The sequence below is a fragment of the Mytilus edulis genome, chromosome 2 (assembly GCF_963676685.1).
Source record: "Mytilus edulis chromosome 2, xbMytEdul2.2, whole genome shotgun sequence".
Classification (NCBI taxonomy): domain Eukaryota; kingdom Metazoa; phylum Mollusca; class Bivalvia; order Mytilida; family Mytilidae; genus Mytilus; species Mytilus edulis.
This window is the reverse complement of record NC_092345.1, coordinates 10554329-10680688: the sequence shown is the minus strand read 5'-3', so window position 1 is coordinate 10680688 and position 126360 is coordinate 10554329. Positions and strand designations below refer to the sequence as shown.

Below are 126360 nucleotides of genomic sequence, written 5' to 3'. Positions count from 1 at the left end.
GATTGTCAGTTTTCCTATCGAAGGTCGGTGGTTTTCTCCGGGCATTCCGGCTTCCTCCACCAATAAAAACTGGCCGCCACGAAATAGCCTAAATGCGGTGCTTAAAAGTGGCGTTAAAACACCAAAAGCCAAAAAATCAAATCTAATGAGATAGTTGAATTGGTAACCTTTTAGAATAAGTTTATTTAAAGGATATATAAGTTTACCAGGATCGTTTCTAAATTTACGGGCACGGTAAACAACATCTCCTTATAAATGAGGATGTGCAGTGTGTTCCGTTTGAAATAAGTTTTCTACAGGTAAAACCAAAATTCAATCACAAATCTTTATATCTATGGATATGGAAGACTTAAGTAAAAGTTTTAAGTAATTTGTGATAACGAAACCCCTGATTTTTACCATTAGTACATAGATGACGTTAGTTAAGGTAGATGGGGTGTCTAAATTATAATCCATAGAATCTTTTAATAATTTGCCAAAATGTAGTTCATATCCTGCTTGTTTAAAAACATGAATAAAAAGAATGGGTCACCGGACTTATTTTCACGCTACAGGTTGTTCAAAATTGTCAAGATTTTGTATAGATTATGCATGGAAAACCCATTTTTCCGCCATAGAATTTTGAGATAAAATATGAGAAGATAGGCCCAGGGGCGTAGCTAGAAAGAAACGATGTGGAAGCAAAAATTTTGGGACCCTATTATGCAGAATTTTTTTTTTTCGGTTTTCGGTCATAGGACGGTTAAAAGAGGAGCTGTATGTAGATTTTATTAATGTAAAACTATTAATAAATCTTCTGAATATAGTAATACATAAACAACACATATTTGTGATACAGAATTTACTCAAAATTGTCCAAAATCTGCTCTTCGGGTCTGCATGGGCAGAAACAAACTTCTCTATTACTTTGTCAACATTCACACTGAAATCCCGATGAATATGCAGTAATGCTATGTAACTTTCGTTGTTCATTGTTGATTGTACATTTGTTTTCAATTACATACGTAGTACCGTGACTGATAGATCTCAGGGCCAGCATGGCATGGTAGCACTCGCGAGATGTTATAAACCAGCGTACGTGTTCGGCATCTATCGACCTCTCAATCAAATTCGTCAAAATTACATGCTAGGTCAGTTTCGTATGTTTCAGACAATATTGAGATTTGTTCGTTTGTGATATTTCCTACAACACGTTGAAGCAGATACAGCACAAAGAAGCGATTTTCTGATAACTTGACGCGACTCCACTCTCCAGTTGCCTTATCATATGGTCTATGAACGCAAAAAATAATGAGACTTTCCAATACTGTTTTGGCGTGGTTGCAGGGTGATTGGCTCCGGTAGTCTGTCAACCACATCGCCTCGGCATATTTTCAACGATATCGAAGGGATCTGATAATTCTAATGCCGATTGGTACATCTCATTCCAAACTGATGAACTGTACACTGTAAAATGTGCTCCAAAACTACATATCTTAGACTGAGTATTACAAATTCAAAAGTAAAAATCTTGTAAAAGATACAAGTAACCTTCCGATTTTGTCATAATCTCCAATTTTTTTTTATTTTGAAACCAAATGTCGTTATTTAATGATATTTCACCAATTAAAAAAAGTGACAATATAGGTGTTTCCTTTAACATTCAATTTATAAATTTTTATTTTGCCATTTCTTTTTTGGCATGCCGAATCAATGTGCACGCAACTTCGGAGCTACGATCTTTTTCTGAATGAACAGCTTCATCAGCACTAAGTCTTGTATATAGGTTATCAAACTAATATCCGGGATAGACGGAAAAGACACCAACAGTCTCCGATTCCGATTGACCAACTATTCTCTCTCTCTTCTGCCTTTTTTTTTTTTTTTTGTGAAAACGACGTGGATGCACGTGCTGTCGTGCCTCCGGGTAGCTACGCCCCTGATTATTAGCTTCAATATTATGCTTTCAGATAAGAAAAAGAAAAAATGTGGTCACCGGACTCGTTTTCTTGCTACATGTAAAAATGGGTAAATTCCTAACACATTCTATTGTAAAAGTAACACTAACTGGATTATCTGCCCTTGCATTTGAGTTGCCTCCCCTTATTTGACAAAGTTGGAAAAAAATGAATCAAACAAAAGGATTCTTATTTTTGTAAAATACAATCATAAATATGATCAAACATGGCATTTTCTATATTATAACGAAAATTCTTACACATGAATTACCTACTACTATAAAAATTTGCACATTTCATCAAAGATCTAGACCTTGTTTTCTAGTATTTCAAAATCCAAGATGGAGGAAGACACCCTATCTACCTTAAAACCTAAAACGTCACAACAGACGCGGGCATAGCGAACGAGTTGTGAAATATCAACAACGGAAGATGCTGCAAAGGAACATCACCATCCAAAAAAAGAAAATTAACAAAAGGGAACGAAAAATCGTCCCTTTTGCCGTATATTTTAGTGTAGAGTTTCCCTTGTAAAACTGGAATATCTAAATCTAGCTATAGGAAAGGACAGTTATTAGCGTTTACCAAAGTACAAAAGTATAGTCTAGTATTTGTCCTTGGCGTAGGGATATAGTTCTTCGAACTGCAATGGTGAAATATAAAACTCTTCTCGTTTTACGTCAATCCAAAAGTTTTCTGTATCATGTTTAGATCTCGCTGATGGTGCCATGTACTGTTGGTCTTTAGGCAGACTATGGAAATCAAACTTTGAAATGTATGGTAAGTGTAAAAGACCAGGTTTGAAATGCTCCAGCATATAACACCAACATTTGGAACACCCGTTGCTGTAAGCGATCGGAATTTCTACTCGTTTATACCAAGCAGGATGACCTTCAAGTGCATCTAGACGTTTCAACATAGGTTCATCTACGTCAAACATTTCTCCGTGAATTATCTGCAAAGTAAAACAGTCGTTTTAATGCGATATATAAATATTACACCCAAAGAAACATATATCAATCTAATCTATTAACCTGGTTCAGTTTATATTCCAATATAATCAGAAAAAGAAAGAAAATTGACAGATCATACAGTTCAATTTGTGATCGTGGGTCATACTTGAAGTCTTCCAAGTGATTACATGTTTCTTATAGTATTATTACAATTAAAATTGAGAATGGAAATATGCCATGACAAGGAGACAACAACCCGACCAAAGAGCAAGACGTTTCCTAAATCAGTTATACAGTAGATTATGCTGGTCTTATCTGGTAAGAGTTTTAGTCTTCAACTATAATTTTTCAATGGTGCATGTGTTCTCTAACGCTTAATTAACAAGAGTACACAACCTGATATGTCTCGCCTGCTTTACTGATAATTGATTTTATGTTGAATGCCCTAAATATTAAGCTTTACTACAAGTATCACATAAACTTAACATGATCCAAGCAAATGAGGCCAAGGTCACATAAACCTATCTTCGCTAGCCAAGTGTTACGATCCACTTCCATCCTCAGTGGATCGTAACCCTTGGCTAGCGAAGATGAAATAAACCAAAAACAGGAAAATACATGTACACCCTACAATAATTCTATACTAAAACATAGTAGACCTATGGCTTATAATTTCAAAAAAAAACAAAACACACTAAAGCAAGAAGATTAACATTGATCAATGAATTATGAAAACGAAATCAAGGTCAGATGAACCATGACAGACACCTTACAATCAATCTATGCATTAAATATAGTTGACCTTATTGTTTATAGTATCTAATCAGATGACACCTGCCAGTTGGACATGTACACCATACAACTATTCCATACACCAAATATAGTTGACCTATTGCTTATAGTTTAAGAAAAACATACCAAAACAAAAAAACTTAACAATGAACAATGAATTGTGAAAATAAGGTCAAGGTCAATAAAAAAATGTCACACTGACATTTACATCGTAAAATATTTCCATACACCAGATATAGTTGACCCATTGCATATAGTATTGAAAAAAAGAACGCAAAAACTTAACTTTAACCAATGAACCATGAAAATGGGGTCAATGTCGGATGACACCTGCCAGTTGGACATGTACACCTTATACCGTGAATCATTCCATACATCAAATATAGTCGACCTAATGCTGATATATAGAATTGATAACTTAACCTTGTGAACTGAGGTCGAGGTCAGAAGGAAATTGTCTGACAGGTATGAGGTCAGATGGAAATTTGGTTATTTCTCGGTTGACCGGATTTGGTTATTTGTAAGGTCCCTTTTAGTCATGATACACAAACTCTTCGTGTGTTTCGATACCTTTCTTTTCTGAATTTTCCGATCATTCAAAGCTCACTGTAGGTGTAGTGCTTTCATTTGACAAATGGTCAAAGTCGTTGATATAAGCTGTCTATTTTTGAACCAAAACATCTGTCGGATCTGTAAATCGTCTCAAGGATAAAAATGAAATTACAGGGAGGATCTTATAATAATGTGAAACCCATAAGAAAACAAAGAACACAAACAAAAGTTATTATGCATTTATCTGTTTCATATAACTATAAATTATAAGTCAAAGATATTTTTTCCTTAGTTTTCTGTCATGCGATTTCTTGTACTTCGCTGTAGTCATCATATTCTTCGTCTAGTTCCGGTAAATACGGTTTGTCATGTGGTCCTTCCGAATAATAATTATCAATAAATGGAAGATCTAAGAGTTTGTTTTTAAACCTTATAAGAAAATAACATTTACATTCAACAGTTACGGCATTGTTTAACACAACTTTGATTGGACGACGATCGTATAAATTTGGAAAATCTTCACAAATATCTAAACATTTCAACATGTCTTCATCAACTTCATATACCTCTCCAGTTATATTCTGCAAAGAATAAAAATACAAAATGCGGTAGTTTCTGTTAAATAGAATTAGAATGTACACATGTTGTATAACCATGCAGAAATGGGTTTTAGAACAACCATTCCTATGGGGTTCCAGAGGTTCTGACGACCCCTGCCCTATACGTGTAAGCAAATTATATATATATGATTATCTTTTTTTAGGTGTATATATTATCATATATATATAGAGAACTCTAAAGTGCGATGGGGACGCTAACACGCGATGGTTTGATAAAATAAAGTGCGTGATATTTGAGAATAGTAAGAAGGGAGAACCAAATGATCCCAATCCGGATTTTTTTTGCATCACTCGCACTTTGTCGTGACATATACCAACGCACTTTAACGCGATGTTCCCTACATCATAATTTATATACATATTACTAGTATACGTTTTGTTTAAACTTTTTTCCACCTGTATCTGGGACTATTAAACTAAGAGTGCATTTCTTTCTAACAAAAAAATTGTAAACGTTGTGTGGCGTTTGTTGTTGTTTTCTAAACACAAAAGAAATGCACCATTAGTATAATAGTCCCAGCATGTATACATGTTATTTAAGTTTACCTATATACCATTCATGACTATATATAGTAATTCCGATGACAAATTAAAAACAAACATAGGGTGCATTTCTTTCTAACACAAACGATGCAAACGGTTAAAGCGCGCACATGTTTTGATCATTTGTTTCTAACATAAGTTTGCAAAGTTTACATAAACTTTGACAAACTATGCACTCGCTAAAAATGCGTCTACAGTTTGTCGTTCATCGTTTGTTTTTAACAAACGCTACATTTGTTTCTAACTTCACCTTGATTAAACGATGTATTTGTTTCTACGTTTGTAAAAAGTCTGTAAAATACCAACAACATGTGCATGCATTTTTGAAAGTTCAGTCAAACAGGATCAGTAAACACTGATAAAACGATGTATTTGTTTCTACTTTTGTAGCGTTTAGAAAACAACAACAAACGCCATACAACGTTTACAAAATTTTTGTTAGAAAGGAATGCACTCATAAAGACCTAAAAAGACAAACGACCCCGAGATACTGTAGGTTCGTATATATGTTCCGGACCATATGAGTATTTGGACCATACGCGTATGGTCATGACCGCATATGCGTATACTCATATGGTCCGATCATACGCGTATGGTCGGACTATATGAGTATATACTCGTTTGGTTATTAACGGGCCGGACCATATGAATATTTGGATCATATAGATATTTTTTTCAAATGTACATGCATGTATGCATTAGAACTGTTTTTAATAATACAATAAACTTATAATTCAAAGGCTACATAAACATTAAATATTGATGTCATAGTTAGTTTTTATCGCTAATTGTATTCTTGTATGTATGCGTAGTCATGGTAGTGTGAAATTTATTTCCACACGGTAGTAACGGTACCATAGCTTTTCTGCATTTACACGTCTTGACTCTGCACGATCCTTCGCTTTTACAGTTTTTGCTTTCGAGTATTAGTTAACATTCTTAGCAGCTTAGTGCAGTGATACCGAGGTCTTGGGAATTCCATAACTTTTCTTTACGAAATTTTGGAAAATATCTTCCCAAGTCGACATGTTGCCATTTTAGCGTAATAACAAATCGATAATGACCATAGGTATAAAATGTGTTTACTATAGTTGTGACTAGTGAGTAAAATCAAATGCGTGAAACTGCTTATCTTTATTTATTTGATCTTTTAATCATTAATAAATAATAAAATGACCTTTGATTTCGTCTTTTTAATGACGTGACAACTAGAACGGTCATACCTTATGAAGAGTTGATTATATTAACTGTTAACTTGTTAATTACCCCGACCATACGCGTACGGTCGGACCATATGAGTATATACCTATACGGTCATGACCATACGCGTATGGTCCAAATACTCATATGGTCCGGAACATATATATCTTGCACACAATTAAGTGTTATTTCAATACAGACTTACCTCCCCTGTTCCTTCAACTGGTAATAAAAATGGAATATTGCATCTGCTTGCAATGATAAGAGGATATTTAACAACGGTTTTTCCTTCGCCAATAAACAAAGCTTTTCCGTTTACAACACTTTCAATCAAATGATGATTTGGTTGTCCTCTTTTTAATGTCCCATAAACAAACACACGGATCATGATTGTATCGGCAGGTTCAATATTTATGACAAAAGTACGATACGCTATGTGTGACGGAAGAGGTAGACTAAATGTTTATCAGTCAACGTATATTTCTTTTTTTGTGTCAGAAGTTCACCTTGAAAGTCTGATAATTATAACGAAGACACAATTTGAGCAAGACTTACTTCCCTTTTGGCATCAGCTACAGACGGGTATTTTGTGCACATATTCCTTCATAAACCAACCTACTTCAACTTGTTAAATAGACCTCCAGACATAAGACAAGATATTTTCGGAACAACTTTAATTTCTATATGTCTTCTTTGTAAATTGATCCATTTATACTACGATCTATTCATTGGCATATCAAAATAATGTTGTTTTTCGAATAATCAATAAAACCATGATATTTGAATAACTTAGATAATTGACACCGTTAACATAACGAATAATTGGCAAAACAATCGTCGATATTTTCTTTTCAAGGAGTTCCGAACATTAGCTAGATATACAATTTGATTCTGTTTTATTCTGTTCAATCATAGATCATTATAATTGAAAGTGAAATAGCAAAATAATAATTCTTTTCTTAGCAGCCAATTTTGTTCAATTTTGTCATGATAATAAGGTAAGAAATATCGCTGATAAATGATTCACTTGCAACTGAATAGTTCGATCTCATTTGAGTCCGTATTCATCAGACCTTTAATTCAGTTAACCTCTTCGCAGTAGATATGATCGAGTTCACGTAAACTTTAGGCATATTCAGCTAAAAGGGAAAATAATCTCAACATTAAAAGTGAAACGAGGGTAAACCATTTGGTTGACTGATTCGATCCGCAAAAACTCATTCTTTTACAGTTAAAACGATGATTAACATATGTTTTAACCTATGATATGAACAGACCTAGACAAATCAAATTGCATGTGTTCTCTATCTATTTATATTTATAGTTATGTTAATACTGGGTTGCATAACCGTCAGCAGTCTACGGTGGTCACCTCGATGGTTAATAAGATGGCATCTAGACTCAAATACACACGAAATGCTGATACATATATCGAGTTCATGTATCTTTAATTGTTTATTTTAGATTTTTCATAATTTGGATATATGTTTAAGTGTGTCATAAATCAAAAAGGAGAACTTGAGTCCATTCGGTGAATTAGAAATTGACAGGTAATGTCCCTTTGATAACTGACCTTTTCGATACACTGATCAATAAGGGGACGACCATTTGATATTCTTGGGGTCGGAGGATTTCTCGTGACTGGAGTATTCATTTTTATCTTTTGTCAGTCTCGTACATGTTTCTTTGTCGGCTTTGCAGTGCGATTTTGTTTATACTTTCCGTAGAGTAAAATTTGTTTCGAGGAATGTAAATTATGTTTAGTTTTTTCCGTGATATTTATTTTCAAGACACTTATACAAAGAACAAGCAACAATCTTCTGAAGGACACAGTGTAATTTATCGTGATAAGACTAATGCTAGCCTTTTTAAAAATGTTCAAAATCTAGCAAAGACGAATCCTTATTTTCAAATAAAAACGGTTCTCCTGAAATGCCATTGTTAAAGTCTTAAAGTATGCCTCACAACTGGGAGATAAAGTTGAAATACGCATAGATTTATTTTTATATCTGAAAAACGTTGTTTTTAATTCATATTTATTCTGTCGTATTTGTCCTATATAATGAATGTACCTTGTATTTTGCTAATGCAATAAAGATGTATACATCTTCTTCTTCTTCTTCTTCTTCTTCTCTAGGTACAGAAAACCATCAATATTTTGAAGATTATTTCCTTCATGTTTGCGATTTCAGCAGTAACATACACTCTGCCCCTTCGTATGGTGTTTACATATCTCAATTGATACGTTATTCTCATGCTTGTTCACACTATACGGACTTCATATACAGGAGTGTGCTCCTTACGCAGAAACTGCTCCAACAAATTATGAGGAGGACAGATTGAAATTGACACTCCGTAAATTTTACGGACACCATCACGAATTGGTTGATCCATACGAAGTGTCTTTGTCCAAACCAACTCAGGACATTTTTACCACGTGTTAGATTGTGGTTTGTCATTACGTCGTCTAATCTTTTAATTACCGAACGTGACTTATGTTATTCCTGATTGTGACTGTTTTGCTGAGTGTGAATTCGTATTGCTATAAGACGTGTTACGGTACTTTTCTATCCCAAATTCAGGTATTTAGTTTTGATGTTATATTTGTAATTCTCATCGGACTTTGTCAAATGTCTTGACGTCTTTTCTGTTATATTCATGTGTTATGGTAAAGAAAATTAACCATGTGCACCTCCTTCATTTATTAGATTTTGGTTTGGTTCAACGTAATTTATACGATGTATTTCGTTTGCAGTTTGATTCAGAATAAACACTGACATAGCTATATAATATAGTTAATTGTCTAATTGCTACCGCTGTTTGATATTAATAAGTATTGCAATTTTCATTGTTATTAAATGTAATATCAGTATTACAAATATAATCTTAAATCAATCCTAATTCTAGTATCTTATTTTTGAGAAATAGTTTTAGTCACATTCAAATGTGACGTCACTTTGTGTGCTGTTTTAGCATTTCAAATGTGACCTCATTTTGTGTGCTTTTGCTAACTCGGGTGTGTATTTTTTTGTGCTGGATTATGTTGGTTTATGTAATGTATCCGTTTTTATTCTGTAGTTAGTTAATACTTCGGTTGTATCATGTATATCTATTAAATAGTCATTTTATAAAGTTTACTGTTTGCAAAAGTTTAAATTATTCTAAATAATAAGGATGTTCCTATCCCAAGCAGAAAACCCTAGCCGCATTGGGCACAGCTTTTTTGAACTTTTGATCCTCAGTGCTGTTCAACTTCGTACTTGTTTTGGCTTTCAAACTTTTTTCATCTGAGCGTCACTGGTTAGTCTTGTGTGGACAAAACACACTTCTGGCGTATTGGATTTTAAACCTCAGGGTAATCCTATTTTCCCTCGTTCTGGCTAAGAGTTTGAAAGTTCGTGGTCCATATGGGTTGATGATGACGATGATGTTGAGGAAAGAGGGATGTACAGTCCGGGTACAGACACTTGTTTTATTCGCATAAAAACAAGGCTTAGAAATGTCTTTGGTCAACAAATGTTGCTTTGAAAATAAGGCAAAATATTTTTTAATGGTAATGACCTAAACCTTGACATTAGCATTAATTTTGATACAATTTTATTTAGCATGTTATATTTTTTAAGTACACCTATCAATAAAGGGGGACCATTAATATAAGATAAACCTTGTTTCCGAATCCGTTTGTAGGATGAAGATTTAAGGTTCTGCATTTTTTTTAGTTATCTCTGTCCTGCCTTTTTATTTTTTACTCTGTCTGGTTCTGTGGTTTTTTTTTTATTAGTCTATCTGGATTTTTTTGGCCAATTTACTCATCTTGTGTTTTTGTTTTACTCAAACCACCTGTCCTGCCTAGTTTTTCAAACTTCATCCATTTTCGCATGTTGTCCGGTGTTTCATCTCAAGGAGGTCTTGTCTGATTTACTTCCAACTTTTCAGATTTTAGATATGGATTGAAATTATTATTTTTAGGTTCGCCATAGCAAATTGCTCCAATCTACAAAGAGGTGACCATCGGGTTTAAAATTACCGAAACTTACAGGCACTTTATAATTGTTTTACAGTTTGAATGAATTCTTGTCTTAACCCTTTAAAAAATGAAATCATACCAATAATCCAACCAATTTTATTGTAAGCTGAATCTTTACAAGGAGCTACAATATTTATTCGTTATGGGTACTGTATAACTTGACAAGCACTACAAATAAGAAATGCATATACAAGGTTGACGAAATCTTAATATGGGATACAACTGGACGTAAACATAACCAACATTTTTAGTGCTGGCTGCTCCACCTGCATACCAAGTTCCATGATTTTAGGTGCCATAGTTCCTAGAACTAAGCATGGAACCGAACGCTCATGAGGATGATGCGGACATTAACACCGATGCCTACCCAATAGTTCACCTCGACTTAGTAGAGGCTTACTAAAATAAAATACTTTTGAAAATACACATCACTTTTTTCCAATAATTTTTAAAACTGATGTCAAGGTCAATTATAAAACAGAACATACATATATTGTTGGGGGAAAACAGGACCCATGGACCCATGACACAAAAAGTATTTTCTGATACTAGCATATGCCCTTGTTGGTCAATAAATTTCCCAAATTAAGAAAAGGGGCGGGATGTCAGTGATAAAAAATGTGATTTATTTTATCCTACATTGGACTATTGGTGTCGTCCCTAGAGAGGGCATGTTGAGCTGTCATTCAGACGTTGTTAATGGCTCTTATGATCTTATCCATTAACTGTTTACATACATATTAACCCCCAATGTTTACACACACCCACACACACACGAAGGGATACACCTCTGAAACTATTGTATTGTAGTTGAAATCAGAGGTATATAATGTCTCTGTTGAAGTCAATTCAATGTTTATTAGATTTTCCGTCTCGAAAATATCAAAATCAAATCAAATCAAATACTTTTACTGCCATATAAATCAAAAACACGATCTCTGACAAACATAACATATATACAAAAATAAACAATACAATATTAGAATAGCAGTTCAAATTATTGTTTTGGGTCTCCCGTCCTCAGTTTTAATGACTGTCTATAAAGGAAACTATTTTTAATTATACTGTGAGATGTGGGGTTTAGTAATATTTTAAGTTTGAACATGTCATCTTTAGCAGCAGTATTTTTCCATTCAGAATTGATTTTCATGGAGTCGAAATGTTTTTTTCCCCTATAAAAGTTATATTTAGGGCATTTGAGAAAGAAGTGTTTTTCGTCCTCTTTCTCATTACAGAATTTGTAGTATCTCTGATCTCTAGGGATCTTGAGATGTCGACCCTTTTCTATTAAAAGAGTGTGTTCGCTTATTCTGATTCTTTTTTTTTTTTTTATAGATTTCTGTAGTCAGAATGGTTATGATTTTGGTAAAATTTTCGTTTCAAGATAATCTTAATATTTTTGTATAGGGATATTTATTACTTTCATTTAAGTTCTTTATCTTTTTTTCCAATAGATAATTGAAAAAGACATTGCGATTTAATTTGCTTGTTTATGTTATTTAATGCTGTACCTGTATTTTGTACAGTTGTTATTATTTCTGGATTAATTCTGATTTTCCCAATCTGAGGCAATTATCTACTGTCTTTTTTATTCTTGGCAAAAATCTATCTCGGTCTCCGTGGATTCTAGTCATTTTGCTTCTAATGCCAAAAGATGGAAATAACACAGACTCTCATTGGATCATACTTATATTCGCGTATAATTGCGAGAGTTTTCATAAAATGAAGAAATAACGCGTTAGTTTAAGAAAGTAACGCGATAGTTTTACAAAATAACACGTTAATACTTGAATAAATAATATCGCGTTATTTTGATAATTTTTCTAATTAATAGCAAAAGTAAAATATCGCGATAGTTTTGTGTAATAAAGCGTTAGTTTTGGAAACTAACGCGTTAAAATGGAGAAATAACGCGTTATTGTTGTAAAGTAACGCGATAGTTTGTCACTGCAAGTTTTCATAAATTGAAGAAATAACGTGTTAGTTTAAGAAAGTAACGCGATAGTTTTACAAAATAACACGTTAATACTTGAATAAATAATATCGCGTTAGTTTGATAATTTTTCTAATTAATAGCAAAAGTAAAATATCGCGATAGTTTTGTGTAATAAAGCGTTAGTTTTGGAAACTAACGCGTTAAAATGGAGAAATAACGCGTTATTGTTGTAAAGTAACGCGATAGTTTGTCACTGCAAGGTCTTCAGCAATGAGCAACTCACATACTACATAATAAGATATAAAAGGCCCTTAAAAGACAAATGTAAAACAATTCAAAGGTGACGAGAAAACTAAAATTTACAAAAGGGAATGGACCAAAAAGATAGGTTTAAATTATTGATAATAAATATGTTTACAACTTTTCAAATGTTTTCTAACCATGTAAAAAAGAAAAGCAAAGTTTCAACAATAACAATAAAAAAGTTGATGATAACAAAAATGAAATACCTGGATAATTACGAACACTTAACGATCCTCGAATTAGTTCCGTGTATCCAAATTTTAACCCAGCCACCTGCTGCCAAACACAAAAGATGTGTAACCACTGATGACTATGGCCAAGTGTATCAAACCATCCTGGAAAGATTACCTCCGGTAAATGGCTACCAAGAGCAAATCCTTGAAGGGTTGACAATAAAAACATCAGACTGATATTGTTTAGTGAGCAAATACTGCATTCATTGTTTATATAACAGTGATAGTATCTTGGTGCAATCAAAATAGCTATCAACGTTAAATATGTACCACATGTGGCAACTACGAGATAATTTTGAACTCTTATATTCATTCCTGGTGTTAATCTAAGAAAGCATACTATTGCAAATAGAATGAAGGACGATATCCATAATAAAGCAAAATAAAAACTGTTAACTGTTCTATAAGTAAGATCATCTGTGGCCATATAAAGGGCCAGAACTCCAATACCAAACCCATAAATGAAATTCCTAAGTAATCAAGCAAATACACAATGTCATGCACACTTTATAAAGACATCGAATGGAAGATATGTGCATTTGTGCTCAGTGCGTTCAACACAAGAGCTGTGATTCCAAAAATTAATATTGGACAGGAATGACGTTCTTTCCAAAATTCTAATATCGTTCCATACTGTACTAAAACATACGCTATAAGCACAAACCCAATCAGATGTGTCCAAATATTCCCCGTCTCATTATGAACGTTGAAGATACTTTTCAAATAATACGAGATATTCTGATTTATAAGTCTGTAGCCGTGGAGAATTCCCGGTTCAACAAATCTAGCAGGTACCTCAGAATAACTGACTGTTAATTGAAATCGCCATGGATATCATAGGAAATTCATCAACAACTGTCTTATTTTTTCCATTTCACACTGAAAGCTAAAACGAAAGTTATAATCATAATTAAGGCAGTCCTGATCATTAGTCTCATTATAGTAAATAGTTAAACTAGATCACTGAAACAAATGTATTTCACCATTCTGGGACTCTGGGAAGAATCATTTACCAATTTGATATCTACATTACACAAAGTACCAAAATTGCATACATTTAGCAAATCTAACAGCGTAAATCTTACAAGTTTTCTTAGAGACAAATAAACTCATCATAGATACCAGGATTGAAATTTTGTATTTTCGTCAGACGCGAGTTTCACCAAAAGATTCATCAGTGAAGTCGAATCAAAAAAAGGGATTTGTATTTTTATGATTTTACATTATGCACATCCTTATAACATATCTAAATACATCAAAAAATTTGCTTTCACAGATCTAACATTGTTGGGCTGATGTTTAGACGAGTTGTATATACAGAATGTTCCCAGCCATGCATATATCATTGGACAAAACAAAAGTTGCATCAGTCAAAAACTTAATACGGTTTTACAAGATATTTTTCGCTGGTGTGATGACAATAAAATGGCTGTAAATGTATCTAAAACGAAAGCTATATGCATTGGATCTAAACAAAAGCTTTCCGTTACATCAAATGAAAACATTAATCTTGCTTTAAATGGACAACAAATTATAGAAAGTACATGTGAAAAAGTTCTAGGTGTTTTTATTGATGCATCTCTATCTTGGTCTTCTCATATCGATTATATAATCAAAAAAGTTAACTCTTCTTTAGCTTTACTAAAAAGGATAAAGAAATATCTAAATCATAAAGCTAGACAAATGTACTATAACGCTTACGTTTTACCTCACTTAGATTATTGTTGTTCAATATGGGGAAACTGTAATAACTTTCTATTAGATAGTTTACTAAAATTGCAAAAAAGGGCAGCAAGAATAATTTTAGACGAACATGATTACACCAAACCTTCAAGAGAATTATTTCACGAATGTAACATTGTGCCAATCACACAAAGAATACTTTATCACAAATCATTACTAATGTATAAGGCAAAACATGGCTTAGCTCCAGAATATATGTCCAGTCTTATTGTATCAGCTTCTGCAAACCAAAAATATAATACGAGATTTTCATCCTCAGATAATTTTATTATTCCAAAACCAAATACAGAGTTGTATAAGTCTAGTTTCTCGTACAATGGACCAAAAGTGTGGAATGCTCTTCCTAATTCAATAAAAAAATCAAATACAGTATCCGAATTTAAACATAAATACAAATCTATGTACTTTTAACATTACCATCATATTTTTACTGTAATGCCATATCATAATTGTTTATTGTATTTTAAATTGTACATAATCTTTATTTAATTTATTATTATTGATGCATTGTTTATTTGTAATGTAATTATTATTGTATTAAGAGAGCCTTATTGAAAATTGGTGTAATCCAAATGATTTACTCTCTCTAAATAAAGATATTATTATTATTATTATTATTATTATTATTATTATATCACCATCATTGCTGGTGATCCGATGGATAAATCTGTTGTAGAGTTGTCACTGGTTCAGACGTACTTATAAATATATTTAAATATACACAACAGTGGCGAATCCAGAGGGGGGGGGGGGTTCCGGGGGTTGGAACCCCCCTTTTTTTTGCCGATCAATGCATTTGAATGGGGACATATAGTTGGAACCCCCCCTTTTTTGTCCTGTGTTGGGACCCCCCCCCCTTTTTAAAATGGCTGGATCCGCCACTGCACAAAACGGTCGCAGTGTGTATAAACAGATGAAGTATTCAGTGAAAAGGTAAAATCTACGGAAACGTAGCCGTGCGACGTCCACAAAAAGTCAACGTTTAAAAATCAGCAATTAAAATAAGTCACAAGCATCCATTTCTTAGAAAATGAATAGTAAGCATGGACTAATGTAAAATTGTTCCAAATATTTGGAGATATAAAACAAAACATTAGTAAATCGGTTTTTACGGATGTAGCAAGAATGCAATTTGGGTACTCCTCATTACAGAATCGTGGTCCGTTTGATGGTCGGTTCAAACTCATTCTTCTATGATTCAATGGGATTAACAATCAAATTGATGGAACTTCATAGTAAATAATGATACATCTAAAAAATATGTTGAATTTGGTGAGTTATTGAGTTTTGTCAAACTAAATCTATGGCAAGCCATTATAAAGTATATCTTCCAAAAACTAGATTATATAAGATAACTTATCAGTCAGCCATTCTAAAGTTTTACGGATGCCAGGGTTGGCTGACCATTATGGACCCCCTGATTATGTGATATACGTGTCACAGACGACAATCCCGTCCACTTTTCTTGGTTTGTGGCATCAACGAATCACTTACATGAGCAACACAACAGGTGCTCCTAGTAAAACTTTAAAAATAAATTTTAACTCTTAACAAAGCAATACTAAAACTAAGACTTGTTTTTATAAAAGTTAGTATTTGAAGTAACTGTAGGATCGATTAACTGTGATCGGGTCCAAGGAACATTATCTACTATCATAACACAATGTATCAATCAAAGACATATATGCACAAGACTTATAATAGTTCTGAGAATGTACTCCGGATCTTCACAAGTAAAGGGAAGTGCGCAGCTGCTGTACCCTGATGACCAGATCAACTTCAATGCCATATTAAAATTCTCGACTAAAGCGTCATACGACTAGTAGTGATGTATGTTCCATTATAATACGTTATTCTGATTGGCTACACTGCAATCCCGCGTTATTCCTTAAGCAACTTCATTACACAATAAAATTTATGATTCATGATGACACGAGGTCCCACAATAAAGTGCACAGGTAAATTAAATAAAAACTTCATAAACATCGTGTTTTTTATGATCCTAGCTAAAAAAAATGTAATTATATTAAAGTATTGAATGCTTCTTTTTGTAACTTCATAGGGTTGTAAAAGCGTTGATCGTGCGCACATTTTTAGAATGAAGCGCTTCCACGCTTCATACAAAATGTACTTCGGTCAACACTTTTACACCCCAATGAAGTTACAAAATTCAATTCTTAAATAATAAATCTGGAAACATTAATATCAAACCTTACACTATAAAGAATCAAGAAACCAGTGTGCAATATATACATACCACGTGAAATTATTCTTTGAACCAATGAACGATAACAAACGTAAAGATATAGTGAAATTGAAGTTTCCTGTTTATGTTGTATAAAATCCTAAATAAATGTAACGTATTACAATGTCAACCATAAATCATATGCCAGTAAAAACCGATATAAGATCCGGGTAAAATATATGGCTTGCATGCACTAATGATTCCGTTTAGCTCATGTACTGAATATCAAAGTGTGTTTGAAGCAAAAACATGCAACTAAATCATCAAAATCATAACATGTGAAGCGAGGGTAATGTACATATAAAATCAAATAAAGGGAAAAAGCTTTCATTTGAACTTTTTCATATATTTTTTTATGATTTTGAGTACAGTTCATAATCCATATCTATCTTTAAGTTCATCTCAAGAAATTGACGCACATGGTCGAATTTATACCACAAGTTTTACTGTAAGTACAGTAAACCTGTGGACTTAAGGTTTATGACCCCTTCTGCAGCCAATTTTGTACGAATTTTTCAAACTTCAATTGTATCAAAATTTTAGATATAATGAACAATAGAGATAGGCCATTTTGTACTTATCCGAAGGGGAAACTTGATGTCAAGCATTATTATTTACTGTGTCTTTGCATTTAATAGAAAAAAGGACTTTGTGGCAAATAAACCAAGATTTTTATAGAAAATCCACAGCCTTTAGTACAGAGATTTTTGTTATAACATTTGAAACATAGATTACTCACTTGCTTTTCTATGATGTGCTAGTGTTTATTGTTTACAAAATGTTCTAAGCAACCTGTAAATTCCAAAACACCTTGTGCTGAGTCACTTAAGTCGAGCGCACCCTAAAAGGTGTACTTGATTTGGTCCATATTTATATTTGCATTTTAACCAATAACTACATTAATAAACTTGATTTAAAGAAAATCAATATTAGCACTGCATGCAATAAGCCTATATCTATCAGTCTTCAAATTGGCAAATTGCAAAATATGAGGATAAATTCTGTGGATTTTCTATAAAATTTCCATTGAATCAACACAAGGGTACATAATCCTTAAACATGTTCAAGTTTTAAGGTATGACTGGAAATGGACAAATCAATTCCAATGCATAAAGTGTATTTTAATTTAGTGCTTAGGTTCGGTTATGTCTTCAACCTATTACAAATACACACGTTTGACTGCACTCGGAGTAATTTTTGAACAATGCATGTTTAACAAAGTAACTCATCATTATTGCCAAGATGCTTTAAGTACTTCATTGAGTAAACATGATTAATGCTCATCAAATGATATCCAGATTGATAATAAGAACTGTATGCCATTTTGGCCATGAAGATCTTAACAAGGTCACATTTACAAATCCAACAAACAAAAAGTTATCTCTGCCATTTTTCAGGAAGTGCCATCAAAGTCAACATGTTGTCTTCTTTAGAAAAAAAAACATCGTTTGTTTAAATTTAATCGTTTGCCTTTATGCCGACCAAATTTTTTAACCATGAGTGTGGAAACCGAAAAGTAAAAATTAGACACCCTCTTCCTTTGATCTGAATGAGAATAGTGTTTTCAAGAGATTATTTGAAATGTTCCATTTGAAAAAAGGATATGTGATTGATTTTTTTGGTATCACCGCTGTCCTACATATTGGACATGCATACTCTGATATTTTGTCGTCTTTTTTGCGTCCAATCGATAGAATAAACTCGACCGGTCAGTGTCGCTGTAACCAATACAATAGTATGATACAGTAACTGTAAAACTGACACTCACTGTAAAGTAAAAAAGCAGCATAAAATACAAAGATGGGAATATGTGCACAATTTATTTATTTGATAAATTGAGATAAAATTTACCAGTAAAAAAGATTTATGATAAAAAATTAATAAACAACAAACGTCATATATGTCATTGAATAAATGACAAGAAGAAAACATGTATAACTAAACGAAATTTGGTTTATAATTCAAGTACGAGTCCCCTATCTTTAGTATTGATGGTTGTTTTATAAAGAACCTGTCTACCAGCTTTGGTTTTGAAATATTTAGTGTATATATTCACAAAACGTCCTGCAGTTAAAAATAGATAATTTGCACGATGATCACGTGAGACAAATTGTGTATAACCTCTCAGATAACCTAGCTGTGTAAGGAATATTGCAGGTATGGCTTTGTCTAAACCTTTATCTGGTGATTTAGAATTATTGTCCTGTCCAATTTGCGCTGAAACATTCAAATCGCCGAAAATACTACCATGCTTACATACGTTTTGTGAACCATGCATACACGAGTTTATTCTATCGATTGGACGCAAAAAAGACGACAAAATATCAGAGTATGCATGTCCAATATGTAGGACAGCGGTGATACCAAAAAATTCAAATGAGGCCATTGAAAAATGGACAAGCTCATTACCGGACAATACCACTATATCAACTATGGTCGCGTTATCAAAAGGTGACAAAACACAGGAGTGTCATGCTTGTAAACGATGGAACGAAAAATCAGATGCCAAGTTTTGGTGCAAGATCTGCGAAGAAGCTTTATGTGAAAAGTGTAATCAAATGCACAGCCGAATGAAACTGTTATCCGACCATGCTGTAGTCAAAATTGAGGAATATGCCTCAAATTTAACTGGAGTAGATTTAAATGGTATCTCCAATCACTGCCGTTTTCATCCTTCGAAAGAAACTGAAATATTTTGTTTTCGTCATAGAGAAGCATGTTGTGTTTTGTGCTTGAATACAAAACATATAAGATGCACGGAACTAAAATCAATTGAAGGCGTTTTGAGCGAGGATGATATTTACGAAGGCCTTCCAGATATAATAGAAAAAGTAAAAGATGCGACAATAAAACTTTTAAAGGAAAAGGAACAACAAAAGTCGGACTTTATTACAAATACCGAGACCGTCGAGGAAGAAGCAGCGAAATTAACAGAAATGACCAAATGTAATTTAGACAATTTGTTTGAACTGTTTAAAAAACAATTACATATATTTCGCGATGAACAGAACACTAATCATAATGTTCGCATACGTTTATTGGAACAATTTGCCAAGAGTCTTGAACACTGGGTGAGTGTTTCGAAAATTGTGAAGGACGAAGGGTCCAACATTCAGTTGTTTGTTCATGTAGAGACTATGAGAAGCCAAATTAAAGCGAGTATCGTAGAACTTAGTAAAACATTTCATAATGATAAACTTGTCACGCTTACACTAAAAAAGAATGAAATAGTTGAACAGTTACAGAATGCAGAGATATTAGGTACCTTTGAGCAAAAAGAAGAACTCTTAGTAGACCAGACTGGTGATCTCTACAAATTGTGTAAAGAACTGGGTGTAACGACTGCTTATACATTTCAAGAACTTTGTGTAAAGAACCTAAAAACATTCCATTTTAAAGGGTCAAATATGACATGTGGGGTTTCTATTGGTGAAAGATGGGTAATAGTAGGAGATAAAGCTGATGGCGGGAGTAAACTACACTTGCTCGAGAAGGATACCGGGGCCAAAATCTGTTCAGCAGTATTTGCAGGATTGCCGAAACGATTATGTTATGACATTACATTCAATCAAGTTTTCATTTCTTGTCATAAAAGCGATTTGTATGTTGGCACAATACATGGAAATGAAGTTAATAAGCCACAGAAAATCGCCTTTGATAAGGAATCAGTTGGAACATTATTTTCTCACAACAAATGTATTTTCTTGGTAGTGGAGAACGCAATTAAAAAATTTGTTACAACATGCAGTCCTAGCATTATAAATAACCTTGCGACTTGTTTTTCAACCGATACTAAAGGTGCATCAAATGGTATGAGTATACATAACGGTGATATTATTTTCACAACAAAGGACAAAGAAATCAAACGCACGACATTAGAAGGCAAAGAAATATATTCATATAAGAACGAAACAATTAAGAAACCGGAGAGTCTGGCTGTGTTACCATCTGGACTGGTTCTATGTGTTGATACATATAACAAAGGTTCATTACATGTTCTGTCTGCCGATGGTACAAAACATAGAACATTACTTGAACATTTTGAGAAGATACAAAATCCGAGAGATATCTGGCTGGATGTTGATAAAAAAACTGTTTACATAGCTGGAGGAGAGTATATCGAAGCGTACTCTCTATTTTAGTTGTGGTTAGAGTTTAGCAAAGTACGTGTTATTTGTTTGTTTTCCAACTCTAGTATTTGCAAAATTCATTGATCACTGACTTGGTCAAATTGAATCAAAGTATTGTACTTTTATTTCATTTTAGTATTCAACTGCGTTGTTTACTTGGTTTTTGCTAAAATATGGAATAAAAAAATAAATGTTGATCAGTTTTGTAATAGTTTAGTATATCAACTAAATTTTCAAACAGGTACAAAGTTTGCAAAGAATTTTTTCGACCCGTGATGATCATTTGTACTCTGAGCATTTGCATACATGATAAGGTCGATTTCTCTCAGAATCAGCTCACCAACATTTTCTAACTTTTTTTGGTAAACAATTTTTAAAATGCCTAGCCTTCACAATCATTCTAAAACTCGAAGTTAATTTTGTAAAATGACTGATAAAAAGGAAGAAATTGCCTGTCATAGATACTAGTCCGAGGATTGAAATTTTGTACTGGCACTAGACGCGCATTTCGTCTACAAATGATTCATCAGTGACGCTCGAATCCATGGAATCTAAAAAAGTTAATAAGGCCATGTTTCGCCAAATGTGGATATAGTGCTGGGAGCAGATTTTACACAAAACGATGTCTCTGGAAGAAAATTAGGACAAATGAGTATTAGATCCTGTCATTATATGATAGATTGGACTAGTCAAATTATATTCTCATATAGGATGGTAATTAAAAAAGTTGATACATCATTACCGCATTAAGTGTAGAAGGATTATATACCCATTTTTATACGCCCGTCAATATTTTGACGGGACGTATTATGGTATACAAATGTCCGGTGTCCGTCCGTCTGTCTGTCCGGCGTAAACATGTCGCACCTTAGTTTGAGAACGACTTATCCAAATTTCATGAAACCTAATATAGTTGTTTCTTATGATGGTCAAATGATCTGTATACTTTTTGGTGAAAATAAGATTAAAACTTTTTGAGTTACGACACTTTGTAACTAAAACAGGGGTGTGTTTTTTTCACATGTCGCACCGTATCTCAAAAACGATTCTTGATTATGACTTAAAACTTTAAACACTTCTTAGCTATATTAATCTTAATATCTGTATACTTTTTGGTGATGATTCAAAATTTTCATTTTTGAGTTATTGAGTATTTTGTAAAAAAAGGGGGATGGTTTTTTTTAACATATCGCGCTATATCTCAAAAACGATTTATGATTATTGCTTAAAACTTTACACATGTCTTTGTTATATTAATCTTAAGATCTGTATACTTTTTGGTGATGATTCAAAATTTCATTTTTGAGTTATTGAGTATTTTGTAAAAAAAGGGGGAGGTTTTTTTTTACATGTTGTGTCGTATCTCAGAAACAAATTTATAAAATACATGTCACACCCTATCTCAAAAATAATTTATGATTATTGCTTAAAACTTTACACACTTCTTTGTTATATTAATCTAAAGATCTGTATACTTTTTAGTTTTAATTCAAAATTTTATTTTTATTGATATTTAGTTTTTGTAAAAAAAAAAACAGGGTGGGGGGTTTCACATGTCCCGCCGTGTCTCAAAAACAATAAATGGTTATTTCTTAAAACTTTCTCAGAAACTATTTATGATTATTACATACAACTTACATACAAGACGTCGGGCGTATCATGCGCTCATGGCGCAGCTGTTTATTGTTAATAGAACAAGCTAACTTAATACATTGACTTATATCAGATGATTATGACACTGATTTTTTTTCAAACATGCATCTTAACAATAATCTATCATTCATCTTTGACACATAATTTACAGAATCGTTTTATATCGTGAAGATCCAATGTTATTATAAGTATACTGTTGAGGTCATGAATTGTTTAATAAATGTGTAATTAACAGTTATATTATAGTTGTGTATAAAGTATCTTCTCAATTATATATAAAAATAGATTTAAAACAGTAAAATCACAAACTCCGAGGAAAATTCATAATGGAAAGTCCGTAATCAAATGGCAAAATCAAAAGCTTAAACACATCAAATGGATAACAACTGGGATATTCCTGACTTGGTACAGGCATTTTCTTGTGTAAAAAATGGTGATTGAACCAGTTTTATAGCTAGTTATACCTCCAACGTGTATGACAGTCGCATCAAATGCCATTATATTGACAATGATGTCGATGAGTGAACAAAACACTGACACATAAGGTTCAACATTGTGTTATCATCTTAACCACTATAAAAACAAACAAATGTAACAAAGAAGCACACAAAGGCATACATCAAATTTAACAACCTCATTTTACTTTTTTATCATACGATTGTATTTATCTAAGTTAAATCCACCCATAAAGACATATAAAAGAATACTATAACACGTTATTAAGATGATAAAGTTGTACGTCAGTATCCAGAATTTTACTTCAAGACCTTCGTTTATCATTTGTTAAGTTGATACATAATATCTAGATCTGGGTACCTTCTAATGAACTTCTTTTTTAAGAAAAAGGACGAGACGTTCTTTGACATACCCCTGGTTCATCAACTTTCTGCTATGAATGTTACAGTTTATTGGATCAATACAAAATTAAGAGGATTTGAAATTGAAAATCATATGCTACTGGTGACGTTTTACAAAGTCTGAGTAGGAGCTGCAAGCTCCTGAATATCGAAAAAGTTGGGAAATCACACGGTATATCCCATATGCAGGTGAAGGTGAAGTTGAAATGTAGTCAATTAAAATCACAATTAAAGTGGAGGTGATTCCAATTACTAGTAACAATCTAGGTAACAATCAAGAGTAATTATTTGAAAATCATTATAGTAGGTGTTGGTAGATTATAAGAACTTTAACTTGTATATGAATTGAATTGGAGTATTGATACTATACTTTCATAATTCCGATTAACTGTTTAAAATTTGATATCTTATGTTTTCGAAGTTAATAAGTTATAGTTATTGAACAAGCAAGTCGGTATATAGGATTAATTGCACGGCTCGTGTGACCCTAATTAACCCGAACGACGTAGGAGTTCGGGTTAAAGGGTCACACGAGCCGTGCAATTAAATCCTATATACCGATTTGATTGGCCAATAACTGTTTAAACACATGACGCAATCAATTTACGTGAACGTTTGAGAAATGAGGACGGTATTCCGCAATCCACGAATCCTAGGAAAGTTTCTTGTAGGGAAAAGAAAGGGGGAAATACGACTTTGCGGGTAAGTTTTGAATTAAAAACTTTTTTTAATATTCAGACTTATTCTAAAAAAAAGAACAAAGAGATTTTACGCATGTCATGTGTTAAATAGTAATATTTCATATTAAAAAACCTATATGCAAGTGTATGTTTAAATATAAAAAATGAAGATGTGGTATGATTGCCAATGAGACAACTGTCCACAAGAGACCAAAATGACACAGACATTAACAACTATAGGTCACCGTACGGCCTTCAACAATGAGCAAAGCCCATACCGCATAGTCAGCTATAAAGGGCCCCGATATGACAATGTAAAACAATTCAAACGAGAAAACTAACGGCCTTATTTATATAAAAAAAATTAACGAAAAACAAATATGTAACACACAAACAAACGACAACCACTAAATTACAGGCTCCTGACTTGGGACAGTCACATACATAAATAATGTGGCGGGATTAAACATGTTAGCGGGATCCCAACCCTCCCCCTAACCTGGGACAGTGGTATAACAGTACAACATAAGAACGAACTATAAAAATCAGTTGAAAAAGGCTTAGCTCATCAGTTGGACAAAATTACAAGTGGACGTGGCCGGGTACTTGTACATCCCGACAACAAAAAGACACTCGGAACAGATCTGAGAGTACTCGCAGTTATCTGACAGCTAGTTCAAAGCCACTAACAACTAATAAAAAAAACATGCATCTAAGACTAAACTATCAATCCGTACACATCCAACATCCAATGGATTTAGTGTAAAGTCGTCATAAACAGTCAGAGAAAAACATGACCTTGTGCAATGCCAAGTTACAGGTGTCGACAGATTGTAGATCCATGAATGTGTATATGTATATACCATACTAGTAATATTTAGTTTGCTTTTAATTTACTGATAACAAAATCCATATTTATACCAATAAAAACAATATTCAATGATCGTATTACAGTGTTGAATTGGTAACCTTTTAGAATAAGTTTTTAAAGGAGCGATAAGTTTACAAGGATCATTTCTAAATTTCCGGGCACGGTTAACAACATTTCCGTAAAAATGAAGATGTGCTATCCCGTTTGAAATAAGTTTTCTACAGGTACAACCAAACTTCAAAACCAAATCTTTATATCTATGGAAAAATTTAGTAAAGGTTTTAAGTAATTTATGGTAACGATATCCCTGGTTTAATAATTTACCAGTAATAAATAGATTGCGTTCGTTAAAATCAAAAACGTCACAACAGACACGGGCATAGCGAACGAGCTTTGATATATAAACACCGTAAGATGGTGCCAAAGGAACATCCTCATCTAAAAATGGAAAATTAACAATAGGGAACGAAAAATCGTCCCTTTTGTCGTAAATTTTAGTGTGGAGTTTCCCCGTTTAAAACCGAAATATCTAAATACAGGAAAGGACAGTTATTACCGTATACATTTGATTTATTTAAAGTAAGTTCCTAGGGGTAAATGTCAGCAGTATATTAAGAAAATTCTTAAAATTTAGTAGCTGTTGATCTCTCTTTTCTTAATTCTAGCGCAAATAACATGTCCAAAGTTGACTATAATTATTAAAATGATATTTAAAATTCGGCAAGTTATAATTTATGAATTCTGTACCATCTTAAAATCGTAGTGATCACATTGAAAATCGCTTATAAATTCAAAGTCACTAGACCATGCCCTAGGGGTCAGGACCCCAACATAGTCCCCACACTGATATGTTTTGATAGTAATTGGACTTCATACAAAATAGGGGCGAAAGATACTAGAGGGACAGTCAAACTCATAGATCGAAAATAAACTGACAACGCCATGGCTAAAAAGGAAAAGAGACAAACAGACAAATAATAGTACACATGACACAACAAAGAAAACTAAAGACTAAGCAACACGAAACCCACCAAAAACTGGGGGTTATTGCAGGTGCACCGGGAGGGTAAGCAGATCCTGCATATGTGGCACTCGCTGTGTTGTTCGTGTTATTACAAACCCGGTAAATAGTCTAATTCGGTAGGTCACATTCATGAAAATGAAGTGGATTATAGTTACGACGTTAGGAACATATCCGATATCATCTGTGAAACGGTTATTCCATAACGGTCAACCAACTCGTGATGGCGTCCGTAAAATTTACGAAGGGATGACTTATACTTCACCATTTGGAACTGGAAAGTTCACAATTGGGAAGCTGAAATCATCTCTTTTGTCGTAAAGTTTTGTTTTCAACCGACCCTCATTGTCAATTTCTAGATGTAAGTCAAAATATGAGGCCGACTTAACTGTATCTGTTGTATCCTTTATCTCTAGTTCGGTGGGATAGATACGTTCAACAAACTCACCAAATTTTGAAGTATTTAGTGAGAGAACATCATCTATATAGCGGAAAGTAAAGTTAAAGGATATTGCTAACTTCTCATCTTTCTTCCTAAGTTCCTATATGAAGTCAGCCACATAATAATAAAGAAATAAGTCGGCAAGAAGAGGGGCACAATTTGTTCCCATTGGAATGCCGACAGTCTGTTGAAAAACACGTCCTCCAAACGTAACAAATATGTTATCAATCAAGAAATCAAGCATCTTAATGATGTCGTTTCAAAGAATTTATTGTTTGAATCAGAGTGCTCCTTTACAAAGTATGATTTACCTGATACTTGTATCTGCGTTGGCCATTCTTTTTATGTAACAAAGCAATACAAACTCTTTCGATTTGTCTTTTAGTTTGGAATGGTGAATACTTGTGTAAAGTGAGGAAAAGTCAAATGTTTTAATACTATTGCAAGATGAAAAGAGTCTTAGATTGTATGTACTCTAAAAGATTTTTGGAATTTTTTAGTATCCACATCTGATTCACGCCACCTGGAATAGGCAGTTTCACAATAAATTTGAAGTCCGACTTTGATTGCTCATTAAATAGATGTTAATAATTCAGAAAGAGGTTTCGGAAAAATATTATTGATCTTTTGTTTAGTTGACAAGAAGATCATATCAAACTAACTAAAGCAGAAAACTTAACATTAAAAATTACTTATTAATTCAAAGTTACTGAACCATGACTTAGGGGCCTCAACATAGTCGACAAACTGTTATGTACTTAAAGTAATGCAACTTTATATTGCAAATCTATGATCTATCACAAGTGGTTCCAAACAAACTAACTTGAGCCAAAAACTTAACATTGCGTCTATTTTCCGATTTTAAAACGACCTTGAGAGGTGAACACTGACAAGACTGTGTTTCTTTGTCATTCAAGTATTACCCTATAGTTACAGCAGTCCATTCATGCTAGCTGGGAGTATATTGGTCTTCAGTGTCTTGCTGGGAAATTATTATTGTCAAGTCAGGTCTGCCTAAATGTCCGTTTTTACGAATTTTTGACAAAAGGGTGACCTAGATTTTACAGACTAGATTCCTATTGGCCATATTATACCTCGTTGTGTTCCTATACCACCTAGGCATGCATGTATGATAATAGTTTATACCAACAGTCACCTCCACTTACGTAGTGGCCATCAAAAGATGCCCACCCCCACCTGATTTTGGCTACTTTTCACGTTTTCCCGATTTTGAACTCTTAAACGGCTTTCAAAGTGCCATATTTTCATGAACAGACATCCGAGAAGAGTTTATGGACCATCAACTGCTTGGTTGAAGTCCCTGCTATCATGACAGTTCAGCTGGGGCAATTAAAAAAAAAGTATGGAGGGTCATACGGGCCATCAAAGAATGGTTGTCGCCATCACGCCTACAGGCGGGATTGGGGGTTAAAGGCTTAACAGCAGGTCTTTAGAAGGAAAAGTGCTTTTCCAGTATGAGGATAAAATGAGCTCAAATTAAATAATAAGGGTCTCTTAATTTGCACAATTTTATTTAAACTGCAGTTTATATCTTATCCAAATAATGTTGCCGGTTCTGAACATGTTGCAAAAAACAAAAAATTGCAAATCAAAAATTCTTCTACTAAGTAAATGTTACCAACTATCTTTGTAAGACATTAAATCTAGACCAACAGCTAAGAACGTTAAAGTGTCAACAAAAATAATCTAAAAATGTTGTTTTGTGTCATTTGAAGATTAACAGTTGTAGAGTGTCTCAATTTTTAAAGTATTTTTCAACACAGGGCATTGAAAATGTACTTTTTCAATGTAAACAAAATTAATTAAAAAACTTATGTTATTGAAATGTGGATTCTTTCTTGATTGCAAAAATATATATTCACTTCTAATAAAAATTCAAATGACTAAAATAGACATTATGATTGATGGGGAATAAACTAATAAACAATAGTTAGTTATAATTAAAAGTTTTAAAATTTCAAAACTGTTTCAAGCCAAATCGTGATAGAAAAATAAAAAATGAACTAATCTAAATTGTTGATTAATTACAGATGATTATTGGAAATAGGCCGTACTTGAATACCTTTTATATATGTAACACTCCCAAACGTGTCCGATTCCCACAAACGTGTCTATTCTCCCCAAACGTGTCCGTAATATTCAATATTTCCCAAACGTGTCCTATTTCATAACCCCAAACGTGTCCGATAATTATTTCACGCCAGAACCCATCACGTCTTTTAGCGCTAATACATGCATGTCCCAAATCAATAACGTTTACCGCAATTATGTGATGGGGGACAAAGATGATGAAGTGGGCATTTATTAACATTAGTTTGTTCAATGCCAGTTGTTAATGATTAGCATAAAAAAATATTGCAAATTCAATCTGTAACATATGAATTGACTTTTGACTGAAATTGATTATTGTCCAGTTGCAAGTATTTCATGCTCATTTAGAGCGAACATACAAATAATTATTGTACTGTTAAATTAATCGTTTAATATGTAAATTAGTTTGTACTAGTAAACTCCGTTGATGCATTTTATATTAATTCAGCAGAATTGACTTCCTTTCTTTCAACAGTTCTGATAGTTTAGATTATAAACTGGGAATCAGGTTTTTCAATAAATTTTAAGTTTCAAACATCAATAAAGAAACATGAACAAGAGACATAAAGTCCAGTGCCAAATATTTAATGAATTATTTGAAAGATATCATGTTAGCAATAACATACATTTGTCATTTCGGGGCCTTTTATAGCTGAATATGCGGAAACGGCTTTGCTCATTGTTGAATGTCGTACGTTGACCTATACTAGTAGCTGTTAATTTCTGTGTCATTTGCAATCATACCACATCTTCTTATCTATACTGTAGATAGGTTCTTTTATCATATCAGATATTTAAAATAAGACCTAAATTTAACAGTTATTCGGGATTAACACTAGTTGGGATTTTAATCTAAAAAATTTAGAGTTAGTAAAAACTTTTTTATCACTTCAGTAAGAAACGCGCAAAGAATGGGACATTCTCCCGTCACGAGGTGTCTGATTTATTATCTTCACGTATTAATGATATTGACACGAATGATAATTTCAGTAAAAAAAAATATGGACACATTTGGGGGATTGGACACGTTTGGGTGTTTTTTTTAATGGACATGTTTAGGCGTTTATACAAATGACACGCTGTGGCGCCCTTTTATATTTAGACATGTTTTGCAGTTCAGTGACGTTGATGTGGACACGTTTGGGGTAATCGGACACATTTGAGGGGAAGGACACGTTTCTGAGTGCTACATATATTCATATTTATATTCATATTTCATTTTTTTTTTTATAAGATCTTGTTAATCCATTAATCATTTATCTTTCAGACATAATTTACAGAATCACTTTATGTAATGTCTAATATATACATATCAAACTTCTAATATATATATTTGTGTATTCAATTATGAGGTCAAATATTTGTATATTGAAGTATAATTATGTAACACAGAGGTTGAAAGGTAATGTGGTCAATATGATTAACAGTTTAGGAGGTGGGGCATTGTAATTAAAGGTCTAACTTGTCTCTGATTGTTTGTTGATAATGACAGTTGTCAATCATACTAGTATTGTATCAATACTCAATTACCTAATCAAAATGTTTAAAAAAAAAGCCTGCACATCAACACACCTTAATGACATACATGCTTAAATGAACTGCTCCAAAAATATACCCATTTTTTTCAGTTTATGTGTATTATGTGCACATACATGAGAACTATAGGGAACTATATGTCAGTGTGAATACATTTAGTAATAGTAGCTAACCTGTCGTGTTGTTAGGGAGGCCAGTGCCTAAGTAAAGATTTAGAACAAGTTCCAATCTTTCCAAAAATGAGGTGACTAAAGAATGACCTGTTAATGGGTATGAGACACAGATCTATGCAACACCTCCCACCAACTTTTGACTGCCATACCTACATCATATGTCTTCAATTGAGAGACTTTAGTTGCAGGGAGACAAAATGAGATTTCAACATTCAATAATTTTATTTTATAGCTGTCATATTTGATAACAGTAGTGAAAAGTCTAGCATATATAAACCACTGTAAATATTAAAGTAACTGAATGTGAAAAAATATATATAATTCAGTGTGTCAATTAATGATTAGATTATACAGAATATTTCAAGTCACTTTGTCAACCATCTTTATGCTTTAATATATCAATTGTTGTCAATTATACATTTATAAAATGATACGGAGAATTAAGGCTATTTGCAAATATACCATATACACTTATGAAAATCTACTGAAAAAAGAAGTAATAAATGTTTAACTACATTTGTCAAGAATAACAGGTTGCCATACCATTATTTATTAAATATCTTGGAAAAATATATGGTAGGATGATAATACCTGTGTAAATTCTGTCATTGTATTTGATTCATAGTGTTGCACAACAGTTCAACAGCTGTGAGATTGTTTTTTCAAGCTTCGAAAATAAGGTGGTTTCTACAAATACAAAGAACATAAATAGAAAAAAAACTTAGAAATCAATATAACCTTATAGACAAAACCCAGTTAAAGATTATGCATTCTTAATAAATAAAAGGGGCCAATGAACTTTACAAGTTCATAGAAAGACAAACGGTAAGTTATTTTTGTTCATAAAGATCTGTGAAAACAAAATGTACAGGTAGCCATCTTTTCTTATATGGAAAGAAGACAATATTATATTACACAAAACAAACTATGATAAACCCTCAGATCTTTGGTAAGTATGAAGAAGACTAACTTCAAACTTTAAAATAAACCAGACGCAAGAAGTATTCATATTATGAATATCAGATATCTGATTGGCAATTGATTTGAAACATGGGAGATATCTTGAATAGGTAAATTTAATAAACAAGATGACAAAAATTTGGTAAACATCACACAGTACAGATGATATATGGTAACAAATGTAATACAAGTGATTTGTATTTCCCCCCCCCCCCAAAAAAAAAAGCAAAAGAAAAGTGTAAAAGATATACTGTGTACATCCAGTATTTCTCCACCTTCTGAGGGATGTTCTGGTTAAAAGTACTATCTGCATTCAACTTAATGCAACAAAATACCCTAGAAGATTTTTCAATATACAACGAGTAGATGATAACAGGGACAAACCATATGATAATGATGATGATGATGATACTGTAAAGTGGTTTATTTCAAAGGTGTTTTTTTTTTTTTTCCATTTCTAAGGTTAATCGTATCAAAGTGGGTAGACAAGGGTCCTTGATTCCCAATTTCCCTGTCCTCGACTCCAAATTCTTTCAATTCAATTCTATCCCTACCCCAAATGAAGAACAGAGAAACTTTTCCAGAATATCTTTAATTTTTACTCCCCTCTTATCCAGGTTGTTTTATCCATGACTCTCTCTTCAGACCCCATTTCCAGGTTCATTTACTCTTTACATAACCAATACTATCAGTGGTCATATTTTCAAATTTTCATTTCCTTGATCTCAATTAATAATCGAATTTACACAAATGGATATTCTAGTATTCTGAATATGAAAATTTTTACACTTCACAGCGTATTATATACATAATGGGGTTTATGAGAAAGTTTTTAGAATCTAATTTATTTTATATCTGTAATATCTGGATAACCATAAACTGGCTTCAAAATTCTTAGACTCTTAATATGTTTGAAAATACCTTCAAAAAATAAAATGACTGGTTATAACTTAAATTAACAATCGATGATGAAAAATAAACAGATATTCTTGAGTAACATGTTAAAAATTGTATACAGTATTACCAAATTTGCATTATTAGTATAAAAATGAAATTTGTGTAAAATACTCATTTAAGTTCAAATAATGCATAAAATTTTGATCCATACGGTTCATCCTATAGATGACTATAGATTTAACATGAGGTAACAAACAATGAACACAAATTGGTATATTAGGCCATTTTAATTGTCCATACTAAAAAAAGTGCAGAATAATTTGATTTTTTTACAATACCTTTGAATATTCCTGATTCCTGAAATGTATTATGATAATGAATTTTAAATGAGCAAAAATTCAGGTGAATTAATTCCTATAGTGGATAAAAATATTCTGTTTCCTCTTCTGGTCAAATGATTATTTAAATGTTCTCCTTCTTCCTTTAAAATTTGGAATATATATTTTTCGCCAAGATTTGAAGTAAAAATTATTTGATACATATTTTCCAAATGTCTTTCCATCTGATCCATAATAACAAAAGTTCTTTACATACCATTATAAAGGTCCAGACCTCAATATTTACACCTCTATGAATATCATTGACATATTTAATACAAGTATTTATAACTATTTTTATATCTTGGTGAATATATTTAGTTACACTACTTCAAAAAACTAAATTATAAACATGAAAAATCTAATGACTGGACTATTAGTAGTCATTAACAGGTGGCAAATGCATAAGACATATATTAAATATCATACATGAAAGACATAAATTAAAAATTTGTGAGTTCTAATGAACAAAACAATTGACAACCACATGAGAAAATAAATTATACATGAGACAATTGAAAACTTATGTGAAATAAGGCCACTGTATTTAGCACCATATTTCATATCACAGCTTATTTCCTATATCACATATTCATTTGTTTGTTTATCAAAAGTAATTCATTAAAAAAAATACCACTCCAAAATGATGATCTTTTTAACATCTTGTTTAATAGCATTACATTTGCACCTGGTAAATAACAAATATAATGTTTCTAGCCTATAATTTAAACACATATATTGTCAATTTTCTTGCAAAAGAATGTTTATGACATTAAGATACAACTTGTACTTCTTCGAAAACACATTGTTTGTATAAAGATGTATTTGTAAGGCCAAGAAAAGATATACAAATCTGTTAAAGGTTAAATTCATCAAAAGTAAGCAGGTAAATTCATTTTATCATTGAAAACAACTTTGTAGACCTATATAAGGGAACAACCTTTACATTAGTAGCACATGAATCTAAATGACAATAGAATGGGTTTGGGAAGGCACAATCCAGGCAGGTAGGAATGCCTTAAACAGATATATTTTTTTTCTTAGCCTATTTGTTACAGAAACAAAAACATTCAAAGTTGTCTCCCTTCCAATTTACATCTTTTTACATATTCCATGAACTTTACAGCTGACAGTACTTCCAATGTTAGCTTTAAATATAACAAGTCCATCAAATCCACCATGCTGACTGGGTCGGAATTCTATTGGGAATCTAATGAAGCTTTTAGGTCTGCAAAATAAAAAAAAGTCGAATAAATAGAAATTGGATTTAACAGGACATTATCAGGTAGAGCTAAATAGGGGACAATTTGGCTGTGCAAAAGGTTTATATGGACAGCAACTTCAAGAATTAATCAGGACATTAAATAATATCATTGTCTCCTAAATAAGCCAATTCATTGTTTGCATGACATATTTGCCACTGAAAGCAAAGCAGCAATAATAAGTCATAAAACAAGAATGTGTCCTCAGTACACGAATGCCCCACTCGCACGATCATTTTCTATGTTCAGTGGACCGTGAAATTGGGGTAAAATCTCTAATTTGGCATTAAAATTAGAAAGATCATATCATAGGGAACATGTGTACCAAGTTTGAAGTCGATTGGACTTCAACTTCATCAAAAACTACCTCGACCAAAAACTTTAACCTGAAGCGGGACAGACGGACGGACGGACGGACGAACGAATGGACGCACAGACCAGAAAACATAATGCCCCTCTACTATCGTAGGTGGGGCATAAAAATCCTACCTTACAATTAATGAATGCCATCTCAAGATTTTATATTTTTCATTCACAGGCATACAAAATAATATTTTTTTTGTTGTTGCTTTGTGACACTTCTCCAAACATATAAGTTATGTTAGGGCCTTTCATAAATAACTCTACAGTGAGTTTTGCACATAATTGAAGTCTGTTCAGATGCTTTTTTTGGGCTTAAGGACTCATTGACAATCACACCACATCTTTTTAATTTCATATTTTACTTACTTTAATGTAAAACTTGAATGCTTCACTACAAATGGCAGCTGTGGAGTTATTACTTCAACCTAAAAGGTAACAATCAATATTACTGTCTGTTAATTAATGTTTGTTTACCTTAAGGTTATTTTACTTTGTCCAGACAATTTACACACAAGAATGTGTCCATAGTACAAAGATGCCCCACTCCCACTATCAGTTTACATGTTCAGTGGACTGTGAAACTGGGACCAAAACTTTAATTTGGCATTAAAACTAGAAAGATCATACCATAGGGAACATGTGTACTAAGTTACAAGTTGATTGGACTTCAACTTCATAAAAAACTACCTTGACCAAAAACTTTAACCTGAAGCAGGACAGACAGACAAACGGAGGGACGAAATAACGAACAGACCAAAAAACATAATGCCCATCTACTATCGTAGGTGGATCATAGGTTGGGCATAAAAAACAAAATTGTAACAGTTCTATGAGAAACAAACTTGATCACTTTATATCAAAATGCACCTTTTCAACATCTTGGGTCATACTTTTCTGTTATAACAATAAAGAGTCTGACCCCAAGATGGACAGTTGTCTCAGTGGCAATCATACCACATCTTCTTATTTTTACTTATTAATAGATATATGTAGAATACTTTGAGCTTCCTTTAAGTAACTATATAGGAATAGCCCAAATTATTTGTCATATATTTAAACATGACTGAAGAGTACTTTACCTAGACTGGTTTTCAATGAATTTTTTAAGCAATTTTTCCATAGATCCAGAAATGCTATGTTATTTTCTCTACTTTAATTGTGTAAAAGACCCTTTGTAGTTGTTGTGGAATTCAGTCAAAACCTGAATTGATATCTGGTTTTCTATCAATTTTTAGTTTGGAGGTTTGTCCATTATTGAAAGCTGTGTTTATTGCAAAATAACTTTCGTTTGCTGTCTCATTGAGGTTTGACCCTAATCTCCTATTTATCACAAAAGCATACACAGAGGTGTAAACAATTTAAAAAGTTTGTATCTTTGTAAATGAAAAAAACTAATAACAAATTAATAGTGGCAAATTAATTTATACAATGACTCACAGTTTGTGGAGCAGAAGATCTATTCTTTAACTGGACTTTTAACATTTGTACATGTCCAATATCACACGGTGAAAACTTCTGAGTCTCTTCTTCATTCTCCAGGGTAAACAATGATGCTTCATTTCTAAAATATAACAAAAAGTCATCAGTTTCTGACCAGTGCCAACAGTTTAACCTCACTGAAGTAAAACTTTATTATAATTCTTATATGACGTGCTTCTTTCGCTTTGTGATTAAACCCATGCTCTAAATCCAATAAAATTTGTTTGCACATGCGTATATTGACTATTTTTTATATGACATGCTTCTTTCGCTTTATGAATAAACCCATACTCTAAATCCAATATTTTTTTTTTGCACATGCGTATATAGACTACTGCAGAATAATGAATCTTATCAAATTGGCATGCATTTAATATATTTCATTAACTTAAAACACTTCCAAACTCTTAAATGACGCACATGTTGTTACTAATTCATTCATTATGACTGTAATGTGTTGCATTCCCAAATTGACATATTTGACCTAGATACGACAACCGTTCATGCTGGCTGTTCCAAAACTCCTCCCTCTCGGGCAAAAATAATCACGAATATACTGCCTACCCATGTTAAAACTACAATAAAGTATAGCTTGCATCAATCTATGAATTTTATATCTTTCATTAACTTAAAACACTTCCAAACTCTTAAATGATGCACCTGTTGTTCTCAATTTATTTTTCATGACTGTAATGTGTTGCAATTTGAATATGACATATTTGACCTAGATATGACAACCGTTCGTGCTGGCTGTTCAAAACTCCTCATTCTGTCTGAAAAATCATTTTGCCAGATGTTTGCATGTTTTCAAACAAAAAAGGGAGGTTTATGGAAGAGCCTTCACAAACACTCAACACCTATACAAATCGGACATAGAAATAACCTTAATTGTCATCGCTTGGGCAAAAATAACACGAATATAATGCCTACCCATGTTAAAACTACAATAAAGTATAGCTTGCTTCAATTATTTCTTAATCAAAATTAATTTTTTTACGCAAAAGAGAAATCTTAAGTTCTGCTTTAAAAGAGTTGTCTCATTGGCAATCATACCACACCTCCATATTTCTATGACAGCTTAAGGTTGAAACGCCGTCTTAATACTTAAGCAGAAGTGTAACATTCAATTATTTTAACATTCAGATTTAGGAAAATTTGCACTGTAATAAATTTCCATATTTTACCTCTTCCTTGCATCTTGTTCTTTTGGTTTCTTCTCCTCAATACTCTAGAATAATATAAACATGATTATAAGAGAAGTGATAGACATCAAAATGATATTCAAACTCATAAGTCAATAATAAACTGACAATGCCTTAGCAAAAACTGAAATATATGAAAAGACAAACAGAATACACAACACATAGAAAACTAGAGTGAGAAAAATGAACACAACCAAAAACTGGGATGCTTTCAGGTGTTCTTGAAAGGTAAGCAGCAGATCCTGCTCTACATGTGGCACTAGTCATGTTGTTTAAATACAAGTACACAAAGTCTTACACTCTGTTATGTTTTAAGATACAGAGAAACATGTTCAAATACAGCCCTGCCGAAACCTATCTATACTGAACTTATGTATCAGTTCAGAACAAATTCATCATTCCCATGTGGGTTTAGTCTGGTTAGGTTTTATCCTTATTCATACTATTGTGAAGACTTGTCTAATCAATGACTGAATTAGTTTTAAAAATCAAAACTTACTAGGTTTTGAATTGATAGAAGTTTAATACATCTATTTTTGTAATCTTTAATTCATGCTTTTAATACAGTAAGTTGACTTACCTCCCCTTTCAGCTCTATCCTAACACTGTTAGATGTTGATCCTCTAGACTGGACTTCCCAGAACTGGGAAAACGTTCCCTTAGATCTCGGCATAAACTGTACACATATCTAAATAAGTCAATTTACTCAAGTTAATCAAACAAATAAATCACACATTGAAAAAAATAAAAATAAATAAAAAACCTATTTTCAAAAACTAATGATTTTTTTTTCCATTGTTTAAGGCCGTGTGGTGGCCTATATTGCTTATCTTCACTTTATTTAAACTCTGGTGGAGAGTTGTCTCATTGGAAATCATACCATCTCTCCTTATTTTTATATAGACATATTTTCAACATTCAAATAAATAGTGATTTAAATTAAATCTGCCATGGTATGTTACTTACTTGTATGGTGTGTTTGCCATCTAAATGTCCAAACTTTTCTGAGAATGCAAACACTTTGTACGTAGCTCTAAATACATCCTTTGAATTATCTGCACCCTGTCAATGAAAAAATCAAAATGTACATTTTTGGGCTGTGCCCATGATTCAATGTATTATCATTGCTATAGCTTAAGTCTGGTTTGAAGGAGAGTACTGATCTGATAACTTGCCCAACTCACTCACAATTAAAATCAATGAACAATAAAGTGATCAAGCATACATTCACCTGCACCCTGTACAATTTTAAAGTTTAAAGGTTTCATACCTGCCAACTGTCACTATTTGCAGGGGATTTCCCACATGAAAGCTCCAAAATGGAAATTTTGAAATAGCAATTTTGTCGACAATTTTAAACAAAACAGTAAATTTTACAAAGGCTTTAGGGTTTTAAAAGTATGAAGAAGCCAAAAAAAAACTATATTAAAATAAATTTGAAGGCCCCTTAGATTTTTTTAGGACTATAACAGCCCTCTTGCACGTAAAGCCCCCATTGGCATTTTGAAAAGTTGGCAGGTGTGAGGTTTTATATTAAAAGTTACTTGACTATTGAAGCAATGGCCTGGAAATAAATAGAACTTGTCCACTCATATGTTATCCCATGTATAGCATTTGATTAAGCAACTGGAAACTACTTTCCTGCACAAATTTCAATCTATTTCAAAGAAGGTTCTACTAATTGGATATAAAGTTTATGAGTAGGCTACAGAAACCAAAATGATTTGCGGATGAGTAAAAATCTATAATATATCGCTTTCTAAATACTAAAAATAATCCTTATTACTTCATTGAGATGTCTTACCTTGACATATGGTGGAGCAAACACTGATATTGTCCATCGTAAAGTCTCAGTAGACACATTAGAAAGGTCAATGTAGGTTTCTGCAATAATTCAAATCAAGACACTTTTAGTCGAAATATATTTGTGTACCTTTCAGTATAATCAATATATAATACAACAAGAATGTGTTCCTAGTACATGGAGCTGCCATCTGCACTATCATTTTCTATGTTCAGTTGACTGTGAAAATGGGTAAAAACACTAATTTGGCATTAAAATTAGAAAGTTCATATCATAGGGAACATGTGTACTAAGTTTCAAGTTGATTGTACTTCAACCAAAACTTTAACCTGAAGTGGGACAGACAGACGGACGAACGAACAGAGGCACAGACCAGAAAAAATAATGCCCATAAAGGGAGCATAATTAATGGAGCATAAAAATAAATTGTTACAACATTATTTTATTAGACAGTTCATCTGTACATTGGAACCTACTGAGTATCCTCTATTTTAGTTGAGAAGTTGATTTGTGTAATCTGTACATTGGATATTTTATAGTGTGTCTTTCTATGTTGTGGTGTTACAGTATTGTTTCAGGTTAAGGTGAAGGTTGGCGACTGTTAAAACTTTTAAACTGGATTCATTTGTTTGTACCTGTCCTGGATCAGGAACCTGTTTGTTTGTGGTTGTCGTTTTTATATGCGATTCGTAAGTGTTTCTTGTTTCTAGTTTCTATATAGATTGGTTGTCTGTTTTGAGTGTTTTTACATTGCCTTTGACTTGTAAAGTCTATACTGAGACATACCTGACATATCCCCAATTTTTTGGGGGAGTAGTTGACTTGTGTTGTCTGTACAATGGAACCCACCTGACATATCCCCAATTTTAGTTGGGGAGAAGTTGACTTGTGTAGTCTGTACAATGGAACCCAACTGACATATCCCCAATTTTAGTTGGGGAGAAGTTGACTTTTGTAGTCTGCACAATGGAACCCACCTGACATATCCCCTATTTTAGTTGGGGAGAAGTTGACTTGTGTCAATCTGTACATTAGAACCTACCTGACATATCCCCTATTTTAGTTGGAAAGAAGTTGACTTGTGTAGTCTGTACAATGGAACCCAACTGACATATCCCCTATTTTAGTTGGGGAGAAGTTGACTTGTGTAGTCTGTACAATGGAACCTACCTGACATATCCCCTATTTTAGTTGGAGAGAAGTTGACTTGTGTAGTCTGTACAATGGAACCCAACTGACATATCCCCTATTTTAGTTGGAGAGAAGTTGACTTGTGTAGTCTGTACAATGGAACCTACCTGACATATCCCCTATTTTAGTTGGGAAGAAGTTGACTTGTGTGGTCTGTACAATGGAACCCAACTGACATATCCCCTATTTTAGTTGGAGAGAAGTTGACTTGTGTAGTCTGTACAATGGAACCCAACTGACATATCCCCTATTTTAGTTGGAGAGAAGTTGACTTGTGTAATCTGTACAATGGAACCCACCTGACATATCCCCTATTTTAGTTGGAGAGAAGTTGACTTGTGTAGTCTGTACAATGGAACCCACCTGACATATCCCCTATTTTAGTTGGAGAGAAGTTGACTTGTGTAGTCTGTAGACTTGGATTGTCTGTATCAGCAGGTATACAGATAGATGGTGCAGCAGACACCTGTTTAAACAGTGGCATCAAATTCTTGTTGGCATTTCCTTCAACTACATCTTTTCTTATCTGTACATTTAGAATCTAGAATAAAAAACAATCCATATTACTAAATGTTTTGTGTACATTTGCAATACATCTCAGAAGTAAAAAAAATCTAGAATGACTTCAAATTGTCATCATTTAAAGAACAAGAAATGTCTCTAAAATGCCGTCTAAACTAATCATTGATATTATGTTGATAGTCCTAAGTATAAAGCTAAGCTTTATTACAACTGTCACATAAACTTAATATTAACCAAGATAACTAAACAAAGACCAATGAACCTTGAAAATGAGGTCAAGGTCAGATGAACCATGCCAGGCAGACATGTACAGCTAACAACGCTTCTATACAACATATATAGTTGACCCATTACTAATAGTTTAAGAAAAATAGACCAAAACGCAAAAACTTAACACTGTGCAATGAACCGTGAAAATGAGGTCACGGTCAAATAAAACCTGCGCGACTGACATGAAGATCATAAAATATTTCCACACACCAAATATAGGCGACCTATGGCATATAGTATTAGATAAAAAGACCAAAACTCAAAAACTTAACTTTGACCACAGAACCATGAAAATAGAGTCAAGGTCACATGACAACTGCCCGCTAGACAGGTACAACTTACAATCATTCCATACAACAAATATAGTAGACCTATTGCATATAGTATGAGAAAAACAGACCAAAACACAAAAATTTAACTATAACCACTGAACCATAAAAATGAGGTCAAGGTCAGATGACACCTGCCAGTTGGACATGTACACCTTACAGTCCTTCCATACACCGAATATACTATCCCCATTGCTTATAGTATTTGAGATATGGACTTGACCACCAAAACTTAACCTTGTTCACTGATCCATGAAATGAGGTCGAGGTCAAGTGAAAACTGTCTGACAGACATGAGGACCTTGCAAGGTATGCACATATCAAATATAGTTATCCTATTACTTATAATAAGAGAGAATTCAACATTACAAAAAATTTGAACTTTTTTCCAAGTGGTCACTGAACCATGAAAATGAGGTCAAGGACATTGGACATGTGACTGACGGAAACTTTGTAACATGAAGCATCTATATACAAAGTATGAAGCATCCAGGACTTCCATCTTCTAAAATATAAAGCTTTTAAATGATATGTCATGCCTATATGTAATCGTTATAGTATACTGCATATATTGAAAATTAAATGGTGTTCTGGAACACATAATCAATGCAAAACATTCAAAGTTGATGAGCCTAAACTACAGATGCAGGGAAAATAATCTACTGATAAAATAACATATACAAATGCTAATACAACAGTGTACCAAATATCACTGACTTACCATTATTGGTTCTCCTTAAACTGTTCTAGTTACTTACTTGAACAAGTAAACTTTGAAAAAGTTCCTCTGTTAATAGGCTATAACTATTGGCATATATAATCTCCATGGAAGAGTTTCAAAGTCAAGAGACCATGACCAAATGACTCCATGGATACAAGATGTGCTACTGTTTATACTAATTATAGATACTAAGAGGTTCTAAATCTGATGTTTAATAAAAACAATAAAATATATTATGAGACAAGGTCACAAAAGTTAATGTTCTTGTAAAACAACCTGACACCTCCAACAACAGGACTGTACCATCATACCTTGTACTGATGTTCACATGATATATGAACTGTTCCCTGCCATGGTAATGTTTCCATATTCTGTAATACTCTGGCACTTGGACTTATGCATATAGATGTTGTGCTTCTGTAATAAAACATATTTTTAATGTACAATTAAATCTTGTAAATAGATATAGGAAGATGTGGTATAAGTGCCAATGAGACGAATAAATTGGTTTAAAACGTTTTAATTATTTTTTTCAAAAAATTTCAAAAAGTTCATCCACCAAAGACATTATTTCATGAATATCCGTCTTTAAGCATTTGTTTATATGATCACAATGTTTGGTACTGGCATTTCAATAATTTTCCTGTAATTCTTGTTTGTTGCAGTTTACAAATGTGGATTTGATATTTTGGATTCAAATTCATGAACACCCTGTACAGTGAAACATACATGATAGACATTTTAATACTGTAAACCAACTTATTTTCCAAGAGTAGTAAAAAATAACGTGAAAATAAATCGTAGCGAATATGTAAAACTTTGACCTTTACACCAAGTAGACTAGAAAATCGTGAAATCAAATAACCGGGAAGTGGACTACAAAGGGTCAAACACGAATTAAAAATAAGTTGGTTTACAGTTTTCAAATTTGTAAAACTTTCACTTTTACAAACATACTCAAATAATTATTCTGATTTCTTACTTTGGTGAAATGGTTACTGTTTCAGGTGTAATCTTCACCCACTGTCCAAGCCATGACATTTTAAACCTGAAAAATAAAGTGTATTTGGTAAAAATAATCACTAACAGTAAAAGATGTATGAACATATAAAGCATACAGATTACAGAGTAGTTTACCTTTAATTGTGCTATTTTAAGATATTTTCCTTGATATGCCTGTGGTTATCTAAATATTTATAATATTTTTGTTTTTTCGAGTAGGCACAGGGAATTATAACACTGTTAGATTTCTTTGCCTGTTAAAATCTTCAGTTTGTTGATACATGTATAGTTTTATGTACATTACAGCATAAAAGACATCAAGCATAGAATTCTTTTAAATCAAATTCTTAAGTTGCAGTAAGATGAAAACTAATGCTGCATGTTGCATGTCTTACTGTGACTTTGGGATGATGAACAATTCCTTTGCTTTTGTCATAAATCAATACCCCATATCCCTTTCTTTTTTATTATACAATATCTACTTTAGAAGGTAAATAATATATTAATGTTCTCCATTCCTATATTGTAGTAAGTTTTATGATTGATTAAATGATTGTTTACTTCTTGCCACTTCAGAACATAAAGGCTTTATTATGGTAAGATAATCAACACCAAATCACTCTATTTGTTTGTTTTTTCTTCATTTCAAATAAAAGCAACAGGCTTTCTTTTACACAACGATGATTGTACAAGTCCATTCTATTACCATATACATCAGACTTACACAAGTTCTCTATTAAGGAAGTTGATTATCTGGAACTTGGAAACATCAGGTCGATCGTCAACTGTAAAATATATTTTATCTTAAATAAGTTAAATATAGGGATAGTCTACAGAGAACTTTATAACATGAACTTGAATGTGTCTCTGTACTTTATAACATGAACTTGAATGTGTCTCGGTACTTTATAACATGAACTTGAATGTGTCTTGGTACTTGATAACATGAACTTAAATGTGTCTCGGTACTTTATAACATGAACTTGAATGTGTCTCGGTACTTTAGTAATGACCTAACATTAAAACCAATAAAAAAAGTCCTGATTCAGAGATGTAGACTCTGACAAGACAATGAAAATAATGAATCAATCTTGAAATGGTGAAAAAAAAATATCTTCATCTATATAAGAAGATTGTTATGGGGAGAATGGTTAATGATTGATTAAAATCTGTGCAAAAAGGGTTTATCGTGACAACAACATGGTTGAAATAACATACTTTGAAATCTATGATGATATATGGTAGTCAAACAAAATTTGGGACCTTATTACCAACATTGCTTATGGATTAATTTTACAAAGCTAAATATTCAGAGCCATTCATCAGAGACTGCCTGCAAATCTAATCACAGTCACCTCAGCACATGAGATCTACCCAGTTTTTGATGGATATATATGGAAGTTTTTAACGACCTTGACTGGCTATACAGCCCTTGCACAGTTGGTTTTGATGGAGTTCATGTTGCTCAATCTATATTTTTCTATATGTACATAGTGTTTTGTAGACTTTTGTTTTCTATATGTACATAGTGTTTTGTAGACTTTTGTTTTCTATATGTACAGTGGTAGACTTTTGTTTTCTATATGTACAGTGGTAGACTTTTGTTTTCTATATGTACATAGTGTTTTGTAGACTTTTGTTTTCTATATGTACATAGTGTTTTGTAGACTTTTGTTTTCTATATGTACATAGTGTTTTGTAGACTTTTGTTTTCTATATGTACATAGTGTTTTGTAGACTTTTGTTTTCTATATGTACATAGTGTTTTGTAGACTTTTGTTTTCTATATGTACAAAGTGTTTTGTAGACTTTTGTTTTCTATATGTACAAAGTGTTTTGTAGACTTTTGTTTTCTATATGTACAAAGTGTTTTGTAGACTTTTGTTTTCTATATGTACAAAGTGTTTTGTAGACTTCTGTTTGTTTTATTGTTGTTTAATTATTTCTGGTTTATATATAACTTATGACTTTGATTCTTTGATTGTCACTTTGATATCTTTCCTCTTTTTTCCATTCCATATCAAATTGTTGAGCTGTGTTATATATAATACAATTAAATATAAATGTTCCCGTGAAATTGGAGTGAAAACTCTAATTTGGCATTAAAATAGGAAGATCATATCATAGGGAACATGTGTACTAAGTTTCTAGTGGATTGGACTTCATCTTCATCAAAAACTACCTTCAACAAAAGCTTTAATCTGAAGCGTGATGAACGGACGGACAAACAGACGAACGAACGGACAGACGAACGAACCCACAGACGAACGAACCCACAGACCAGAAAACATAATGCCCCGCTACTATAGTAGGTGGGGCATAAAAATATAAAATGAACAAAATATAATGGCCTTGTAGTACATAATGTGTGTTATCTTCACTAGCCTACTTTGTGTATATGTAAATAACCATCAGTATAGAATGTTACCTTTAGTTGGAGCATGAAGTATAAGCTGTTCTGGTTTTATTACCCAATCAGACTTATCCTCATGGTCTGTCAGTACAGATCTTGTAAACAGTGGGCCAATGAAGGGACTTGGCATAGTTTGGGACACTGACTCCTTCATACTGAAAAATAATCAAAGTCTATCAATACATGGACAAACAAATACATGTATAATTTGCAAAAGAAGGACATTTTAAAACAATCTAAAAAAAAATTACAAAGCTAGTAGAAAATGAGAGGATTCAAATTTGTACTCTTGTAGAGTTTGAAATGAGACAAATTCACATATATACAGGTGTTGCAATTAGGACAATTGAGTATTTTAATAGAATCAAGTGCCCAACAATAGACCAATATAAAGGTGAAGTAGGTACCACTGTTAAATTTATTTAAAATCAAATTTAAATTTGGAAGTTTTTCAATTTTACTATTCTATCAATGTTTGTGAATAGAATGAAGATGTTGTGTGCAGGTATAAAACTTTACAGAAATATATTCAATGAATGTTTAATCAATCTATTTTTGTCTTGTGGAGAAATGAAATTTATTCAGGAGAGCTCATGAAGACAACAAACTTTCTAAATTCATTTAGTTTCACAATTTTTACATATACAGTCTTCACGCTGAACGGCAGCCTAGGCTGGTAAAATTTCTCTCGAGCCTGTAAAAATCATATCTACAGGCCAACAGTATCTAACTAAAAAATTTTAAAAATTGAGCCTCGGGCCTGTAGATTTAATAGTTCATCGAGAAGACTACATATAAATTGCTAATACAAAATGGTACTTGCCTGTTTATAGATTTGACTGGTATCATTGAAACATCACTGACATGAGCATCCATTGGCATGGTTCCTGTAAAGTGACTAGATGTTTGGGAAGTGTTACTTGATGTACTGGCTGAGTAATTTTTGTCTAGCATGTGGCTTAAAGGCATTGAAGAAGTCATATCACTGCGAGAGCAGGAAGGCAGAGATCTTGCTGGCATATTCCTTGATGGTATTTTGTCACACAGATAGTCAGATGGCATAGTGGATGCAAGATTACCATGATTTCGTAAATTCTGGGGTGTAGCAAAGTCTCCATTTTGCAAAGAGGACGCAAATTTCCCATGATTACTAGAATATATTCCTGTAGATGCGGCCGAAGCAACCAAGGTCAGTGTTACCTTGGACATATTTTTATAGAACAGGTCAATGTCTTTCGTTGGTCCTACATCCACTATGGCAGATGGTAGATCAGCTACGGCATCTTCATCTATATATTGTGTGTTAAAGTTTATAGAGTATAAAATATTGTCATCACATAGAGATCTACTGATCCTTCTACTACCTTGCTTCATATGTAGAACTCTGAAAATAAAAACTTCCATCATTAATGCAATTGTCTAACAAAATTAAAGTCAAGTATGTACTTTAAAATCATTCCATACACAAAACATAGTGACACTAATTTGCTTACAGTATCTGAGAAATATACCAAACTACAAAAGCATGAAATTTTTGACTGAACCATGACTGAACCATGACAATGAGTACAAGGTAAGATGAAACTTGCCAGACAGACATGTACACCTTTAATATGAAGGTCAAGTAAACCCTGTCTGACAGACATTAAACAAAAAATGTTATCATATTTTTTTTTCCAAACAGTTGAAGGCATTACACTAAGGTTAAGGAATTTCTATTGACTTTTTATCATTAGAAACTGTCACCCTTTCAATTTCCTTAACTATTTTAATTTTTTTTCTTCAATATATCATTTTGAGGACTTCTTAAATTACCTTCTCATTCTCTGTCTACTGACTTCATCACCAAACAAGAAGGCTACAGCTGCTATTATTTCCCTTCCTTCACTACACAAAGCACATTCTCTTTCTGTTGGGTTAAAAACAACTGTCACACTCTGCAAAGGTAAAATGGTTTACAGATTACAGTGAAACCTTTCAAGGATCAAACAGATTTTTACAGATTACAGTGGAACCTTTCAAGGATCAAACAGATTTTTACATATTATTGTAGAACACTTTAAGGATGGATAAGTGATTTTAATTATTATTTTTTTTTAACCCTTTCAATGCTACACAAAAAAATAGAAAAATGGCTGCTGCTGCTGTATTTTTTTGTGTTCATTCATTAGAACAGTATATTCCTTTTCAGACTGCTGTATTTTTTTTATTATAAGAAATACAGAGAAAGTTATTGCATGAAAAATGCTCATGAGAGTATGAACTGTAATGTAAGGCAGTTATTTCAGTAAATTTTTCATCAGGTTACCTACATTTTCAGGTAATTAACAGGTAAAAGGTGTAATTCAGGGTTTCCACTGGCGGTCGAAAAAATAATAATTGTAGTATAAAATTCTTCATTTGCAAAAGAAATTGGCGAAAGAAATATATATAACGATTTATTTTCCTCCATCTTGTTTATTTTTTTTTTTTCGATTTTCTTGGACTTTACCTGATCAGACAATACTTGGAATTCACCCTGACCTCATTAAGATTTGGACAAAAAATCAATAATCAGCTGATTGCATTTTATAGCTATCGACAACAAAGGACTAATTAATAAAGGTGTTGATTGAATTGTTTGACAAAATGATATGGTTAAATGGCTTCCGCTAAATGTCACATACAGAATTTATCTACCACTTTGCGACGCACGTGTTTGAAGCAAACTATTGACGTCTCCTCTCCTTTTAAAGATAGTTTAGAAAAGAAAGCTGTTGTTGTGACGAAAAATGTTCAAAAGCAAGAAAAATCTCTGATTTAAAACTTTAATTATTCTTTGACTTTAATATAGGTAATTGATTAGGGAGACTACTTTAAAGTCGTTTGAGTGACTCACGTGTTTCAAGCATAGTTTTACGTCTCAACTTTTTCATTTACGATGGTCAAGAAAAGAAAACTGTCGTTATGAAGAAATCTATCCAAAAGGTTGGGAACAACCCCTGGAATGAGAGTAACCCTTCAATGTAATGACTACACATGAAATGAGGGATCAATTTCATGTGATAAAAGCTTTTGTTTTGTTGTAAAAACCATTTCTTAGTACAAATGGGCACATCAGTATTTTTCTTTAAAGAAACTTTCCCTGCCAACTATATTGGTATTATATAATCAAAACATATCCACTTATTTTGTTATATTCCAGGGCTTATATCTGCTTTATTATTAAAAGTATAGTGGCCCCTAGTCCAAATAATTATGACGTCTGGCAATGCTATTTTAATTTTTTTCTGGAACGCCTTCCTTGCCAGGCGTCATAATTATTTGGACTAAGTAGCCCCCTCATTTAGAAAAGTAGTTTAAAATACAATGAATATTTTTCCCTTTTAAAAAAGTCTGTTGTTTTAAAGTAAATGTTTAGTGTTTACTCATTAGAATGTAGACTCTAAAATAAGTTTGAGAGAATAATCATAGACACAATGGGGCAAAATCATCTGACTTAAGGGAGGGGCAGGGGAGGGGTAGAAAAAAGGTAAATTTTAAATGAAAAATATAGTTATGTTACTTGGCGAAAAAAATAATAAAGTGGCGAAAAATATATTGTTTTGGCGAAAGAGGTGGCGAAAAAAATAATTGACCCAGGGGAAACCCTGGAGTAATTTATTACATTTGTGTTGAATTTTGAATAAAAACTACTTTTAATTTTCATCTATTTTGTTGTTTTATCAGCCATATAATTGAGAAGACACCAATCGCTCGATTCGGTAGTGTATTGCACCATACACAACGTATTATGTAATCATGGCACAAACCAGTGGCTCCGTCCTCAAAATTTTTAGTCAACCTCCGTTTTCCCCCCTTTTTCTACGTCTTGTAATGATCGATCAAATCATATTTCCCACACGAATTGAATGTAATAAACATATTGAGATAACAAGAAACCTTTTTAACTAATCCTCGTCATCAGTTTCCCCATAGAAATGCTGAAATATTTCCATATTTACAGCTTCGTTTCCGATTTCCGCCATTTGCATTCGTCAAAATATTTGTTTATATTTTCCTTCAATTTTTCTTTCTACTGCATGATTTTCAATAAAAATTGCCAGGATTTCAAGCGCAAATGAGACCTTGTATATCCTCGATCCATACAAGGAAAATTTAGAGAGGACCCAAATGAAAACCAAATGGTTTAAGAGTCCTTATGAAAAATCTGTTGTCATCGCGGCATATGCCGCAAATAACAGTGGCATATGCCGTGTATAGCGTTGAAAGGGTTAAACTTTAAAAAAAAAATTCTGTAAAGTTTGTTTCATTGAGATAGATATTTAATTTTATGTTATACCACTATTAAACAACAGCCAGAATTAAGACAGGGGGATGGACAACATGTCAAATGAATAGTAACAGCCGGTAATTACAATAATGGTCATGTTACTGTATAACATTCAATACATACCCTGGTACTCTTTTCCTTCACAACAAACTCACAGGGTTCAATAAGAACTTTAGGAGGTCGTACTAAATGTTTGCAACTAGGATCTATAAAAGTAAAGAAGGTATCAAAGTTATTCTATATGTACTATTGAATTGAAATTAAGTTGACAAGAGGAAAAATAGTATGAAACATTTTGGCTATGTTTTCATATCGAAATTAAGAGATAACTTGTAAGTAAATGATATTTGAATACTTTTTCTGTAATTCAGGCATTTTATTTTATATCCATACATATGGCAATGGTTTGAATTGACTTGAAGTTTAATCATAAACAATTAAAAAGCAAAACAAATAATTCTAGATTTATTTCAATTTTAAATAATGATGAAAAATTGTACTTTAATGAACACTACAATTACTGGTTTGGACAAATTATGTAGTCACATGGACTCAAACCTATACTTGTAAAATCTAGTACTGAATACATTCATGAAATATTTGACCCTATACATTATCACAAATAACAATCAATCAATTGCAGTAGCTTTTTTTTTTGACAGACCACAGACAAGTTTTATTTATTTACCTGTGAAGCACAGAGATTTAACATAAGCAGCTCTGGGTCCAACATTTCTTATAACTATCTTCTGTATCTGACATTTACTAGGCTCTATTCCACTGAAGCTGAGTAAATATTTCTGATCCGACAGACTAGCACCTTCAATCACACTGGCTCCTTCTATCACTAGAAGACTTGACCCTCCATAACCTTCCAATGGAATCTATAATCAAATATCATATGATCATGGTCAAGGAGTGTGTAACATATTTCCAATATAAATCATATATTATGTGTTACAATGTTTGGACATAAATCAAGAAATCACCTTATCAATGTAACAACGTTTCACCCTTGTAAATGATATTTGAGGTTGTGAGTTCTAATCCTGTATGTGGCAGGTGTGTTCAATCCAATCTTATTTGATTAGGATTGTCAGTTTTCCCATCGAAGGTCAGTGGTTCTCCCAATGCACTCTGGCTCTCTCCACCAATAAAACAGAGACCCCCCACCAAATAGCGCTGTAGTGCTTCAAGTGGCATTAAACACCAATCACAATTAACCCATCAATATTAGCAATAGATACTTTAACATGACAAGAAGTTGTGCAAAAAAAATAAAATTAAAATAGATTAAATGGTTAAAGGTTTTTGCTTGTTACCAACACTACTTACAGAATATTTGACAGTCATTCCTACAGGTTTAACCACTAATTTGGCATGGTGTTGTCTGACAGCTGAAGGACGATATTCAACATTAACCAGAAACTTGTCACCACCATTGACCATTAATTCTCTGGTATAAGATCTTCTATCATTCCATAGTAACTATAACAAAACATCATTTTTCAATATAATAACATTAAACTATCTACAGAGATATCCAGATTTTTCACATGTTAAAACCTGCCTAAAAGGTGACTGCATTAGTCTGGACCATAATCTTTTACCACTACTTGTCTGAAGACCAATATTTGGACATTTTTCTGAACAAAGTTTTGCAAATACTTGCTAGTCCAAATAAAATTTTACTGGGGTATTGGACCAGTGCCTAACAGTGCAAATTTTGACACCTGTATTAAGATAAACTGTTATCACAGAGATATGTCTCGCCTTTTTGTAACTTTGATTATGCAAATGTTGAAATCAAAATAGCAATACCTTAACATCTTACACAAGTTATGCAAACATTCAAAATCAATGAACCATGACTGAGTTACATGGCTAAACAATCTCTATGTAAATGAGATGTTCCAATCCTAATACAACTGCATACCAAATACCATTGACTTATTATAAGTCGTTCCCAAATCTAAATACAAAAATTATCTTGTAAACTATGTAAAAGTTTCAAAGTCAATGAAGCATGAAGAGGGGGTGGGGCTATATAATCTCTATGGAAACAATACTTGCAAATTTGCATACAAAATATCATTGATTTAACATTAGCAGTTCATCTTAAACTGATCTAATCACAAACTTAAATACATGTAAACTAAAATAAGTTTCAAAGTCATTAGACTGTGACTGAGGGGCGAGGCCAAATATTCCATGGAAATGAGATGTGCCAATGCTTATACAACTGAATACCAATTAACATTGGCCTACCACTAATGGTTCCCCTTGAACTGACCTAATCACAAACTAATACATGATAACTTACAAAATTTTTCAAAGTCAATAAACCATGACTAAGGGGGCGGAGCCAAATTATCTCCATGGAAATGAGATATGCCAATGCTTATAAAACTGCATACCAAATATCATTGACCTACCACTTGTGGTTCCCCATACCAGTAAACTGACCTAATCACAAACTAATACATGATAACTTACAAAATTTTTCAAAGTCAATAGACCATGACTAAGGGGGCGGAGCCAAATTATCTCCATGGAAATGAGATATGCCAATGCTTATACAACTGCATACTAAATATCATTGACCTACCACTTGTGGTTCCCCATAAACTGACCTAATCACAAACTAATACATGTAAAATAAGCAAAAGTTTCGAAGTCAATAGACCATGACTGAGGGGGCAGGGCCAAAAAATCTTCATGGAAATGAGATGTGCCAATGCTTATACAACTGCATACCAAATATGATTGACCTACCACTTGTGGTTCATTATAAACTAGACCTAATCACAAACTAATACATTGTTGACGCCATCGCCGCTGCCGCCGGAAACAGCATACCTATGTCTCGCTTTTTGACTGTCAAGGCGAGACAAAAACCTGTCTTTTCAGGTCACCCTCTTCATGTCTTGCTGTTGTTATACATTTTAATCCTCAATATGACGGCCTTGTATAACTTACTATACAATATTGGCAATCATACCAAATCTGATTTTTATATCTTATCATTGTTCAAGCCGGTACAGTGACCAATAATTGCTAACATCCATTCATTTGGTTACTAGTGTAAAAAAACATAGCCTAACTACCACTAGCCTTTCTAAAAAAAACATATAGTACTGAATAAATGCATTGTCAACAACTTTGTTACAAAATTCAATCTCCATGGTAACTATACAGGTACACTTACCTGGAAGCTATCTGTGTCAGATCTGATTTCCAAAGATAGTTTTAACTGTGACCGAGTTACATTTTTTAAGGTGTATCTTTTTATCCTGAAAAATATATATACATGTATCAATAACTATACAACGAAATATCATTTAAAAATAAGATTCAAATAATCTTTACTTTACAAATTATTAGATTTTAAAGAATTTCATTATAGGTCTGTTATTCCTTACAATGTTCAAGATATCCCTACCAATTACCGGTAAACCCCAGATTAAATTAACAAAATTTAAAACAAAGCATTTGCAAAAGTTATAATATAAATTACAAAAGATGATTAAAAATTATACCAATAAAGAAAGCACTAAATAAAACAAGAGGCTCTTAAGAGCCTGAATCACTCGCCTTGATTTTTGGCATTTATCTTTCGTTTAAGAGTTCAAGTGTCAAATTTCATAGTAGTTTGTTTTTTTGGTTAGATTTAGCATATCAAAGAACCTTAAGAATTATATTCTTGATAAAATAAAAAAAAGTTTAATTTTAATTTTTGAGATCTTACTTTGCTGAACATACTTGCTGTTTACAGTTTATCTTTATCATAAATACTATTCAAGATAATAACCAAAAACTGCAAAATTTCCTTAAATTACCAATTTAGTGGCAGCAACCCAACAGTGGGTTATTAGATTCATTTGAAAATTTCAGGGCTGATAGAACTTCACCTTATGAACACTTCAACCCCATGTCAGATTTACTCTAGCTGCTTTGGTTTTTGAGATATAAGCCAAAAACTGGATTTTACCCCTATGTTCTATTTTTAGCCATGGCGGCCATGTTTTTGACGAAACAGAAAATAAAACACAAACTTTCTTTTAAATATCCTAAGGATCATTCAGCTTTAGTTTGGTTGGAATTGGTTCAGTAGTTTCAGAGAAGAAGATGTTAGAAATAGTATACACCAGACGGACGACGACAGACGCCAAGTGATGGCTAAAGCTCACAGTTCCTTCAGAACGGTGAGCTAAAAAGGCTTTATAATACAATTTAAAAAAATACAAAAATCAGACTGTTTATATTTGACAAAAATAAATCTGATATTTCATCACACTTACAAAGACTGGCCAACTTGTACACCACCAAAATCTATGAACTGTCTGTCACCAAGTAGAACAGGACCTTGTATCCTTTGAACCTCTTTCTGAACTTCTACTTGAATTGGAAGGTCATAATCTGGACCTTGTGGTAAAATTCTCATCAGCAGGATTCTAAATGCAAATAAAACAGATGAAAGCTTTCCATAAAATATATTAAATGAAGTTTGTTAAAAGCAATTATTTTTTTTTCATTTGAAACACCCCAAAAACTACTGCTTGACAATGTGTGATAAGCTTCATTTGTGTTTTTTGTCACGTTAATTTTAGTCCATAATTTATAACAGTATATACCCGTAGCCAGGGGGGTTCGGACGAACCCCCTCCCTTTGAAAACAAATAAGCACTGTTAAAGTAAATGTTCTGTTCGAATTGTGACTGTTAAAGTCGAGTTTGTGAGTCCAACGAACCACCCCTTGGAAATTCCTGGCTACGGGCCTGTAGCATAATTTACTTTGGCCACCATTCCCCATCTAGAAATGTTTTGTTCAAAATTGGCTGACTTTGGAGCCTATAATGTACTTCTAAAAACAGATTTGTTTTACTTGGCTTAAAGTGTTTGAAAGAAATCCATTTGAGATACCAGGTTGAAATTCAAGATCATATTTGGAAAAAACAGTGAACTTTGTCCTTCAATATTTTATAATAATCCTCACATTCAAAGCAGGCCGTACAAATAAGAGACATTGTCTGTGTACCAATTTTAAACATTTGCAATATTTGTTTCATTTACTTTATGACCTGTTTGATTAAACCAACTCTTCACTTACGTTTCAAATGATATTCCTGTACTTGGTAAAATAGTAACTGTAACTGGCTTTTCTTGTCCCGGTGGAATGGTAAACTGTGATGGATTTACTGTAAAAAACTCAGGGTACTCTGTCACCCCTAGCAACAGTTCCATATGAATATTACCAGCATTTCTCAAATTAAATGTCTGATTTGCTCTCTGATTAACGGAGGTTTTAAATTGGAGCATCTGAAAAATACAAATGCATTATGGTTATTGAATATTGTTTTTCCAGTAACAGCGGTAATTGGATGATCTTAGTAAACCCAGTGTTCTCCCCAGGCCGATATGACGCTGCGATGCCGCAGCGCCTTCATAATATTTTCGTAGATCCCGCAGCGTCTTAATTGGCCGCTGTCCCTTAATACTTGATCCCGCAGCATGTTAATTTTCACATTTAATTATAAATGTTGGTTAAAATTGTCAAGTTGCTGATCATCGCTGAGAGGTCGGTCAGTGTTACTCAATAACTGATAATTAGTTTTACCTGAGCCACGCTTATCTCAGCCTTATCGGACTACAATGAATGTTATCATGTAATAGTGTAAATGCTCATCAAGAAAATCGGTATTTTCAGAAGAGAATTAAAAAAATTAAAAACTTCAGTGCAGAAATTGAAGAAATAGATCGCAAATACATTGTATTTACACATCGTGTGTGTGTGATTACTTGACCATTTAAATAACCATTTTTTTCATTGGTCGAGAAGAAGAATCTATTTATACATGACCAATGAACGTATTGAATACACGTGATATATTTGAATACACATTGCCAAGGATTTGTATAGTCTAACTATACAAATCCTTGACATTGCTAAAGATATTTACGAGGAAAATTATGAATGAGAGTATTTGTAGTTGAAAAAAATAAAATAAACTTTGAATAAAGATAATGAGGAGTGATACAAATTAATAGAAAGTGAAAAAATGTTGATTGCAAGCTCAAATCGTCTCAAACTGTCATGTTTTTAGAAATAAAATGATCATTGAACATCGATCGCGAATCCGTCCGTCAAGTTTGTGACAATCCAATCAACATGGGTAGAATCGCCGCAGCTTCTGTTCAATGTCATAAGTAAATAATTTCAATGGTCTTAACTTTAACGAATTTGTAAAGTTTCGTTTATATCTACCTGTCAAAGATAGGTTTTAACAATAATACACACGGAAGCGTAATGTCAAACTACGGAAACTGTTCAGCTGTTCATTAAAATATTTTAATAAAGACTTTTTATTTAAAAAGTTGTATACCAAATATCTAAACCATATTCGATTTTAATAATTCTGAATAAACATGTTCTCTGCAAATAACAAAGGGTGACTTCTAAGCAAAAGGCAGATGATGGAAGTAAAAGTTTTGTTTTTCAGACCAATGACTTCTAATGAAAAGGGGAATACGTATACAGCACCGTCAGTATTATAAGCAGATGGCATTGCTTCTCCCAATCCCAACCGAGCTTAAGTTATGGCAAGTGATAACAGCAAGCACCATGTTTCTGGTTTCAGTGACAAGTGGCTCACTGAGTTTTCATGGCTTAGAAATGTTAAAGGGGGTATAAGCAAAAGTTATTATGAGAGGGGGTTTTCAACCCTAATGAGGATAAAGACAATGTTGAGGAACAGATTGTCCAACAAAATAACACTATCTTGAACCAATAACCCTGGAAGGAGCAGAGAGTACAGATATTTTGACTTCTTTAATTGACTGAATATAAATAACTCTTGTGTTTAAAATAAATTTATTTCATATATTCTTGTAAATCATTATTACTCTGCATTATTAAACACATAACACAATGCATTAAAATTTATATTGCATGTCATGATTTATGACTAATTGCTTAAGATCACAAAAGTTCACTCTAAAAAGAGAGTTGTGTGCCCTTGAATTTTGCGCCTTAAAAAAATCCTGGGGAGAACACTGAAACCTTATCTATACTATATCATAATCCCAATAAATTGTTTTATAAAGTAAGGGACATTTCAGTTAAAACAACATGGTACCCAGGCAAGGCTTCTTCAAAATTAGTAACCCTATATATATATATAGAAACAAACCTATAAATTCACTGCACTTGATACCCATCCATAGTTTAAATTTCAAAATGCATTCCCTAGGTCCCATCTATTGTTAAATGGGACACCCCAAAACATAGATGTTCACCAATTACCGTCCCATCTATTGTTAAATGGGACACCCCAAAACATAGATGTTCACCAATTACCGTCCCATCTATTGTTAAATGGGACACCCCAAAACATAGATGTTCACCAATTACCAACGGTCAACATAATATATCAATGTTTTAAATTAGCATTCTTGTAATATTTAATCTCTTCATCAGTACAAGAAAGTAATTTGTGAAGCTATTCTACTTAATATCTTTCTTTCAAATCAAATTTTGCTTACAGAAAACTGAATTAAAAGTTGATATGAATAAAAAGTTCTATGGAGCACGACTAAAGTTTTAGTTAAATTAGTAAAATGGGATTTAAAATTTCCCACTGTTATGTAGACTTTACCTCCAGCTGTCTAGATAAATGTAGTTTGGCGACACCCACTACCGACTTCAGATCTATAGAGCTGATTAAAGGTAGATGTGATGGTGTGTCTACTTCCACTTCTATTCTGGCATACATTTCAGTGGGTGGGTACTGTGACATTGCTGGAATATATTGAACATGCTCTTTATAAAATGCCATGGAAGGTGTATCTTACATAAAAATAAAACTGAATAATATAATTAATTTTAAACAAGAATGTGTCTATAGTACACGAATGCTCCACTCACACAATAATTTTCTATGTTCAGTGAACCCTAAAATTGGAATTGAAACTCTAATTTGGCATAACAATTAGAGAGATCATATCAAAGGGAACATGTGTACATAGTTTCAAGTTGATTGGACTTCAACCTCATCAAATAATACATTGACTAAAAGTTTTAACCTGAAGCAGGACAGACAGACGAACAAATGGACGCACAGACCGAAAAACATAATGCCCCTTAGTGAGGCATAAACATCCCAAATATTTATAAAACAATATGTGCCAGCAGGACACCATGACAACCTTACATTTTTAAATCACCATTTTCAGTGAACTGCCAAATCTTGGTCCAAACCCTAATGTCATATATCTTAAAAAGTTCACACCATAATGAGGTTGAGAACTAAGTTTCAGATTAATGTGACCACAACTTCATGGAATACTACTGTATCCTAAACCTTTACACTGTAAATGTATGTGTTCAGTAGGTCAAAGGTCAAAATCCTGTTTTGGCACAAATACTTAAATTATAGCATCATTATCAATATGTGTACAAAGTTGAGTTGGTGTAACCACAACTTCAAGTTAAACTTGAAATACCCTGAACCCAAACTTTATATCTAACAGGACAGACGAACAGTTACAATTCACATACCTGTGAATATAACCCCTTTCTACTTTTGGACTAAGATAATCAAATGAATATAACAAACAAAAATTTAAAAGACAATTTATTGAAAAAGGGACATATTTTTTTTTAATTAAAATTAAAAAAAAGACTAATTAGTTAGGTTTTAGAGACACTGGTCTCAATATGTAAATTCACAATTCAATAATTAGATTGCATTTTTGTTTCATTATGATAAGTGATTTTGATAGGCTAATAGCAATCTCGCATCCTTCTGAAATTAACATTCATTTCACAATGAAATATAACATTCATGATGACAAGAGGTCCCACAATAAAGTGCACAGTTAAATTAAAGAAAAACTTGATAGAAATTGTGTTATAATGATCCTAGCTAAAAAATGTAATTATAAGTACTGAATGCTTCTTTTTGTAATTTCATAGGGTTCTAAAACATTTTAAGAATGAAGCACTTCCACGCTTCATACAAAATGTACTTTGGTCAACGCTTTTACACCCCAATGAATTTACAAAAAGAAGCATTCAATTCTTTAATACAGGCCATACCTCTACTATACTGTTTCTCAGGTGGTCTGCAGTAGATTTTGATGTCATAAACAGTAGGATCAGAATCAACAGTCCTGCCTTCAACACTGAGGGGCATAACTGTCCTCCCCATTGCTGCTGACTGAGGCCGACTACTACGGGATATAACAGAAACATCAGCTAACTTGGTATCGAAGGAAAATGCATGCCAGGATCCTTGACTCTATGGAAGAAGACAAATATGTACTTAACTAATGCTAATAGTATTTTGGTTATAAGGAGTTCAAACAGATTTTATGTATCATAAAAGAAATGTGTGATCTGAATTAAATAAGCTTAAGCTTGCTTTTTTTTTCTGACCATCTACTGTAAAGTACAAACATCCTGTAAGAAGATATATTTAATAAGTTTCTAATACCAAACCTGTTCCTAAGTTTTTATTTTCTGGTTTATCTTGACCTTGATTGTGATCTTTCTAAAGATCAAACTTTGCAAGAGGAGTTATTTTCGAAATTAATGCTCAATTAGTAATGATCTCTGAAGACATTTGAATTGACACTTATACTGAAATGTTCATGGCTTTTTCATAAGATTTTTTGTGAAATGAGTTTCAGAGACTTCAACTTACCAACAATATAGAAAGTCTTAAAGGAATGGTGGCTCGTCCTCTGTTGATGATCTGTAGTGATAATTCATGACAGGATCCCCAGGCGACCTCTCCAAAGTTCATACACTTGTTATTACTCTCTGTCCTCACCTATAAATAAATCATTTAATGTCAATATGCTTTTGATGCTGGATGACTGAAGTCTACTTTCAATTTAAATTAAAAAAAAAATAATTAAAAAGTTTTCAAGGTTCAATAAATGTTAGTATATATTTCAATTACATTTCTAAATTGATTGTCCTTAGACTTCACTTATCTGTTGTACTTCTCTTAGGACTCGATGACTCATAAAAGTTATTTCAAATTTCTCCTGCCCCCTCTCCCCCATTCCTTTTTTACCATCTAATATTATTTTTTAACAACAAAAAATACTCTTTGGCCCTCCCCAAAACCCTAAACAATACTAAAATGAATACTAAATATAAATATGTTGTTTCCAAAAAAGTATTTGGCATTAATTACATGTATTTATATATTTTTACAAACTATTATCATAATTAATATATATATATATATAACCTATATCTAATAACTGTTTTAATATTTAGAACTTATAGTAACAAGATAAATTATGTATAAGAGATCACCTACACTAGAAATTACATACACCATAAGCATAAAGGACTTTGCCTATACATGTATAACCATATTTCTGTTTATATTATTTTTCATGCAAGCCTAATCACTTTCCCAATAACTTCAATATACAAAGAGAAAAATGATACGGGTACTCATATAACTATTTCATTGAGCCAAAAAAAAAATAATTTCAGTGTACAATTGATACTGATCGAATTGTGTGTACTTTTGGTGTTCTAACATAAAATGTCATTTTATTTGAAATGATGTATTACTGAGTAGAGGTGTTATTAACATGAAAGTAAAGTGTTTAAGTAACAGGAAAGTACAATTATTTTACTCAAAAACTTTGTGATCTCAGTTCAAACAAATCACAAGTAAAGAAAAACTCTGAAAAAAATTGTTAAATCATTTCTAAGATATAAGATATACATATCTTTAAGGCTTTGGCATGAGGTGTCATTTATAATAAATAATTAGTTTATAATAAGTAGTTTATTCTAAAAAACATCTTTCAGTCATTTAAAATATACCTGACTCCTTATCAGTTCAGATATTCATTTGTCTAATTAACATTTTTTTTTTCAAATCAAGCTGGATAGTTAACCCTGTATTAATTGCCTACATTCCAATAAAGACCCAATATAAACATTAGTTTTCAAATAACTTTACAGTATCAAATATATTATAAATTGTTTAAGTATAATAACATTTTTATCATACTTTAAATCCAAAACAACTGGTTTATTCTGTGTTTTAAGACTGGTGATATGCAAATTAGGAATCTCAAATTCTTAAAACTGCTGGAAAACTCAGTACAGATATATGTAGTTGTTTCTTTTTTAAACCACCCACCAGCAGAGTTTTCTTCGTTGGGTGGAAAATTTAAGCCCCACAGAATAATTACAAAATCTCTTTATGTAATTTAAACTGGAATAAATTTAATAATTTTTCAAACAAGAAAAAACTGAGATTTTACAAGAACAAAAACACATTTTTCAAAAGTTACAAATAAGCTAAATATGTTCTAATAATAACTAATAAATACTTATTGTAATTTAAAAATAACCATAAGCCTTAAAGATATAGGGTAGAGAAAAAGTGATCAGTAAAACACTCTGTGATACACATATTATACAAAGCTAAATTACAAAATGTCATCTATAGTTCAAACAAATGACCTGTTGAATCTATAAAGATAATTCAGGGAAAGTTCATTGCTTACCTTATTGACAAAGAACTAAAGAAATTGTACACAAATTCTTCTTTTAATATAATTTCAATAAATTTTTATTAATAACTACACAATAATAACTTGATTATTTTATAATACATCCAAATGATAAAAATATTCTGAAATTTATATTATTAAAACACATTTCTATTTCCATTGACAATGTAAAAATGTTAATCTTAAAAATGCTTGGGATTAAACAAAAAAGCTATCTTTTTTTTCAATAATTTTTATAGATATCAAAATGACTTCATTTACACAATTTATCAAAATACTATTATATGAATTTCACCAGAAAAACATTGTCATGGGGGATTTAAAAAACAAACCAACTGAATTTAAATTATACTTTATTTTTATTCAAATAAGGTTTTTGCCAACATGATTGTCAGGTGCTTCCATTTTCCAGTGGCAAATTACATTGGATTCATCATTATTGCTTTTTGTGCATTTTTCCTTTGATCTTTTATTGTGATAATTTTCATATCATGCTACTACCGGTACCCTGATATGGATAATTATCGCTAGAAACTTAGGACGCACGTGGCATTGCTAAAGAAATTGACATGAAATTGACAACTTCATCATAGGTAAAATAGCGATAAACAGATTATTATTGGTAATCTCAACTCGATTACTTTTCTCTCTTTCGCCGTACCAGCTCAAGCGAGAAAATCAATCTCGTTGAGATGATCAACTAAAATCTATAATGATTGGATACCAATTTCCATTGATTACCTGGGTACTGGTGAACCACAAAACTTGTAATTTTCAAGGAATAACAAATTTTCTATGAGGCTGTATGCAAACTTTGGCAAAATAACAAAATAAAATATCCATCAAAATGCCATATTTCCTCAATCCAGGAAATCAATGAATCCACAATAACCAACATAAAATTTAGCTGTCCTAAGGTTAATCACAATATTTACCCTCTACCATTCGGTCATATCATTACTCACCTATTACGGTAAATTCAATAAATTTTGTGCAGTTTTAATACTGCAAAAGTTGCCAGGGATAGTTTTAACAAATATATAAAAACTCTCATTACAAATTCTGATATAAACATTATTTGTATGAAGAATTTCAAAAAAATATCGTATCATTAAACAACTTTGTAAAATTCAATGATCACAATAAATGAACATAAAAGTTGCTGAATATTTAGTCAACCAATGATTGCTTTGGAAGATGAAGTCCTCCCACATGTAACTAACCTGTATCTGTGGATCTTCAGCAATGGCCTGTAATGTGACAACTGTTGGTATCTTCTGTATGTGTACGCTGTTGTCTTGTAGAAATAAACTAGACGTAACATTCAAAGAAGCTACATATGCACCAGCTAGTTTGGGTATAAATATAACCTACAAATTAAAACTTATTTAGTAGTTAATATTTAAATGATCATTTTTTGTGTAAAAAAATATTGTAAATTTTTTTTCTTCTTCCTAATAGCAAACAAACTTTGATTGGTATCAAAATATATCATTATTTAAATACAACTCAATTAATATATACGATTTGGTATGAAAATATTTATACATTTGAATAATTAATGAACCCCGAAACAAGCTTTCAAACAACTCAGTACCATACATGTATACAGAAGCACATTATTGTCTTTTTCGTTAATTGAGAAGATAATACAATAGGCCACGTACCTGAAAAGGATATTGTGAGCTGAGAATGGTTAAAATAGGTTAAATACTTTTAAAAAAAGTTTTATATCACTTCCATGACTACTGTAACAATGTGCAACATATTCAAAATTATAAAATATTTTTTAGCAAAAAGGAGGGCATTTTCCTGTATGTGCATTTCACTTTTTTTTTAATTTGAAAGTTTGATAATGGAAAATAATTAAGAAAAGAGAAGAGCAAAAGAACAAAAGATGCATGAAGATTGTTTAGGGGCCAGTTGAAGGACGCCTCCGGGTGCGGGAATTTCTCGCTACATTGAAGACCTGTTGGTGACCTTCTGCTGTTGTTTTTTTCTATGGGTGGGTTGTTGTCTCTTTGGCACATTCCCCATTTCCATTCTCAATTTTATGGTATGAATTAACAGCAAGAAATTTAAATTTATTGTAAAGGAGTCTGATTCTTCTGCTAGAAATTAAAAATAGAAATATAGGAATGTCATTTAAAATTGTCTCCCAGTTTTAATGCTAATTTAAATTGTTCCAAAAGATGGGTAACTTACTGTAACATTTTCTGTTGTATGTGGTTCTATAATGACCTTCCTCTTCATCTCAAATGGTAGGTAATTCATTATATTGACTTCCCTACCATCAATAGTCCATTCCTGTACCAGCAGGTAACATTCTAGCCAGCTATTGGTCGGGTTAGTCAGCTCTAATTTCCTCTCTATGGATATGCCTACACAACAAACATCATCAAAATGTAACATTCTTGATGCTGTAACAGCCGACAATCTTGGTGGAGTTCTAAGTTGGTGGCCATCTGATCTTGGTGAGGTTCTTGTATGAGAACATTCTGTATAAAAGATAGCATTACCATATATCAAAAGGTTATGTATAGAATACAGGCTAAAACAAAAGCCCTTTATCTAAAAATGCAGTAAAATTTCTGAATTTACCGTATACAAACCCTCAATACAAAACATTCATGAAACTTGTTAGACAGATATAATTGGTTTACTTAAAGTTTCCCAATTTATTTACAACCATGTGATAGACATCTGTAAAACAATAAGCATGTGTGTGTGTATAAAAAATCAACATGATCAAGCCATTTAACATACACACAGCCAGTAGAATTTGCACAAACTGATATTGGTGGGAGTTTCTCAAAAAGTTTAGATTTTCTTCCATGTTAGTAATTTATTTTTAGTTGGGTGTCTGGTTATTTTTGATTTTTCACTGTGTATTCTTATCAGACTTATTATTTGCTATTAGGTTTAAAATAACTGTTTGCTTTGACGAAAATTCACATCTCCTTTTATACATACAGATAATACTTACCATCTTCCATAACTGTAAGATTTTCTGCCTGCAGTTCATGCATCATACCAGTCGACATCATCGTGTGCATGCTACTAGGGGTGATAATAGTTGTGTCATTCCTGTTGTTATATGGCGTACTCTGATATACTGGTAACCGACTGGATATATTCATATTATCTCCCATGAAATCGTAATGAGTCGGCAGTGGAATATCTGAATCCCTATGTGGCAACATATCATCAGAGTCTATCGGATGTTCAAGTGGTTTGGGATGAACGTTACGATTAATTAATCTTCCTGGATTATCACGGACCAAATAATCCTTTGCAAAATCTCGCGACAACATGGACTCTGATGTAAGCAATGTTGGTTTATCTTGTGGTGGTTGTCTTGGTAAGAGATCATGTCGAAAGCTTGGTATTTGTGGTGGCGGCATTAAACTTTTGTCATCTATTGCCCTCTGATTTGTAGACATTGTAGAGTGTTCATGACTAGATGATGTTGAATTGAAAGCTCTATTTTGAGCAACATGATCTCCAGTATTTTGTGAATGAGTTTGACCACTGGTGGTCTGTGTAGTATAGAAGGATTTGACATCACTGCTGGTATGTGGCTGAGCATACAAAGTTTCAGGGAAAGTATGAGAAAATTGTTGATCTCCTGACTCAGATTTATGATAATTGGGATCAGACTGGTGACGGTTGGGAGAAGTCTTACTGAGTGCATCTAAAGATTTGAATTCACCAATGAGATCATACTTTTTCACTGGAGTTGAAGTCAAATTGTCATTATGTCTATTTAGAGCTAAACTTTCTGCAGAATGGCTGTGTTTATGTTTATTTCCTTGGGTTTTTAACATGGCATGATGTTTCTTTGGATCAAAATCAGAATGTCTTTTCTGAATAGGTATTTGTTGAGGCAATGAATGTTTATCTGAAATAGCATCAAACCCCCTTGAATCCACTAACTGTATATCTTCTGTCCCCACTAGCTCCTGTCGTGACATCACGTGATGGAGTTCAGAGGATTTACTGTACTCTGTACCATCGGGAATATGATGACCTGCCCAACCAGATGTGTTAACCCTCGGACTTCTGCCATCTTTTACTATATCATCATTCATACTACTTCTTGCAGACAAAGATGCCGATGTACCCAAACTAAAGGATGCTCCTTCAGTCTGACGAGCACTTGTCACTTGGGGCACTTCATTATCTCTTTGAGGGTTAATAAATCTATCTGAAGATTGATCCAATCTACCGCACCTGACAGGAGATTTTGTCCTAGAAATGCTAAGTCTCGGTGAATAACCATCTACAACAAAGTTTTCTGAGGAAAGTTTAGGTGGCGTTATAACACTATGTCTGGGTTTGTTATTTTCCTCCTTATCAGATTCTTCCCCATCAGGGTTTGTTTTATTCTCATAGGAAAACGTATTTAATGGTTTCTCCTGTGAAACACTCGCAGATTTATCAATACTTCTTCGAATATCTTTAGTCTTTTCACCATCAATAGAATTCTGCAGTTCAGGGATTTCAGATAAACTCATATCTTCAGAGGACTTTTTGTCCCGAAATTTCAAACTGGTTCCCTTTCTGACTGGTAACTTTGATGATTTATGTGTACTCTGTTTCTGTGACCATGCCATGACCATATTGGCTATCTCTTTAGGATCTTTAGACATGGACACAGACGACATGAATCTAGATATGTCACTCATGTGTAGTGTTCCATCACTCATATGTAGTGTACCTACAATAAATTAGCAACAGAATAACTGTCAATACATTAAGTGTTGAAATAGGGAAAAGAAAATGCAAGATCTTATCACTCACTGGGAATCTGTGACACTCAAAATTTCATAGAAACAGCTGAAATTTGTTATCTCTTGAAATTCAAATCTTAGGACAAAGTCTAGATGGTTGACATTAAAACATGAACTCTTTCTGATAATATGATAACATTTAACTAGGTGAAACTGTTTTAATGGACTAAAAGTAATGTAACCTTTCATATGTAGAAATCACTGGAGTTGCTTATGATCAATGATGATATTTAAACAAATTCATTTAGAACAAATAATGGAATTAAAATTGGACAAATTTGACATACAAATTGTTATTTTAGTACAGCATTTAATTATATTGAGAATATTTAAAAAAAAAAGATAAAAATAAGTGTTGCATCATTGAAGTTGATACAGTATAGCGGGTTATTTTTAGCCGGTGTAAAATTTCACGATTTTCATTGAATAAGGTATACGAAATATTTTGGATGTACTTCTTTTAAATTGGCAGATTTAATCTAGCGATTTTGTTCTATCCACAAAAATATACGAAAATTTACACCCTGCGAAAAAAATAACCTGCTATACATTAATATAAAACAATAAACCTGTACCATCTTCCTCAATGCTGGACGTCTGATCTGGTTCTGTCACAGTTGTCTCAATCAATGGGTAAATCTTTCTATCACTGGGAGGGGTTTTAATTATCATTCCAAAATCAGGCTGAAAGGGCAAAATAACATAAATTCATTTTCATCATTTGGATTAATTTCCTACAACTGTCAAATTAAAAGGAATATTTTATTTCAACGCTTTTTTGATTGCACCTAGATATGATGTACTATGATTTGGTGGTATTACACCATATCTCATTGGCTGATAAATGTCTGAATCGGTTCTTTCTACATCTCATCAAATTTGGGCAAATCAAACAAGATGAAGTTGTCAGAGGGATCACAAAAGTGATAACACAAACCAAGTCGTCACTGGCTAAATTGATGACAAAATCATAAACTTCATTTAACATTTTTAAGACAGAAAGTCGACTCATGAGAATTGTTCTTTACAAAATCCATTGATCTTCATAATTTATGATGTCCTAGAAATACAAGAGATTAGTATGACATCCATTCACTGAATTAGTAACATATTTATTAAGGGGCCAGCTTAAGGACTCCTCTTGCTGCATTGAAGACCCATTGGTGGCCTTCGGCTGTTTTGTCTGCTCTATGGTCGGGTTGTTGTCTCTTTGACTCATTCCCCATTTTCATTCTAAATTTTAACTATTTAGTTCTTATCTTACCCTTGGACCATCTCCATCAAGAGACCCCAGTTGACCTGAACGACTCTTCATAAACTGACCAACAGATATCCTACACAGATCATCCTCACCACCGTCAGCTATCTTACTCTTGTATGACCAGGAGTCACATTCAGGGAAAACATCACTGTCCATCTTTTCATCCTATATCATATATAAAAGGCATTTTATATTTGAAGTGCCTACTGTGGAATTATTAATATTCATGGGTTGTCACATTTCATAGATTTCATGGGTAAAGTTGAACTGTGAATTGTTAATGTTCAACCAACAATGACCAAGTACACATTTTTGATAGGCAGGTTTGAGGCAAATCCATCAAATCAAATATCCACCACACTCCTCAATCCATGAAAATTGGTACAAACAAAAATATATGAAGCGAACACATCAATATGCTAAATTCTTAAAGAAAACAATCGATTTATGAAAATATAAACCATTATTTTTTGGTTGCTAAGTTTAAACAAGTCTTATTCCTGCAATCATATCAATAGTTTGGACAAGCAAAATTACCCCCAAAAATGTCCCCAAAAAACCTGCTGTTGGTTGGTCATATAAATTGCATTTATACTAAGAACATGGTTTCCATATAATCTGAGAGACATGAGTAATATGAAGAATAGTTGATACTATGTCCTAATATGTCATAAAGGTTAAACACTAATTTGAGAATATCTAATTTACTTGTATATTTAAAGTTAAATCATACCTCTCTGAAAATATTTTCTTTTTCAAATTCTTTTTCATCTGTGTCTAAAAAGTCTTTTGCCCGATCTGAAATAAATAGTTTAGTTGTGATAAATTTTCTATGCAATATGTTTTAACTACACTATAGTGCCGCATTCTTTTGACTTTTAATAGCACTACGTTTAAGGAATCAATTTTAAGGACCAATTATTCCGCCAACTGTCAAATAGATAAGTGAACAGGTCATTCTTTGAAATGGTGTCATAAAATGATTCTCTTTCAACTGCATGAATGATTAGAATAGAACACATTATAATCTTTCCATACATAAAAATAAAATCTGGCAAAGAACTGTAGTTGTGAAATACACCTGCTACGATACAAAATTACTGTCCACAATTGTCCAGTAGTTACAGTCATTTCTCTAGATGTAGTCATACAAAACCAGTCTTAGGAATACCCAGTATATCTATGTTTCCAGCACCACATTTCAAAAGGGGAAAATTATAATATTTCTAAATTCAATCAAATTAGTTTTCATCAATATTATTTTCAGTAAAAATAAAATAACCTGCTGACATAAAATCCTCATGAACAGTAAAATTAACACCAAGGTTTCCCTGTGCTACCATTTCATCTACTAAAGCTTTCTGTTCAGCAGCTTCAGTTGACAGAGAACTAACATAAGCCAAATCTACTCCAGTTTTCTCTGGAAAAAAAATAAACAATTACCACAAAGTATAAGACAACTAACTCATTGCCCAATTGCTTTCTATTTTATATTCTCCAATGTTAATGGCTACTTTGTCTCAAGTTTAAATAAAGTGGCTGTCATTTCATGTCTAAACTATATCTTATCCTGACTTGTGCTGAAAAATTCAACATAGTTTTTATTGCATATTAAAGTTTACTGGTTCCTGGAAGTTTGATAGTACAAAAACAGGTACTTCTGATCTGAACAACATGGCAAACGTGCCCTCCTAGTATGATTCTATATCCTTTTTTATTATTCAAAAGAAACTGACACGTCTAAAGTCAGATTTTTTTGTTTGAGCCACAAATATAAAATTCTTCTTTACCTGCTAGTTTAGCCTCCTGTAATGATTTCTGACTATTCCTCAAAGACTGTCTTGTCTGAGGGGAAGCTGTAGAGAACTTTGGTTGGTCAAACTTAGGAGGACTGCTACTGCTACGATAAGATTTACTGTCTACACTTGTCCGAGGACTAACAGGTGGCTCCAGAGTCATATCTCCAGGTGGAGTCATATCATGACTTTGTCTAGGAGGAGGACTGGCTCCAAATGATCCAAAGGAGTTATTCACTTCTCCAAAAGGGTTATCATCCTGCTGATTCTGTCAAACATACAAATTACCATCATCACATTTATATGGATTTCCACAATAACTTTTAGTTATAGACAGACAATAAGCCAATTTCAAATTAAAAGTAACTAATTACATGTCAATTTTATCACAAGCTTCAATTAAATTATAATTACATTTACCCTAAGTTAGAAAATATGTTATAGTTACTTCAGAAAAGTAAGAAATTTCATTAAAAACTACATTTCAAATTTTGAATGAAAATTATAAAGGAAGATAAAATAGAATACCTTGTAGGGCACTAGTCAGAACTTCTGCTTTCAAATGTAGGCAATTCATTGTTTTCTTATGAGAATTAAAAGTTTGGACAAAAATAAAAACAAAAGATATTATTATAATAAATGTATGACATACAGAAAACACATCTTCAGCATTAAAACCAGAGGCTTCCAGTCTGTTTCCAGGGTCTGTCTGGTAATCTGCTGTGTTGTCTACACTCCATCTTAATTGGGAGGTATTCTCAGTAGCATTAAACATTGGAGCTAAATACCTGGACTGTAATAGTGACTCTTCTTCCATGGTGTGTGCCTGTAACATATAGATGATTGTTTGAATAGTTAATTTTTGTAATGGGCTGTTCAATAAAAACACATGGAGCTCAGGGAGGTGATTTAAAATCTCATCTATGGGTGGGTGAATTTGTTCAGTAAAAGTGTTTGAGAAATTCTAAAATCATTTCCTCTATAGATTGTTATTGTTTTCAAAGAGCCTTTTCTATGTACTATGAATGTTTTAACAAAACAAACCTTACACAATACATGCTATATTTATCTTAAGAAATGCCAATGTCTGACTGAGGGTGTTGCACATTTCCAAAACAGTGTAAATTGATCATTACATTTTATAGTAGTTGAATCTAAAATCTGTTATTAATTTATAGGCATACTCAAATCTTATATTTGTATAATTCAACAGGGAACTTATTGAAAAATCTAATAAAAAGAAAACCAGACAATAAGTTTTAGGAATCCAAATGTTTAACATAAACAGTATGAACTAAAATTATTCCTGTAGACAACTGTTAATGACCCATGTAAAATTTCTAAGTGGTGATTTGCTTTCAGTGACCTCAAATGCACCAGACTGTATATATATTGTATATGAATACCTGATAATTAGAATATCTGTCCATGCCCTTTTCTGTTAAAAGATCATCTCCCATTGGCTTCACTCTTTGTTCCTATCAAAATTTATATTAAATATTGTTGTTACCAATTTACCATAAAAAATACTTTTAAACAAGAATGTGTCCTCAGTACATGAATGCCCCACTCGCACTATCATTTTCTATGTTCAGTGGACCGTGAAATTGGGGTAAAATCTCTAATTTGGCATTAAAATGAGAAAGATCATATCATAGGGAACATGTGTACCAAGTTTGAAGTCGATTGAACTTCAACTTCATCAAAAACTACCTTGACCAAAAACTTTAACCTGAAGCGGGACAGACGGACAAACGAACGAACGGACGAACGAACGAATGGACGCACAGACCAGAAAACATAATGCCCCTCTACTATCGTAGGTGGGGCATAAAAACCAGAGCATGATCAGCAATACCAATCAAAATTGAGAGAATAAAGTTTAGGTATACCAGTTTTGCCTAGACATCTAGTTACATGTAGCATTAACTGTACTTTATTTACATGATTTCTTAGCCAAATCTTATCTCCTTGCAGATAAACTATAACCAGTCATCATATTATTCATTTAAGTGCAATAACTCCTATAAGAAGTTGTCTGACAGTTTGTACATATATGTACAATTGGTAGAGCTCAACATTCTTAACATTCTTACTACTATCAGTTTCTATTTCAATATAAACTCATATTCTAAATAATCAATTTAAATTTAATCCTTGTCAGAATTCTAATATACACATTGTATTGTTGTCAAGGTTACAAAAACTGTCACATTTTTAATGAATCATGGGAACATAGAAAATTTCCTGCAGGCTCATTTTTTCTTTTGTAAACCGTGATTGATGTATTTCTATCAAATCAGAAGAAGAAACTCAAATATCAAGTTAATAATGATATTGAAACAGAAATAAGAGATGAAAAACAGGTGCCAAACACCAATTAAAGATGAAATATAAAGCTTGCATGAAGAGAGCAATAGTGAAATTAATTTGTATTGTCAATATATCCTTTACCTTCTCTAGAAATTAACATATCACTGAATACTGATACAAGATACATGTACTCAAGTCAAGATCTAATCAAAATAATTTCTGCTAATCATAATAATTTCTGCTAATCATAATACTGATATCAGGAATGATTTAAAATTTAAAAAAAACAAATTTTTGGTGTTGATACAGTACGCAGAGTTTTAGGATTTTGACATTTGTATAACTCAAAATATAAAATGGATTGATGAATTGTTTCTAATAACTTTAATGGCTAATAATCAAATAAACACATGTATCAGTGATATGGAAATCAATTTGGATTGCATTTTCAATTTATTTACCTCAACATAATTAACAATATATTGTACAACATAGTAATATAATAAGAGAGAAAACTGTAGTATGTCCTACACCCATTAATAACAGTTGACTATCTAGCCTTCAGATAGAATAATATCTAACCCTAGTGCAGCCACACATAATTTACTTACTGAAACTACATATTGCTAATCAAAATAAATGTAAGGATCATTAACATAAATCAAAATCAGATAATGATCCTAACTAAAACCTTTACTCCAGACAATTTGAATTCTATATAAAACATGTTGATTCATTGTTAAGTTTTACACAGAAGATTAATCTACAACGAATTCAAATAAATTATGATATTTTCAATATAAAGCTTGACTAGACACCATAAACAGAAAATGCAATAAATTTTAATTCTAAAGAACAATTAAACCCTATTAAAAAAAACATATGAAGCTACCTCAATATCCAGACTTCCTGATGGTGGAGGCATCACAGGTTTGAAGTTTGATCGGAAGGTATCAAGAAAATTTTTGGCATCAGTTGATCGTCTTGTGTCTTCGCTGTAAATTCATGAATGTTAATGATTAATTTGATCAGCTGGGACAAAGATACAAAAGACATTCATTATAAGCTACCAGAACAGAAATATATATGGTGACTGTGAGTTATGGTGGCTATCAATATATACCTGTTCTGATTGATGGTATTAAAGAATCTACAGTCAGAGATCAAAGGTGTTTCTGACTTTGAAAAATATGCAATATACATGTACTTCATACAAAATTAAAAAAAAATGTCAAAAACTTATTTCATTTCTAATTTAAAACAATTTTTCACTGATGATCTCAAATATGTTTGCAGTTTTTCATGGTTATTATGAAATATTTTTATTGTGTGTTTGAAATCTTTACTGATTATTTTTGGTTGTAGTGTATAACATGCAAGACAAATTACTGTTTACATTGGTAAGGGAGATAACTCACTTGTCTGATCCACTGCTGCCATCCCCACCTCCACCACCATCACCAGGAACAGGGGAGGTAACTACATCACCTTCAGCTGATTGTCTCATGGCTATTGACATCTGTGTACCAGATGATTCCTGCTGACTGGTTCCTTCCACACCTTATTAAAGATAATTGAAATTAACTTTGTCTGTAAGAGATCTATATATTTCCTAATTTAAAAAAATATTACTTTTAACTTCTGAAATCTGGTAGTTACTACAGATAAATACTGAGGACTGATAGAAACACATCAACTTATAATTTATCAATAATTTCTTTCATTTAAATCAATAACGTTATTTATTTTTTGATCATGAAATCTTCTCACTAATTGTCAATGCTATTTCATAAGAGAATTTATTGACAAAACATATTATGAGTTTTTTTTCTGTTTGTGTAGCAATGCATGTAAACAAACCTGGCCTGGGTATAGAGGCACGGTTATCTGAACACTGACCAGCTCCTACTTCTCTTTCTAAACCCATAGACTGAAAAAAAATTCAGACATTTAATATGTTGTTCAATAAGAATCATTTGATTGTGAAATTAAATGAAACAAAATTTAACTATGTGGATAAATAATGTTTTATGGGTTTACATATATCCAACAGCAAAAGTATTTCCTGAAGTCAAGAAAAGTGACAATGTTTTCCCTGACTGAAGTCAAGTAAATTGACAATGTTTTACCTGCCTGAAGTCAAGTAAATTGACAATGTTATACCTGCCTGAAGTTAAGTAAATAGATTTTACCTGTCTGAAGTCAAGTAAATAGATTTTACCTGTCTGAAGTCAAGTAAATAGACAATGTTTTACCTGTCTGAAGTCCAGTAAATAGACAATGTTTTACCTGTCTGAAGTCAAGTAAATTGACAATGTTTTACCTGTTACCTGTCTGAAGTCCAGTTAATGGACAATGTTTTACCTGTCTGAAGTCCAGTTAAGGGACAATGTTTTACCTGTCTGAAGTCCAGTAAATAGACAATGTTTTACCTGTCTGAAGTCCAGTTAATGGACAATGTTTTACCTGTCTGAAGTCCAGTTAAGGGACAATGTTTTACCTGTCTGAAGTCCAGTTAAGGGACAATGTTTTACCTGTCTGAAGTCCATTAAATAGACTATATTTTACCTGTCTGAAGTCCAGTTAATGAACAATGTTTTACCTGTCTGAAGTCCAGTTAAAGGACAATGTTTTACCTGTCTAGCCATTTCCAGTTCATCTTCTGTATCAATCTCACTACTTTGTCCAGTCTGCTTTCCCTCCACATCTCTTAAATCATCATTACTGCCTATTTCTACAGAATAAAACAAATAAAAATAAATTAATTAATGTTGTGCATTATCTTCTTTTTTTCAAAATATTTTATCTTAATAAATATATTTTTTTCTTTTTTACTCTATCTGTATATGCTTTATGTCTGTCACTATCCCTGGTCAAGAAAAAACAAACATGACATGCTTTTAAATTCTGTTTGTCATTAAAATATGGATTGGTAGAATGTTATTGCATCTTCAAGGCTAAATTTCCATAGACACTGTTAACGCTGGCATGATACCAAATGCCCATCAGTGTTAATTTGTACAACTGAAAACAAGTTTAGAATCATATGTTAAGCAGGAGATGATTATTAAGTAGACACTATAATTTTTTTATGTTCAATGGACCGTGAAACTGGGTTCAAAATTTCTTACTTGGCATTAAAATTACAAAGACCATATCATAAGGAACATGTGTACTAAGTTTCAAGTTGATTGGACTTCAACTCCATCAAAAACTACTGGAATAACCGTTTCACAAATGATATCGGATATGTTCCTTACATCGTAACTACAATCCCCTTCCCTTTCATGAATGTGACCTACCGAATTAGACTATTTACCAGATTTGTTATCACATAAGCAATAAGACGGGTGCCGCATGTGGAGCAGGATCTACTTACCCTTCCAGAGCACCTGAGATCACCCCTAGTTTTTTAGTGGGGTTTTGTGTTGTTTATTCTTTAGTTTTCTATGTTGTGTCGTGTGTGCTGTTGTTTGTTTGTCTTTTTCATTTTTAGCCATGGCGTTGTCAATCTGCTGATCAAATATTAAATCATTCTGTTCATAAATACCTGAGATAAAGTGTGTCAGCAAAATGTGTTAAGACAAATGGACGGACAAGGTGATAGCCATATAGTCAGTCTCCATTTTTAGAGTAAGGGTATTATTAAATATTAATTTTACATAATGCTGTAATATACATATCATATTTAATATAAAGCAAACTAAGCAACATGTTTTATTACATCAATGTACAGCACATAAAAACTTGTTTCCAATAAAAAAATCTACACTAACTCATTCAATGCATTAAATGGTTGGTTAACTTAAAAAACATTCAAATTTCTATATGTTAATGTTAGAAAAGAAATATTTCATCTACTATTCAACCTGAAACTTACCTTTCACAGGTAAATGGCGTCCTTTAAAAATGGTGTAGAATGGCTTTTTACTGTATATGTTATGTAGTAATTACAGGAAGTATACTGGGATATATATGGGACAATGAAATAAATAAATGAGGTAGATGTCCATGGGACACAGATGGTGACCCCCCCCCCCCCTTTTTTTTAAATCTGTATCCAGTGGACGTTTACCTAACTCATCATCACTGTTTTTAAGCATAATTTGACAAAATCCAACCATATGATGATAATTAAGATAGATGTCCATGGAACACAAATAATGACTTCCCCCTTTAGCATATAGCGATATAGAGAGTCATAACTCAATAACGGTAAAAATGATGTGTCCTCATTTAAACTTGATCTGCTTTTTGTGGAAATATCTTTTTTACAGTACCATAATTATTTTTAAAGTCTTAAAATTTCAGTTATTTGTGATATTATTTTTGTGTATTTTTCTTTTTTTATTAAATTTTATAATAATCAAGCTAAAAACTAGGCACACAGCATCAAAATAAAAGACTTCCTTCCTTAATATGTCAACTATAATTCAAAGTTGATGAGAATGTGAGGAAAACTGATGAAATAGTTTTGTAGGTCAAAATTTGCTTCTATATAAAATTTCTAATAATGATTTTTAAGATAATATTTCAAAACAACATACCATCAAAAAGAGTGACTTTACTAAGACTGGGAAATAACTTGGTATTCTGTGTTAGTTCTGCTCCATCTCCACCGCTAGACATCATTTTAAGATAGATAGAATCTAAAACACCATTATCTTGTGTCACATCTGTAATAGTCAAATAATACAAAGCACTATTACTAAGAATTTCTTCTGTAACAGTTAAAATAAGCAAATCCTTTAAAAGGGTACAAACCACTTCAAAAACTAGCCTTATTCAGGGGACTATACAGTAGGGGTTTTACTCATTGTTGAAGGTTGCACTGTTGCCTATAATTGCTTACATCTACTTCAGTTGATCTTTGGTGGATAGTTCGTCTCATTGGCAATCATAGCACATCTCCTTATTTTTATAGTGCAAGTCATTAACAGACTGTTTACTACACTATTAAGTTTGTTCATTCCGTTTACCACTACCTAATATTTTGAATTTTTTTAGACCAAGGTCTCACTACCTATAATAGGAAAACTTAACAAGAGTGCACACGCTGAAATGTCTCGCCTTCTATACTAATCATTGATATTATGTTGATAGTCCTAAGTATAAAACTAAGCTTTATTACAATTGTCACATAAACTTAACATTAACCAAGATAACTAAACAAAGACCAATGAACCTTGAAAATGAGGTCAAGGTCAGATGAACCATGCCAGGCAGACAATTACAGCTAACAATGCTTCTATACAACATATATAGTTGACCCATTACTGATAGTTTAAGAAAAATAGACCAAAACACAAAACCTTAACACTGTGCAATGAACCGTGAAAATGAGGTCACGGTTAAATAAAACCAGCGCGACTGACATAAAGATCATAAAATATTTCCATACACCACTGAACCATGAAAATGAGGTCAAGGTCACATGACATCTGCCCGCTAGACATGTATAGCTTACAATCATTCCATACAACAAATATAGTAGACCTATTGCATATAGTATGAGAAAAACAGACCAAAACACAAAAATTTAACTATAACCACTGAACCATGAAAATGAGGTCAAGGTCAGATGACACCTGCCAGTTGGACATGTACACCTTACATAGACTGAATATGCTAGCCCTATTGCTTATAGTATCTGAGATATGGACTTGACCACCAAAACTTAACCTTGTTCACTGATCCATGAAATGAGGTCGAGGTCAAGTGAAAACTGTCTGACAGACATGAGGACCTTGCAAGGTACGCACATATCAAATATAGTTATCCTATTACTTATAATAAGAGAGACTTCAACATTACAAAAAATTTGAACTTTTTTTTCAAGTAGTCACTGAACCATGAAAATGAGGTCAAGGTTATTGGACATGTGACTGACGGAAACTTCGTAACATGAAGCATCTATATACAAAGTATGAAGCATCCAGGTCTTCCACCTTCTAAAATATAAAGCTTTTAAGAAGTGAGCTAACACCGCCGCCGCTGCCGGACCACTATCCCTATGTCGAGCTTTCTGCAACAAAAGTTGCAGGCTCGACAAAAATTGAATCATGAATATTATTTACAAATCAAAGTGACTAGATCTTATTGTATGAGGATCTACCTTTCTTATCACAAATCAAAGTGACTAGATCTTATTGTATGAGGATCTACCTTTCTTATCACAAATCAAAGTGACTAGATCTTATTGTATAATTATATACCTTTCTTATCACAAAACAAAGTCACTAGATCTTATTGTATAATTATCTACCTTTCTTATCACAATCTACATCCTCTATACCAGTGTCATCAAAGTCACTGAAATCATCATCTAACTGCATCAGCTCCTCGTCTATGTTGACCTCTGGTACGGTCACATCCCCATCATGCTGATTGCTGAACATTTCCTGAAACACCAGTGACTGTCTGACAGGTCCTTCAGGGACTGGTGCTGGTTTATCTGAAGGCTTCTTCTTAACTGTATCTACATCATGTCTGAAAACATCGGGTATTAGAAATGATGTAAATGAAAGAACTAGATGTGTGGGAGAGACAGAACACCCTTAACTGTATAATAATTGATTGATTCCTTTATTCCAAAGCTGGTTATCAGGAATAAAACCTGACCATGATCATTTTAGACGGAATCTTAGTGTTTAGAGTCATGGACATGTTATCAAAGAATTTTTAAATTCATTCTGTTTTTATGCATATATACAAGTATGCAAATACAGTGGATTCATTATTATTTGTGGGTTACCACTTGCCTAGGTTAGATTAACATTTATTTTATTGAATTTGTTGATTGCATTAAGCTGTTTCAGCACTTAACAGAGTTCATGGGACCGACAAAGCAAGATTATTTGTCAGTCCTACAAAATTTTAGCCAGTCCTAAAAAAATCTGTCAATTTGATCCTAAAATAAAAATAATAACATATTTTATCCAATAGTAACTTTATTATTATTAGTTTTATTTTTCACAGCCACGGACAAATTAATAATGAAGGACCAGTTCTGATCTCCTGATTGTTCAATTAAAGTCATTTTCTCTATCCATTTCATCATCTGAATCATTTTCTCGGTATTTGTTATCTCCATCTAAGATTTCAATCGCCGATTGTTTGCCATGAACAAATTTAGCAGGCCACATGTAGATCGGCACTTTAGTTTCCATAGGTTTTAGTTTGTTTATAACAGGAAACCAGTACCGGAAATTAGCAGCAGGTACATCTGAAGACCGATGTAAACACTAATTGGAATTAGTTGCGGTACAACTAATTACTGATAAAAAAGGCACTGCAACGGCCGTTTTTACATCGTTCATGTGGACCGACACTAGCTTTCAATATACTAATCCGAGCCTCATTTTGACCGATAGGACTGACAGGACTGACCATTTATACGAACTCAGACTTAAAGGTGAGCCTAGGTAAAGGGGAGGTTGAACACTTGTGCTGCTCATTGTGATCTCACTACTTCTACATTTTTTATATTCATTTTGTTTTTATGCATATATATATATACAAGTATGCAAATACAGTGGATTCATTATTATTTGTGGGTTACCTATTTGTGGGTTTAGTGCGTACAGATTAACCACTTTTTAAATGTTCAACGAATAGCAAAGGAGTAGGTCCGGAAAGGTCTGATTTTGGCCTCAAATTTCAGGTTCATCGAAGGAAAGATTTTGAACACTTTTTAAACACTTAAGTGACTATTTCAATTAATTCAAATAGTTTATGTGAATGATTTTGACTGATTGAGACACTAATAACGCTCCGATTCAAGGTTAAATATGAAAAATCTATCAAATATTCCAAAACATGTCACTTTTCAGAAGGTTATTGTCAAGAATGAAAAAGGCCGCATCCGTGTTCATCCTCAAACTTTACATATGTTATGTATTATCATCAAATACAACTTACATTTCAATATTATGAATGAACACAAATGCTGCCACTTTCATTTAAGACGGAAACCGTCTAAATTAACTAAAATGCTAAAATTCAGTAATTTAGCATGACTTCATGATGCAAGTACCCGATATATGTGCATTGTATTGTCAAAAACCGTCCATACCAGGGCTTCCAAAATTTTTCTGAGCCAGCCGGACATTTTATATCTAATCCGAATTTTAATCCCCAAGACTAAGTCACAAAAGGCAATTATGGTAATCAGATGGCCATCCCAATGAATGACATAAATTTAGATTAAAAACGAAATTGAAATTTACTTTGATATGAATTTGATGTTCTGACATAAACTGTTAAAATTGGCATTGCATCATTCAAAGTGTGCACATCAGTGTGTTCAAATCTGTATTAGACTCTTTATTTGTGCAAATTGACGTTGTCTAGAACTTTATTTTCGTTTTTAAAGTCACATTTTTCAAAACCGGATGTTGACTTGACAATGGTAAAACATGGACCATAAACGGATACGTAAAATCCGTGTACGTTTACATAGCACGACTGAGCGAAAAAGCTCTTTCCACGTTATTTCTTCAACAAAATACTTGAAATGAACGTTAGGTACAGGTATCAATGATAGTTTTAGAATTTTGAAGAAATGTAGGATGCATAATTGAATTTCCCACCTGTGCACATGCGCACACGTGTTCTTGTTAATACAACGTAGTTCTGACGATTTTTTCATGTAAAACCTTTTTAAATGTTTCATCAAATCAAGTTTATCAATGTATTTATTATAAATTTGATCTTTTGGACTAAATCAATTAGATACAAACCGCTGAAATGTACGAAAGTAATTGAGAATGGACCGATTAATTTATACTATGTCCGGTACTGAAATTAGTTTACCTGTCACCTGAACAGGTAGTTTTCAGCTGTCCAACAACTAATTAGCCTTGATTAAAATTAGAAAGTATTGAAGTAAGGGTTGTTTTGATAGTAATTAATCAACGTGTCACTTTTATGACCGGAAATGTATGGCTGTTAAAGGCTAAATGTTGGGTCAAAAAGATCGTGAATTATATTAAAATGACCGAAAAAGCCTTGAAAACTAAAAAGTATATGACCGTTTCATGCTTTTACCAGCCGGTCTTTTACCGGACATTATACAAATGACCGGAATATATGACCGTTTTGGAAGCCCTGGTCCATACTTATGTAGCAGAAACATTCTACTTTCCAATAAATAACTAAAAGTTTACTTTTTTACAATTTTGTAAAACTGCAATATTTTGGGGCCAAAAAAGGGTCTTACTGAACCTACTCCTTTTATGTAGGCTTGTAAGCAGTCTTATGCAAAACGATAAAATTAAATATCCATACTTGTAAAGTATTTTTATTTTATTATTTAAGGACTGCATGAATTTGAATAGTTAAAGCTATAAAGCTAATCAAGTTCCAAGGTCCCCTGTGTTGCATATATTATAATAAATTTGAAACTACAGGCTCCAAAGAGCCTGTGTTGCTCACTTTGGTCTATGTGCATATTAAACAAAGGACACAGATGGATTCATGACAAAATTCTGTTTTGGTGATGGTGATGTGTTTCTAGATCTTACTTTACTGAACATTCTTGCTACTTACAATTTTCTCTATCTATAATAAACTTGGCCCTTTAGATACAGAGGAACAAATTTTGTGAAAATTTACAAAAATTTACCAAATTAATGAAAATTGTTAAAGTTGAAAAACATTAACAACTTGTGAAAAATTTACTATAAAGGGCAATTACTCCTTAAGGGGTCAACTGACCATTTTGGTCATGTTGGCTTATTTGTAGATCTTACTTTGCTAAACATTATTGCTGTTTACAGTTTATCTCTATCTATAATAGTATTCAAGATAATAACCAAAAACAGCAAAATTTCTATAAAAAATACCAATTGGGGGGCAGCAACCCAACAACCGGTTGTCTGATTCATCTGAAACTTTCAGGGCAGATAGATATTGACTTGATTAACAATTAAACCCCTTGTGGCCATCTTGGTTGGTTGGCCGGGTCATCAGACACATTTTTAATACAAGATACCCTAATTATGATTGTGGATAAAGGAGTAGGTCCGGTAAGGACCGATTTTGGCCTCAAATTTCAGGTTCATCTGAGGAAAGATTTTGACCACTTTTTCAACACTTAAGTGTCTATTTTATTTGAATTAATTAGTTTATGTGAAAGATTTTAACAGATTTAGTCATTAAAAACGATCCGATTCAAGCTCAAATATGAAAAATCTACCTAATATGCCGACAAATGTTACTTTTCGGATGGATTTTGGTAAAAACGAAAGTGGCCGCATCCGTGTTCATCCTCAACCTTTATATATGTTATGTTATATCATAAAATACAACTTACATTTCAATATATAGGATGAACACGAATGCGGCCACTTTCGTTTTACACGAAAACCGTCCAAAATTTAACTAAAATGCTAGAATTATGAGGATTTCAGTAATTTAGCATGACTTAATGGTGCTAGTACCGGATATATGTGCATTGTATTGTCAAAAACAGCCCATATTTATGTAGCAGAAGCATTCTACTGTCCAATTAATAACTAAAGGTTTACATTTTAACAATTTTGTAAAACTGCTATATTTTGGGGCCAAAAAGGGGTCTTACTGAACCTACTCCTTTAGTTAAATATGACTAAGTAGTTTCAGAGGAAAAGATTTTTGTAAAAGATAACAAAACTTACGAAAAATTGGTAAAAAATGACTATAAAGAGCAACAACTCCTTAAGGGGTCAACTGACCATTTTGGTCATGTTGACTTATTTGTAGATCTTACTTTGCTGAACATTATTGCTGTTTACAGTTTATTTCTATCTATAATAATATTCAAGAAAATAACCAAAAACAGCAAAATTTCCTTAAAATTACCAATTCAGGGGCAGCAACCCAAAAAATTGGTTGTCCGATTCATCTGAAAATTTCAGGGAAGATAGATCTTGACCTGATACACAAATTTACCCTGTCAGATTTCCTCTAAATGCTTCGGTTTCAGAGTTATAAGCCAAATTCTACATTTTACCCCTATGTTCTATTTGAAGCCATGGCGGCCATCTTGGTTGATAGACAGGTCACCGGACACATTTTTTAAAATAGATACCTTAATGATGATTGTGGTCAAGTTTGGTTAAATTTGGCCCATTAGTTTCAGAGGAGAAGATTTTTGTAAAAGTTAACGATGACGAACACGGATGCCAAGTGATGGGAAAAGCTGACTTGGCCCTTTGGGCCAGGTGAGCTAAAAAGCTTACAATAGAATTTTTCATATAATTATTATTTCCAAGGGGCAAAACTCTTTTAAAATAGTTGGTTGCCATTGATTGCAACTAGACCCAATATTGCTGATATATTACCTCTGATAAGTGCTTACAATACAAAGATATATATAATTGATATTTCAGAAATTGCTGATATCAGTTTGATATAACTATAGGAATTGCATGTGAGAGTAATTCCAATGCAATTTTTTATAGTATTCAAAAACAAGCAGGTTAAACATTTCATCTCTGTTCAACACTGCTGCATAATGTAAGGCAGTCAAGGTCAAGAATATCAATCTCATTGCCCTTTTCAGTTTCCCTTGTATGTGACCTTAAAAAAAAACAAGAAAAAACAGCATGTTATCAAACCTGAAAAAGGCTGGCTGATTATCACTGATGTGCTGACTGTTTCCCAAGCTGTTTCCTTGACTGGCACTTTGCAAAGAGGTACCAGTCTTATTTTCTGTGCTACTGGATCCTTGAACAGATCTATTTCCAGTCTTTGTCTGATCCATACCAGGCATGTATAAATTAAATTCACTACCAGTTAAATCTGGGAATAAATAGTTTACTTGGTACATAAACTGTAATTAAATGTTTGGTTTAAATAAGCAGCAAATATTACATTTAAAAATTCAAACATAAATTCAACTGATATGGCATTGATGCTCAATGTGTTTGATTTGTTTTGTTAAAGTTGATTGAGCTCAGGCCGTAACACATATGAGAAAACTAGACTAAAGTTAAGCATGTCATAAGTTCATGATTCTGTCCCAATAGTTACTCAGTGCGATAAAGAGGCAAACTGTATAGAGATCTTTAGATTGTGTGCTGACCTCAACATGTCCTTTTAGTTTGTTGTATTGTTGGGTTGCTGTTTCAAAGTATCACAGCAAGTTTGTAGGTCCTGATATAAATTCAATTATGCAGAATCAGTAAACAGAAAGTTGATGCACATTGGACGTGGAAAAGTATCAAAGGAAGCATGCTAACATGATGCACGATACAAATTTTCAGAAAGCTCTACTTTGTAGTTCTTGAGAAGAATGGGACAAAAAAAATGTTCAATGGCCCATACATGTAAAAGTAAGAATGTATATAACCAGAAAGTTTGAGTCAAGGATGACAAATGCATCAAACAGAATAGTATTCTCACTAGAAGCTTGATGCCAACTTCATTGGTGGGTGACAGATTGACAGACTCATGGATGGAAGACAGCATACCCACCCTCCTTAAGAGCCTGTTTAAAAATATATTTACTTACCACTCATTGCATCCACCTGAATTAAACCCAATGAAGAATTTCTACTGGCTTCATATCCTCCTGACCTAAAACCAAAATAAGCAAATTTAGACATTTAAATAGGACCGAAGGGTTGAAAGCTAGAAAGGCCTGTATTAAAATCTTGACAAAACTTGTTGTGAAAGTCACATGTGGGTCAGGATCCCTAATAGACCTTGCGATGAGGAACTCAGATGACGTAATTAAAAAACAATATTAGTCCGCCATACAATTGTGGATGCTGTGATTTTAAAAATGGACATAAATAAACAATAAGAACTGTTTTATAGAGCTGATGCGATGAGAAAAGAAATATGTAGATTTGACCTGAAATAAATTATTAGAAAGGACAATTTTTTTATTGAGTTTTATGATCAAAATTTTGGGATTATTTCATGTGGAGAGTGACATTTTTCACCATCTTCCGGGGTCCAGCTATTTGCGAAAAAAGTAATCTCACTTGCCACCCCGAAAATTTAACCAGACATGTATAAATGTATCAGCTTCGATATGAGCCATCACACATGTTCAAGTAAACGATATGGACTGAGCAACGGAGGAAAACGTTACCATTACCGCCTATGTAGAATTAATTAAAAATGTTGACCCAAATTGTGAACTATTATTTCAAAGGTGTTGGAGTGTTTCATGGTTCAATGATCACAATTTCGGATGGGAGCTGCTGAAATCGAGGTCAGTTACACTCTTTTAGTGCTATTTGATTAAAAAGAATACAAAATGGCTTCCAATAATTTTGATTTTTATCAAAAATATACCAATTTTATACTTATAAACAATAAAGAGGCAGAAAATGGGACATGCATTATTTGGACTGGGGCCACTCAGAGGAGAAATAATTATATTCTAGGGATGATCAATGTTACATACCCAAATGCCAAACGTACTAAAATGAATGTTGCACGTTTAGCAAAAATTTTGCAATTGAAATCTACTGATTTAGCCAAAAATTTAGATGCTTCACACCTTTGTCATAATGCATTGTGTGTGAATACAGACCATATTGTTTTAGAACCTCGGGAGATTAACAATCAAAGAAAAATATGTGTAGCTTCACACCAATGCACCACCCATATTGAGCATGGCACAATTTATACTAACTGCATGCTGAATCTGAAATTGTGGTTTGTTATTATTTTGTAGTAAACATGCCTTGCACATTTTGCACATTTTACCTCCACATTAATCATTTCTGAAAATACAAGTTTTTAACACAAGTAAAAAACGAAAATGGGAAAAAAGCCCACCCTCATACCCCCAAGACACTGAAACAAACATGGCAAACATGTTTATGCAAGATTATAAGCTCAGGCAAACATTTATGTGGTTTTTTTCGACAGTGTTTACTAATTTTTACAGTGCAAGGGGAGTAACTCTTGATGGTTTCATTACTGTGTCAGAAAACTGGGTCATTCAATCAACAGCTGATCAAAGGAAGTAAACATGCGGTCTGAGAGAACTAAATGAAAGTGAAACATAGAGACAAATCAATGAACAAAGTATGACAGTCATTAATTAAATAAGACAACAAAAAACAAAATAAAGAATAACAGAAAGAAAAAAAATCCAAATATGACATCGAGTTACAAAGGCAAACTGTGAATGACGTTGTAAGATTAATTTTACATGGTTTTATTTTGTTTATAATTTTATTTCATGTCATTGTATGTACTGTGGTTGGATGCATGCATGCATGCATTGGGAGATATGAAGTGGTCTTTTTGTCTGATACAAAGTTTATTTCAGTGTCTTGGACCATTATCCCATTTTCATAACAAACTTAAAATAAACAAACTTTTTAATTTAAAAAAAACACAACTAACTCATATCATGCTCATATATTCCTGAAAAAGTGTTTGTTTTAATATATTATAAGATGTTTAGTATTCTCTGTAAATAAATAAATAAATAACTAAATATGCTTCCTGAAAGGCTGAAAGAAAACCATATTGTGTAACCTTTTAATATAAATGTTAATCTGGCCAAGAACTACAACCTGGCTGTGGAACGAATTCTTTCGGACTTGAATTCTGACATAGCTTTGGTTCTAACTGATGTTTCTTATATCCACTAATCAACCTGTTTCGCACTCTCTTGTTTAACAAGAAATCGATAGCCTGTTTTTTGCGAGCTTTTAACCTGTTTAATTTGACACGTAAACTTTTTTGATATGCACAATCATATATTTCACGTTTACGTATTTTTTTCAGAGCCACTACAGCACGAGACTTTCTACCCAGACCACAACCTACAGCTTTTAGGGTCTTAGCCAATGCAACATCCCGTTTATTATTGACTTTCAAGACTGCTGCAGATGCACGGCCTAAGGCATTGCGAGAAAAATTCTTATTCTTAGGTAGGTATGTAGAAATTGTCCTATTGACGGACTCACACTTATTAGTATTGCTGAAAAATTGCATCTGATTTAATGCGGTCTGAGACAGTTTCATTTCTAACAATGATTCTATTAATAATTTGTCAGTCTTATTTGGTTTCAAAGACCCATTTTGTATACCATGACTGCTAAGGTTAATAGATTTGTACCACCAACTAGTTTTTATACCACCATTACATAGTGTTATGCTCCATCTACACGTATCGCTACAATTACCACTATAACAATTCACGACAGACTTAACAATGCGTGGCAAACATTTTGAAATTTGTTGTCGGTCACCATTATATTTTGCAAATAAACATTTCATTATACCATGCGAACGTAATTTTAAATCATTGGCAAAAGCTATTTTAATATCATTCCTCTGGGCCTTTGTAGCTCCAGGGAACATACCGACACTAAATTTTGCTCGCAATACCTCACAGAACTGACTTTGACCCCGGTGTATAGTATCTGCCAGTCTATTTACTGACCATAAAGGGTCAAATATTTCTTGCATTGCTTCTTGTAAACCTTGTACACTTTTTGCATCCCCATCAGTAGTACAATAGTCCACAAGTAAATCAAGTTTAGCAATTTTTTTACCTATTTCATACCCAAGATCCTTCTCACTCAAAGGATCATGCCTATTTGTATTTGATGTGCAGTACTCATGATTAGGACATTCAATGTCATAACCTTTACCGCGTAACCATGCACCAACCCAGCAAAGTTTGTTTACAAGGTGAAAACCAATGATATCATGATTGTCAGTTTCATTTTCACAGGCAATACCAATAACTTGTGATGCATTTTGTCCCATTTTATGCCTACTTTTTATATGCACACTCTGATAGGTACCATCCATTTGTAATTTTATAGGACTATTTTTATTTAACCCTAAGGTTTCATTTCTCTTTCTGAAACTCTCAACCACTTGTTCTGTTTCATTTTCAGCAAGTTTTACAACCTTGTCACAAACAGTATTTGTTATTCTCTGCATTGTTCCTTTTGACATAGGAGGAATACATGAACTAGTTAAAAGTAGTCGTGCGCTATCATTACCAATATTACAGTTTATCACGCCAGTCTGAAACCCATAGTTAATTGTAGCACTCTTGCGACCAGCACGTCCTGTGTCAATTTCTCTAAATAGTTTATATTTTTCTGAAATAAATTTACATTTGGTACACTTCATTTTCCAAATCCAACCAAGACCCCATTGAGTCTCTTGTACCAGTTCAAAATGTGGAACAACACACTTTGGACTTTTATTTAAATGACATATTATAAGACTATTGATCATTAAAATATTAAGATCTCTATCTACTGTTCTATTTTCAGTACTTGTCTCCTCCAGATATTCATCTAAATAATCATCTGACAATTTATGCGGTCTTAATAGTTTGACTGTAGTCGCACATTTTTCAGTTTGGGGGGCTACATAAGATTTTTTATCGTAACTCTCTTTTGAGTACAGCTTGAATTCCTTTTCTGTAAGGCGGGGTAACCAGACAGATTCTGTGGTGTTTTTAGGTGTCAAATCTGTAGTGGAATTAGAAAATTTAAGTTTAGGTGGTGCAGGTGAAACTTGCATAGATAAATTTTTTAAAACCTGTGTAGATGGAGGTGTAGACGGAGCTGTAGATGGAGCAACACCATTATTAACACCACAACCTTGATCTGTTGTTAGGGATACAAAACGCAATAGATGGGCTTGGTTACCAACCTTGTATTGGTTTCTTTTCCTTTTCCCTTTCATTATTGAATAAATACACACTCTGTTATGTTTGTACAATTCTAAATTATGACATCATAAAGTCATGACGTCACAAAAGCGATGACGTCACAATGTTATCTTCACCAAAGAAAAGCACAATTTTTCCCTATTTGAACACTCACACAAAAAGAACTCTAAAATGGTTATTACTTGATGGATTTTAAAACTAAAACCGGTTTTAGAATTGTCTGTGAATGATCTTAACAGTTATAAAAAAATAAAAATGTTCTATTCCTTCTTTGAAAGAAAGAAATATCAAAAACATTATTTTCTGAGTGAAACAATCCTTAAATCTACCTTATTTACAGTAAAAAACACAATATTTTCATGATTCATCATCTACACATGATGATTTTTATAAAGTCAGTAAGGTAATGAAGGTTTGTTGAATGGCACTTTAAGCTATAAAAAGTCTTAATCAATGTCTAAATTGTGAATTGATAACATATGGATTTTGTGCTTTTTTTCTACTAAAAGATATAAGGAACAGTAATAAGCATGCTTACTTAAAAATACTAAAAATTAACTTATTTTATTTCAGATGCGGAAAAAAACTTCACAGAATTGTTTGAAAAGGTGTCACGAAGGAATTCATACTGCAATACAAGTGGAATCTGACATTTGCTGATCTAATATGGGTCAGGATCCCTAATAGACCTTGCGATGAGGAACTCAGATGACGTAATTAAAAAACAATATTAGTCCGCCATACAATTGTGGATGCTGTGATTTTAAAAATGGACATAAATAAACAATAAGAACTGTTTTATAGAGCTGATGCGATGAGAAAAGAAATATGTAGATTTGACCTGAAATAAATTATTAGAAAGGACAATTTTTTTATTGAGTTTTATGATCAAAATTTTGGGATTATTTCATGTGGAGAGTGACATTTTTCACCATCTTCCGGGGTCCAGCTATTTGCGAAAAAAGTAATCTCACTTGCCACCCCGAAAATTTAACCAGACATGTATAAATGTATCAGCTTCGATATGAGCCATCACACATGTTCAAGTAAACGATATGGACTGAGCAACGGAGGAAAACGTTACCATTACCGCCTATGTAGAATTAATTAAAAATGTTGACCCATGTAACAAAAACACCCCTCTTACAAATTCTATACAGATATATACATGATTTTTTTTTATTCATAAGTATCTTATACCGCTACAATGACAACAACACTTAAGTAAACTGCATCTTTTATTGTCGACATGTTTCGCCGATTAGATCGGCTTCATCAGGACAAAGTATACAAAATTAGAACCCCTGAAGTACAAAAAAACGGTATCATGTATGTGACGTCATAATTGTCCATTGTTGACGTTGCTATGGGATACTCTATATCATTATGTAATGTTGAACAGAAAATGAATCAAACATAGTACAATGCAAATGAAGTTACTAAATTTAGAGTTAATCTATAGTTTTGGAATTGTCTTTAACTTTAAAATGGTTGTAAACTATTATAATGGTAAGTGTATAAATAAAATGTGTTTTTAAATAGAAATTAAATTTGTGTAACATGTATGTAAGTACAATGTCAGTGTACAGTTTTATAAAGTTTCTTCCTAATTTGGACAACACTAATAGGGCACACCCCTACCACTTCGACTGGGTTCCCTTTGGCCGGAGGTACTACTTCCAATCGCGTCGGGAATGCCGTAAAGTGGTTTACTGTCGCAGAATTTCTTGGCAATGTTGGTTGAACTGGAAATGGTGGTGGGAAGGATTTATGTTCTTTGTATCTTACTTCTTTTAACTTTAATTTGCTGCAGGTTTAAAATAGTACTGGAAATCTATCTTGGCTGTTTTGTGTCATCTCCATTGACTTTTGAAAGATCCTTTTTAAGGTTTCACACTAAAATAATTTTACATTTAATTTTCTGATGGCACAGAATGATGGTACATATAAATCTTGATAAATTGGCCGTCCTGTTGTAGGAATGTTGACCTCTGTTTGTTCTTCATATAACTTTCCTTTTGTTTGGTGGTTTCTTGGCAGTAATTGATGGTATCAGTTGTTTGTTGGCTTCTTGGAATTCTTCGTTCTTGCTCAGTATAGAGATGGCCGTGGGGTCGGCGCTGTGTGGTATAGGCGGATCCGGGGATGCAGGGGTTCAGATGGAATATCAAAAGATAAATAAAGAGCTGCTGAACCAACGCCTCTTATGTTTTGTGCTGGTAGAGTTCCCTTAAGTGGATACCAGATGGTATGCAGGGTTGTCAAATAAAAAAATCAAATACCGCTACAATGACAACAACACTTAAGTAAACTGCATCTTTTATTGTCGACATGTTTCGCCGATTAGATCGGCTTCATCAGGACAAAGTATACAAAATAAGTATCTTAGTAACATCTTAAATAGTCAGTTGTAGTTGTGTAGGTGGCATTTAAAAGACTCTGTTTTCCAATTTATGTGTTTTTATCTTATTTTTCTGGTCAAGTTAGTGCTCATCCTGTTTATAGTTGCAATGGGTACCTTTTTATTGTGCATTTTAGTTTAACAGCATATGAGCTAGAAAAGATACAGGGGAAATTTGTGTACACATAAAATTGTTTTATCTCCACAACATTTTGTGCATGTACCGAGTCAGACTACCTGGACCATATGTTGTTTATTGTTGGTGCATCCCATTTTTCAGGAGTAGGGTGTATGTGATTGATGTGATCTGTTTGTTCATGAATTATTAATTTTCTAAGTAAATTTACCCTATTCCATATGGAGGCTGACCCCAGTCATTCTGAGACAATAAACTGTCATCCTGTCGTGAAAGGAGCTGTTCTGATTTACTACCAGTCACTTCTCTGGGCTTCAATAACAGGTTTGACTGGTCAAATGCACTGAAGGATAATCTCAACTGATGTATGGATGGATTACTTTCTCCACCAGGGGGCGTAGAGACAGAATTGTTATTAATAAATGAACCACTTTTGACATCATCTCCAATTCGTGCCTTATTTCTACAATAGATAAGATGCATAAGTTAAGATTGATAAAAAGTAACCAATGTTCATATTTGAAGATTGAATGATAAATATTGGCTTCTTTTTTGAAATTGATAAGATAGAAGTGGTGAGTAGAATTTGTTCATTCATCCTTAGTGGTGTTACATTGTAGGACATAGGTGTTCAAGTCCCCTATACCTCTAGGCTTGCCTTTTTGTGCTAATACAGCATAATGCAATCAACAAAATCAATCAATAAATGTTAATCTAACCTAGGCAAGTGGTAAAACAGCACATAAAACACTTTCTTGTCAAGCATTTGTAAATGCTGGCTCATTGACATCTACACATCTTTATTCTATCTTTCTCATTCTTTAATCTAAGGTAATCTCATATGTGGAGTAGAATGAATTTCCACATTGCTGACATACTCATATAACCAAGTTTGTATTTTTCAAATGAGATTGACCTGCTCCTTACCCGTTTCCTCTGGCAACAGTAGACATAGCCAGAGGTTTGTTCCGGCTGAAGGAGTATTCATTGTCTATATTGGTTGACTGCCCTTCTTCAGCAACAGCTGACAAATCCTCTATACTGATACTGTCTTTTAGATCCATCACTTTCTATGACATCCTTAATATTGGTTTACACTGTTGGACTCTTATAAATAACATGGTGAGGACCACTGTAAAGAAAGAGAAAGGTTTACTACATGTAAAGTCAAAATGTCTGTAAATGTATATAATAGACGATAAAGTCTATAGTATACTCCCCCGTACTTGGGAGATATACAATGTTTACTGTATATTTTTATTAACACACACGTTTCGTCCCCGAGGGTATCACCAGCCCAGTAGTCAGCACTCCAGTGTTGACATGAATATCAATTATATGGTCATTTTTATAAATTTCCTGCTTATAAAACTTCGAATTTTTCAAAAAATTAAGGATTTTCTTACACCCAGGAGTAGATTACCTTAGCCATATTTGGCACAACTTTTTGGAATTTCGGGTCCTCAATGCTCTTCAACTTTGTATTTGTTTGGCTTTACAGAGATGCAGACAGTTTATTTTCCTGTCAGACATTGGGGCCTACAGGGTACCAAGTTTTGCCAGACCCATCACATTTCTGTCAGACCTATATTTTCATTCAAAAATCAAATGAGATGCTATTGAACAAACGTTAATTTTGATTTTGTTTTATGTTATAATTCATTACATATATATTATCGCTGGTACTGCTACGTTTCCCAAGCGAAATGCAAATTGTGCATGTCATCATGTTGTTGTTATAAAGTAACCATGATCGCCCCTTTTGCCATTTTGGGTAAAATGACCTTTCAGGTCGCTTCTCCTTTCGTACAAGGACCGATTAACAGCTTTATCAACTTGAATAGGTGACTGGTTTGGCCTTTTACTGGGTTTCGACCCACTTACAAATTTTATCGGCCATGACATATTTCCTGAACTTATCAACTATGCTTAAAAGACCTCCTTCCTGAAGAGCGAATTTCTAAAACCAAAAACATGATGAAAATACGCGGAATGGTTTGGGGCGAGATGGACATGGTACAAAAAGACTGTCACTGGGTGGAAATACTGGTTCCCGAAGTAAGAAAAAGTGAGGGAACAGGAAATTTACTTTTATTAAAGATGATCACAATTTAATAAACAAAATACTCTGCCGGGACCGACAGGGAATTAAGTTTTGGCGGACCCAAGCATACTCAAATATTGCCGGCCATCAGGTCCTGCACAGCAAGGAGTTTTGCAGGACCTGCATAGATTCTGCCCCTCAGGTCCGACAGGTCTGACGATTAGTTGCATCTCTGGGCTTTTTAACTGTTTTGATCTGAGCGTCACTGATGAGTCTTATGTAGACGAAACGTGCGTCTGGCGTATTAAATTATAATCCTGGTACCTTTGATTACTAACTACATCACATTTAATTTTTCATTAAACATGTTAAATGTTCAGAAATTTGATTTCTGTGTCCTGTTTGCATGAATATCCATAAATAATAATAATTTGGACGAAATAATTATTCAATAAGGCAGCAGGAAATCAGATTGAAGTAAACTTCTGTCCCATAAATAAATTGATTTAGGCACCTATTTTGTTTAAATCACATATATCTCAAGTACATAGTCTTTTTGATCAGTGCATGCACATGATGTATTATTAGCAGGGTTTCCCCTGAGTCAATTATTTTTTTCGCCACCTCTTTCGCCAAAACAATATGTTTTTCGGCACTTTATTATTTTTTTCGCCAAGTAACATATGTTTCAAATTTAACTTTTTTTCTGCCCACCCCTCCTTCTTTAATAAGATGACTTTGCCGCATTGTGTCTATGATTATTCTCTCAAACTTATTTTAGAGTCTACATTTTAATGAATAAACACTTAACATTTACTTTACAAGAACAGATTTTTTTTAACTTAAAAGGGAAAAATAGTTATTGTATTTTAAACAACTTTTCTAAATGAGGAGGCCACTATACTTTTTATAATACAGAAGATATAAGTCCTGGAATATAACAAAATTCATGGACATGTTTTGATCTTATAATACCAGTATAGTTGGTAGGGAAAGTTTCTTTAAAAGAAATATACTGATGTGCCCTTTTGTACTAAGAAGCGGTTTTTACAACAAAACAAAAGCTTTTACCACATTAAATTGATCCTTCATTTCATGTGTAGTCATTACATTGAAGGGTTACTCTTATTCTAGGGGTTGTTCCCAACCTTTTCAGGCTTTTGGATAGATTTTTTTCATAACGACAGTTTTCTTTTCTTGACCAAGTTGAAACGTAAAATTATGCTTGAAACATGTGCGTCACTCAAACAACTTTAAAGTAGTCTCCCTAATCAATTACCTATATTAAAGTCAAAGGATAATTAAAGTTTTAAATTGGAGATTTTTCTTCCTTTTGAACATTTTTCATCACAACAGCTTTTTTTTCTCTAAACTATCTTTAAAAAGAAAAGGAGACGTTAAAAGTTTGCTTCAATCACGTGCGTCGCAAAGTGGTAAAATTTTTTTGTAATATGACATTTTCCGGAAGCCATTTAACCATATCGTTTTGTCAAACAATTCAATCAACACCTTTATTAATTAGTCCTTTGTTGTCGATAGCCATAAAATGCAATCAGCTGATTATTGATTTTCTGTCCAAATCTTAATGAGGTCAAGGTGAGTTCCGAGTATTGTCTGATCGGGTAAAGTCTGAGAAACTCGAAAAAAAGTAAATAAACAAGATGGAGGAAAATAATTCGTTATATATTTTTCTTTCGCCAAATTCTTTCGCAAATGACGAATCTTTATCGCCACAATTATTATTTTTTCGCAAATTACGAAAATGGCGACCGCCAGCAGAAACCCTGATTATTAGTCATTGTGTCAGTGGTTGATCATTTAAAAAATAACATTTTCTGGGAATATAAACGGGCTTTTGGGTGTTCAATGATCATAACTGAATGCTAGTAAATGATTCTGCATGTATGTGCCTGTCCCATGCCAGGAGCCTGTAATTCAGTGGTTATCGTTTGTTGCTGTTACATGTTATTAAGTTTCAGATCATTTTTAGTACATAAATTAGTTTTCTCGTTTGAATTGTTTTACATTTGTCATTTAGGTGCCTTTTAAAGCTGACTTTGCTCATTGTTGAAAGCTATAAGGTAACCTATAGTTGTAAACCACATCTTCTTCTTTATATACACCTTATTGCTTTTTCAAGTATTTGGAAATATGTCCCACTTGACCTGAGAATCTGTCCTGCTTTACCTTTTAACGCCATACAACAATCACTTTTCCATTTCGGTTTCAGATCTTTTCTATTATGACATCATAATTCATGTTATTTACAGGGATCTCCATGGCCTGTTTAACGATGGCGACCCGCCATTGTTCAAATGTCTTGCGACATCATCAAATGACTCACACCATTGTTCAATTGTCTTCCGCCATCGTTCAAAGCTGTAATCGTTTTTATAGACTGACGCCATTTTTTAGCAATTATAATCAAATGCATGTAATTGCATAACCCTCATGCTTTTTTATAGTATAATCCAATACAGTTCTAACGCCTGAGGGATATCCGGATTAAAATCGCTAATCACTTGTACCTGAGCTTGTACAGGTAGATCAACAAACCAGACAGGAGAATATTATCTGAGGATTCATTTGTCGAATTATTTAAATAAGTTTCCGCAAATGCTTACAATAATTCAGATTAAATAAATAAATTAATAATCCAGTAACACAGTTTAACAAGTCGAACACATGCTTTTATTTTGACTTACGCAATCAGCATCCCCCTTTTTAAGAAGTATAAAATAAGACGTAAAACAGTAGTTATTATTTCATCACAAATAACTTGAGTACTGCTGTATTGTAACGATAATATAGAATTACTTTAAAAGTTAAAAAGTAAAAACTTTTAATATTTCCTGTAAAGAAATATTGTATCGTAATTCCGAATTCATTTTGTAGTTTACAATCAAATTGATACATCCGCGTTTCCGGTTTCTCTTCAGACTCGAAAGATGCATGTTGCATAGCATCGATTTGCTAGATAAAGTTATTAAAAAACTTGACAACTTTACAAATCTGTTTAACCTTCTATGTAACCTGTACGACTCGTTTTGTCGTTGGTGCAAACCAGCCATACCGGTAATGGGTTCATGACTTCTGAATTTGACAGTGTCCGTGAAAAATAAGCTCCACATGATTTTTAACCCCCATAACATTTACCAAATATAGCAAGAAAACTACATGGGGACCTTTGTGAAAGCTATTGGTCATTCGAGACAAAAGGAAAGGGAGGGGGCATGGAGGCTTGGCCTTTGAAGGGTTACAAACGGCAATTATTAAAAATATATATACTTCTATATAGTATTTATAATGAAATTCAAATAAATATAATTAAAATAAGCAATGAATTAGCATGTTCACCTATCCTTGTGTGGAGGGATGAAACACTTTCGATCGCGCTACACTGTACAGCGTAGATACGGTTTATGATGGTGAAAGTTCCTTCATCGTTCAATTTCATCAATGGAGATCCCTGATTTATACACGAAACTTTGTGATGTCCAGTAAAGGGGGGAAAATGGCGATAAGGGGTATTAAATGAATTTGTTTCAAACATTTTAAATGTGCATGATATAATTAGGCTCCAACAGTAATGAGACATAATACCAACACTGACCAGATCTTGATATTGTAATTATGACTACATAAACAGTTGACTGAGTTGTTACATGTGTAAGTCATCTATGCTTAAAAGTATGTGTTGAAGGCCGTACATTGACCTATAATGGTTTACTTTTTTAAAATTGTTATTTGGATGGAGAGTTGTCTCATTCAGTCATTGGCACTCACAGCACATCTTCCTATATCCAATTAAAGTTGTGTCGATTTTCAGATGTTTAAAATTGTAGACTTAGAGTTTAACAGATATATTTAATTGACATGCACAGTTGTATCTTTATGGTTCTATCTTTATCATCTATTTTCTGCTATTGTTTTGAAAACTAGTGACTTGTCAGAATTTTTTTCTTGTAAAAACACATCAAAATTCTGCATGCACTGTTCCCGTATCTTTACGTTTCGTATGCTCCTTATTGTATTAAGTGTGGAACATGACAATTTTCTGACAAAATGATGAAGCTACCTTAGTATTAAGTGTTTCTATTAGATTGCATTCTTTCTGTGTTTTCTAATAGTATTTTGAAATATTTTTTGTACCGCCAAAGCATTACCGGAAGTGAGAGTTGCCACAGATGTCGCTGTATAAAATAAAATAAATATCGCATCCCGACTTCAATATATATTTAACTTTTAATTTTTATCTTTACGTTATCAGGCATCTTTAACTTTTATACATTGAAAACATCGATCATTTTATGACAAGGAAGAGCAACTGGATTTGACTGAATTAAAAAAAAATCTAGAATAAATGTAGACTGACATGTATAAGTATTGTGACAATCGATTGACTCGACACTGTCAGAGACTGTTGTCAAAAGCTACTATCTATTATTGCACAAATGTATAGTCGATTCAATTGACTTCTCCTATATGATCAATTGTTGTCGATTAATTACTATCATCAGAGACATATAATACAGTTAAATGTCTATGCTATCATTTGAAGTCAATTCAGTCTGAGACTACTATAACACATTATAGTAGTCTCAGATTCAGTTAATCTATTCAATAGATCCATTTTTTTTTATTGTATCCAATGGTCACGAGTAAACAAGAGTTCCTCAACTCCATCAACTATATCATTCACATTTTAAGGTTCATGATCGTATCAATCGTACTCAATCGTAAAAATTGAAAAACTATAAAAAAAATATATATATATATATATTAATAAACAAAACATGTAGATATGAAACCAAAACGGTTTAAAAAATAACCAAATTTAACTTAGTCGATTTTGTCTGAGGTAGTTGAAGCCATATTTTCTTTATATATTTGCGTTTTATGAAAGGAGAATTTAAGAACAGATTATTAAATATCGAAACACTGACAACTTTATTAACTCTGTATTTAAAGATGACGACTAGTTAGATGCTTTTCTTAAAACACTATTGCCTCAATACCCTACAGTAGGATATGAGTCTACCATTCACCATTCAGTGATAGATAATAAAAGAAAGCAGTTAATGATCAACAACTAGCAACCAGCTATATCACTAATATACCTAATTTTGACCTGAAATAGTCATTTTGATCTAAACATCATCTTTTAAACATTTAATATTTCAGTCACATTGAGTCTTTCAGTCAATTTTCAACCTTGTCCACCGTTGTAAATTCAGTACTGTGCAAACACATCGCTTTGTTTCTTCTTTATTAAAATATGACGTGGCTCTGTACTTATACATCCCGTCATTGTGTTATTGTTCTATGATAATTTTTGTATTCTTGTCTTTCATTTTTGCTTATATGCTTTATCTATATGCCTTCAAGAGTAACAGATAGAAAACTCAGGGTTAGAATTCATAGCACAGAAAAGGGGCAGTGGCAAATATTTCATGTATATTTTGAACACGGAGAGAATTTACCTGCACCTTTTGTCAAAAAAAAAACCCTTTCTTTTTCTTATTTGTGCCTTCCGACTTTATGTTTTGAATTGTAGTTTCACTTTCCATATTCGGTATTTATTCAAATGTAAGCTCCACATGGTAAAAATCACGTGATGCAGGAATATAATATCTTGGAGTTAGACTATTTCTTTCTTTTCGGGCGGAGACTCCAAGCAAACAACATGCATGTGTATAACGGCACTGTAGATTTTCGTATTAAATAAAGAAAGTTGGCGGTCCGGTACATGAATAGATTGGTTAGAAAGCAAAGTTTTAATTTTAATTAGATTCGAAAGCTCAATTCGAGGGTTGAAAATAGAGAGCACAAATAAAAGGGGGGGTCCACAGGGAATATTTGTATCTTATGAACTCTATATTTGAAAGGGTTATTTTTTTATGTAATTAAAAAAGAGAAAAACAAATATAGGACAAATTGTGATTGGTCTTTCTTCCTTTCTCCCATGCCAAGAAATTGCCTCCGTTGAAATTCTGCAAACACCCCATAGAGCAAATTACATGGATGATTAATATTGACCATTTGGTATATGGCTGTGTTCTAAGCGACACGTACATGAAGGTCATAAATTAATTTCTTCAATGAAATCAAATCTTTAGCTACTAATGACTGCCGTAGGGGGTCGACCGGAATTTTTAGCGAGGATTTCTTGGCATGTTTGTGGTTTTTTTTTACATGTGATGTGGCTCTGTTCTTATGCATCCCTACATTGTGTTATTGTTCATTGATAACTTTTGTATTCTTGTCTTTCAATTTTTGCTTTTATGCTCTGTCTTTATGCCTTTTTGTGTTGTTTTTTTTTATATACACATGACGTGGCTCTGTACGTATAAATCCCGTCATTGTGTTATTGTGCCAATGTTTATTTACATATTTGTTTGTTTTTATAGTGATCAAGATACTAACACAATGTTGACTGCTGTTCCCCTTTTTTTTTTACTTTTCTATTATGTCTGTTTTTTGTTCATATATCGTTGTAAGTATAATGGGATTATGCGACTGTAATACAAGTGAGAGGTTTAGCTACCTATAAAACCAGGTTAAATCCACCATTTTCTATTTGAGAAAATGTTTGTAGCAAGTCAGGAATATGACAGTTGCTGTCCATTCGTTTGATTTGTTTGAGCTTTTGATTTTGCCATTTCATTAGGGACATTCCGTTTTGAATTTACCTAAGAGTTCAGTATTTTTTGTTATTTTACTTTTTACAGTCATCTCGGTATCAAAATCTATGACAAATGAGACGATTTTGATTTTAAAATTATCAAATTTAGTAGTAATATTCCAACTTAACCTGCATATGGGATATACATTTCCCAACTCATTCTGTATTCAAGAGCTTTCTCCTGATACTCGGACCTTATAAAACGTGTCTGAGCAGAAAGTTGATGATTCAAGATTATATCAAAGAACGTCTCATCCTTTTTCTCAAAAATTCATCGGAATATTCCAACACCTTGTTGATAAATATTCCGCATCAACTTCACAAATATTACACGATGATCTTGAAGCATAGATTTTCGGTACTGACATTGTTTATCATATTAATAACGTGATGTCCATTTGGCATGGCTCGGTACTTGTACATCCCGTCATTGTGTTGTTGTGTTGTGGTACATTTTTGTGTTTTTGTGGCTTTCCTTTTCTATGTGCCTTTTGGTTTTTATTTATTGAAATATTTGTTTGTTTTCTATAGTGATTAAGATAATAACACAATGTTGACTTTTCTACCCTTATTTTTGACATCTTTACCTATTATGTCTGTTGTTTTGTTCACACATCGTTGTCAATATATTGAAATGTTATGCGTCTGTCTTACAAGTGAGAGGTTTAGCTAGCTATACAATCGGGTTTAATCTACCATTTTTTCACATGGAAAAAGTTAGGAATATGACAGTTGTTATCCATTCGTTTGATGTGTTTGAGCTCCCGATTTTGACATTTGCTAAGGGACTTTCCGTTTAGAATTTTCCTAGGTTTTTAGTATTTTTGTTATTTTAATTTTTACAGCCGATTCCGTACTGTTCAGTAGCTTTTCAGAAAATTTAGAATAATGCTGATGTATACATGTAAATAACAACTACTAAAAAGTCTATCTATCCTACTGGTCTATCTGTGTTGACATGATTGGTAATTAATATGATCATAGCTTGAAGTGTTTACAAATATTGAATGCTTTTGATATACTTAGGATTTTCTCCCCAAGGAAATATAAGCTTAGCTGTATTTGACAAAACCTTTCGGAATTTTTTGATTCAAGCGTCCCCGATGAGTCTTCTGAAAATTAAACGCTCACGTCGAACGCAAGTCTGGCATACATTTTTTAATCCCGGTATCGGTGATTAGCTTATTCAGAAAAAGTAATTTTTATAAAATTCATTTTCAATATATCTTGTCTAAAGAAGTGAATATGGATTCAATCCGGTATTATTGGTTGAATATTTTGAAAGGAGCCGTCCGACAAAAAGATGTAATTATTTTTATTCATATATATCAATAATTACATTACATGTACATGTATTTACAAGCAGAAATGTACAACTTAATGTTACACAATTAATGCGCTTGCTTCGATTAAAGTTCACACACGGTATATACACAAGAGATCTAACATCCAAAATTACCATTGAAATGGTAAAAAATGAGAATTTAAATCCTCAGAAAAAAATGTAAAATGCAAAACCATCTTTGATAACCAGCAACGCACGTCTTTCAAAACACAAAAATATTAAAGGGACAAAATTCAAAACAATATTTTAACAGTAAATTCGGTTCTGTTCATATCAAATAAATGACAGAAGTTTGTATTTAATTTTTATCATAAAATCGTCTCTTTTCGCAAATATATGTATTTTCTATAATAGATAAAATACTAGAATAACTACTAATTGAATAATAAAAAAAAAAACACCGCTTCTATTGCTACTCTTAACCTTTGCATTTTTTCAGGTGCAATGTATATAGGAACAAAGAGATGTGGTATGAGTGCAAATGAGACAACACAACACAATGTGTAAAATGTCAACAATTATAGGTCAACGTTCGGCCTTCCATAAAACATAATGACATAGACCACAAGCACGGGGACAGTATGCACGTATAAGTGTTCCTAAAATTATGCGTCAATCTCCATAGCGTTTCAAATGAATACTGGATCGTTGAAGCCATTCTTTTAAGATCCCGATGAAGTATTTTCTTGATTTACAGATATACATGAACAAATTTTATTTACACTGTTTCGGATTAAATCTTGAAAGTATTTAATCTTGAAAAGGTATATGAATGGATTTATCATTGAATTTATTCCTGCAAACAAAAAGGACGCATTCCTTATAATTCTAGATGATGACACACCAGTATAAAACCCATCCAGTAAATACACTACAGTTAGAGGAGTATTTACAGCAAAGAATAAAACAGCTATGATACCAATTGTTGTGCACAGTTTAATGTTGGATTTTTTTTAATTTTGCGAACATTTAATTTTTCCATTTTCTTTTGATGTTGATTAAGAAATACTAATAAAATTGTCATAGCAACCACAACTCCAACCTGGGTAATGGCAAAAATGATTCCAAGTGTACCATATGCTGTATATTTTTGAGCTTGAAACAAACTATCAAATGAGCACACGCGGGCGTCATTGTAACTTCTGACAGTAACCGCCGACACGATGATACCATAGATGCAGAGCCATAGATGTAATGATGATACTTAGTAGAATAGCTAGTCCCCATGACATTATTATGATGAACATTTTATTTTTCTTTGGACTCATGAAAAACCTTGACTGTAAACAAATTACCATATTTCGTTCAATGCAAATTCCTAACACCTGAAACATCGATGCCATAAACGTCACACAAAGCAGGTAAGCTCTGATAGCACAGTCAGCGAAAGACATCTTTGTTCCTCTAAGTGTGTTCGTTATCAACAACCAAGAGACTCCAATAATAGCGTCAGTAAAACTTAAACTTAGTATATGAATGTATTTTAGTTTAAGTTTCCTTATGAATGTTACTATCACCATAACTAAAGATGGAACATTTAAAATAACAATTAAAGATCCGAAAACGTATAAAACGACAATGAAAAATGTATTATTTACTTCGATACAATTACTAGCGCAATACGTATCGTTTTCAAATACCGTGAAGTTCTGTTTTGCGCTCATTTTGTAGAAAATGACCACTGGCAACGATTTGATTTAATATACATCGTTTATAAATGGTGCGTTCCTGTTTCCAGACATTCAAATAGTTCTAAACAGGTGGATAATTTCCTGTTGGCGAAAATTGCTATTTTCTCAGTATGCATATTGATAACATTTGAAATGTTATCAATATGCATACTGAAAATAGCATGTAATACGACTAATGAGTATCAACGCTAACGCAGTGCAAATGTACTTGTTTTTATATAACTTATCAATTAAATAAGCTGACAGAGGAAGAAATTCGAAACGAGAAAAAAGTATCGAATTCATTATATAACGTATGGATATATGGGGACACAGATTTCTTTTAATACTACTAATAATTAAGTTAATAATTATTTGATTAGTGTCAGATGCGGACAGTGTTTTTGCCAGAAACTTAATTAAAAATGGTGCCCTTCCGGATATTCTAAAAGTCTTTATATTCTTTCTCGTAAAGTTCTATGGTAAACTGTGTTCTACGTTAACAGTCATTTTGGTTTTAAGAAAGTAGAAAGAACTTCAAAATTATCCTAGGTTATGTATTCAATATGTTTTTATAATGTTCATATATAAAGAAGATGTGGTATGATTGCCAATGAGCCAACTCTCCACAATAGACCAAAATGACACAAAAATTAACAGCTATAGGTCACCGAACTGCATTCAACAATGAGCAAAGCCCATATGTCATAACCAGCTATAAAAGGCCCCGAAATCACAAATATAATCATGTTAAACAATTCAAACGAGAAAACTAATGGCCTAATTGGTGCACAAAAAAATGAACGAAAAACAAATATGTAACACAGCAGCAAACGACAACTATTGAACTACAGGCTTCTGACTTGGGACAGGCACATACATACATAATATAGCAGGGTTAAACATATGAGCGGGATCCAAACCCTCCCCTAACCTGGGACAGTGGTGTAACAAAACAACATAAGAATGAACTATACAAATCAGTTAAAAAAGGCTGAACTTATCAGATGGATACAAATAGAAATATATATAACAATTACACAGAGAGGACGTGTCCGGCAGCTTTTACATTACAACATAAAAAAGACAATAAGTACAGATCTGAGAGTACTCGAAGTTACTGACAGCTCGTTCAAAGCCAATCTGATAAAACAAATCAAGCATCTACGATTAAATTATCAATTAGTATATACATCCAACATCCAATGGATTTAGTGTACGACGTCATAAACCTTCAGAAAAAACATGACCTTGTGCAATGCCAAGATACAGGAATCTACAGAGTATAGATCCATGAAGGTGCATATGCATATAACAATAATATTTAGTTTGCTTTTAATTTGTTGATAACAATATCAATATTAATACCAATAAAAACAATATTCAAAGATCTAATGACAGTGTTGAATGGTAACCTTTTAGAATAAGTTAATTTAAAGGATCGACAAGTTTACCAGGATCGTTGCTGAATTTCAGGACACTTTAAACGACATCTCCGTAAAATGAGGATGTGATATCCCGTTTAAAATAATTGACTGGTTTCGAGAGGAAGATATTTGTATAGATTCCCAACACAATTCTTTGTTTATGAATGTTTCAAGCATTTTTTAAACCCAAAGTTAGTAGAGGTACACCCTAGGTGCATGAATTTGTTTAATGTGTGAGGTGGAATCTGTATATTTGTATTTCTCGTATAGTCTTGTAATGTTCCACTGTCACTGTGGTGGTAATTTGTTTGTGTGTTTTGACAACAAAAAGGAAATAAGTATATGACAATGTTAATTCTACCGTTAAAATGTAAAAACTACTCGACAAGAATACAAAAACACAAATGCAAGAACAATCAACACAGAGAAATAAGTAAATACATACTAATAATATAATAGTTAATTACAACATGTAAACAGCAGAATAATAACAGATACCTCTAGCTTATTTACGACAGGACACAACAAACAAAGTATAAACTGCGTGTCACAGAAAGTGATCAACGACACAACAAGTTGCGTATTTTTTGTGACGTTTATATAAATACAGACGAATTTCTAAAAATAAAATATATTTTAATTGTTATATTGACACATAGAAGACTATTAAATTAGTATTGAGTTTGAAATGGTGTGATTTTGTGTATTTTCTTACCATCATTAGCATATTAAAATGGAATTGTGTTTGTAATGGTGTTATGTAGTTTGACAGGAAAATTGTTTTGAAGAATAATTTAGTTGAACTTTCAAACGGCCTGTAAGGTGGATAGAGATATAAAAAGACGAATGGCGTAATTACCATTTTTTGATTTGATTGAATCCATACGTAAGCTAGAAAACACCCCGAAATGACAGGTAATACGGAGGTATCGACAGATTGTAAAACCGTGACTGTACATATGCATATAACAATGATATAAAGTTTGATATTAATTTACTGATAAAAAAATCAATATTTTGACCTATAAATACAATATTCAATGAAACAGTTACAATGTTGACCTTTTACAATGAGTTTATTTGAAAGATCGATAAGTTTATTCGTTTGTATTTAAATATCCGGGATTGGTAAACAACATCTACATTAACATTAGAATGTCCAATATTGTTTGAAATTAGTTTTTACAGTTACAGCCAAACTTCTAAACCAAATCTTTGTAACTATCAGTGATTATTTTAACTTGAAGTAATTTGTACCAAAATCCCTGAATTAATAATTTACCAGTAATATATAGATAATGAAAACCTTAAGAGCTTCAATCATGTGATCACACCTCTAATAAGTATATCTAGCATATTTACCTTTTGCATACCTGCCAACTGTCACTATTTGCGGGGGATTTCCCCCATGGAAGCTCCCGAATTTAAATTTTGAAAGAGCGATTTTGTCAACAATTTTAAACAAAACAATTAATTTTACAATGACATCAGGCTAATAAAAGTATGAAGAAGCCTTGGAGGTTTTTTTAGGACTATGACAGCCATCTTGCACGCAAAACCCCCATGGGCATTTTGAAAAAGTTGGCAGGTATGCTCTTGCATTAGAGAAGAATGCCTTAACTTAGTTACAACACATATATTTGTAAGCAAGTTGTCCATACGACCACTAAAGTTACTTGTTTTTATACAAAATTTATTGATCTGATAATGAGGCGACAGAAAAAGACCGAATTGAATTAAAATAAATCGGGCACTTATCTTCTTTTCATTAACTGTACTCTTACGTCATAGCGTCCCCTGTAGAATATTATTTGCACTACACTACTGTTCTACTTGGTTGAATGACAATCGTAGAATCATGAATTCGACTACAAAAATATTTTGACCAGTAACAGATTTTTTGATATTTTAAATTATTTATTACACTTATTTTGCATTGACACAAAAAAGTGAACATACTTTAACTGTTATGTTCATTTGAACAATTAATAAGATAGGACTCAACGGATATAAAAACTTACGCCCGAACATTGTTTCAAAAAGGAACTTAACTAAATTAATACAATAAGCATTTTCAAAAGATTCACCAGTTATGCTAGACTCCAAAAGTTAAAGTGGATATCAAGTTCGAAATTCAAGTTCATTTAGGATCCAACTTACCGAAGGTTTCATTGTTAGATCGATAGATTTGTTATAAAAACAAGTAACATACGTGGTCATGTAAAAAAAATGCCTACAAATATATTTGTTGTAGCTAAGTTAAAGCATTCGAAGGTTTAGACAAATATTGTTGCTGTTATCTATTCCCGTGGTTATACATCCATAGTATAATGCATTTAGATTTATTTATAGTTGACAATAGCTGTGTTGATGATTTTGATTTTGTCACTGCAATGTGAACAACAGTATGAAGTTACTTCTGAAAAATCTTATGTTTGATTTATTAAACAATGATGAATTTTAACCCCAGACATACTTTGGTTTTTTTTCTTACTGTGCTTGTGCTGTTTGTATCATTTATGTTAAATCAACACTCTATTAACTCATATTAAAATTCCATAAAGGGAGATACCAATTGTACAATGTATCGGTATTAAAATTACAATAGTTATTGTCATTAAGGTTATGTTATTTGATGATATAATGTATTGACTAGTCTAAGAGTAAGTAAATAGATTTAAAAGCTTCACTATCGAATAGTCTTTCAAACTGCCTATTATTTCAAGAAAATATACAATTATAGCTGGCTTAAGGTTTGGGTTAGGTACAATCTGTGTTGCAAATGAAAAACATTGATTTTAAGGAATTGCAAATACATATTTTAATAAATTCTGTATTTTGAATAACAACGACACGTTCGTAAATTTAACTACTATTACAATACATCCATTTAAACAGGATTTAAAATTTCTATCCAATACAATGCAAAATAACAGAATTGTCAATTAAAAAGTTAGAAGTATTACTTGACCACTTAAAAAAAAATCAAACTATTTACTTAGAACTTCAAGTCGACAGTTAATACTAAATTTAAAAAAATGTGTACAAGTTTTAACATTGGGTTACATTACTATGTTTATCATATATGGTTTTAATTATAAAATGATAAACACAAAAATAATAGCATTCACACTTTTTAAATGGATACGTGAAAGAAGTTTTCCCCACACGAAATGATACTCATTCTTTCAATCTTTAAACTCATTTTGCTAACCTTTATGCCATAGTCGATACCAACTACACCAATTGCAACTATTGCAGTCATACGAGCACAAAACCAGGATCTCTCGTTTGACTTTCAGGGCCTTGTATAGCTGATTATGCAGTTTGGACTCCGCTCACAGTTGAAGGACGTTCCATGACCTATAGCTGATAATTTCTGTGTCCTTTTGTCACTTGTGGATAGTTGTCGCAGTGGCAATCATAGCATATCTTCTTGTTTTTTACATTCAATCCCCCATTTTTCTTTAAATGATCTGTACCAAGTCAGGAATTTGGCAGTTGTTATCACATTGTTCATTTTTTTATACATGTTGGCGTTTGTTTTCGTAACAGTCCAGTGTTTATGTTGTTCTGTTTTGTGTTCTTTTATAGTTGAGCTGTTTCCCTCAGTTTTGGTTTCTAATCCGGATTTGTTTCAATTAAATCGACTATTGATTGATCAGCGGTATACTACTATTGCCTTTATTTCTGTTTTTCTCATATATCCCATAAATAGGATATTATTAGGGATTGTGCTTGAGCCCCGGCTCATTGTTGAAGGCCCTACTTATTACAAATTCTAACTTGGATGTAAAGTTGTTGTCATTGGCACTCATATCACATCTTTCTATATCTATAAACAGTAAACCAACAAAAATACCGCACTAAAAGGAAAATTAAATTGGAAAGTCTCATATTAAAAGTCAAAATCAAAAGCTGAAACACATCATCCAACGAATGGAAAACAACTCTCATATTCCTGATTTGGTACAGGAATTTTCTAGTTTAGAAAATGATTAACCAAACCAAACCCGCACCTGGAGGCGTCCTTCAGCTGGCCCTTAAACAAATGTTTATTTGAGATGTCGTATTGATGTGCATCATTCACGCAAAGACTACATCTCACTTCATTCATAGTAAATTTTTTGGCAAGCCACTTGTCGTCGTCGGTGGAATTCATTAAAAAAAGTCGGTAGAATAAATAATGTTCTGTTTAGTGTTCATTGTATCCTACAAGTATTAAAATAACTAAAATAAGTCTTTACGATTGTGGACCGTAGATATATCTAAGAGCAAGCTAATAAAAAGATTTTAAAGCAAAGTTTAATGACAATGTATGACTTTGTTCTTACAATTTAAAATAAAAAAATATTTATTATAAACAGATATAGGAAGATGTGGTGTGAGTGACAATGAGACAACTCTTCATCCAAATAACAATTTATAAAAAAAAGTAAATGCCTACTAAATGTTTCATGTTTAGATATCTCCTGAAACAAACTGAAAGGATTAATTTCTTCATCAACTGCAAATTTTTTCACCTTGAATGGAAACGACAATTGACCAACGAGTAAAACAATACAACCATTTAAACAGGAAACCATACTTTTAACCAAATGATATGACGCAGAAAGAAACAATTGAATTTTGAAATGTCCATTCAAATGGTGCTAGTTAATAAACATTTACACTTTTTAAATAGAAATATTTGAAACTTCCAGTTATCATTGATATTATTTCGAAAATGTGTAAAGACGCGTTCAAATTTTTATGCTTTATGTTTATCTTGTGTGGTTTTCATTATAAAGCTTGGAAAATAACTGATGCTAAAAAATTGCGTTCACATCTTTTAGACGGATATGTGAAGGACATCTTTCCCATACAAAATGAAACTGATTCTTTGAATCTTAATATTTTTTTTCATATACTTTCAATTGATATATTTAATGAGGTTGAAGGAAGAATAATTGTAACAGCGGCATTACAAATAATATGGAAAGATCCGTCGTTGTCATGGGATCCTGATTAATATGGTGGCAAAGATAGACTAAACATTTCGTCCGATCAAATATGGACGCCACTATTGTATCTGCTATATACACCAGGTGAAATGAAATCTGTTGGAGAGGACATTGAGTATGTTATTTTAATATTTCACGATGGAACCGTTTCTTACTCGCCTGGAGGTGTAATGAATACAAAATGTGATACAGATGTCTCTCGGTTCCCCTTTGATGTTCAAACATGTAGTCTAAATTTTGTAACTTGGGGAATAGCACCTGACATTTTGATTTTGTTAAATCATTTTAATTCTGCTGGAACTGAATATTATGTAGACAATCCTGATTGGAAGTTGATAAACACTGAGACATACGCTAATGATGGAGGCGGCTACTGGGTTACGATAACTATCAAACGAAATTCTTTTTACTATGTTATAATGATTATATTGCCTATGATGTTGTTCTGTATTCTAAATCCTCTTGTCTTTTTACTACCAACAGAATCAGGTGAACGTATGTCTCTAGCGATTTCAATTTTGTTATCATATGCAATTTTCCTGACCATAATGTCATCGACGATACCAGCGACATCAAATCCAATTTGTTACTTGTTAGTTGCAATGATCGCTATCATATTTGTCAGTGGAATCATTATTATACTTCTGATAATATCAGCTGCATTTTACTATGAAGAGAAAGTGAAAATATCTAATTGTTATAAATTAGTTTTAAAAGTAGCTGATAGACGACCTTTTGTATATAAAGAGGACATTTCTGGTAAACAAATGTCTAAAATATTGGACAAAATGTTTATTGTTATATCATTTGCTATGATTGCTGTTGTAATGTCAACAATGTGTGTACTGATAGTTATATAGATAAATAAACACTCTCTGTCTGTGAAACACATTCACCGAGAGCCATTTATTATACTTGATTTTTTCTTCTTCATTGAACATAATTGAAACATTGCAAAAGAATAAATGTTACATGTGGAGCAGACTCTGCTTACCCTTCTGGAGCACCTGCTATCGCCACCAGTTTTAGGTGGGGTTCGTGTTGCTTAGTTTTTTGTTTTCTTTGTTGTGTCTTCCGTACTGTTATTTGTCTGTTTGTCTTTTTATTTTTTAACCATGGCGTTTTCTTGTTTGATTTTTTCATAATTTGTGTTTTTTATCGCTTGCTATGCGGAATGTGTATTGATAATTGTTGAAAGCAGAACGTTGACCTATATTTGCTAATCTAAACATTATTTGGTGTCAGGTTAAGAGTTGTCTCGTTAGTAATTATACCAGATATGTTTATTTTACATTGACATCGGGGATATTGCAAGCTAGAAGGTCTGATACATATTTTGATCTAGTACTCAAAATTGACTAAAATGGACGACTCAGGACTTGAACCTATGACTATCGAGAAGACATCTTTCCAATATTGACTTTCCTTTAGGCAGCAGAAACAAACCAGCTGTTTCATTAAATGGTGCAGTGCACATGTAAACATATTTCAATAAATGAGAAAGTTCATGTTCATAATAAACGGACTTCATTGACCGGATAGTGTTTGAACTCAAATCTAAATTAAAGAAATATTGGTTAACCCATATAGGCATATACGTTGAAATATGCGAATCCGTTTTTTCTATAACCCAAAATGTCATAAAACAAATTTAACAGCCGGTTAGACGTCCCCTTTTTCAGTATGCTCTTGTAAAGGCAATTGTCCTTTTTAAAAAACTCTCATAGGCTTAATTTCAATTTTCTCATTTTAATTTTTATGAAATCATTAGACGAAAGATAACGAACGGATATTCGACCTGATAAATCGAAAATAAACTGACAACGCCATGGTTAACACTGAAAACGACAATCAGACAACAATAATACAAACAACACAACATAGATTCTAAAGGCTAAAGAACCCAACTTAAAGTGGGGTTATCTCAGATGCCCCAAAAAGGTAAGCAGATCCTGCTCCAGATGCGAAACCTATCTTGTTGTTCCTGTTAGTGAAAACCCAGTGATAAGTCCAATTTACGAAAATTGGAACATATGCTGCTCTATGGTCGGGTTTTTTTTTTTTTTTTATCTCTTTGACACATTCTCCATTTCCATGCTCAATTTTATCATTGTCATCTGTGAAACGAATTTAACACAACGTTCACACAACTCATGATGAGGACAGAAAAATGTACTAAGGGTGGATTTCAACTTCACTACTTGGAACTCTTGGTTTGTAAGCTTCCTTGTGAACAGCAATCCTTTATTAAGGATGTACTTAGGATGTGAGGTTTTGGAATTCGAGTCAAATGTTCGGACTCCTTAGTGTTTTTCCTTACAAAACAAGGTAAAATATTTTGCCCCATAACACCCATTTATTTTTTCATATAAGACTTAATAGCTCATGAAAGGTCATTTAACAGAATTTTAGAAGATTCTGGATTTTCTTTGTTGTGTTAAGAGACCCAAATAATACCAATGCAAACATAAGGTAAAAGTCCGAGTCAGCCTTTTCCCGCCATATTTTAAATCTCAAATATCTCGAAAAAAAATATCCATGACCTATCAATATTTTTAGCTTATTTTTATCCTTAACGAATGCTCTACCGGCTTAAAGTATCAATTTTAATTTCTTGATTTATAAATTTTCACCTAACCTCACCTAAGTACATCCTTAAGGAAATTATGATAGGAAATTCAAGCCCTGGGATATCGTGTCAACTGGGAAGTATATTCTCCGTAAGCAGGCGTTGTTGGAATATTGCTACATAGAAAGTTACCCTCATTGTCCATTTTTAAATATCAATTAAGATATAAAGAGAACTTTACTTGTTCTTTATTCCAATGTCGTTGGATATTAGTTTGAGCAACGTTGGAGAAATTGAGATATCTCTCTAAAAAAACAGTGATAAACCCTTACACATTATCGCTCGCATCTTCTAGAAGATTGTTACATTATTTTGTGAAGAAAAAACTGTGTTTGTATTGAGTGTGAGGATATACTTAAGATACCTTTTTAAATGTCTGTAATTTACAGCAATCCATTGCAGCAGTATCCGTTTGACGTGGCTCTGTACTTAAACATCCTGTCATTGAGTAGTTCTAATATAATTTTTGTATTCTTGTTTACCATTTTGCTACTGTGCTTTGTCTATATGCCTTGTAGTGTTTCTTTATTACAATGACGTTGTTTTGTACTTATACATCCCTTCATTGTTCTATGACAATTTTTGTATTCTTATCTTTCATTTTTGCTAATATGCTTTGTCTGTTTTTTTGTTACGTATGACGTGGCTCTGCACTTATATATCCCGTCATTGTGTTGTTGTGCCGTGGTAAATGTTTGTGTATATATTTGTTTAGATTTATGGTAGTTGAGATAATGGCACAATGTTGAATGCTGTATCCCTCTATTTGATATTTATACCTATTAGGTCTGGGTTTTTTCTTTCACACATGGATGTCAATATAATGGATTTTATGCGACTGTCAATCAAGTGAGCGGCTTAGGTTTAATCCACCATTTATACATCAGAAAATGCATGTACAAAGTGAGGAATATGCCAGTTGTTATCCATTCGTTTAATGTGTTTGAGCTTTAGATTTTGCCATTTGATTAAGAACTTTCCGTTTTGAATATTCCTCATATTTCGGGGATTTTACTTTCGGAATCCCCATGTGGAAAGTGTGCGTAACTCTAATCTGATTTACTAGGATTGTCAGTTTTACTGCAAAATTTATGTCGTCTCTCCGGGTTTTTACATCAGAGGCCCCTGAGGGGCCTCTGGTGTATTGCCATCGCCTACTTTTCAAAGATCTTCAAAGATCAAAGAGATGCATATATAATTAGTGTTGGGATAATAACTGACATTATGAACCCGCAGACATTATAGTGCAGAATAAAATTCCTTGTCTCTTCTTTTATATTCTTGTTTTCAATGGATACTCAGATTTTTTTAAATGCAAATTAATAATATGAAAATGTTATGTCGTTAGAAATATTCGTATATCAATCAAACGATCTTCAATATCAATGATATACCGAAATATTATTGTCGCGGATGAATACCACCTATGCATATTCATCAAGTGAGCAAGAGCGAGAAGATAAACGAGAGAAAATCAATTCACGCAATTACACACAGAAAGGTAATTATATTTCAATTATTTGATTTTAAGGGACCGGTCAAAATTTATCGTCACATAGGACCAGTGCAAAAAAATAAAAACATTTAATAAAAGTTACAACCCTATGGCTTTCTGACTGAAAAAAAATGATGTCCTATGCCAACTTAGTAATAATATATTTTTTTTTTATTAGGAATGGTAATAATTGCTTTAACATTTTCCCATTTACAGAAAATGTACCTGATGTGACCCCCGAATGATTTTTGCTACTTTGTTGGTTGATGTAATGTACATGATGTATGTTTGTTGCAATTCACCATATAAGTGAAATTAAATTTTACAGCAAAACAACAAAAAACTAAATGACATTGGATTCAGTAAGCTTGATATATATCTAAGATAGCTGCATAATTTGATGAAAATCTAAGTTGATTTGAAAAAGTAATTAAAAAAATTAAAGTGTACTTTCTCTATTTTGTCCGAATTGCAAATCCTACCTTTTTTTTTACCAAGATTACTTTAATTCTTAAATTTTACAGCAATACAACAAAAAACTAAATGAAATGAGATTCAGTAAGCTTGATATATATCTGAGCTAGCTGCATAGTTGGATGAAAATCAATGTTGATTTGAAAAAGTTATTAAATAAATTAAAGTGTACTACTTAGTATCTCTATTTTGTCCGAATTGCAAATCCTACCTTTTTTTACCAAGATTACTTTAATTCTTAAATTATATAGCAATACAACAAAAAACTAAATGAAATGAGATTCAGTAAGCTTGATATATATCTAAGATAGCTGCAAAGTTTGATGAAAATCCAAGTTGATTTGAAAAAGTTATTAAAAAAATTAAAGTGTACTATCTCTAATTTTTCCGAATTGCAAATCCTAGCTTTTTTTACCAAGATTATTTTAATTCTTAAATTTTACAGCAATACAACAAAAAACTAAATGAAACGAGATTCAGCAAGCTTGATATATATCAAAGATAGCTGCATAGTTTGATGAAAATCCAAGTTGATTTGAAAAAGTTATTAAAAAAAATTAAAGTGTACTATCTCTAATTTGTCCGAATTGCAAATCCTAGCTTTTTTTACCAAGATTATTTTAATTCTTAAATTTTACAGCAATACAACAAAAAACTAAATGAAACGAGATTCAGCAAGCTTGATATATATCAAAGATAGCTGCATAGTTTGATGAAAATCCAAGTTGATTTGAAAAAGTTATAAAAAAAATTAAAGTGTACTCATCTCTATTTTGTCCGAATTGCAAATCCTACCTTTTTTTACCAAGATTACTTTAATTCTTAAATTTTACAGCAATACAACAAAAAACTAAATGAAATGAGATTCAGTAAGCTTGATATATATCTAAGATAGCTGCAAAGTTTGATGAAAATCCAAGTTGATTTGAAAAAGTTATTAAAAAAATTAAAGTGTACTATCTCTAATTTGTCCGAATTGCAAATCCTAGCTTTTTTTACCAAGATTATTTTAATTCTTAAATTTTACAGCAATACAACAAAAAACTAAATGAAACGAGATTCAGCAAGCTTGATATATATCAAAGATAGCTGCATAGTTTGATGAAAATCCAAGTTGATTTGAAAAAGTTATAAAAAAAATTAAAGATGCCTATCTGAATTTTTATATAACAATTTTTATTTTTACATATTGTATATTATACCCGGTTATTTCAAGATTTGTTAAAAATGTTAATAAAAATTATTTTAAAGTAATCGTTTGAAAAAAAACTTGTGTCCTATGGATATTATCTGTGAAAAAAGTGATGTCCCAACAAACGTTATTCCGGAAAAAAGTATCCGTCCTACTGCACTTTGCACCGGTCCTATGTGTAGATAAATTTTGACCGGTCCCTAATAGAGTAACATCTTTAAACCGTTTGTAGCATATTTGTCTATAATATTAACGAAGCAAAATCAGGAATATTTAATCTGACACAATATTAATATAATTTGTCAGGCCGCGTCCCCCGCAGCCATTTTGAAAATACCAGCAGATTTGGTAGGAGTAACAAGAACCTGCAAGGCCCTTAAAGATAAGGTTACTTTCTTTGTATTCTTTAATGGAATTAATTTTTTTTTTTAAAGATCTCAACAATTTTTTAAGTTAAATTTCTTTTCTTCGTAAATAACAAGTAGATTGATCACTTGGACACACACGTGGAACTATTTTCTGTTTTTTAATTAAGGTGCTGTTTCGGATTTTCGCTCCTTCTCCGACTTAGTTACCTGGTTACTTGCATTAGTATATTTGAATAATTATTTGACTAGAAAAAAAGCGGATTTTGTTAATGAATTTGTAAGTAATTCTTATATATAATTATTGGTTGAAATAATTGTATTTTATGTAATATTCAGAGAATCTTCGACTTCTTATTCTTCCAATAGAGATATCGATGGACTATTTTTGAGTGTCAATTATGACTCTTGCTCGTAAAAGCAAGAGTCTTATTTTACACTGAAAGTGAAAGTGAAATGTCAGAATTTACTAGCCACTAGATATATTTGGAGAATCCTTACAGTTTTAGAGGTATATATAAATATAGATTAACTGTTCTGTTTTTTAAGTCTTCCTTGTAGTATTGTATAATTTTGACCATACATGTCACTAGTCCAAATAATTATGACGTCTTGAAAGGCTATTATATTTTTTTTCTTTGACGCCTTACTCGAAGTAAGGCATCAACGTCGAAGTAAGGCGTCAAAGAAAAAAAATATAATAGCCTTTCAAGACGTCACAATTATTTGGACTAACATGTCACATGTACATCTATTGCCAAAATTATTAAGTTGTGTAACCATATCCATGTAAAATTTTAGGTATTTGAATTAGACATTTGTTCACGCATACATGAGTACTTGAGCAAATACAATCAGTTAAATTTCACTACGAGCACCCATGAGATCTTAAATTGAGCAAATATGATCACTTACATTTATGAGTAAAATTTTAGCTAGATCTACTCAATTGAGTTAGATATATCAATTTTGAGACTAATCTAAATGGTTATTTGAGCACACATGTGGCTATTTATACTAATAAGAGCGATATTGGGATTCTACATGTCAGTAAACTTAGCAAATCTTTATTGAGTCAAACCTATGAGCCCTATACCCTGCATATGACTGCAAGAGATATTTTAAATGTTTTCCAGAACCCTAGATTAAAAGTTGAACTGCAACATTGCAAAGGGTTAGTGTATTATTTTATTTTATCAAAATGTTAAAATTGAGAATGAAAATGGGGAATGTGTCACAGAGACAACAATCTGACCAAAGAAAAAAAAAAACAACAGCAGAAGGTCACCAACAGGTCTTCAATGTAGCGAGAAATTCCCGCATCCGGAGGCGTCCTTCAGCTGGCCCCTAAACAAATATATACTAGTTCAGTGATAATGAACGCCATACTAATTTTCAAATTGTACACAAGAAACCAAAATTAAAATAATACAAGACTAACAAAGGCCAGAGGCTCCTGACTTGGGACAGGCGCAAAAATGCGGCAGGGTTAAACATGTTTGTGAGATCTCAACACTCCCCCTATACCTCTAGCCAATGTAGAAAAGTAAACTCATAACAATACGCACATTAAAATTCAGTTCAAGAGAAGTCTGAGTCTGATGTCAGAAGATGTACATGTAACCATAGTCTAGAAAATAAACAAAATGACAATAATACATAAATAACAACAGACTACTAGCAGTTAACTGACATGCCAGCTCCAGACTTCAATAAAACTGACTGAAAGATTATGATTTCATCATATGAATATCAAGCACAATCCTTCCCATTAGGGGTTTAGTATCATACCATCATAACATATATGAGAAGAACATAACCAGTGTCATGCCAACAACTGTTTTTTAAATGAATGTGTTTAGTTCCGATGCAAAGACCCTATAAGTGAATTAATATTAACGCCAAAATATGCAATCTTTAATGACCTGACAACAGTATTGTTACTAAATCCCTCTTAATAAGTCTATTCAAAGGTTTTGTTAGTTTCTGAGGTGAATACTGACACCTTTGTGCTTTATAAAGAATATTTCCATAAAAAAAATGGATGTGAAATACCTGAACGTATAAAAAGTCTGCATGTTGAGCTATATTTACGAATAATGTCCTTATACCGCTGATAAGATTTACTAAGTGTTGTGACTAGTTTGTGATATGGAAAACCCTGGTGTAATAATTTTTCAGTAATACATAAATTTCTCTCGTTAAAATCTAAAACATTGTTACATACATGAGAGAATCGTACAAGTTGAGATACAGTGTATATAAACACCGTAAGATGGTGACAAGGGAACGTCACCATCTAAAAATGGATAGTTAACGATAGGAAATGAAAAATCATCTCTTTTATCATAAATTTTAGTATGTTAAATGTTTAATTGTTTAATGTTTTTGTTTATTTATTATTCTGTGAAAATTTAAATCTCAAGAATCTTTCTGTGAGTTTGCATGAATAATTCCATGTTTTAATTTGTACCAGAAGCCCAAGTCACGCATAAGTTAACATGGATTTAAAATGTCCACGATTAAAACCAGATGTACATGTATATTCTAGATTATTTAAACAAAATGTTCAGCAACATTTGAAGGAACCTTTCTATTTTTAATTCCCAAACATAATTGTTATTACTTAAACAACTTTGTTTTAAAACAGTTTAGATTTCTATCAAATTGGATGAGAATCCAGGAGTTTTAAAGGGGGAGGGGTCTAGCAAGTCAACATATTGGGTAAAACTATATAAAAAAAGGACTACGCATTTACCATACATGGAGCTCCTCGAAAAGGGCAAGCCTTCAGTTCTTTCCTCCCCCCAAAAGTCTGCCTTAGCAATTTTAAACACTCTTACGCTGTCTATTCATGTAGCTGTACATTGGAGCCTATGAGATTACAATCTGAGTAGACATCTGAATCACAGAAAATCAACCTATAGATATATTCATGTATAAATTGATATTTAAATTTTAACCAATTTATACATTTTTTTAAATTTGTTTTTTGACAATTTTTTTTTTCATTTAAAAATATAGGGACAACAGAGTTGGTGTATGTGGGTTCGATTCCCACCCTAGGCATTCATTTATATTGGCTGGTGCAAAGCGGGCAGTTTAGCTTAGTGGCCCCACACTGACTCTGTTGTTCATATGTCACTTAAAAAAATCAGGCGGCCTTCTTCAGGTCTTGCCATCTTTATTTTTATATTTGTAAATCATACACAACAAAACTATTGAATAATTGTGAAAATTATACCACAGATAACTATGGTAAAACTTTAATTGTTGTTGGAATAATTAAACTTGGCTGCCATCCAAGATCCAAAAAGTTTTTATATTGATGAATTATATATATCAGATTTGGATTCTTTTGGTCACAAAACATTTTGGATGGTAGGTGGTGGCTAAATCTTAATTCTTAATTGCTTAAAGCTTTTGGGTCTGAAAATTGCCCAAAATCATCATATTTTGACAAAATTTGGAACATAAAATGTACTTTTATGAAAAGAACTGATTTATTGACCGTTATGACTTTAGAAATATACCCATTTGAGAAACCAAATTGTGAACTTTTTGGAGCTTTATGTTTAACTTTATATTTTAGGCCATTTTGGACAAGAAGTGAAACTTGTCCTTTGAATCAGTGGTTTTCACACTAATAACCATACTATATACTAAGTATCTGTTAGAAGATAGCTCTTTCACAGTACATTGTTAAACTTAAAGATAAATTTATACCAACAATGACCAATATTAATGATGGAATGAGATTATACATGTATATATACTGTTTTATATTGTTACATGTACAGTAGTTACTGTACATACATAAATGAAAATTAACACCAAACTGTTGTCATAATTCATAAAAAAAAGAAATGAAAAGGGTGGTATGATTGGTAATCTGGTAATCAGACACCAGCCCTATACAAAATGACAAAAAAGAAATAAAGCTTACCATACAACACTTTTACAATCAAAAAACTATACATACATCAGTAAGAAATAGCCATGAAATGACAAATGTTAAACAATACATACAAGAAAACTAATGGCGTGTAATGGCCACATCAATGTACAAACGGAAAATCAAGATATACACCAAAAAATTACAAGCCCTGTTTTACATGCTTCTTACTAAGGACCAACACATTCATATGGCAGTTGTGTTCTATATGTGTGGTGCAAAATTTTCTCATTGCTTAAACCAGTGGTATTCAAAGTATTAAATCCAGAACAAAGTAAAAAAAGACTAACAGTTAAAAAACTATCCAGATGTTGTGAAATTCAATTAACAAAAATACCATCATTAGCGAAAGGCTATCCACATGTACATATCATATATTGTAATATTTACAATGAATCATTTAATAATTAGAAAACAGAACCTACAATGTACATGTATAGCTGCAGATTCTTATTTTTTTTTTTTTAAATATAATGGATAAATGATTGACTGTGTCGCAATAAAACCAAGATAACTCAGTGAAGCTATTTATGAACATTAAAAAAGTTTTTGTTGACTGCAACAAAAATCTAGAATAAGGGATAGTAATATTGCTGTGTTAACATCCACCCCATTAGTGATTGATCCAAAAGCTAAATGTTCCAGAAAGTAGAAGACCTGGCCATGGATACTACATGAACAAACATTGTTAATAAATCTCATTTGTAGAGCAGGATCTGCTTACCCATCCAGAGCACCTGTTGTTTTTAGTGTACTTTTATTTGTCTGCATGTCTTTTTTTAGTTTTAGTCATGGAATTGTAAGTTTATTTTCGGTTTATGAGTTTGCTGTTCATCTGGTATCTTTAGCTCCAATATTACAATTTGTCTGTTTTAATATGATTGTCTTGAACCTCCTTAATATCATAGTTCAGTGAGCATTGGTGAGTGACTATATAGCTACTCGAAGAATTGTTTGCTATGTTAATTCTCTATTGTAAGTTATATGCTAACTATTTTTGTATGTGTGCAACTATATGGTCATAATGCAAATCTAACAGTTCTCATTTGACCACATAATCATTGATAATTCACAAAGTTAAGTATCCTAGTTCAAGTCAGTATCTCAGATATAGCATAGCAAATTATATTATTTGTACTATATTGTAAGGTGAACATATCTGTCCGGCAGGTATAATATAGACACATGTCATTTATCAATAATTCAACACAACTTGAGGTCCTCTGATGTTCAGTACTTCAGTACTTTGATTTGACTTCCTGGACTAATAAAAACTTACCGCCACGAAATTGCCAAAAAGGACTGAAAGTGGCGTAATTTACTAATCAACAATATATCAATTATTTTGTTAATCAAATTTGTTTCCGTGTCAGTCGTTTGTTTGCTACTTAATTTGACTTGTTCAAACTATTGTTCCCGCCATAGCACAAAAAAAAAGAGAACTCGCCAATCTCTATAACATCTTTACGTTTCTGTTTTATATAAATAAAGGCAACAGTAGTATACCGCTGTTCGAAATTCATAAATCGATTGAGAAAAAACAAATCCGGGTTACAAACTAAAACTGAGGGAAACACATCAAATATAAGAGGAGAACAACGACACAATAGAAACACTAAAATGCAACACCCTCAGTAACGAACTATTATATAACAATAGCCATTTTTCTGACTTGGTACAGGAGTGTTTGTAGAGGAGAATCGACCGGCACAAATATATATTATAAATGCCTGCTTAATGTGTTTTTTTTTTTTAGAGATTATGCAAATAAAAAAAAAAACATTGATTTCCTCTTCAATCGTTAATTTGTTTTCTCTAGATAGTTTTTCTGTTTAATTGTAACGACAGTTCTTCAAATGTCACGTGTGATAGAATAAAAATTATTACAACAGGAAGTTATAGATTTATATGATTCAGTGAATGCATTTAACAAATATAACAATTAAAACTTTAGAAAATCCAATCAAATGATGTGAATGAATTAACCTTAAACTAGACTGGTTCTCCTGTCTAGATAAATGTTCATATTACATCATATATCAAGGTGATTATACATAGAGGGATCCTAAACTAAACTTCTTGAAATAAAAGCATTCGGAACTTCCAGTTATCAGTTGAAATTATTTCGAAAATGTGTAGAGACGTTTTCAAATTTATATACTTTATGTTTATCGTGTGTGGTTTTCATTATAAAGCTTGGCAAATAACTGATGCTAAAAAATTGCGTTCACATCTATTAGAAGGATATGTGAAGGACATCTTTCCCATAAAAAATGAAACTGATTCTTTGAATCTTGATATTAATTTTATTTTATTTTCAATTGATTCATTTAACGAAGTTGAAAGAAGAATAATTGTAACAGCGGCACTACAAATAATATGGAAAGATCCGTCGTTGTCATGGGATCCTGATTTGTATGGAGGCAAAGATAAACTATCCATTTCGTCCGATCAAATATGGAGACCGCTTATATATCTGCTATATACACCAGGTGATATAAAATCTGTTGGAGAGGACATTGAGTATGTTATTTCAATACTTCACGATGGAACCGTTGTATATTCGCCTGGCGGTGTAATGAATACAAAATGTGAAACTGACGTCTCGAAATTCCCGTTTGATATTCAAAATTGCGTTTTGTATTTTACAACATGGGGAATAGAAGTTTTGAGTTTGTCTAATCAGTTTAATTCTGCGGGAACTGAATATTATATAGACAATCCTGATTGGAAGTTGATAAACACTGAAACATACGCTAATGATGGAGGCCGCTACCGTGTTACGATAACCATCAAACGAAATTCTTTTTACTATGTTATAATGATTATATTGCCTATGATGTTGTTCTGTATTCTAAATCCTCTTGTCTTTTTACTACCAACAGAATCAGGTGAACGTATGTCGCTAGCGATTTCAATTTTGTTATCATATGCAATTTTCCTGACCATAATGTCATCGACGATACCAGCGACATCAAATCCAATATGTTACTTGTTAGTGGCAATGATCGCTATCATATTTGTCAGCGGTATCATAATTATACTTCTCATTATATCAGCTGCATTTTACTATGAAGAGAAAGTGAAAATATCTAATTGCTATAAATTAGTTCTAATATATGCTGGTAGACGACACATGTCAAATAATGAGTACTTTCTAGGGAAACAGATTTCTAAAATACTGGACAAAATATTTATTAGGATTTCCTATTCATTTCTTACTGTTGTCATGTTAACATTGTTTATACTGATAGTGATATAGATAAGGTACAATCTCTCCCGATCTGATTTTGCAACCTGATTTTGCAATGTTAATGTACGAACAAAAGTTAAGCTCGTTCAAAAAGAGAATGTTTCTCTATTTGTTATATATATCAGTATGTATGGTCAGATTATGTTTCTGTTTGTAAGAGAGAGTTGTTCCCCGTTTACCAGTATTTTGTATTTATGTTTGTGACGTCAATCTTTGTCTGATTAAAATGTAGAAATGGAAGCTGATGTGTTTTTATGTGTCCGAATATAATCGTCTCAATCCATGCTACCAGAGCTATTCCCCATAGTCTGTAATATGGTGGAGGACCCGAAACGATCGTGAATAATGATTTATACATATTTTGGATTTTAATTTTTCATTGGATTTTGGATATTTTTACTTAAAAAGTTGACCGATTGTTCCTGATGGATCCTGTTATTCCGCCATGATGCTGATAACTTTTTATTGATTTTAAAAATTAAGCCGAACTTTTATTATAATACCAACATTTAAATTGCATTTTTGAAGAGAAGAACAGACCATGTCTCGTCTCGTGTACGTACTGTCTTTGTGAATTATTTATGGATGTCTACATGTATTCCGTTTTCAACCAAAAAGCACGTGAGAATTATCTCATTGCATCATACATTATTTGATTCTCGTAACATTTGGATCCTGTTAATATATATATGCTATTTTCATTTGGCATTATTCAATTTGTATCGGTGATAACTGTATCGCCATGCATAGTCTAAACTTTCGATTTCACCAAAAGAATCATTTTTACTGTTGACCCAGATTTATCCGTTGAACCTTATACACGTGTGATGTGTATTGCGTAATATGTTGACTGTATTGCTGTTGTTTTCATTCCGCCGTAACCTTTATTTGACTCCGTCTTTTAAAAACGTAATTATATTTACTGTGTTTTGGTGATAACTGTATCGCCATGGTTTTGCAGATTTCCGAGAAGACCTATTATGAATTTATTCTGTACGAGAACATTCTATTTTTAACCATGTTGATTTTATGAAACCAGATACTTTTCATGCTAATTTTGATCTACGTTATTTGTTTACTTTGAAATTAAGCTAATGTGAATGTGTTTATCATTTAGCGGTGTGATATTTATCATAAATAAAACCTTATTAAATTTAAGAGTTTAAGGTCTCTGATGATACTATCAAATTTGTATTCAGCTATTTATAATGATATCAGTCTGTCTAGTAGGAAATGCCATTAATGGGTGTGTATCACTGTAAGTGTTGTGTGAAAGTAATGCGTGCATGAGGTCATCCGAGGGAGGAGTCCGAGATGCCAGACTTTCGGTTTTACAGCGTTGATACGTTTGTTTCAAAATGGTTACTAGAGTGTCGAGAGATTAACTTTATTCAGATGAACTTTTAATTTTGGAAATTATTATATATTGTATTTTTTTATAACACATAAACATATTGACCATTGTAAAAATTTAATAAATTTTTGTTTTGTGGGCGGGATGTTATATATATCAGTATGTATTGTCAGATTATGTTTCTGTTTGTAAGAGAGAGTTGTTCCCCGTTTACCAGTATTTTGTATTTATGTTTGTGACGTCAATCTTTGTCTGATTAAAATGTAGAAATGGAAGCTGATGTGTTTTTATGTGTCCGAATATAATCGTCTCCATCCATGCTACCAGAGCTATTCCCCATAGTCTGTAATATATTATCATAGTTTCGGAAAAGTACAAAATTATGGATTCGGCAAAAAATGCAGTTATAGGCAAAAGGACAATAACTTATATAAGCGACCAGTTGACGATTTCAGCCAGATTTATCTATCTGTATATCAAATTGTCCTTAATATCTTTGCGTTCATTAATTATTATTATTATTATCTATCTATTATGGACTCTCCAAATTGCAAAAGGAATAGGTATGAAGATACATTATGTGGTCACCGAAATTCCTAAAAAGGTGCAATACCGCCGATTGTTTCCGTCTTTCTACCATTGTTTCAAACACAGAAAAACCAGGCACGAGTAGAGAATTGCCCTGTCCAGTACTACAGACAAGATTACCAATCAAATGTGCAGCCCCATTTCCTCCTGTGTGTAAGCTTTACTGAGTAACCACGTACTCCTGTTTCCAAAATTATCTATAGAAGCACCAAAAAATAAAAAATGGTGATTTGAAATACCCAAGGTATATTTTTATGACTCAGAATATTTTTATTGCAATGAAATGTAGGATTAATTTTCTACAACTGTCAATACAAGGCAATATTTGTTTTGATCCTTTTTTTTTTATATGTAACCGGCTGTGACGTACTGTACATTTCTCAATATGTTTCTGGCGTTTTTACCCTAAAATCCGTTGAATGCATACTGATTGCTACTTTAGTGTATAAAGGACAAATATTTTATCAGTTCTAATTGAATAACAGTTAGCTTTCGAAAACAGCGAGGACTCTTACATCGGTGCTTTGTGTTGAGTTTTCCAGTTTATCGATCTTCTGAGTAAAGCCAATTGCTTGGGATGTTTGTTATGTTCTTATGTTGTGCTGCAACACCACTATCCGAGCTGAGGGGATGGTAAGTCTCACAAACATCTTTTTAAGATCCCACATTTTTTATGTAATTCATGAGCATGTAGTTCAGTTGTTGTTTCGTTATATGCTGTTAGGTTTTTTTTTTTATTGAATTATGTCACAATTTTCATGTCGGGGCTTTTATAGATGACTTCACAGCGTTTTTTGTTATTGAAGCCGTATGGTTGACTTTAGTGGCCGCCAACTTCCACTTCATTTAAAGTCATATGAAAGTAGTGAGTGGTGAGAAATAATGTTTATCCAATTCTTGAACCAATTCATGTATATATCATAAACTTAGAACTCTGTGCACGATTTTGTCATTTTTTACGCAAATATATAGTATAATCGTCAATTTTTTTTCTCTCTGTCTGTTATGATTTAACAAATATGGCTGCTCATTAAATGCCGTGATCAAAGCCGAAGTTTACCGATTGTCACCTTATATGTATGTACTTCGAGATTCCGCCAATATAGACGCACCCCCTGACTGACTGCAAGGGTACAGCGGATCCATGTACACTCCCTAAGGATTAATGGAGATGTGTCCTTTACAATATTTTCCCACCACCAGAACAATCCCCACCCAACACCGCCCAAGGGAGCGTGTAGGACACCGGGAAGTCTGTTATTATGGTGGAGGAAGCCGAAGTACTCGGAGAGAACCACCGGGCCACTCGGTGGAAACAGACAAACCAGAGAGATATAAGAAGATTGATCTCCAGGTCAAGGTAAGGGACAACTATGACCAACCGAGGCCCCCAAAGTACCCATTCTAGTTTAAACTCCGGTCTGGGTACCAGAGATGTTTTTTAGTGTGTGCATTTATTTCACGAATTAGGTAGGTATTTCAAATAAATTCATGTGTATTTAATTTGGCTTCTGGATTCAGAAAAATTATCGAATCCCAGTGAGAATCGAACTCGGGACCTTCAGCACTGTAGCCATCGGTCTTAACCACTAGACCACGAACTCACATAGTTATAGTAAACACATAACAAAAATCATAGGTATTGAGCACGTGTTTAACATGTACAATCAGATAATTGTTTATTTTAATGACAGATCCATGCGTATTGCGATCACCGGATTTTTACGAGGAGGGTTACGCTCAGGTCACTATGCATACGGAAAATATGTCGGCGAATTGCTTCCTGGAAGCAAGCAATTAAAAATAAGTAAACTTCTTCTAAATGTGGACAAATTAAAGAATTTTCTTCGGAAACAAGTATATGTACATAAGTTGTATAATGAAAACTATCCATTTAGTTATAAAAAACATAATGCATGATTTTTTTTTAATTGAGGTTTCTTATGACTTTAAAATTTTGGTGCTTAATTGTCTTATTGGCAGTCGTACTAAATCTCCTTGTTTTCATATATATAGATACATTCCCAAATTTTGTTTTCATTTTCAAACTTTTCACAATCATGTGTTAGGGATAGAGTTTATCTGTAAAAAGTTAAATAATAGATATACCGAACATCAAGGAAAAGTCAAACAGAAAGTCTTTTATCAAAACTCCAAACCTGAAACACATCAAACCAAAAGAAAACACGTCATATTCATAACTTGGTACACGCATTCACAAATGTATCAATGAATTATTAACACAGCAATGTCTTAAAGGGTCACTAGCTATCAAATTCGTGTTCACCGATTTTACTCAAATTCTTAT

At 32.7% G+C, this 126360-nt stretch overlaps 4 protein-coding genes across 7 annotated transcripts; 1 reads left to right on the top strand and 3 right to left on the bottom strand.

Moving 5' to 3' along the window:
* Positions 1 to 2397: 2397 nt before the first annotated feature.
* LOC139510126 (putative gamma-glutamylcyclotransferase CG2811) lies at positions 2398 to 7146 on the bottom strand. 2 transcript variants are annotated; one of them, XM_071296437.1, is made up of 3 exons: positions 6803 to 7146; positions 4686 to 4815; positions 2732 to 2892 (listed from the first exon to the last, which is right to left on the bottom strand). In XM_071296437.1, the coding sequence occupies exons 1-3, from the start codon at positions 6983 to 6985 to the stop codon at positions 2870 to 2872; spliced, it is 336 nt and encodes a 111-aa protein (XP_071152538.1). In that variant the 5' UTR covers positions 6986 to 7146; the 3' UTR covers positions 2732 to 2869. The 2 variants fall into 2 exon arrangements, with proteins under 2 accessions (XP_071152537.1, XP_071152538.1); XM_071296436.1 differs by lacking the exon at positions 4686 to 4815 and having other exon boundaries at positions 2398 to 2892; positions 6803 to 7145.
* A 5580-nt stretch (positions 7147 to 12726) lies between these two features.
* LOC139510437 (membrane progestin receptor alpha-like) lies at positions 12727 to 13912 on the bottom strand (the record flags this gene model as incomplete). The annotated part of the gene is made up of 2 exons (XM_071297019.1): positions 12727 to 13566; positions 13746 to 13912. Coding segments are annotated over 2 exons (738 nt in total), but the record flags the coding sequence as incomplete, so codon positions are not given.
* Positions 13913 to 19219: 5307 nt separating this feature from the next.
* On the top strand, positions 19220 to 21411 carry LOC139511429 (E3 ubiquitin-protein ligase TRIM45-like). Its single transcript, XM_071298174.1, has one exon. It carries the CDS (start codon positions 19244 to 19246, stop codon positions 21224 to 21226), a length of 1983 nt encoding a protein of 660 aa, XP_071154275.1. The 5' UTR covers positions 19220 to 19243; the 3' UTR covers positions 21227 to 21411.
* A 10522-nt stretch (positions 21412 to 31933) lies between these two features.
* Positions 31934 to 96808, bottom strand: LOC139510118 (centrosomal protein of 192 kDa-like). 3 transcript variants are annotated; one of them, XM_071296420.1, is made up of 44 exons: positions 96784 to 96808; positions 91501 to 91705; positions 90785 to 91036; positions 83876 to 83940; positions 82980 to 83163; positions 77645 to 77868; positions 75927 to 76055; positions 74016 to 74113; positions 73240 to 73309; positions 72798 to 72939; positions 72272 to 72374; positions 70473 to 70544; positions 69719 to 69892; positions 69061 to 69334; positions 68553 to 68690; positions 68004 to 68068; positions 67274 to 67435; positions 66585 to 66693; positions 64203 to 65936; positions 63422 to 63714; positions 62440 to 62586; positions 59368 to 59496; positions 58761 to 58962; positions 57319 to 57461; positions 54774 to 54982; positions 53965 to 54117; positions 52872 to 52956; positions 50999 to 51151; positions 50352 to 50547; positions 49787 to 49869; positions 47167 to 47288; positions 46175 to 46735; positions 45367 to 45506; positions 43663 to 43723; positions 42919 to 42984; positions 42248 to 42353; positions 40458 to 40635; positions 38904 to 38983; positions 38066 to 38161; positions 37680 to 37787; positions 37082 to 37125; positions 35856 to 35979; positions 34785 to 34843; positions 31934 to 34021 (listed from the first exon to the last, which is right to left on the bottom strand). In XM_071296420.1, the coding sequence occupies exons 2-44, from the start codon at positions 91635 to 91637 to the stop codon at positions 33886 to 33888; spliced, it is 7806 nt and encodes a 2601-aa protein (XP_071152521.1). In that variant the 5' UTR covers positions 91638 to 91705; positions 96784 to 96808; the 3' UTR covers positions 31934 to 33885. The 3 variants fall into 3 exon arrangements, with proteins under 3 accessions (XP_071152521.1, XP_071152520.1, XP_071152522.1); XM_071296419.1 differs by having other exon boundaries at positions 96696 to 96799; XM_071296421.1 differs by lacking the exon at positions 96784 to 96808 and adding an exon at positions 94805 to 94827.
* Positions 96809 to 126360: the final 29552 nt, after the last annotated feature.

Bases quoted from the DNA above. Each gene is read 5' to 3' on its own strand.
- LOC139510126 (XM_071296436.1), bottom strand. From the start codon at position 6,985: ATGATCCGTGTGTTTGTTTATGGGACATTAAAAAGAGGACAACCAAAT. The intron at 2,893-6,802 runs GTAAGTCTGTAT...TTTACTTTGCAG, and splicing joins CAGTTGAAGGAACAGGGGAG to ATAATTCACGGAGAAATGTT.
- LOC139511429 (XM_071298174.1), top strand. From the start codon at position 19,244: ATGGCTTTGTCTAAACCTTTATCTGGTGATTTAGAATTATTGTCCTGT.
- LOC139510118 (XM_071296420.1), bottom strand. From the start codon at position 91,637: ATGGATCTAAAAGACAGTATCAGTATAGAGGATTTGTCAGCTGTTGCT. The intron at 49,870-50,351 runs GTAAATAAATAA...TTACTTTTATAG, and splicing joins TAAATCTCTGTGCTTCACAG to ATCCTAGTTGCAAACATTTA. The intron at 42,985-43,662 runs GTAAGTCTGATG...TTTATTTTTCAG, and splicing joins TTCCTTAATAGAGAACTTGT to GTTTAAAATGTCATGGCTTG.